Here is a 120,316-nt window from a genome sequence, read left to right as displayed (position 1 = left end):
CAGATGGCAGATTTCATATGAAACAAGAAAAATGAATGTGGTCATGAAATGAAGAAATTCGATGAATAAATTTTGAAGCTATTGAAGATTACTCATGAATGTGGATTAGAGGAAAGCGTAAAATGTAAATTCAGAGCGTTGGAGCAAAATGGTTCGGATTTAGTTTTGGATTGGTTTGTTTTGCTTTTTTCTTTATGATGAGGGTGTATCGAATATCATTCTTGGGGGTACCAGTAGAGTGCTACTGTGGTCTATTGTCACAGAGTGATGATCTTAGAGGTTGGAGCCCTGTTATATGCCTTGGGCATGCTAGCAGTGATTGACAGGTATTTGAAAAATGTAGACTGGTCCTGGCTAGATGATGTGGTAGGACAGAGAGCAATATTTTACTCATTTGTTTATCATATTTTAGTGCCTCCTCTTGGTAAGAGATTGAGGTCGATATAATCAGTGGTATGTGCATCAGGGGGTGCAACAAATGCAGAACTGGAGCAGGCAGAATGCATGTTGATATATGTATGAGACCAGAAAGGGGTGGGCAGGCAATATGAGCGTATGTCGCCCTCTACTGCAGGGTAGAGAAAGGCCCAACTGAAATTGGTGGAAATGCAGGTTGACTCCTGTGAGTTGTCTCTCTGTAGAGCTTATTCTGTTGGATTGCAACGAAGATGCTGTCCAGGAAAGAGTGACCTTCTCACCCAACCCTCTAGTAAAAGCTTTGCAGAATGAGTTACAGATAGCTAACTGTCATACCTTGTGTAATAGGTCTGGAAAGGGCAATTTGACATGATGTGAGATGCATCCTTTCTTGATGGTCATTTCCTGCTTTGTACCTTTTCTGTCGTGTATGGCTTTATGTTGTAGGTTTTGTATTACAAAGTAATGTGCAGCCATATTAGGGGAATGAGCCTCATGGGTCATGTCTTGTACATCTTAGGTGTAACTATAAACCATGATCTGTCAGAAATGTAGTCTACCAGTACACCCGCGCAGAGTTAAGTGCATTTGTATGCAGCACAGTCAGGGGATATGTGGGATACTGAGCTTCAAAAAAATTTTACATGTGTTATGTTATGAAAGGTAAGCGTGGCTTCAGATCATGTTGGGAACACGTATTTTCATATTTGTTTTGTGGTACTTACCACAATAAAGCAACACACAGTCACAAATGTGGGTTCTTACTGTATTGGACTGAATTTGAATGAGGAGAAAGGATTGCCAGCTGGTTCATTGAAGACAGAGTACACAGCTGGTGGATTTCATCATTTTTGTTCATGTCTTGCTGGAGGTAATAAGTGTAGCTTGGACTAATGGACTAAAAAAACAATTTCATGGTGCAGTCGTTGCAGAAGAAAAGATGCGCTATCCTCCTTTATGATTTCATGTCATGTGTTTTGTTTATCTCCCTGTGATTTTCTTTTGAAATCATACTGCAGCAGGTTTATGGGTTGATGTACACTTTTAGTGTCTCCTAATGAAACTTGTCCTGTCTATGGGTGTGCGTCAGTTAATTATCGGGACGGTGCTCTGTGATCCGTAGGGTTTTCTGAGTCAGGCCTAGCAAGAGTCGGACTTGAAAGGCGCGAGAATGTCGTAAATGACGGTCACCTCCAAAAGATTTGAACGCTTTCTGGCTTGTGAGCACGTACATGAGTTCCTCGGCGCTTCGGGCAAGAGAGACAAGGGCCTCGAATGCCATCTTTGGTTTTGATGCCGTTTCTTTTCCGAGCGTAGGAATGAACAAAAACCACCTTTATGATAGTTCCAGTGACCATCAGGTGACTCTGGGGGCTTGAAAACCACCGTCCTTGTCATGTGATCAGTTGTTGCGAAGATTTACATGCTTTGTCAGTGTTCTTCAGATTTGTTTTCTTTTCTTTTGACCCTATTTATGACAGATTCCAGTAGTTGAACAAAGAAACTCAGAAACTCGAGGGTTTGAATTGAAAAAGAAAGAAGAGCAAGAAATGAAGAGAGTCTCTATCAGTAGAATAAAGAAGCAGAAAATGTTGAATTTTTTCTATTAAGAGAAAATAAGCTCAGAGAGCTGTGAAGATGTACAAAAATTATCCTGTATTTGTAATTTTATATTTTGCAAATCACTGATGTACAATATTTTACAGTTGTCGTGAACGTAAGGGTTGAACAACTAATCAACTAAAAGTTGCTCAGCATTGCATGTTGTCAAGTCCTTGTGGTGTGAAACAGATTCTCATCAAGTAGGTTGCAAACGTGGTCTGTGGCGTTTGTTTATTAGATGAAATCCTATGTAGGTACTGTATATTTGCCATGACCCTTGTTTAGCGAGAGCGTGATATTGAGTACACCATAGTGTTGTTGGCGGTGTGAACAAGTCCAAAGTTTCCATCAGAGCATGCCAAGACTGTGGATGGCTGCATTGCTCACTAAGCCGTCTGTGTTAGTGTTCTCATATCTCAATTGGAGTTTGTGCCGACAAATATACTCAAGAGTGTGCTGAAACAATGTAGACTGTTACGAAAGATAATGTAAGAACTTTAAGCCTGCTGTACACGAAGGCTGGTATGCAGTTACCACTGGTATACTGTTTAGCTTGTGGGCAGCAATTTTATAATGTTCTTTGGGTATTGTATCTCATTGTTACCACCACTACCACATTTAAAAATAATAATAATAATAATCAAATCAGCTTCTGTGGCTGTAAATAAGCTGTTTCAAAAGCATACACATTTGTCTGTATATAAGAGTGCAGTATATTCACAGCTTTTCATAACTAGTGAAGCAGATTCCCTTGAACTCAGAGGGATATAGCATCAGAATGTGGCATAAAGTAGTTGTGCCCAGATGTCAAATTAGTCTGACATTATACAGGATTACTAGTAGCTCGAGAGAGTGTACATTTTCAATGTGAATTGGGGAACAGGTTTTGCAAAGTGAAAAGCTGTGACTGTCAGCTGAATAAAGTTGCTACTTGTGATTGAATTTACCAGCTGACGGGATAGATATGAAGCCAGGCTAGGCAAGAATGTGCAAGCTTTCCTGTCGCAGACTTTGTGTCGAAGGAAATATCACAGAATACATTATGACAATCTCCAGGATATGTGATGACGTGTCAAGGAAGCTAGTTAACCCATTCCATACTGAATTCTGAAATGCTCATAGACTTAATATGCAGACCACCAGGCTCCCGTATGGAACGGGTTAATAATGTGAGTTTGTAGGATGACTTCCCGCTCCCCGGAATCAACATGGTATATTGGACTTGAGTTACGCAATCTTATGGCAGCTGAGTCTTGTGCCGATGCGTTTTCCTTGTGTTTTTATTTGACAAGTCACGTACATGCTACATGCAGGCTGTTGATCAATATTTTTATTGTTTGTTTGCAAATTATGTACTGTGTAGGGCAGTAGGTTTTGCCTACAAGATGGATGGACTGATCTTTGTGGAGAGGGGAGTTTTCTCAAAGCCCCACCTACAGTTGTAGCCGGATGACAAGTGCTCATTATGCAATCAGTGACGTGTAGATAACTTCTATGATATAATGACATATGTTTTCACTGAAAAATAAGGAAATCCAGATGTTGGTTTGTGGAATATTTGGAGCTTGAAATGCACTCTAAATCAAAATTCTATTTAACATTGTGTGCCTTTGATTACTTGCCAATATAGTTTATGCATGTGTACAACCATAATGAGCAAATGATGCTGAACCCATAAAAGGGGATAACATAGCTTTCGATGTTGTAGCTGTTATGCATTGTCTCATTTTCCTTGCTGTGATTTTGATCAATCTGATCGACTTCAAATATGAAAGTTTTGTGTAGTCCTTCCAGTGGGCTGCAAAACTTGAGCAATTTCAGTTTGTTGCACATTAGAATACTCTGTCAGCACTTGTTGCTGCTATATTTTTGTGTTGCCATTAAATGTGTTCATGCAAAGTAAGAATAAAGAGGGGATTGTTTATTATCTTGTACCGTGTTTAGATGTATGACCTTTTATACCCCCACAGTCTGTCTCAGCGGAGGCAGTAATGACAGTTTTGCTGTGTTAGTTCTGAAAAAAAAAAAACAAACCGGATACTTCCACAAAACTGGAGTGGGAAACAATAACATTAACATTGACCATGACACCTATATTTTGTAGTAGGTAGATGTACATGTAGGTTCGGCAGCACTATACAACATTGGATGAATGTATTGCAGCTAAATCTCTCCAGTTTGTAAATAAAAAGAATGCAGCAAAACTCCTTTCAATAGCCTAGTGTAGGTGTCTGGATTAGGAAATGATGAATTCCTTTGAATGTAGTCACCAGAAGGAGTCAAATGTAAATGTTGGTTGACGTTGGAGACGTTCATATATCTGTGTGTGTGTAGATACGAAACATACTTTTGTTTCCACGTAAATTCTTAATCCAATTCCTAAAAAAGGTTGGCAGTGTTAATAGCATGTTGCTATCACTTTGATTTCAGAATATCTTTTGTTATACTGTATACGCCAAATATTTCGTGAGGTTTTTATTTTCACAAATTTCGCGAGTCAGGTGCTATTCGCGAAATTAATGTCACACAAAAATATGGACTCTGATCGGTATATATGAATGTGACATATGCCTATACTTTTCTCCGTTCAATACAGAATCCACGATCACGACTTTAACCACTTATGAAATCATCGGGATGTCACGATTCGTGAAAATTTAGACTCGCTAAATATATGGCGTGTACAGTATGTTGTGGGAAATTTTGCTGTTTAAATATTTCGTGGAAAGCTTTGCTGAAGAAATTACAAGTCAAAAAATAAGATCCCTTTTCGGTAAATATTTTCTTAATTTGTTCTGCAAAGCTCCACCTGTTTGCTCCTGAATCAACAATAATCAATGGAAGGTTTATATCTTTTATCTCTTTATTTCAAGGTAACTAGAAGAAATTCAAATAACAATTCATGTAATGAAACTGGAGTAGTTACTGGCAATAACAATCACATCTCCACTGCAGCTGCAGTCAGGGTGCTTTGATAAAGTATGGAGATGCAGCGGTCCAGTGGATTGCACGTTGGCGTTCAATCCGGAAGCCCAAGGTTCAAGCCTGGCTGTGGCACTTTGGTCCGTGAGCATGGCTATCTATCATCAATACTTTTTCTTGGCAAGAGCTGTCCCTTTCAAGTGCGAGTTTTCTCCTTATTTTTCAGTTGCTTTCTTGGCATAAATTTGAAAGGTATGTATGTCATTAACCTTTAAAACATCAATATGAGAATGAAAGTGTTTTGTTCATTTGCAGTATCAAGCATACCACTGAATAAATGGTGTGCATTGTGCATCAGATCATACATTCTAAACCCCTGTAATGCTTTAAATATGTTTCATTGTAGTCCTAGCCTGTTTTTTGCTGTCTTGTGATCCACAGGTCTTACAATTCTTTAAGAGAGTAGAGAACAGGATTGAGTATGAAGCCAAAATTATTTTTATGATGCTATTGTCTATGTTTTTTCTTTGTAGTTTGAGTTTTATATAGCTTTTAGCTCATGGTCATCTGTAATGACTATCTTGCAGTGACGACTGCCTAGTAATTTCCTGAAGATACACTGCTGTGCTCAAAGCCTAGGCAATAAAAGAGTCCTATCAGTGTATCTGAAATAAACTCCTGTAGTACATGGGTCTGCAACAGCTAGACTATGCTCTGTAGATTTGAGAATGATGGTTAACAATGATGTTTGAAATCAGTTCAGAACCTCTGAAAACGTACATTGTACAGTTTGTCTGTTCTTTGAAGAGTTTCAATGCAGAAATCAAATTGCCTTCCAACAGCTTTCTTTTTTTTTCTTCTCTCTCTCTCTTCTCTTTCTCATTTCAGCAAACAGAGATTTCAACCAGGATAGCATAAAGCTTGAGAGTCTTTGTTTTGTTTTGTTTTTGTTTTGTGTTTTGGTTCCCTTCAAGATAATCATGCACGACTTGCATGCATGCAGAATGTTAATTTAAATGATCCCGATTCAGGATACAGTGTGTAGTTGTATGTGAAGCAACTATGGAAGAACAAGTGAAGCATGTGGCGTGAAACAAGTCATGAAATGTTCCCTCTTCACTGAATATACTTTCAGTAGGGAACATCGAGAAATATATGCCTACGGCGTGAACCTCTCCGCACTTCCCTTTTTTTGTTTGTTTCTTGCATGTAGGTGTAGAAATATATCCAAATAATCTTTTGATAAAGGATTGTCGTGGCATATTATATATTACTGTACAGTGCACTCCTATTATAACTCGGTCCTCCAGACCGACAGTTTTCTTTCGTAATTTTGAAATTTTATAATAACTGAACAGTAAAGTGCATTTTCAAAGATATATAGATGATAATTTTGAGACCTGAATTTTGACTTTGTTGTAATGAGAAATTTGTTATAACTAGGTTTGTTATAATGGGAGTGCACTGTACTCTGTTTTCACTATCATGTATGTCAGCTTGATGAAAAGAAATAGAGATCGGGCATGATTACTGTTTAGACCAGAAACTGCTGTCCATGTGTGGTTTGTTGTCATACAGGATGTACTCATTCACAATGGCTCTGTGTGCGTGTTCATGTGTGTGTGTGTGTGTGTGTGTGTGTGTGTGTGTGTGTGAATGAAAGAGAGAGAGATAGAGTGTAAAGTACTTTTGTATAAGTGTCTTGCGTGTGGGAGAGAAAGGAAAAGAGAAAGTTGGGAAATGATTGATACTATGTGCATGTATTGTATATGGTGTGTGTGTGTGTGTGTGTGTGTGTGCGTGTACGCATTTTCAAATGTCATGAAACTAGGTTTATCTTGGGAGTAAAATACTAGAAAAATGTGAGTATAAACTGTGAGCACCCTTGTGTGTCGTAGGTCTTGAATCATACAAGAAAATCCTCTTATCATGGGTTGGTTTTTTGTGTGTGTGTGTGTTTTTTTTTTAGCGGGTGAGAGTGGATAGTGGATACGGTGTATCTAAGCATATATTTAATTATGAACATGGAAATAAATGTGGCACATTAAGGTCCACATTCCCTCAATGATATTGCAAGAAGTGAAAGGGAAAAAAAAAACATTTTTACCACCAAAGAGTACATGTACACTGTATCAGAGATTTGTTTCATATTTTCACAAAGTTTTGATTTGCAGCTAAGCTGGAGCAAATACCTACGACATCTACTTCCGATAACAGTAGGGTATTTCAGTACCAAGAAGAAAATCAGTATTTCCCCCAACGATTCATTTGGTATTCTCAGTAGCCATGACGATGATGGGTAGTTCTTGCGATGAATCTGATAATATATCTGTCTCCGCTTCACAGCCCTTGTCAGAAGATGGGCGTGAAGTGATGGTGCAGTGATAAGAGAGAGTGAAAGACACACCTGAGAGAGAAAAATGTAAATGTTCTTGATCACTGATCATACCATTTTACATGGTCTTTAATCACATAAGCACATCATGTAAGAAAGTAGTTGCTTACACTCGGATGCACTGTTTGCAATGACATCGTATGAATATAAAAACAAAACAATCTCATATAATTCTTTATAGTGAATGCAGTATGTTCTTCTCTACTGTATGCACATGTCCATATAAGAAAATAAAATGATAGCAATAAAAAAATATAATAGCTGGCTAGTCTACATGATATCAGAAGTATTAATGAAAAAAATATTCTATGAAACTGCAGTAGTACTTTTTCATCATCACAAAGTTCTCCTATCTACAAATATACATTGGCATCACAGGAAACAAAAAAGTGCCGACATTCTTTGAAGAGAATAGTAATTGACATTACATTAATTTCTCTTTATACATTAATCATAACATACAGAACACTCTGGTTCATCAGAATGTAGTCCTTGGCTAGTGTCACTTCAAGATATCTATAGAGTGCATGTTTGACTGTCTGCTGGAAGACAACGGTAGAGTTCAAAATTTGATTTCATTTGGCTTTCGTGCATCATACTGTTAGAAAGAAACCACCTAATGTACAGCTTAGAAGATGACCGATTTTGTATTAGTCTCAGCCGTAGCCACCATTAAAGTACACTAATGAAAAATGACCAGCTATAGTGTGACAAGCGTACAGACACAAAATCTCCATGGTAACTGTTACCTTGGATTTCAATTGCTCAGCTCAAATATTAATTATGGATAAACCTTGATTTTTTTTCCACATCTGGTGTTTGGGAAGTTGTCAAAAGATGAAATATGAATAGCGGAAGCACACATTTTCAGATTGCAACAATTGATAATTCAGAGATGTTCTTGAAAGCATGTTTACTATGTAGTTAAGATTATGAAATGTAAACCTTTACACATGTAATAATGACAAAAACAAACTTGGTCTTTTTTCCCTCCTGAGAATGGAGACCTAATGCTAACTTTTCTGATCTGAAACAGAGGTTTTCAACTCAATCTGATCAGAGCTTAGGAACTAAATGCAAAAACTGTCTGAAATTCACCTGCAATCAATGAACTGTCACGAACAAAACAAGCAGATATTGGACAGTTTAAGCTGATTCTGAAAAAAGGCAAAGACCAGTACCTTAATTTCATTGTACTCCTTTGCCTTGCTTCCATACTCATATAAACATAATATCGCATCTCGAACCATGTCATCACGATTTAAAATGTACCAAAACCCTGGAAATCAAATTTGTGTACACATAGAATACACACAAACGAAAAAACCCCAGCCATATTTTACTGGTGACAGCCCCTGAAATTATGCATATTTTCATATATCAGATCATACCTCTATAACAATTTGACACTTGTGCTCTGCGTGTTTATGTTCTACTCAGTAAGCGCCAGTACTGATGTGTGCGCGTTCTAGCAATACCTTTATGTTGTTACGAATAATATCAAGATTCCGTGTTGATCGGTTAGCTGATTGTGTGCATGCATTGCATATTACTATCTTTCAAGACTTAGTTGAAAAAAAAAAAAAAAAACATTGATAGTGCAATCATTCAATTGAAAAAAAAAATCTTGTGATCGACTAGTCTATTTCAAGTCACATTTGTTTTAGTATACCTGGTAAAATTCACATTTAAACCCCAATGAATAAAAATCGCAGTGACAAAAAATTTTCCGTATTTTGCAGAGGGCATGTCTCAAGTATATTCTACAAATATAGCAAACATAATACTCAGGGTATTGGTACACTTTAAAATGACATTAATCCAACACTTGAGGAGCCATAGAAAATGTTAAATCTTAGTAATATCTAAAAAAAAAAATATATGTATAAAATCTGCATATATCATCCTGTTCTTTTATAGTGATCAATGGGTAGATAGATCCACCAGTCTTTGTGGATATGAATAATTCATAATTTTAATATGTACACTGGGCGGCGGCATGGAAAGACTTTAAAAAGGCATATATCTTTCATCAATATCAAAAAGAAGCTACAAAATGTACATATGGCTGCGAAAGGATAATGCATATATAGATATCGACTGCACTCAAGGCACACAAGAATAGTACGGCTAAATAATATGGTTCCTGTCTTGATAGGTTTTGCCTGAAATAATTCACTGTATACAGAAGAGGCATTGCATTTTGTTCTCACTTGTAATTAAAATAGATTATCCACTCTAGGTGAGGAAATCTGTTAGTTTACCCAAATCATATGTCAAGACTATTTCAATACCTGCGCAAACTAAAAGCAGAACAGAGGATCAGAATTAGCATTTATAGCCCATCGGCCTACAGGAGCCTGCAAAGCCCAGTACATGTACGAAGTCGGTGCGAATTTGAGGTTCTCACAGATAATGGGCTACGGGCTTATATTAGAGCATAAAAATGGCACCATTCAGGTCCATCAAATAGGCCTATGACAAATCATATTATTTTACAGGGCTCATCACTAACTTTTTACTCTGCGGGCCTGTTCACGCTACTGATATCTTTGAATTTGAAATTTCGGTGCCCGAAACAGAAATGTATTGGACTGAAATAAAAAGAGAACGGAACAATTCATTTTGAAGCAGAGATGATCAATAGGACTGCAAAAAGATAACCTTTATGATAATATGGTGGCCCAACAGCAGTTTTTTAGTGTCCCCAGTGGCCCCAGGCCACAGCTAATGTCAAGCCCCGATATACATATATATTATACAAATATTTGATCAGAATATACACACAATGCAACATATGTACTGCGTCTCATTCTTCTATAGAAGAGAAAATCTCTGCAAGAGTAAGTATATAACAAAACAATAGATAATAATGATCATAGTAAGAGTCCAACATGTTGCAGCTGCAGAAAAAAAATCAGTAGAGCAGCAATAGCATTACTGAGTAGTATATTCCCTTATGTGGGCTTTGCATAATTGATATGGTAACGATGTTAGACATATCTTCACCATGTTCGTGGGTTTTGAGAGACAACGTGTTTGATGGAAAGGCCTGCTTGGCACACACAGTGTGCATACCAACATCACAGTTGTATCATGTCTCTGGAAGCAGTTTTAACTCCTGCAAAACATCAAACTCTACAAAACACTATATTTTATGGGACAGGCTGCTGAGAACAAGACATACAAATGTACTTTATAGCTGGTGAGTGCTATTATGAAAACCAGTTTGACTCATCATGCCATTTCCCATCTAAATCACACACTTTCCATTTTTCTCTTCTATATCTTTGAATGAATCACTTTTATAGGGATATTTGGACCAAATGTCCAAACATGTGGCTTCGAAATAAAAACAAGAAACAAAAATAAAACAAAGTGAAAGAAAAGAATGTGTTTCTGCAGTCAACAATGTGCAAACAAAAAAAGATTTTGTTCTCCCCATTCCTTTGTATTTGGGTGTGTAGGGGGAACTGCTAACATTTGAGCATCACTCATTTCTTAACGGTAAAAGAGCTACAGCCATATCTAACTATCTTAGATTTTACTCACATTTATAATGAAGATAGGGCACAAGAAGTCTGTTGCTGTAAATTGTCAATGGGCTGTCATTTAGAAGCTTTTGGAAAGCATGTGGTAATCTTTGATAACAGTTTAGATTAATGATACTACTTAACAACAATTCAGAAATGATGACACAGCACAAATATGATAACAGAAAATTATCAAAAGTCCATAATCATAATGACATTAAGAACTTCCTTGACAACAAACTTTCAGTGGAATGAATACAGAAGATGATCCTATCAAAAATAACAAATTAATGTGATATTAGCTTTTCTTTTACTCATCAATTATACTTAGTAGCTCTCACTTACCAGCTCTTCCAATAACCATTGACACAATTAAAAAATTCATAGAAATTACAGTTCATACTAAAATGTCACTCAAACTGGTATTTGATATAAGTTGCATAATTAGGTCATTATTGCATTGCATTTTACATGGGAGATGTTCCATAAACTTATTTCCGACATATACAAAGTTATAAAAAAAAGGCAATGGCTCAATGATGTTTGAGCACATACTACCAAATGATTTTGACAAATTTGTAACTACATAAAGGTCCTGCACAAACTGTTTTGTATGACTGAGATGTTTTAAGCAGTTTTTGTGGGATATTGTGACCAATTTCAATTTCAAAAAAAAAAAAATAATAATAATGGCTCATATTCTTTTCTGTAAAGTACACTCTATACCTCAGCAATACATAAATTCACACCATTCAAAAACAGGGAAAGTACACTGCCTCCTTGCATACAAATAGTACACTTACTAACATTAAAAATGACTGTAGCTTCTATGACATTCTTCAGTTTTTGCTTCAGGTATTTACCTAAATTGTTGTTGTTACAATCGATAAACATGTTTAAGTCTTAAAATCAATCCAGTATTAAAATCAATCCAGTAGAAAGTAAAAAGATGCTTCATTCCACTCTGTCATTCAGGGCTCTTCTGCATTAAAGTTGAGATCAGACATAAGTCAGAAAATTAAGCCGAAGTCTCTACATACTGAATTCTGATTGGCCAATACCCAAATAATGGTTGATTTCCTGACTTGTGTTTGATTGCTGCTTTTTATGCAACAGGGCGTAGAAGATGGGTACATGCAATGTCAAAGGTCATTGCTAAGTAGTAAATGAGTTTATGCTGATGGTAAACTTGCCCAAACTATTAACCACTGTTTAATGTGCAACTTTGCTGGAGTGTTCCCCCAACAGATGATTGGTGGAATGAACAGTGCACTTCTTACAAAGGAGGGGAACAGTTGGGATTTGCTCAAATCATTAAACATTTATCTCGTCTTTGAAACCTTAATGAAGTCAAGTCTACTTGTTTCACGTCTGGTATAGACGGCACATCAATACAAACAAACAGATGTTATTACATAAAGGATGGGCCCACAGAAAAAGAAATGCAAAGTATAACTGAACAAAAACTGAAGAATTCTGTGGCAAAGCTGTATGTGTTGTAATACAGGAGAATCATACAGATATGACAGATATGAATCCCACAATAATACAGCTGAAACCTCTCTTTTTTTTTAATTGCATTCCAAATCTCCAAGAATGATTTCAGTGTACTTTCCTGTTATGTTGCACTTTTCTGTACATATTTTTCTTAGTGGGTGATGATAAGCTAAAACATTCCTCTACATTTCATGGCAAAATCTTAAAATTTCTTTCCATCGCTTGAACAAACAAAATGAACAAAAAGAAATAAAATACTGAATGAAATGTGACATTTAAAACTATTGTCACTATTTCACAGAGCCACACAAGCACTCATTTGGAAGCCTTCTTGTCAAAAAACCCTGTATCAAACAGTATGCAATTAAAGGCTACTTTCCCCCCTCGAAAGAAAGAAAGAATGAAAAAGTAAACATACAGCACATCATATTTTTCAATATAATGTATAATGCAATACATCCTATACAGACAATCACCAGTACCAGCGTTTGATAACACAAGATCTATCAATCAAATTGAAAACTGAGTACGAAAAGAGCAATTGCATTGCATCTTAAAATTGATATATCGGGATTGAGTTTGGAGGAAATGCAGCTGATTGCCATGTGCATTGTTGCAGGGGTCCAGATTCAACTTGTAATATCCAGCAGTCGGATGAAACTTTCCAACCAACTCCTGCAGTGCACACACTGTCTATGAGCACTGCGAGAAGTTGATAATGGAGAATGGGGAGGTTGTGGGGAGGGGTGATGGGGGAAAATTGGACAAGTGGGAAGGATGAGGGAGTGGGGTTGGGGCTGAGGATGGAAGGCGCTCAAATTGAAGTTATTTCCGTTGAGTCATTCAGGGTGAGAAACTCTACGAACTGTGCGGGGATGACCCCGCGGCGACCCTCGTGCTCAGCCGTCCACCAATCCATGGAGTCCTGACTAAGAATCTTCAGAATTTGACCAGTGGAAAGACTTAGCTCGGAGGGTCCCTGAAAGGTGGTAGAGAGGAAAGAAAGAAAGTTTTCAAAAAATGTTATCTCTTTGTCCATCTCTCCTCCCTCAAATGGACATCTTTTCCTAAAAGTCATTCACATCTAGTTTAGTTTTTAGTTTATGTTATGGTCGTCTAATTGCACTTTCGCTATGCACATACTCGTACAATGGATTGATCAAACTTGAATTGTTGGGGCAGGGAACTTTGATTATTGTTTCCATGTCAGCAAACTCCAAGAATGCTAGATTGTCAGCATTTTGCAATGCCATCTTCTAAAGCTTGTCTGCTTTTTGAGATCAAGATCCTGTTTTCACAATCATTAGATTGCATTGACTGCAGGAGGAATTTCTGCAGAACATACACCCAGAAATACAAAAGGGATATCTGACTTTTTGATTCATCTTTTCTGTTATCAGGTAAGACAAGGCAGAAGATTTGAATTACATGTAGATTAGACAGGAACGAATACCAAATAAGACAATCAATATAATTATCATGACAGCAGCATCTTGACTATTGGTTTTTGTCAGTGGGTGCTGAACTGAATGATGTGCTGATGTCCTACCAACAAGAGGGGGTTTATGTTACTCTGAAATTGCCACTTTAATATGAACGTCATAATTGATGTTTGATATTCTTACCAAAAATTTGTCTCTTCTGGCAAAAAGTAATGCTGGAAAGTCAAATTTCATCAATCAATAACCTATCTCCATCGATAATTGATGACAAGATATTCACGCAACTTGATATCAATTATGATGTATGAGAGTTCTGATAACATAAAACACAAATTACATTTTTCTATATCCATTCATCATATCACACGATGCATCAAATGTTCATCATGCAAATCAAGTTAATATCTCATTTTAGTAACCATATCATAAACCATGCCATTAGGTATGCAATAATACTGCAGCAAAATAATAATAACACAAGTCATATTTTTACACTAAAGAAAATGATAGAAACAAGAAAAAAGGTAGAGAAAGAACACTGTGACACTGGTACATGTATAATGCAGAAGTATTGCAATATTTTTGATGAATGAGAAATCATAGAATGTGTTAACATAAACAAAATATACCTTTCATGTGACTTTCATGAGAACAGGGAAAATATCAATAAATAATATCTGTGAATGTTTTAGGTTAACAGGAACATTTATCAAACATAAAGGCAAATAATATCCACACAAAAAATCATTACACTCACACAAGAAGCACCATCATGAATATTCTAACCTCCTAGGATTGACAAGATTTTGCAAGAATGTTGACAAAATGTTGAAAAATCCTCGGTCACCATGGTGTGCCATATTCATATACACTGCACCATAAACCTAAGAAAGAATGATGATCTTAAAGGGATGGTACAGTTGCGGCTGAGATGGGGTTTGAGGTTTCCAACATTTTTTCATGATGACTTTTTCAGATGAGAAACCTCTTTAATGAGAATTGGTTTTGAAATGGCTGAGATATCTAAAACAAAAGGGATCCTAATAAAAGGTGGGACCCTTTTAATAGGCTCCCTCTGTTTTACTTTGTTTTTGGATATCTCAGCCATTTCACAACTGATTTCAATAATATATACTTTTAAATCCTCTAGGAATTGTTGGCTTCTTAACATTTCATAAAGTGGTTTCTGAATATCTCGCAAGAAGTTAAAAGCTGAATTCTCACCTCAACCAATACGATACCATCCCTTTAAAATGCATCCTACAAAAAGGATTACCAAGTAGCTGAACTGGAATGGTTACTCAAATTAACATAATACTGCAAACAAACAAATTATGAAAGAAAAAAAAAATCTTTCCAGAAGATGCTTCTGAAATACTTCAAAAGACAGACAAAAAATAAAACTAAAGAATGGAAAGTGACAGTAGGAAAAAAACAGGAGATATGAGAGGACACATCATAATAAAAGGTGATATTTGTTTTATAATATATATATATATATATATATATATATATATATATATATATATATATATATATATATCACTGCAGCCACGGTCATGGTATCTATCACTAGAGAAAAGAACATCTCATGTGTAATATGATGTTGATATAACTCTTGAAGGAGTACCACACTTGGTGATACTCCTCATGTCTAAAAGATCATTAGAGTTAAGAGAAGCCTTTCCACACCCATCACCCCCAGCCCCATCCCCATCCCTCATGTTGGGAATGAGCACCTGAGAGTATTAAGAATTTACTATTGGAATAATGAACTTTAAGTCTATTTCCTTGAGATGCTGTGTGCAAGCCTAACATAATTCAAACAACAGATTTCAAATGTCCTGCGTCCCAAACTTGAAATAAAAAAATACAAATACAAACACAGAAAATGGACACATGCATTATAGTGCACAAGCTAGTTTGCCCTACAGTTCCTAATCAGAAACACAACATTCATCCGATTTATGAAATGAATAAAGATTTGTAAGGAAATGACATGTATACAAGGCTGTACATTCGGTCAGAATCATTCAGAACTGCTGAGAACGTTGTACAGACAATTTCAAAATATGCCAATGCCAGGGTCTTTAAAGGCCTCCATGGTTACAGGGTCACATGTACAAGAATAACCTTGATAAAAATCCAGGTTTTTTATAACATCAAAAAATAATGATAATTATTTCCCCATGTGATTTCAACATTACTCAAAAATCCTGCTCCATGGATGGAAAGAATTTTGTTGAGAACACAATATCTACAAAGTAAGTAAGAAATGTTGATAAAGATTCTAGGATAAAGCAATTTTAAGTGAAATTAGCATGTCTGTCTCTAATTCACAGTAACAAGAGGTGAAAGTTGCAGTTTGCAGCAAACAAATCACATAGAATCAAGCTTTTTTTTTTCTCAGCAGCCTTGTACACTAGACACACTTCTACAAGCATCATTATGTAATTCAGAGCTTTGTCAGTGCTCAAGCACTTACACTTTACTGATGGTTACCTCAAAGTTTGGTCTAAGACCTGTCCAATGTTTTCTGACCTTTTTTATCAGTCATTTTCTATTACTAAAACAAATTCTAATGGCCAAAAAAAAAACACACAAAAGATTGAGAAAGATAACTTGCCACAAGCCAAGGATGGAAGATTGAATGAATTCATGACTACTTGTAAACTGACCTCTATTTCCATAAAATAATGCACAAGTTTTGTTTCTCTACTTTTAGCAGTGAAAACCACGTAGAAGAGGTGCAGCATGAGTGCTGAATTAGCACAGAGCTGGTGAATCAGTTGGTTGGGGCGGTCCTTCAAAAAAAAAGCAAACTTGTGCAGACAAACACAAGATGAAAATTATACAAGTGCACACATTTCTCCTGTGGGCTTCCTCACAACCCTTTCCGAACTGCATGGTGGCATAGAAAAACAAAGAAAGAAAAAGAAACAACCCTTCTGTGGGAAAATTGGGAGTGTGGTGTGTGACTGGAAAGCGCCTTGTGATGTTAGTGTGTTGTGTGGTGAGCTAAGCATCTCACCCCCTTGGTCGGGCAGAGAATAATCTGCGGCCCAGTGTCATAGTGGTCTTTGGAGAGGACTTCGGACTACCCATCTGTTGGCATGGCAACATTTAATTCACAAAAGTAACACTTTTTATTCATAAAGGGAATATAAGCATATGGGGCAAAATGGCCTGTGTATGTCACCTCTTTCATAAGTGATAGTGATAAATTATTTAATAAATAACTGCTACAGCTGTACTTGTCTTGGCCATTCTGTTGTCAATGAAGCAGCCTATTAAACAGTTGGCATGATGACTGAGTTATAAATTGACATTTAATAGCAATATCAAAGGTACCATCATTAGAGGATATGAATATGAAACCATTCCAGTTATATCAGATGGCTTTCATGGTTTATAAACACAGAATATGTTGATATTCCTCAATGTTTGTGGAATATTATTACACCTTTAAAGCTATTTATGAACAAAATCATCAAAGGTGTGAATATGAAACCATTCCAGTAATATCAGATAGGTTTCATGGTTTATAAACACAGAATATGTTGATATTCCTCAATGTTTGTGGAATATTATTACACCTTTAAAGCTATTTATGAACAAAATCATCAAAGGTGTGAATATGAAACCATTCCAGTAATATCAGATAGGTTTCATGGTTTATAAACACAGCATACGTTGAAATTCCTCAATGTTTGAGGAAATCTATTGAACCTTTAAAGCTATGAACACAATCATCAAAGGTATGAATATGAAACCATTCCAGTTATATCAGATAGGTTTCATGGTTTATAAACACAGCTTGTGTTGAAATTCCTCAATGTTTGTGGAACATCATTATTAACCTTTAAAGCTATGAACAAAATCATTAATGTAAGGAAACCAAGGCTGTCGAATCCTAGATTATACATTTTCTCATTCTCAAGTTGATACAAAGCACATCCATATACAACTGAATTAAAAGGAAGTCTCCCCAAGTACACATACATTTTAATCGACTGCAGAGAGACATCAAATGAAACACTGGATGGAAATTTGGGGGAAATTAGACAATACAGTAAAAAATGAAGTCTTTGTACAGTCATTTAAAAAAAAATGACGAAAAGAAAATACAAATGAAATCCCAAAAAATTTTAGTAATCTTTGACATTCAAAGAGCATTTGAAGTTGCCACCAATCTCTTCCAAAAGACATGGACAGTACTATGTACACCGTTGTATCTCAACTTATCAAATCAGCTTGCCACATAAATGTGAACATCTCAACTAAAAAAAAAAAGGTGAAGCTTTCCAAGTTTATTTATAGCCAGGTGCCTTGGCAGGTGAATGATTGAATCACCAATTTCTGCCCCACACAATGGGTTTTTTTCTGTTGTTGTTATTGTTTGTTTCTTTGTTTGTTTATTTGCTTGTCTGTTTGTTTGTTTTCAGACTTTAAATGGAGCATTCAATGCCGGTAGCATCCTAAATTTATGTCCAAAATGGGCAGGTTAATAAATGCCTTCAAAATGAGCCCATTTGTTTACTATTTACACCAATTATACACTGAATGTTTTTTTTCCCCCTTGACAGCCCACAAAAAATAATAACAAAAAATTGCATGATGACATGCTTCACAGTAGAGCGAACTATTCCACTAGCCCATGAGAAAAAAAAACTACCCTTTATTTCTGTACAGTCTTCACAGATGACTTTTGAGCTTGTGTGTTTTCAGAAAACAAACAGGATGCACATGCGTTAGTGCAGTGCCTCAGACGTACAGTTGTACATCACTTCATAAAATGTGATGGGGCAAATGCGACATCAACTGAACAAAAATCCTTCAGTTCTCCTGCATGTGGTAATTTACATGTAGTGTCCTTTGATAATAAACATTATATTTATGTCACAAAAGCATAAAGACGAGTCATTCTGAAAAAAAAAAAAATGTCACAAATGATTGGAAATTATACAGCACTTCACTCACAAGAGTCCCCCCCCCCCCCCCCCCCCTACAGAAAAGTGCATTGTAGAGACACTGGACTAAGATGAGAATGACAGTTCCCTGCTACCATTTTCAGACATACTTCACCCTTGGAACATCTAACTTCATACAATCTGCCTTCAATGGATGCATTCTTGATTACTGCTATCGATATTGAGTAGAACAATCATGATAAAGTTAATAATAATAATAATAATAATAACAATAATAATAATAATAATAATAACAATAATAATAACAGTATCATAAAAGTACGGGAACATGCACGATGCATCATGCTCTAAAGTTTTCCAGAATCTCAACCCTGATCCTGCCTTTGGAAAAGTGTGGAAGAAATAAAGATGGTTCATGCACAATGCAATCACGTCAGACCAAAAAATGCCGTGTCCTAAAGACAGCTGTGCTACATGAGACGATGCGACTGAGCGCCATTCCCGCCGCCAGGCAGCATTTTGGCAGGCATGAGATGAGGGCGGACCAACCTTCACCATGGCAACAGTGCATGTGAGTGACAGGTGGCGGACGGATGAGACGGGGACAACACAAATACAATCCTAAAAGCCACGCAGGAAATTAGTGAGCTGGCAAACAAAAAAACAAAGATATGGTGAATGGGTGGAAAAGTATTCTCAGACTATCACGGCACAAGAATCAGAACCCTGCATTACATCAATTTAGAGAGACTTGTAGTCATAGCAACTATTTACTTATGTTTTTGTGTGTGTTAATATAATGCAGGCAAGTCGAATTTAATGGAAATATAATGTTAAGATTTGTCACTTAACTATCATCATCATGAATACATGTACTTAGACAGCACTATGGAGCCTACATGTTGAACTACTACAAATTAATGCAATTTGAAAGTGTCTTCATTACTTGTTTGCTTGTGCTCACACTGCTGCTGCAATGTGATTGAAACTGTGACTCATTATTACTTGTGCTACTGTAGTGCCCTGATACTTGTCATTTTTCTATGATTTCATCCAGTGCCCCTGGTACTTTTCATTTTCCTATGATGATTTCATCAATGCCATAAGGAAAATGAAAGTCTCTTGAAGATATCATTTTTCAAAGACTCTGTAGTCAGAAACCCTTGACTTTTTCCCACCACAATCTTTAAAATACCCAGGCTGGTGACATCCTTGTCTCATATTCATTGCTATTTCCTATTTGCAGATACCATCCATTCCATACAATGAATCTTCCTGTCCTTTTCCACAGCACACAGTTTCCCCTGCTCAAGTTACACCCTACACTGAATCCCGCTTCTCAAAACTAACATTCTCATCTGATCATATCCTTAACTTTACAAAGAAACAAAACAGAGCAAATCAATGTTCACCAGTGTCAACTACATCATGCTCTTCATCACAAGAGGGGGAAAAAGCAAGTTTTTTTTTCAGTTAAAAGGCAGTGAGATATACAATGTGTTGCACTATGAGCTCTCTACGCGTAATTTCTGAACACCATGATTGCTTCTGCACTATTCAAACACATATACAACCAAATGCATTGCTTGATACAAAACGCACAAAGTTTTCACTACGAGTAGCTCAGCAATAGAGTGCATAGACTGTGTAGTGAATATACAAAATGAATTTGATGCTATGCTAAATACTATTCTAGCACTCTACACATAAACTTCACCAGCACTGTTCAACTGTTGCAGATCAAGCAACTTTCTAAAGCACAATGAAAAAAAAAAACATATTGAAGGCAAAAAACCCACACATATATTTCAGATGAAAAAAAGGAGGGGAAACTGTTATATACTACAATGTTCAGTGAAGGTTAATATAAAAAGTCTTTTTTTTTCATTAATAAAATAATAAAATTTTCTTATTTTTTAAGGACAAAAAAATGTACTGGTTGGCAGCCCTGCTACTCTAGGCACTAAATGAGCATATTTTGGGCAAGAAACTTCTTATCTTGTGTAGATAGCTTTCTGATAACTTAGTTCTAATTTGTTGAGATAGGCAAACATTCATGGCATTGCATTAATCATACAGAGTTGAAAAATTGAGGAATGACAGTGTGGAAAAAAAATGAATTTCTAGAGTTTGTAGAGTTCCTGAAGTATAAATGGCAGCCAGTGAGCAAAACTAATTAGACTATCTACCTTTTGGTTAGTAAGCCATTTCCTAGTCTAAACCTTACTTGCAGACACCTTTTTTTTTGGGGGGGGGGGGGATAACAGCTTTCCATGAAATTGAGAAAGAAGTTGCAGACTATTTCCCCCTTCTTTGTGGTTTTAGGAAAAACATAATTCACACTTTGGATGTATACACACAAACAAAAAAGGGAATAAATGGTCAACTGACAAGCAAAAATGCAAAAATGCCATCCAGTGGAAACCGCTGTGGGCAGATGAGCACAATCACATTTATGCATATACAATGCAGCTGCACAACTTAACATTTCCACTGTGTTCCAAACTACAAACATGAAGATACTGCCAGAACCTATATGCAGGCTACACATTTACTTCTAGTATGATAACATAGACTTACCTTGCCATCTATTTTTACTACACTTGATTTTACTTCATGGCAATCACTCCTAAGAGAATTGTTTTGTGTAGGAGTTTGAAAAAAAAGAGACAAAATATCAAAATGTGACGAAATGCCGAACACATCATGCATCTAAACATAACTATTATTGTGATAATACTCACAAAACAGAGCACTCCTTATATAATGAACACAGTTATAACATAATTTTTGATGTAATGAAGTTAAAATTCAGGTCCCCAAATTATCATATACCTTTATAATTATACTTTACTGTTCAGTTATACTGCAATTTCGATATGACAGAAAAAAAAACTGCCTATGAATGATTAAAGATTCTGTGCAGTCACTGCTGGATGAGAAGACTACTGAAGTTTTTGATGTCACATACATAGAATGATGTAAGGATAATACAGAGAGAATTCCATAAAATGTCATTTTCTGGAAAAAGGAACACATTCTCTTAACATGTTACTGATGTTTGTTAGGGGTACTGTTATTTCCCCTGCCTTCTGAAAGAGGCAATGACACTTAAAAAAATCATAACTTTTTAAACAGATTGTCTGATTTTTTCCTCAAACTTTCACTTATAAATGTGTTATACTAATTGCTGAATTCACTCAATCCACATGTATGTATATTAAGGTGAACTTGTCCTTTTAAATGAACTAGGATGTATGCCTGTTGCATACTTCATGATCTCACATTTCTTACATTACTCAATCTATCTACTGGTAGTATGCTGGATATTTGCACATCACATTCACGCATGCATTGCTTTTTATATTTCTACAGAGATTATAAGAATAGCACCGATACCCCCTCTACATTTCACACCGAGCATAAATTTCCCATCACTTCAGGCATGATTCACAACTATGACTCAAAGACATGGACCATAAATCTCATCTTGATACCTTACACACTTGAAAGTAAATGTTGTTATTTCTAAAGTAGGCTAAGACAATGCAGTCATTTTCAGTGTTATTGAAGCACAGTCTTCAGCATCAAGATTCTGCAGTACATCAATCTTTAACTAGACTGAACAGATTTCACATTCCCACAGGGAAAATAAAAATAACATGATCAGTTTATCTTCATCATTTCATCACATAATCAAGAAACCTAGCACAAATTCTATGGTTATAGCACAATGCTCATTGGCTGAGCCCTTTATAAAAGCCTGGGTCTGAACAAAGACTGGGATTGAACTATGACTGAATATAATTTTGCATGTTTAGTCTTTCTTTTTTTTTCCCTTTTCTTTTTTTTAACATACGACAGAAATAGAAACATCAGCAGGGAGGAGAACACATATTAACCTTTTGAGGACAGACTGATTTTGCTACAACACACATTTCCCATAGACACCTGCCCGAGTATACTCGGAACTCGACCTCAACGGGCTAAATGAGTGTGACACAGGTGAGGTGCTTTGTCCAACCCTTAAATGCTCCTGACCAACCACCTTTACGGACTGTCCATCCTGGACTACTCTCTGTTAGCTCAGGGTACACCATCCCAATCCCAGTGGTCAGAAACAGTCAAAGTCAGTATGGCAAAGGACAGTGAATGTATCTCAGAAGCAATGAGCTAATTCTAAGCAAGAGATTATCAAGTAGAGGGGTGAAGGCTGAGGTGTGAGTTTTCTTCAATTGTCTTCCTCTATAATCGCACCTGCTGATCTATAATTTAACAAACATGCCCCGTGGTTCCTTTTTTCCCCTACATGTTTGTTAAATTATAGATAGGCAGTTGTGATTTTACAAATTTCATTTGTTCATTTGTACAGGGAGACAAACTGACGAAAACTCACACCTCAAGCTAATTCTACTTGAAAATTATGATCTACACCTGCTGGCAAAAATAATGTTATTATAAACTACCAGTACAATATCTCATATTGACATATAAATGACATTTAAAATGTGCTTTACATCTTTAATAGCATCCTTTTAAAAGCAATAATGAAAGTGAGAGATAAACTGGAAATCTGCTTCATGATTTGAAAGGATAACATCCTGCATATGCTTCTGAGGTTAATGAAGTGTGAATGCAAAACCAAATAATTATGTAAAAGACGTAACTGGCTGATCTACTATCAGGTCCAGTTTTGGAAAACTAGTTGGATGCTGATGAAAGAACAACAGCAAGTTCTGGCTAAAGTGCTCAGGCACACAAAGGGATAAAACATCTCAGTGTGTGCCTTTCCGGCTCCTGAACAATAAGTTTGTCGATAGAGACACTGCATCCATCTGACCATGAGTCAATGGTTCTCATACGTATCCGAAACCAAGAGTTAGATACGCAGTATGTACTTTGAGGAGCGTGTGAACAGCTGTCCAATTAATAAGGATGCACATACACCACACAGGCAAGATAAAGCTAAATGATAGCAGTGATACTAATCAACCGTTCTATTTGTCCGGTTCTGGTCGAACAATTTATTGTGATGGCCTTTCCGTGACAGCACCACAAATCTTATTTGGAAAAGTTGCTAATTTGATATTTTTTAAGAGTGGTACATTTCTGCATGATTCTGCTTTTCGATACAGCTCATCCATCATGCCAAGTTTTGCTAAAGTTTTCACTTTTCTGTTTTCCGTATTTCAAAGATTTTCTTTGAGAAGGTGGTAGCCTCATGAGTCAATCTTTTGTTTTCTTTGTTTTTAATAGTAATGGTACTTGTTGCACATCTAAAACAGCAAATGAGTTTGTTTCACTGGTGTCAGCTTGGGAATTCCAGTGAGACCACTTATCAATGTTGGCAAGGAGTCATATTTAAAGGGATCGTACAGTTTTAATTGAGACCTAATTTCAGGTTTCTAACATTTTTTGGTGAGATAATGAGAAACCTCTTATGAAATATGAAAGAGCATGTAATTCTATGAAGAATTTGACGTTTATTTGATGAAAATTGGTTTTGAAATGGCTGAGATATCCCAAAAAGAGCCATTCTAATAAAGTGTGGGACCCATACTTTATTACAATTGCTTTGTTTTACTTTGTTTTTGGATGTTTCAGTCATTCCAAACCCGATTTTCATCAAATAAACTTTGAATTCCTCTTAAAATAGTATGCTCTGTACTATATCATAAATGTTTTCTTGGTATCTCGCAAAAAGTTAAAAGCCCAATTCTCATCTCCACCAATACTGTACCATCCCTTTAAAGCGTGACTTTCATCTATATGTACAAAATTCTCACAATCTAATTGTTGAGTTTAAATGAAGTGGAACATGTGTATGTGTGCACATATGTGTGTTTGTGAATGATTAATTACAATGGGGGAAGGGGTCCTTGGGAAATGTAACAACAGGATTCCAAGTTGGCCATTTCTCTCTTTTGTATTATACTTTGTAAGCTGCATCTTTGCAATACAACAAATTATGAATGACTACCACAGAACTTTAGAAAAAGAAATCTGTCACTTCATTCATGAACTATTCAAAATGAAAGCCATCTTAATACCTTAAAGTTAAATTGAACACTATACATTCCTAATGTCCACAGATAACTCAATTGTTATCAATATTTTCTGTTTATTTGTGACCCTGCACCTCAAAACAAACAAAAAGTCGCCAGACATGAATTTTTAGTTAAGACCATATTCTGAAAGAGCAGATTTTAAGCTGTAAAATGATGTATAACTCAAATCAAATGGACTCTCCTAACCTATCTAAATACTGGAAAGAAAGCACAAACTCAGGAAAAGTGTGAACTGAGAAAAGAGGCTCTGAAGTACAGTGTCTATTCAAACGCTTAATCTTTACCAAACTGTGCTGGCTGTGTGATGAATGGGACAAAAAACAGGAAGTAAACCACCAGAGTAACAACAATGAAGGTATTATTAGATTAAACTGAAATTAAGCATGCCTCATTAACACATTCTGACCATAATTAATGCCAACTTTCAAAGCAGTAGCACTATCCTTTCAAAAGTTATTAGAGTTGAAAGTGAAGAGTGTGGACAAGGTTTTTCAGAAATGAAAAAGGGATTCTAAAGACACACCTAATCACACTATTCTACCAAAAATGTTCGAGATAAACTTGAAAAAAAAAACACACACTTTCCTGCCCTTTTTATGATACCAAATTTTAGCATAATGTAAAAGAAAATATCAAAAAGTCAAGTTGGGCTAGGTTGACCCATTTCACTTATTTTCAGTCCTCACGCAAAATCAGTGTGTGCGACTTTATGTTCATTTTGAGGTGCATGGTCACATTTTTCTTTGTGAGGATTCAAACTTAAGCCACACTTATGTTCTCTGACACATTTGAAAATATGCACCATATATTTCACTCATCTTACAGTAAGTGTAGTGCCATGATAATCAACCTATTGATTGTGGGCATCTTCAGCAAGACAAGACAAGTAATACATGTATCTCTGAGGAGGATTCTCATGTTCACATGATTTCGATCTCCCACAACACTTTTTGTAGTGTTGCAAAGTGACTTGTTCTTTGGATTTTGGTATTCCCATCCCTTGCCCCGATCCAACCTTGAAACAAAATATAAGAGAAAAAGCTCTAGGAAAAGTCCTTCCACGTTTGGCTGTCATCTATAACTCCATTGCGCACACTGTACACGTGTCTACCTGTTAGGTGCTACAAATGTGCTAGCATCAAATGCTGTCTCTCTTAATACTATCAGCAAACTCTTCACACATAATGTCAATGGCAGATTGGGATTGTGGTCGCGAGAAGGTTAGAGTACATTGCAACAAATATGATAGCAGGTGACAGAATCCTATAATGCATGTCTTAATTGAACCCTTTTTATACTAGCTAAACACACACATACAAACACAAATACAGACCACACACCACACACATACATACAGACACAAACACTCCACGATCTTACGTAATCAAATCACAGGTTATCTTCATCATACGATACCCAGCGGGCGAGATCCTAAATGCACAAGTGGGCGAAGAAATGTCACCTTTACTTGCGGAGCAGACCCAAGCTTGTCTAGCAGAAAGGTATTCACATGTTTAAAAACCTGCTATAGACTTCAATAGCATGCACCTGCTGTTGAACATTTTCTGTATTGTTACCAGATGTAATATGTAGGTCTCTGTGTATGCAAAATATTGTGTCTAATGAAGAGGGGTTTCTAGAGAAAGTCCTGTGGTTTTGTAGGACCTTTCACTAAGACTTGCGTGGTCACAGCGAACACAAGTACTGTACCCTGAAACAAGCATTCCTCTGAGTTGTAAATAGCAAATGTATGATATTGAACAGCAACCACAATTATTAACCACTAAAAGTGAATTGATTTTTTGCTATCTTAAGGATGTACAATACTGTATGCCTACATCATTGGGCACTTCAATACTGTATAAGCTGTTATTTTCAAGCACAGATGTTTTCACCAATGAGGAGGTCAAAGACATCTACTATATGTGACCGTGCACCTCAAAACGAACATAAAGTCGCACACACTGATTTTGCGCGAGGACTAAAAATAAGTGAAATGGGTCAACCTAGCCCAACTTGACTTTTTCATATTTTCTGAAAGAGCGGGTCTTCTTTCACATTATGCTAAAATTTGGTATCATAAAACAGGCAGGAAAGTGTGTTTTTTTAGCAGTTTATCTCGAACATTTTTGGTAGAATAGTGTGATTAGGTGTGTCTTTAGAATCCCTTTTTCATTTCTGAAAAACCTTGTCCACACTCTTCAATTTCAACTCTAATAACTTTTGAACGGATAGTGCTACTGCTTTGAAAGTTGGCATTAATTATGGACAGAATGTGTTAATGAGGCATGCTTAATTTCAGTTTAATCTGATAATCCCTTCATTGTTGTTACTCTGGTGGTTTACTTCCTGTTTTTTTGTCCCATTCATTGCACAGCCAGCACGGTTTGGTAAAGATTAAGCGCTTGAATAGACACTGTACTTCAAAGCCTCTTTTCTCAGTTCACACTTTTCCTGAGTTTGTGCTTTCTTTCCGATGTTTAGATAGGTTAGGAGAGTCCATTTGATTTGATTTATACATCATTTTAAAGCTTAAAGTCTGCTCTTTCAAAATATGGTCTTAACTGAAAATTCATGTCTGGCGACGTTTTGTTTGTTTTGAGGTGCAGGGTCACATATGTTGTTTTCATAATTTTGACATTTTGTGACAGCCTCAATATTTTCTAATCATACCTGCTGAAACTTTTGAAACTCTAATATTGTACACCATGTATATACACCAGGGGCCCGTTGCATAAAACTTACCATACTACCGTCAAAATTAGGCGTCACAGCCAATCAGCATCAAGGATTATAAAATTTACCACTAATCTGAAGACTTACTGCTAGAAAGGAGCGGTAAGTCCAGCGGTAAGGGTTTTATGCAATAGGGCCCAGATATTTCTACACATGTCCGGAAGAACAGATAGATAGCTAGATAGATATAAGAGTGTTTGACAAACAGAAGGATACAATTGTACACATGAAATATATAGAATATAGAACAGAAGCATCAAGGGTGGAAATAAAGAAAAGCTGCTGACATATGACAAAAGTCCACACTCAAGTTAATGAATTCTTGCATTGAGTTGCATTTTTTTTTTATTACAACTGATTGACAAATTTGTCAAACACTTGTAAGAAGCCCATTCATTCACATTTTTATGACTTGTCACTTGGATTTGTTTGTTTTCTTTATGTATTTTTATATAATTGTGTGTGTGTGTGTGTGTATGTATGTATGTATGTATTTCCTTTCTGCCAAGTTTCTTTCTAGATGATTCATAAAGTGAGAAGCTCTCCTTTACCTGGGCTTTATAGTCAAACCGTGCCCGGACTAAGGTTTGCATAGACCCCGCACTGGACTGGGGCGGAGGTGAATCCACGGCGGCGTAAAGTGGGTCTAGCGGGATGAAACAAGCCAAAATAATTGAAAAATCAGAATGAAATGAGTGGGATGAATTACAGAAATCTGAAGGAGAGAGAGAAAGAAAAACAAAACAAACAAAACAAAAACACAAAAATATGACGGTTAGAATTGAACAATAAAAAGCGTTTGGGGCTGATGAGAAGTCCACAACTCACATGCACTGATGAGGGGAAAAACAAAAAAGTTTTGTAGCCAGGGAAACAAAGAGAATGACCACAGGAAAAAAAAAGGATGATATGTTTCTTGCACACACAGATCATAAAGGGTACTGTTGTTATATACACAGATTGTATCTCCATTATCTGTTGATTAGTAAAGGTGTCAAAATGGAATTGCAACAATGCAAATGCAAAGATCATGGCAGCTTCATGTTAAAGTATTTGATGACAAGATTTTATTAAAATATGCCCTCTTTACATTGCAGTAGCAAAAGGATATGTTTAAACTCAATTTTGAACAAATATAAGTGAATGTGTATATACCATTCATGAAAACATACAATCAGATATTCATGCATGCTTCATCACAAAAGAGGTATAAAAATGGGATCGAAACAGACTGTTATTCATTTTTGTTTTGAATGTAGATCATCATAAATAGTAACATTCATTTTCAAGATTTCATTTACTATGGGAAAGAAGAGACCAGCAGTAACAGTGCTTGCCAGAACAGCACACATTGCCATCATGGCCCTCCACCTGAGGCAAACTATTCAAAAAATCTTGGAATATGGGAGTGGATTCAGGCCCCTCGGGAAACACTATATTTTAAGGTTCTTAGGCCTCAATATATGGGCCCGTCTGGGGTTACCACTAATATTTGTAAAAAATTATAATCCCCCCCCCCCCCATTTACGATTTCTCCCAAGTTATATCAAAATCTAGACCCCAGGATTCAAGAAGATGAAAATATCGAAAATTATGAAAGGTCAGAGAATTTGGGGGTATTTGGACCATGCCCCAGGAGTCCCCATGGGGTACCATTACCATTTATACAAAATATGACCCCCCCCCCCAACTGATGTCTCCTGACAAGTTTTGTAGATGTCTAGCAACCTGTTTTTAAGAAGATAATAAAAATGTCAAAAACTAAGAAAATCAGCTCATTTTGCATATTTGTGACCCTGCATCACAATACCAACAAAAAGTCACCAGACATGGATTCTCAGTTAAGTGCAGATTCTAAAAGAGCAGACTGTAAGCTTTAAAGGGATTTATGACTCAATTATAATAAATGGACTCCCCTGACCCTATCTAAATATTGGAAAGAAAGCACACACTGGAAAAGTGTGAACTGAGAAAAGAGGCTCTGAAGTAGAGTCTATCCAAGCACTTTAAACCCATTGAGGACAGACTGATTTAGCTACAACACGTATTTCTCATAGAGCCCTGCCCAAGTATACTCAGGACTCATCCTTAACAGGTTAATTTTTACCAAGCCATGCTCGCTGTGCAATGAATGGGACACAAAACAGCATGTAAACCACCGCAGCAACAATAATGAAGGGATTATCAGATTATGCTGAAATTGACCATGCTTTATTAACACATTCTGTCCATGATTAATGCCAACTTTCAAAGCACTAGCAATATCTTTTCAAAATTTATTAGAGTTGAAAGTGAAGAGTGCACAAAAGATTTTCAAGAAATGAAAAGGGGTCCCTGAGACATACCTGATCTCACTACTTTACAGAAAAAAGGGTTGTAGAAAACTGCTTAAAACACACTTTCCCATTTACTTTTATGATCCTTAACTTTGGAATAATGTAGAAGAATAGCTCTTTCAAAAAAACAACATGAAAAACTCAAGATGGACTTGGTTGATCCGTTTCACCTATTCTGAGTCCTCAAGTAAAATCAAGGGGTGCGACTTTTTGTTGGTTTTGTGATGCACGGTCACAGTTTGGCCCCATCCTAGGTGATTCCTATATGGTACCTCCCTATGTTGTACTCTTTATGATTCCATCTCTTCATGAAATTCCAGTCTGAGTTATTTAGAAGATTTTTTAAAAGTATTTGAAAAAACATGAAAATTTGCTCAGTTGGGATATTCAGGTCCCGCTCTGTGGGTCTCTGGGGGCCCCTGGGGCCCCACCAACATTGTACAAACTATAATCCCCTCCCCTCATCGGTCATCGATTCCTGCCAAGCTACGTACGTCAGAATCCACCCTCCAATTTTGGAGAAGAAGACGAAAATCTGAAAGCGTTTTGCACATATACGAATGACAGATGGTGCATGACGTACAACACACTGTACTCAATACAGACACAGAGCAGTAAACAATAGCATTTGGCTTGATTTGGCTCATACATACATGTATGTGCCAAAAAAAGCTTGAGCATTTTTTTTTTTTTTGGATGGCATGCTAGTATACATTGTACATTCAAAGCAATGAATCAAAAAAAAAATGTAACAGTTGCTTGCTTGGATTTTCTGGACTTGCCACTTACTGTCTGGCTGTTTAAAACTATAAATTCCCTCACAGAGAATTCTATGTAATAGAGTAATGCCAAGTGAGTTTTGTGAAACCAACTGCTTATTTTTATTGTGACTAATTGCCCTTAATTGACATAAATATACAACCACTACTTGTATTCAGTGTTTTGAGTAATAGCTATGATATAAAAATCATGGGCATACATATTTGGGTGGGGATCAGTCACTTCAAAATGTCAAGAATCATTTATTTGAACAACTGTCTATTCATTTATTGTGATTGATTGACAAATTGCCCTTTGTCAACGTAAATGAGCATTCATTTTCCATTCATTTTCCACACCTGAATCTCGACAGACACAATTAAATCTAGCCAGAGAAAAACATTGACCACCTGCATTCATGCAGCATGATGGGATTGCACGGATTGGTAGGGGTAACAATATGGCACCTAAAGTGTGTAATACTGGCCATGCTCTGAATGCACACTGTTTTGCTGCTGGCAAGCAGTCCACATCCAAGTACCACCACCGTTTCCATGGAAACCAAAACTTTTTCTTTTTCAAAAGCACCATTTGCTAAGATATTTTGAACATGTTATCAAACCAGTCAAAACTGGAATGTAATCACCTATTAAAGGAATAAATAAAAAAAATCCAGCTCTGTCTTCCTTTTGTTTCAACCGATAACTGAAGGTTATAATCTGATAAAGGGGCATGGTATGGTCTTTTGCTGGTCATATGAAATAAAAAATCTTGATATATGCCTTTGTGATGAGATTACCTCAATCACAACAAGAGGTTTAGCAAAACAGCAACACATACATGTAATTATGCACAGGCCTACAAAGCATTCATGAGTACTTCCCAACTTCTGAAAAATTTGAGGTCATTCGCTGGTTACTGCTACATTCTGAAAATATTTAAACTTCCTTATTCCATTTTAATCTGGTAAAAATTTCCACCAATTCAGTCATCAAATACATTGTAGATCTTTTTCATTTCACATCAAATTAGCAAATTAATGCAATTGTTTAGTTTCATCAAATGATCCCAAACCACAACTTCTCTGAACTAGAGTATCCCAATGCAATCAATGGTCTTTTTTCATTTAATTTCCAAAGGGGGAAAGTAAAATGTCTAAAAAATTCAAAAAAAAAATTCTGGTGGGCCAAACTGACAATTTTCAGGAATTCCTCAGCAAGGACACATGGCCATAGCAAAATTTTTCTAGGCGAGAAATCAGTTTGATTCAGACTCGTTACAAAATATGATTAATTGCATAACCGATTAATTGTTATACCCTTGCTGGTTAGTCCACAACATCAATATGGAGGGACACAATGCAGACAATGGGAAATGAAATCTGTGGTTAGGATGATACTGAAGGGGGGTGTAAGATGTGGTACCATCTGAACATGAACATGTCAGTCACGATGTACAAAGGTGTATTAATGTCACTGGCAAATCAAAACCATGTTTGCATTAAATATTTCAGCTTTGTTTGGGGAGATGATTCCTGGGTGCCGCCTTCCAATACTCACCAAAGTTCCTGTGTACGAGCGGATGTGGGTGTGAATGTTCTGTCACAATGTGCAACACGTTTATGTCAAATTAAGTGCAAGTTACACAACACTGTTAATAAATATGCCAAGAAAATTCACACTGATTATGACCACTTCATTACTTCCCAACACTCAGAACATATATATCTCAATTCAAAGAAGTAGTTTGAATCAAATCCATGACCAAAATTTCAGCAAAATACACAGCTGTACAATGTACATGCACATGCCACCGGTGTATTAACTACAGTGTACAAATGTATCTGATGTCTGTTGGCATATATGCCACCATTCGTGCACATTTACGCAATCAAAAAGTACATAGCAGTAATCCATGGACAAGATTCAAACTACTAGGTGAATTTGGGCCTTAATGTCAAGGTAAATGTCACTTAATATCACTGGTGCCAAAGACTGGCTGACACAAAGTAACTTTGAAATGAGCCTCAGTCAGCTGTTTGTGTTTTTGGCATGAAATACAAGAAACGTCAATCTCCTTGTCTGACATGAATTACAATAATCTGGCCTCTACACACATTGTGCAAAGAAAAATGAAATGAAACTAAAGCCAAACTATGCACTAAAATGCACAAAAAGACTTTGAAATACAACTGCATTCACTATCAGATATGGTGTGTTTCTGAATTATCCAGCGTGCCTGTACCATGGGAATGTGGATTTTGTGTTAATAGGACAAAGTCAGTATCAAGGCTGTGTGCAAGCTTGCCATGGCAATGTTTGTGTGTGTGTGTGTGTGTGTGTGTGTGTGTGTGTGTGTGTGTGTGTGTACTTGTGGAGGGGGGTGGGTATTTCGTTGTTACATTGTCATGTGTAATTGGAGACATGAGGCATAAATACTTTGAGTGGCAGGAAAGACAAGATGAACACTAGTACACTATGTGACAGTACACTACAGGCAGCAGCTGACAGCTTCTGGCCTCTCTATATTTTCTAATGATGGTGAACAAAGTGGAATACATTGTGCACAAAATTTCAGAATACACTCACAGAAATAGATGCCTATAGTGTACCATTCAGACTTTAATCACTGCTACAACTGATTTTCTTGATCATTTCTGAAACCATTCAAATGCCAATTCAAAATTTTCTCTTTTTGACTGTTCTTTTTTTAAATGACAGAAAATCTTGAAAACATTCTTTTCATCTGTCATTGGGCAGCTGCATCAATAAACCTCCAGGATTTGTTGTAGGCTAGTGCATCAGTCTCTTAATCTATTGCTGCTTTGCTTTTGCAATCTTTTGAATTTGACAAGTATAAGCTGCTGAGGCTGTATATCTATGTCAATGGGCAGGACCATGGCCCAAGAGATGGTCGGCAGATAAATTTATTGCCAAATAGATGGTCAAAAGATATCAATCAATATGTCCAGTTAGACGGTCAAACAGATAAGACCATGGCCGGACAAATTGTTCATTCATGTTTCCATCTCTTCTAGGATACCAGCTCCTTTTATGGAGAATTCTACAATGATCAGGTTTAAACAGTGACTTTGCTTTGATTCTGCCTAAAGTTTTTTGTCACTCTTGATGCCATTGTGTAAAAGTAATCTGTTAGTAAACTCACTTTTTATCACATTTTGGTTACCATCCCAAATTATTACTTTGATAACGGTCACTACGACTGGCAGTGGCCTCTGACCTGATAGTGCTTAAACTTCTCCACCCCGCCCTCAAATTCCCCCCCTAGCCAAATGCGCAAACTCCAAAATTTACCACCGTCTTGCTGCCGTGGCAACGACCGCCTGTTCCCGTTGGTCACTGGATTTGGGGTGTTGCTGGGTATGGAGGGCAGGGCAGTGTGTGGGTCCCTCCGCCGCTGGGCGTCCCCTGATGGTGAGGGCATCGTTCTGCCGTTAGGTGCTGCTGCTGCTGTTTTCTGGTTGTTGTAGAAATTCTCATACTCAATTGGTGCTGCATGTAAGAGAGAGCACACACGTAGTATCATATAGCAACTTCACTTTCTTTACAGGCATCTCAAAATAGTCCCTTAGAATGTACCTTAACATTTCTTTTTCAAGACAGGCTTATTCAAAATTACTGAATTGCTCCTTATTCCCTCCCACGGAATGAAGATCATGGTATGGCTTAAAGGGACGGTATAGTTTTGGTTGAGATGGCAGATTCAAATTTTGACTTCTTGCGAGATGATTAGAAACCACTTTTGAAATATTAAAGAGCATTCAATTCGAAAGGAATTCAAAGCTGATTTGTTGGAAATGACTTTTGAAATGGCTGAGGTATCCAAAAACAAAGTACAACAAACTGATAAAAGGTGGGTCCCACCTCTTTGCTTTTGGATATCTTAGCCATACTTGAATTCAAACAAATAATGAATTTTCAAGACATTATCAACATCAAAATGCACAGCCTGCCTGAAGTTCATTCAGTCATTTTCTTTCTTTTTTTTTCTAGTTACCAACTGTTGATATAAGTCCTTTGTACTCTTGGGTGTTCTATTATACAGATAGTGCATGCTCTATGATACACTATACTGGATTAGAGAACGACAAATACTAAATTATCCCGAGTGCTGTTTTGTTTCACCGAGGCCGCAGGCTGAGGTGAATAGATCTGCACGAGGAATAATTTAGTATTTGGAGTTCTATAGTCCAGTACTGGTGCATCAATAGAACATGCACTAATTGTTATAGTAAATAGGTCCCTCGATCTGCATGTATTTCCGTAGGTCTCACGTTAGGCCCTAATTTAGATCTAACAAGACTCACTGTACCGCCTGCACTGCACTTGTTGCACGCAGAGTTAACCGCAACCGGTAACCTACCGTAGTTTACGTACAAACTGTACACAGCGTGCGTGCGACGCTAGTACAGCCGTGTATGCGTATTGCACATCACAGAGCAGACTCGCTTATAAACTCCTACATTCTGCGTCCAGAGCATAGAGCTGCATACATATCGTATAATACAGCTCTATGGTCCAGAGCTCTATCCACGCATACGTTGAAATGCTTGGCCTTGTCTTACTAGTTACTACGTCCATCGGCCCTCCCCTAGGCCCTGCGCGAATCTCTTCGTACATAAAGCGTAGGCACGCACTATATAAGCGTTATAGTGGCACGGTTGTGCCACTATAACAAAATTTTTGCACAATCACGTGATACTATCCAACCAATCACAACGCAAATTTCACACTACCTATTTATTATAAACTTTTGAGTTCTCCATAATCAATCGACCCAAAGAAAGTAAGTTAGTCCTTTTGATTTCTATAATTGTATTTCATTATAATGAAATACATACTGAGGATTATTTGATCCACAATGATCAGAACATGTGCGCTGGCCTGTTCTACGATATTCTCCTCGAAATTTGAGTTATTCCTTACGCATGTACAAGCACTGGCTATCAATAGCATGGCAGCTGCTGAAAGCATCTGCTAATCATTCATCAATGAATTTAGGTGTGATTCAAAACGTCATCAGCTTCATCACATCAAAGCAGAGGAAGGCTTCTGCACCTCCCTAAAGGGAAAAGAATACATCCCCTCAAAATTGCAGCACACAGACCAAAAATAGATGATTTTTATTTTGTGCAAATGATTACATCCACCTCCTGCTTCAGACAGATTCCACTGGCTGAGGTTCAAAATGTCAGAAACAACAACAAAAACAAAAATAGGTATGTATATATTCATAACATATTGCCCCGTAATTGACCTCTACAGGAACATCACGCTTTTTGCGATGAGCCTTTCTTACACATAGCGAAAATAGTTTCTGTGACTCCAGCTTTAGAAAAAGCAGTCACTTAGGATACATTATCGGCTCTACATGGTCACATGCTTTGCAGTAATACACTTGTTCATTTATAAAAAGAAAAGGAAACAAAAAAGGATGACATTTCCCTGCCAAAAAGATCAACAGTTTTCTGTTTATTTCTATATTATCCCTTCACAAAGAGAACCATTAATGAAGCTCCAGCTGTTCAGATTTAAGCGTGTGTTTGTGCGTGCATCCATGTGCTTGTGACACAAAAACTTAAAAATACCTTGTAAGAATAAAAATACAGTACTGCTCTTTTGAAAAGAGTAGCCACTGTTCTCTGTGTTTGTGCTTTGTTTTTTTCCAAGTGAAACCTTACAGCAGCAAAGACTGGAGAGCAGTTGTTGTACAACAATTCAAGCAGCCATATATGTGTTTGTTTGTTTGTTTTTTGTTTTGTTTTTTATTCTAGCAGCAATCTTCACAACTTTAACCACTGATTTAAATCAGTCAACACCGAAAGCATGACTGCATCATCCAGTATTTGCTCTGGAGATAACTTTCTTTGGTTCAAACACTTTGACAGTGATAACATCATTTCCTAACAGATTCTGACATTGTAAGGACTGTGTACAGGATCCATTGGGTTGCTCCAGTATCAAAATGCCTCTTAATAATAGATTACCAAAGTGTGATGTCAGAGCGATTCATCATTGCCATGGAAACTGGTTCTAAACACCTTCACCTGGCCCAAGTGTTCATGCTTGTATCTCGTTCCAACCCAAGCTATAATTAAAAGACTGTGACATAACCACTTCCTAGTCCCGGTATACTCTACTTACCATAATTGATGAGAAGTCTTTATAACAAGATGGAGCAGATCCCAATCAAATGACTGATCAAGAGTGTATAAATGACTGGGCATTTATTTTGCCTAATACATAATTCTGCTTTGGACCGGTCATTAGTAAAGTTAAATGACTGGTCATTAGCACTTTCACATTGCCATGGTGAGCGAGCAAGATTTCATCGATTTATTTACTTACGAAAAAGGCTGCCAAGGAATTCAAAATACCTACATTTGTAATTCTTTCAATGAGAAAAATTGCTTCATCATTTTATTTTTTCAATATTATATATTACATAACATATAACATATCATTTTGTTCAGGCATTTTATGATACAAATAAAATATAGGCCCTATAATATACAACAGAGCATAGCATATATAAAAACTACATACAAGCAGGTATCACTTTGCTTAAACAATAAAATAATTACTCGCACTTGGTACTTTCAAAACAGTCCAAACACCATCGGCTTTCACCAAAGGCATGTTAGACTATTGCAAAGGTACCTTAGGTGGGTAATTTTTACTAATGCCCTCAATGATGCGTATTATTTGTATATTATAGAATAGGTAGCGAGAATCCTGCGATCTGATTGGTCGAGAGATATGTATTGATTTTTACTGGCCGCACGCTGAGTCACAGTGGTAAGCATGTTATCACGCACTTGTAGCAAGAGTACGCGTACTTGTAACAAAGGTTCGCGCACTCAGAAAGCGTTCGCGCACTCAGTATGAGACGCTGCATGGCCGTGCGTCCAATAAAAACTGATGCACGCTCGTTTACGGCAAGCCAAAAGGAAATGCATCCAGTAATTTTGTCATTTGGTAGTACGATAGAAAAATGTGTTTTTGGTAAGAAAATTACCCATTCTATAAATCAAATGACGCACATGTCTTTTCGTGCGTCAGTCGGAATATAGTGTGCATGTGGAAACTATGGAATTTAGCCTAAACCCACTCGGCTTCGCCTCGTGGGTTAAGCATTCCATAGTTACCTTTCGATGCACACAATTCCGACTGACTCACTCAGACCTGTGCGTCATTTGCATACTATCTCACCCACCTGGTCTTCTGTTTCCTGTCTTCTTCTGGGCCACAAAGAGTTTGATGTCGTTCTCTTCCGAACACTTCTCAAGAGACTTCCGCGTGTCTTCGCAATGCTGAATAATGAGATGGAATTATATGAGGGAGACAATAAGGGTCTCGTCTTCAGCCATCCACCCATTGGCATTATACTCCATTAAGTGTGTGTTATTTCACTGGCAGAGATGTCACAAAACTGTCACTGATGAGGCTCTGGGTATGGGGTGATCCTTGTATTCTTTGTAACACAGCGACCTTGCAGTGGGACTGTTACAGTGTTACTCATTAATGGGCCTGTAGGACTTTCTCACGATGTGGCTAGGTTTTGCTAAGTATTAGAAAGAAAGTAGAAATATATTGCAACTGATTGACAAATTGCCCTACATTGGTGTAAATAAGGTCAATGATTTGTCAATCAGTTGCAATAAAAACATCTCAACAGAAGAATTTCATGAATTTGGAAAAGTGGAAAGAACCAAAAGCCAATTAAAACAGTTGGGCAAATTACTCCAATTAAAACAGATGTTCTCATAATGAACATACTGTATAAGCTGTTATTTTTGCAAATTTTGCGAATCAAAGGTGGATTGCAAATTTAACAGCACACGAAAATGTCACCATGGGCTGTGGTAATAGCGCATTTATGATAGCGTCGGTGTCATTTCTAGAAAACAACATTTCACAAAAATGTCTCTGATCTCCCCATTCGCAAAAATATCCGTATGCGAAAACAAAAATAGCTTATACAGTAACATATTTACTGGTATAGTTGTACGAAATAATTGGCATTAACCCTAATCAGGCTGGGCTTTTTTGGCTATGCTATATCTGGGGGGGCGGATTCCGCCCCCCCTTCAGATCTCGCCTATGGAACGCATGATCGCGCCGAAAATCGGCACACGCGACGCCCCGCGATGTATACTATCAAAATGTATGGTTGCTTTCTCCGAAAAATTTTTCTTATATCTTATATTAATTGATTATTGCAATTTATGCAAAAAATCAGTTTTGGGCTCTAAATCACTTATTAATGCTCTAATTAAGCTAATTTCTTTTTAAAAATGTTTCTTGTATCATTCTCCTGAGACATAGGATAAAAAAAAAATCTATATCGAAATTAATTTCTTACGTATTTGATTGTTTTTTTAATTTCTTATGTATTTTTATGTTTTTCGACCTTTTGTTTTTGTTTGTTTTTTGGCCAAAATTTGTCACAGACATTTTTCGAAGCTTTATTATGCTAAAATAAATTAATTTCGTCCATTCTAAGTCAAGATATGAATTTTTATGTGAATTAATTGAAAAAACACAATTTGCATTGGATTTGTACACAAAATCACGTTTTGGAGCAATTTTGGGGTTGACAAATTTTTTTCGAACGGGCGTCGCATCAAAACGGTACGCGCGGGCGCAACAATTTTGGTCTCAAAAGTTGCGCGATACTTGAAAGAAAAAAGTCATGAAACATTGCGGCGGGAGCTTATCGCGCCGCGAAGATATTGCGCGAAACGTCGAGGGGGGGCGGATTCCCCCCCCCCCCCCCCCCCCCGCCTGATTAGGGTTAAACACTGAGGATGAAAATCTGTCGCAGTCATTTGACAAAACACACATCTGTTTCACAAAACCTTGCTTTGTAGAAACATATCACTGGTGTATAGTTTCATCTTACCTCATCGTCTTGGACACAATGTAATGAAACAAGGTTGACTGACACCCACATGGAGTTCCGAAGGAATTTTATCCTCTCTTCTTCCATCTGTTGTAAAACCTTTTCCATGACAACAAAGAACACAAAAAGAAAAACAATCACAGATATACATTGAGATGTATGTATATATGTGTGAATAGATGTATGTATGCATGTATGTAGCTGCATATTTGTACATATTATGTACGTATCATGCACACATGCTTGTAACAAAATGACACAATCATGTTGAAGCTGACCTGACTAGATAGAGTAAGCCTACAGTCATTCATGACAAAGGGATCATTACAATTTTCATTCTAATTTTTGTCATAACCAGTAATATCAAATATCATAGTTTGACATAATGCAACGATATTGTGACATTGGTCACAACCACACAAGTAAAACTGACTGAATCTGAAATGAAATCAACATAAAACTCTCTCACTGGTTTGTACACACTAAAAACTGCCTGTAAGCATCATACCCATCTTTGATATATGTGACCCGCTACAACACAAGGATCCGAAAGTAGGGAGGACGATTTTCTAAAAATGACAAGAAATTATTCTCTTACTCTTCTGTTTTAATTTTGTATATAACATGACTCATAAAAGTAAAAGGAGATATTGGGGATTTTATGTGACCATGTCGTGTGGTCTAGGAAATCAGTCTTTCGAGAAAACCGCCTTCAAAGTTTTCTTTCCGACGCAATCATGGCCAAGGGGAGGTAAGACAGTTTCCACCTCGCTTGACAATAGAAGGTCTGCTCATAGCAACCTCCACAATGTTCATTCAAGCTTAGTGCCAGCAGTCTACGCACGACCAATCAGTAACCAGGGTGCTACGCACTGACCAATAAGATCACTCCCTTGTTGCTAGGGGCGGAGTCTATCTGCGGCACTAAATCCAAATCTTTGGACACGTTTCTCTTCCGTCGAAAGTCAGAAAATCATGGCCCAGAAAAACTCTAATTTCTTGCCTTTCCTTTGATCATTGAATAGCTTCGAAATTTTGGCAAATGATAGACGATACATTAGACTACAAAATTATGCCCAAAACAGAAATCTGATCGTTTTTGACCGATTTTGATGTTCTGACTTCAAACTCAATTTTCTCGGCTCAGCCGTCAGCGACTTTAGGATCCTTTTGTTGTGGCAGGTCACATATTATTCCATTGCCACTACACTCAGCTCCCATTAAAGTCATTATAATAATAACTGCTACTGTAAAAGTGGAAATTTTCGCAGCGTTGAAATTTTCGCACATTTCGCGCGATCAGAAACTAGCGCGAAAATAAAAGCACGCGAATATTTTTGCTTGCCATATGTTCCTGTGCGTGATGTCTTGATTCCGCGGAATTAAAAACACGCGAAACTCTTCTCACCCGGCCAAGCGCGAAAAATTAATCGCGCGAAAATATCCACTTTTACAGTATTAAGTTTATAACACTGTAATGATGTGCTATGAAGGATGCAAGTCACTCTCCTTCATTTCATTTGGTAAAGGAAGTCATATCGCAATTTTTGGTCAGTATAAAGGTGGATCAAAAACTGATTTTCATTTTTGAAGACAAGCAGTGTCAACAAAACAAAATGAATTGTGTGAAGGTTACAACGCTGTAAAGTCTAAGGATGAATACCGCGTCCAAGGTTTCAGTTGAAAAGTTTATGTGACATTGAGCTTTCTCTATCAGAACACAGGAAATCCGTCCAAAATAATTAGGTGGACTTCAGGAAGTTGTTCATTTATTCACTATTTGTTTTTTGAAGGGGGTGGGGGAGGTTGGCTTATGGCTTATTCAATGAGACTTACTGCAAGTTTCGTATGCTGTTTGCACTGCATATCAATATTTTTTAAACTATCAGTTTCCCTTGAGGATGACATACTGAATACCAAAACTACACTCGGTCAGAGAAGATGTAATATATACATTTGAAAAAAGACAAAATCATTTTTCCTGCTATAAAAGTGAAGAACATAACATTATTCCTGGCTGAATAACTTCAAAATAATATGATGATCAGTCATCAGACATATCAGGATTTGAGGAAGGGGCATAACTGCATTTGAACCTAAAAACAACAACAGAAACCGGAAATGTCATGAAATTTGTGTATTGCTACAAATTAGATGTAAGTAGTGAAGTGGACAAACATCAACCCACACATTTGCATAATATTCATATTGACTGTTTTTAAGTGTTTTTTTGTAAAAATTAGTGAAACTTCACAATCATACAATAACTTCCTTTTTGATCAGATTTTCACTGGTGTGCTTTTAAAATTGTCCTCTTTCTAATTACCAGACTATATTAATATTTATCTGGTCCAGAATTCCCCTTATAGAGATAACAGACTTTTCACATTGTGGCTAGTCCTTACCACACACAGTTCTTCCATCTGTTTTTCCCACTCTCTCCTCGCTTCATCCAGACTCTTGACCGATGCTTGGTACTGTGCGTCTGTACGTGCAGTAGTAAATCAGAGAGACAAGACCATCGATCACCACAGATAAACATGCATGTGGGACTGAAGGAACCATTCCACCTGGACTTTCAAATGAAGCTCATCAGATACTGGTTTGCTATCAAGTACACATGTCAGACTTATCAGTTACTGCATGTTGTCACAGAAAATAGTCATTTAAGTCAAAGCAATTAGTCACGCAGACTCTTCTTTGAAGCCAGTCGATCATCACCAACCCCTTTCTTATTCATTTTCCTTCTGCGCACTTCTAAATTGTCAATATGTAGTATTAAAGCATATATAATTGCTTTTGCTAGTAAATTAATGGCTCAGCTTTGTGAAATGGGAAACCTGATTGGAGCTTCCCAAGGAACCACCAACAGAGTAGTGATCGATGCACATATAATTTTTCCCATAATTGTGCACATTTAACGTAACTTTAAATACCCTGGTATTGCACGCATTTCCTGAAGAAAGCATAATATTTACATTGATGTGTAAAGGATATTTGCACAAGAATTATCACACTCTCATATGTCAACATTTTTTCAAACTTTCTTTCCTGACAAAACATTGTCATGAGTAAAACAAAAAAAAATACAGATAATAATCACAAAGTTTTGTAACTACAGAAACAAATCAGTTCTAACATAATTTATTGCAAACATGGAATCATCACATACATGTATGCAATCTCGCTTTGATCTTCGTGGTGCATTAAGAAACACTGTCCAATGAAGAGTTTAGAATTCATAATTTAGGTAGAATATTTTCAAAAAGAGATGAAATGCAGCTGACATTGCAAAACTCTCAATATGAAAATGCAATGTGACTGCACTCTAGTATTAAAGTTAAAAGTATTTCTCTTTTGTGCCTTAAGGTGTCGACCAATACCGCGTTTACACGTAGCCCCAGCTCCCGGGTCGAACCGGCGAGCTGGGGCAGACTCGCCTTTTTCTCTACGTGTTAACAAACACAATTATCCTTCCCCGCGAGGTGGGACTGTCCCAGCTTTTTTTGCCCAAGCAAAGTTGTAGGATTCGACCCGCGAGCTGGGGTAGACCCGGCAATTTTTTGTCCGTGTAAACAGAAAGGCGAATCTGCCCCAGCAATTGGTGGGTGAACTTCCGGTAAGAGCGTGCGAAATCTCGCCTGTACACAGATGGGTACGGTGGCGATTATCACGATGAGCATTATAACCATGGACTAAACGTTGTAGGCATAAACTAGTAACATTACAGATCCATGATGAAATGTCACCTATTGTACATGTGGCTACATACGCGTACCATGCACGAATTCGAATACGTACACATACTGAACTGCACTGGTCGACATTTGTTGTAAATACATCACACATGCACAGTACACGTACGTACGTGCAGCCTCGCCTCTTGCATGCAATTGTTGCTCTCTTCTCAAACTGCTCTCTTCTCGAATTTGTGATTGTTTTATAGCATTTGTTGATCTCTCGGAATTGTTGTGATTGTGGACTAGTTGTAGAAGTGCCTAAGGCAAAGCAGAAGACTAAGGTAGTGGAAAGGCACAATAGAGGAAAGAGTTGGGGGACAGAGGAGGAGGACATCTTGGTCGAGTGCTGGTCGAGAGAAGAGGTGCGAGATAAACTGGACGGCACTGTCAGGGCAGTATTGGCCCATGAAATTATAGCCACATATTTGAGAGAGCTACATGAGCTACATGATTCTACATCGATCAGCAGTCACCGGTCTTGAATTGAGCACGCGTAATTGTTGTTTACAGGTACGTGGTCAGGCTCGTGAAGCATTGTGGGTATCGGTCGAATTTTACCCCACAAGGCGAGTCTGATCCGCGAGCTGGGGTAATGTAAACAAAACGCTCGAAAATCCACCAGCTGGGGCTACATGTAAACGAGGTACAAGTCTACCTTGAAAGCAAAACACCATGATTGATTGCCCACAAAAATGTCACTTCAAGATTTTTAAAGAGATACCTCAATGCACTACAGAGTGAAATGAGATCATACTGACACTGGATATGGGGGGGGGAGGACTTCTGCAGGGCCCTGTTGCATAAAACCCTTACCGCTGGACTTACCGCTCCTTTCTAGCGGTAAGTCTTCAAATTAGCGGTAAATTTCATAATCCTTGATGCTGATTGGCTGTGATGCCTAATTTTGACGGTAGTTACCATTGAAATTCAATGGTAAGTTTTATGCAACGGGCCCCTGAGGTTTGAAATGTGCTAGGGTCCCCACTACAAAAAGCCAAGAGATTTATTGACGGCTGAACACAACCTTCTGTAAAACTACAAATATTCACGGTATAAATAAAGCCTAAAGTATAGGGATATATCACCATTTTTCTTACTAAACCATTACTGTACACATTTAAGTCTAAAAACAATTTTATTACAACAGTTGCTATTGTTCACATTTTGTATGTTTTACAATACCTAACATTGATTATACTGATTAACTTTTTTATACTGATTAACTTTTTTACACTGGTTGTTTCTATCCCTAACTCATATTTCAGAACTATTTTGAAGCACTATTAAAAGCTGGGTTTTTGTTTCATCTGCAAGCAATGGTAAACAGCGTCTTTAAATGGTGACAGAGGAGTAAAGCCAAAAGCCAAACAAACAAATCATAAAACCTTGAAAGATTGCCAAGCAATGAAAGGGATTTGGGTTCAAAGGGTATTTATGGGCATATACTGTAATACACACACACACACACACACACACACACACACACACACACACACACACACACACACAAAGAAAGACTAAGACACACTGGCATGTCAAATTGATACTATACACACACACCACAGTATCTCTGAATTTGGGCTGACAGAGGGGATTTCCCCAAATGCGACAAAAAATACCAGACTGGCTTTGTGGCATCTAGCTGTCTAATGACCTTCCTTTACAATTAAAATGACGTACATGTATGTACCCTATATACCATATTCCCTATTCTTTACAAATACAACACTCTGCGAATCATGACTTGTAGAAGCAGATTTAATGAGGTTTAAAGTAGTAATTGAGAAACACAGAGATGGGCTAAGAAATAAGTGTTATAAATCTCTTTTTCAAGAGAAAACTTAGCAATTTCCCCCCTTGGAGAAAGCGTACATTGCATGGTGTTGGCAGAGGGAACATTTTAGCATGTTTTCAATGTCATATCATTCCACTTGTGAAAATCATGAAAATTATCACAAAATATATAGCATACGTGGTACTCATCTTAAGCCCTATTTTTAACAGAGCCTTTCAAACTAGAGTTACCATGACAATATCCGGGTAGCATCCGGGTAAGACTTTTTTTTTTTGCCCTGCCTGTAGAAATGGTCCCAAAAAATGTTGCTCGGATGTTGGTAGCAGCAACATTCTGCTTTTTGCTTTTGTAATCTCCTGCTGTTTTACTGTCCAAGGTGACGAATCTTATTCTCTGGAAGTTGTCACGACATTGATTGCCCAAGTAATGTCTGTTAAAACAGGGCTCGAGTCCCTATCATATCCTAATGACCAGTATATGTGGGTACTGTAAAGCAATTTAATGCTTATCGGTATGCAGGCACCTTCAACAGCATTCGGATGACTTTAGGTGAAACCAAAAGCTCTTTCACATCCTAAACATCATGGACGAGAAGACTCATCACTTTCATAAGCATCACCAAGCACCACCAATGAGTGATAAAATCCAGAAAAGGTGTATAAAATCTCTTGCTACAACCCCCATCGACATAATAGTGAGCATTGGTGCGAAATTTCAAAGTGAAAAGCAGATGCAGCTACCAACGATTGATAGTAATAGAAGCGGTAGCTGATTGTATCTATTGCAGTCTGAGAGAAGACACCACTGAACACAGTATATATACAAGATTCAAATTTATCCACTAAACATTATCCTCTAAATGCTTTCTAGGTGCATATGGTCACAGGTGCACTGACTTAACCACAAGTGTGATGATAGCAGCAGTCAAACATGCCAGCTACAAAATGTTTGTACCTCTGTATGACTGGGAGGGGAGGAGGGGGCGGGGGGGGGGGGGGGGGTGCTTACATAACACAGTGATTCTGTGGTTAGAAGTGTCCATGATGATGACTTCAAGTTAACCCATTCCATACAGGAACCTGGTGGCCTGTGTATTAAGTCTAAGTGGATATCAGAATTCAGTATGGAAAGGGTTAATAGCTAGTAAACAATGCGAGTAACATAGTCCCTAACTTGAAGCTCTTTGAGATTTTGACTGTCATCGACCCGCTAAGGACAAGTCCCAAGTATAATCGCGCAGGTATCTATGGGAAATGCGTTTTGTATCAAAATCAGTCCGTCCTCAACAGGTAAAGTCTAGAGGTAGAACAAACTTAGATTTAACTTGAAGTTATGCCAGCTCATCATCACGAACCTACAAATTCCCTAATGTTTCACTTGAGTGGGTGTGTCTAACTATAAAATTACAGCTAAATTTTGGACTGGGTTCTCACAAAATGTTTGAAAAAGTGAAAGAAAATAAAATGAAAATAGTTTGGCAAGACCTGTGGAAGGGTAAAACCCACATTCTGACAGCGATGTCTGACGTTTGTTATGAAAGAAAACGATGATACTTTCCACATTCCTCCCTCCCAAATCACCAAATGTTTTGTTTTGGTCATTTGATCCCTTGCAATATTCACTCACAGACAAGAGGAAACATTACACATGATAATTGGTGCACGGCATATAAACATATCAAAAGTTCAACATACAATCAGTTTAACTGGGCCTGTACAATAGTAAAAGTGCTAATCGAGATTGCACCTTTATTTGTCAATAAAGTAGGTCTGATTATGGGTCAAATATCTACAAAATCTATGTCAATCCTTAAAGGACAAGTTCACCTTCATAAACATAAGGATTGAGAGAATGCAACAATATTAGTAGAACACATCAGTGAAAGTTTGAGGAAAATTGGACAATCGATGCAAAAGTTATGGGAATTTTTAAAATTTTTGTGTTGGAACCGCTGGATGAGGAGACTACTACAGCTTGTGAGTCATATGCGTACAACAGTATAAAGAAAATGTAAAGACAATTCAACATATTTTCACTTTTTTTCGCATAATAAAAGAGCACTTGACTTGCCTCTTTCTAAAGGCAGGGGGAATAATATTACCCATAACATTTGTCTGTAACGAGTAGGGGAAATGTGTACTTTTTTCAAAAGATGAAATTTTGTGAAATTCTCTTTATGTTTTCCTTATATTGTTGTACGCATGTGACATCTAAGTTATTCATATACTGCAGTTAGTCTTCTCATCCAGCGGTTACTGCACAAAAACTTCAAAAATTCATAACTTTTGAACGGATTGTCCGATTTTCCTCAAACTTTCAATGATGTGTTCAACTAATATTGCTACATTCTTTCAATCCTTATGTTTATGAAGGTGAACTTGTCCTTTAAACAACACCTTGAATGATTCTCACCATACATGATTGGTCAACTACTCATCACATGACATTGTGCTAAAAGGTACATTAACAGCCTGTGGTTATAGTCTGCAAATACAGTGTACCTTCCATCAAGTTGGGATTGTATTGCACGCTATGATGTCACCGACCATGTACACTAACAAACTCCCACACTGGCTCACCATCAAATTAACAGCTTGGCAATTATCATCAGTCACTGGCTTGGGCCACTTCCAATAAAGGGAACCATTGGGCAGACATTGAGATTCTTTGATTGAATTAACCATAATTGGCTGCCCACCGTGGTACATTCGAAAACCACAAACAACACATGAGGTCTGGCGGAATTAACAGAACTGCCCATCTGCAAATATGTGCACGGTCTGAAGCCTTAACTGTACAAATCCTGGAAGAAGTCTGTTACTGCACAACAGTCCATTTCATGTGAAAAAGCCTGTTGTGAGCAGCATTTTCTGAAGCGTTACATGGTTTCCCAAATTGAATCCAACCACCAAACTTCGCAATACCGAGTCTCCCCATCATACAGTCCCTTTAATATCTGGAGTGATGTACAAAGTAAAAGAAGGTCTTTCTTTGTGACAGGACAGAAGATTTTGCGCAAGGCAAAAGAAGAGATCGCTCTACTCAACTTGCCTTTAACCCGTTGAAGATGGACTGATTTTGCAATGCTACAACACACATTTCCCAGACACCTGCCCAAGTATACTCCCCGAGTATACTCCCCGAGTATACTCGGGACTCCTCTTCAACGGGTCAATTACCCAGTTGAGTGATCTCTTGTAAGATCTCTCACCATTGCACTTAATATGAAAATTTACTTTCAAGACACAACAATTACCTGGAGTATCTCCATCTCTCCTACAGAGGAACAAATTGAGCAATTTTGAGATGGTTTTGAAACAGTCAGAAGTCTAACAAGTATGAGTAACCAGCTAAATTAGATTTTGAAAAAAAATAACTCAAGTACAGAGTGTTTGGCTTTCACTCAATAACATTTGTTACAATGACTGTACAGCAAGTATTTGAAGCTACAGTGATTGAGTGTGGTGACTGTGCACATCATCTGGGCATGAACAATCACTATAAATAATCTACAAAGTTCCATCTCCCCTTTAACTTTGCAATTTTAACAGGTAATTTGAACATTTAAAATATATCTGTGCTACACACATTTCCAACACGGTTTTCATAATTTGTGGTGTCAAATGCAATGACAGAGTTGTGAGGTAAATGACGCCAGTTTACTTTCTACTTTGCTATGTGATTATCAAGGGGGCGAGGGACGGGTCATCTCTCACATATAGGCGCTACCCATCCTCATCCGAACACCTCAGAAATGGACCCTTCATATCATATCATGTCACATCCTATTTTCATCTCTAACGGCTGTCAATCATAACCCTAAATTTCTTCACCAGGAGCAGCACATACCCTAAATGGTGGGTGTGTGTTGTTGTTGTTTTTTACTACGGTACCACACCCAAAATGGCATTTTGAATAAATCTTTCTTACGCTGGATGGAAAACATCAACACTTTCCTGACATACAGTAAGGAATTCACTTTTAAACAGATGTCAGATTTAAATGTATCTATACAGCAAAACTTACAAATGATCCTGTTATTCTCATAAATTTTACTTTTCTGACAGTCCAAATTGTATTTTGTGAAATCTACGGCACCTAAATGGTGATGGAAAGAAATTTTTTTTTTAAAAACTCCTTTTTTTTGAGAAAAATCAATTATATCATGTCTAGAAACAGATCCTTTTCAATGTTTGTTTGTTTGTTTTTTAAGGGTGGTGTAAGGAGAGAGAGACCCCTTGTGGTATTCAAAGGAAACCAAAACCAAAAGAGAAATGTGGGTTGAGTGAAAGCAGCAACACTATTAGAAAACATCAGTGAAAGTTTGAGGAAAATCAGACAATAGATGCAAAAGTTATGAATTTTTAAAGCGGTTCCAACACCAAAACTTTAGTAATTCATAACTTTTGCATCAACCGTCTGATTATCCTCAAACTTTCACTGATGTGTTAGACTACTAATGTTGCTGCTTTCACTCAATCCACATTTCTCTTTGGGTCTTGGTTTCCTTTAACAATGGATATCATTGTTAACTTGTGAAAACATTGGCAAACTCTAAACTTCTTTAACTTTCTCACTTTATGAGCAGTTTTTTTCCACAGCTCCTGCATATTCTGTCTACTATTTGCATGAGAGTTAATTTGATCATGAAGGGGCAATGCACTTTAGATGGGGATGGGAGGCGTCCATGATATCGTCTCTAGGAAGCATCTGAAATGCGACTGCACCAAATGAGGTGAAACCCAAGAGCACACAGGCATTGAGTATTTGCAAGACAGATTGAGAAAATATTTGCTTGATTTATTGCAGCACCCTTGAAAGTATGGAGCTTGTGGAAATATCACACATGTGGTGAGAAAAGCAAAGCAAATACCACGTATTTTCTCTGTTTACTATTGATAAATGCGTCATCCGACTTGGAATGAAACTATTAAAGGTCTCTGAAAACATTGTACTAGGGAAGCAAATTACCCTGCAGCACCGAAGTACATCTTCGAGAATCACTATAGCATCAATCAAAACTGCACTGAGCACTAATCATATCATAATACCTAAATCATGAAATTTTCATACTTTTATTTATGGTGATTTTATTACTAGTTTTGCATTGATACTGATTGTATTTATTTTACATTATTCCTCTATGGCTGCATTTATCATCTTTCCCATGTTTGAAATACATTTCAATACCCACTATCCAAATGCGTTTGCAAAGGCATTTTGGATCGCGTTTCTTGAGTCATTGCATTTATCAACCCTATCGAGAGTTGAGAGGGAGGCCTTGTCACTGCATAGTTTTATTGCGCTGTTTGACCTGAGGAGCAGAGGTCGTGTTGTTGGCATTGGTAGGTCTGAGCTATAAAGCATGTTTAAGAATGGCTTTGCATTTATTATCTTCAGAGAAATACGTTTCTGACTGAAACGCATTTGAGATTGCACTTTCTTCAGCATTTCAGAAAGGCAAAAAATCTAACCCCATAATCAAATACAGCTTTGTGTTTATCATCTGCCCAAAATCTCCCTGAAAGATGTTTGGAAACCTTCATTCTACCCCAGAAGTGAGTTGATAAACGCACCCCATGTAGTACGTACACACTTGGGACTCCCACGCACCAGGAACATCACAGTAATAAAACATGGCACATTGATCATATTCTCCATTCTCTTGTTATTGGTTTTGCTTGTAGCTTTGCTCTCAACCTCAAGGAAGCAGGTTAAAGGGACAGTATAGTATTGGTTGAAGTCAGGATTCAGCCTTTAACTTATTGTGAGATAATATTAAAAGAAACCACTTATGAAATGTTACAGAGCATACCATTCTGAGAGAAATTTAAAGTTATTTGATGAAAAATCAGTTTTGAAATGGCTAAGATATCCACAAACAGAGTAGAATAAAGAGATTCTAATAAAAGGTTGTCACACCTTTTATAAGTATTGCTTGTTTTGGATAGCTTGGCCATTTCCAAACCAATTTCAGCAAATAAATGTAGAATTCCTCTTGGAACATACATGCTCTTTCATGATTCATATGAAGTTTCTCATTATCTCACAAAAAAAAAAGAAAAAGAGAGAGAAAAGTTAGAAACCTAGAGCCAAGTCTCAACCAAAACTATACCATCCCTTAAAATGAGCAATGTCAGTCTACTCATATTTCTGGTTAAGTTCTACCTCAGCACGTAATCAATATCATGGTTATATTCGGAGGAGGCTGTCAGTGAAACCTTTCCCATAAACTGGCTTTCTTGGAGGACACATAAAGAAGCATTTGATGTGGTCACAATGACATTTCATAATTACCAAAATACCAAAACAGCACAATTATGATTTAGGATCTCCAATATCAATTTTGTTTCGATCATTTAAAGGATGCTGTGACCAAGTATTGGAAAGCAGTCTGACTTGTCCGAACAACTTTGAAGCCCATGTACTGTACACGCCAGGCATGGGGATGAGGCATGCCGTAGTAGTGCAGTGACCCACCCCTTTAATAAGCCAGTTTGTAATTAGCTCATCTGCACGTTGGTACAAATGACCATTCTATTAGGCACTTCACTCATATTCAAATCAACATAATGCGTACCGGTAAGTTTGCCCGGCATAACAATTTATGGAATTTGTGTTAAACAAAAAATGATCTTGCATAGCGAGACCAGGGCCCTGTTTCATAAAGCTGTTCGTAAAGTTACGAACAACTTACGAGCGACTGGTGATCGGTTCTGATGTGCTATACTTATCAGAATTTCAATAATTCAGCACAAGAACTGATCACCAGTCGCTCGTAAGTCGTTCGTAACATTACGAACAGCTTTATGAAACACCCCCCAGGTGACCAGAGTGGTCGTCAAACAACCCTCGAGGGAAGCATCCATTTCTTTGTTGTGTATTGAATGCATTAAAACATGTTTATATTCATATTGCCAAATACCAGGTTTGCAGTCAGGTGGATGTAATCGCAAGTATCATGTACAAGGATTGCATGAATAATCATTATATGACAGATGCTTATCTCCGTGAATTTAAAAACCATCATGCGTTTTGGTACCAATGACCTTTTCCTGCTCATGCGCAAAGTAGAACTACGAATTGGCTTATTGCTTGACATTCTTACACCCTTTCTGGGCTGTTTGCCTTGAAGATCAGCCAGCCAATACTCAACATTTGCAACATTTCTCATCAACATCACTTGATCGCACCATATAATGTGCAAAGGGTACCAAACAGGAAACCATATAGAAATGATTACCCATATTACCTGAACTCTGGCCTCTTTGTATGTGCATGCTACGAAAACAATGGTATATTACATGCCTGAGGGGTGGATGAATAATGTCATACGGAGGGGGAGGGGCAGCGGGTATAATACTGAGTATTGGTACTCACTGTGCAGACAAAGTCAAGTAAACATCCAAAAATAGAGACATTTAGTGAGCTGAATTTTGAGAAGCAGATCATGAGGGTTACATGTGGGCGGTTGGCTGGATACTACATACTGTACACTACAGGTGAAATTTCCCCTGATTGCTGAAATAGCCTACAATATGATTACCGTGCTCTACGACCAGGTGCTTCCGGGAGATGAACGGAAAACACAAAATATGCCTGGGATGAATGTGTTGGATTTTCCTGTTTCATTTGATCATTATATGTTTCCTATTGCTCAAATATGAAAAAGAGGAGGACCCACTTATCGACACAGTATAAAGTGACAGGAACTGATATGCACTTCATACTGACATCATACAGAGAGAGTTCAATTGCAGAATATATCAGATGTACACTTTGTTTAAGTTACAATCCAATGCTGCGGCTGTCCTATTTCATTACTTATCTAAAAATGTGGTCTTTAAATTGTATATCAAATTTTCTTCTTTGAAAGAGAATACTCATATCTCAGAATGGTTATGTCCCCCCCCCCCCCAAAAAAAAAAAAAAAGGTAACAGAAGTGAACATCAGTGTTTCAAAAAAAGTTGACTATCATACTACCACACTACAGCACATATTACCGACAGTCATAACTCTTCCCCATCAGCTTTCATAAGGCAGGCAGAATGTTTCATTAACATTCCCATGACTGCTGGCTTTAACATCCCATTAACATTGTGTATGAACATGTTGCCAACAGAACAGGAAGAGTTAACCAGAGTCCCATGGGCTTTAGTTCAGACTTCACTGCACAGGATTTTTATCCTACCACAGGTAACTACTACAACTGATGTTGAAGCTCAGCAAATGAGCAAATGCCAAAAAGAAAAAAAAATTCGTGTGAACATCACTGACACTTACACACTCAGAACTGTCTTACAAAAAAAAAAGGTTGGAATTTGCCTCAACTGTGTTGACAGGTGGATCTGGCATTCAATAAAGGATTCAAGGAATGAATGAATTAAAGTAAGCAAACAAACTGGCTTAACAGGAAACTTACCTGCTGATTCAAGCGCAGTGCCACATCTTTCTTTCTTTGCTTGAAGCTGCAATGATGAAACAGAGATAACAAAGATGCATAATGAGGAACAAATTTGTAGGACACTGAGACATTAAAGGTAAAATCCCTTTAATTTCAGTCATGCTACTGCTGTGTATTTTATAAGTCTGGATGTGGTTCCATGTTTTCAACTGGAAGTATAGACCGATTCGGGTTCGTTGAGGGCAGCAGACAATTTGTGGCACTGGGCGCAGCCATTAGCTCAAATTGCGGTGTCTCAGCTTACCCCCCCTCCTCTCCCCCACCCCACGGGCAACATGTTTATCGCGCACTTGCAACAAAGGTTCGCATACTAAGCAAGCATTCGCGCACTCAGTACGAGACGCCCATTGGCTAAAGCAACCATGCATCAGTTTTTCATTCCGTGCGCGTGCTAATGAAGGGAGAGGGGTGGGGGAGTGGGAGGGGGGGTCGGCTGAGACACCGCAGTAATGGCGCTGCCCATGCCAAAAATACACATAGCGCGTCACAGAATCGGTCTATACAAGATATTTCATGCTGTTACGACAGCTGGTTGATCACATATCTTCATATATCTTAAAAGTAAACAATATATTTTAAAAGTACACAAACATACAAACAAGCAATCATACACACATACATAAATACAAATATACATACCAACAGACAGACAGATGGACAGATACATGATACAAGTGCATAATATATACACCCTATATTTAACCACTCTACATACACACATACTGTATATAATGTCATTTATATGGCAGGGGTGCTATTCTGAATGTTTTTGACCGCAAAAATATCAACTGATTCTAACATAAATGCAATGTGCATACTGTAAAAGTGGATATTTTCGTGTGACTAATTTTTCGCGCTTGGCCAGGTAAGAAGAGTTTCGCGTGTTGTTAATGCCGCGGAATCAAGACATCCCGCACAGGAACATATGGCAAGCAAAACTATTCATGTGCTTTTATTTTCGCGCTAGTTTCTGGTTGCGCGAAATGCGCGAAAATTTCAACACCGTGAAAATTTCCACTTTTACAGTATTATGTGAGGGGCCTACAAATTATGTACATGTACTAGTACACAGTATTGGATATGAACAAGGTGCTTGATAATACGGTTTATAACAGACCTAAGTCTTGGCACACGTAATTTTACCACAATTGCAAAATAGTCAGGAAGTCCCAATTCTCAAAAAAAAAAAAAATAGGCTCTCTAAAATGTATGACATAATATACAATCTATCAAGTATTCAAACATTCCAATATAAAAGTGGCGAGTGATAGTGCAGAAATTTGATTGGAAAGAAGTTAATATGTGAGTAAGAAGTCATGAGTTCACTCTTCAAAATCTTTCAATTTGAGACCATTTTCCAAACTGGATTTGCACACACCTCAGACAACTTTCATGAGAGAATAACGAGGAATGGAACATTTTTTTCTTCTTTTTGATTAAGAGTTTCCTCTACTCGTAACATACTCTTATCACAATCCGAATTACGAGGTCTACTATCACCCAACCTCCAGTCAGAAGACACTGGTATGCTGGATTTCCCCCCTTCCCTTGTGTTGCCCGTGGAGACGGGAATGCTTATTAAAGTGGAATCTGTTTAATAAACTGCTGCACCTTGTGATGATGAGGGGTACCGAGAGAGGCAATCGACTCACATGACGGTGATGCCACCAACATCGCACGTGCACTTAGCACGCTCCTAACCAACGGATCTCCCAAACTGATGTTCATACTCACTCTCAGACAGAGAATTCACCTCCGACAGCATTCCGTTTTTCAAATGAAACTTTACTGATTGAATACTCTCTAAACTGATCGATCCCCAAGCCCTGCCTTGATAAACACTTTTATTATGAAGGCATTTCCGCCTCAAGCATTACAGTATTTTTACTATCATTCAACTCAAAAAAGGAACACATCACTTCAAAAATTTTGACACTTAAACCATCAGACATTCATTTGACACATTTATTTGGGAATTACAACAGTTGCTGTGTGCCCTCATTTGTTACAAGCCTACACCAATCTTCTCATCAATTTAGATAAACCAAAGTTATGGTGTTTTAAATATCATTTACTGTAAAAGTGGAAATTTTCGTGGTGTTGAAATTTTCGCGCATTTCGCGCAACCATAAACTTGCGCAAAAATAAAAGCACGCAAATATTTTTGCTCGCCATATGTTCCTGTGCATGATGTCTTGATTCCGCGGATCTAAAAACATGCGAAACTCTTCTTACCCAGCCAAGTGCGAAAACTTAGTCGCGTGAAAATATCTACTTTTACAGTAACTGAATAAAAAAATAACAGATCACTTCAAAAATTTTGACACTTAAAATATCAGACATTCATTTGACACATTTATTTGGGAATTACAACATAGTTGCTGTGTGCCCTCATTTGTTACAAGCCTATACCAATCTACTCATCAATTTAGATAAACCAAAGTTACAGTGTTTTAAATATCATTTAACTGAATAAAAAAAGAACAGATCACTTCAAAAATTTTGACACTTAAACATCAGACATCCACTTGATGCATTTATTTGGGAATTACAACATAGTTGGTGTGTGCCCTCATTTGTTACAAGCCTACCCTAATCTTCTCATCAATTTAGATAAACCAAAGTTACAGTGTTTTAAATATCATTTAACTGAATAAAAAAAGAAGAGATCACTTCAAAAATTTTGACACTTAAATATCAGACATCCACTTGATGCATTTATTTGGGAATTACAACATAGTTGGTGTGTGCCCTCATTTGTTACAAGCCTACCCTAATCTTCTCATCAATTTGGATAAACTAATAATGCCCCCCCCCCCCCAAAAAAAAAAAAAAGTCAACTCTTTCGTGAATTCATCTGAGGAATTGATATATGCTGTACATTAGCTTTGATTAGGAATATGATACCCTGGGGAAAAGATTGAGCTGCAATTCATGCAGAAAATGTGAATTCACAGACGGGTGGCAAATGTATTACTTCCTGACTAAAGCTAATGACGAACATCACATAACACTAATTCAAAGTATCATGATCATCTGCATGGCTATTGTAGCTTGGGGATGCTATGGTGATTATGTTGTGGCATTAACTTCTGGAGGTTCAGTCTAGAGTCCAACTCTTTCTGACCAACAACAACAGCAAAAAATGTATATGTAAAGTAGGAATCTTAGTCCTATCCATATCAATTAAAGCTGATAATATAGAAACAGCGAAATAACAGAAGGAATATGCAAAGTAATTTTTATGGGGAAATACTTGGGCATGATATGGTCAAGGTTATCGCTGTGTTTCCAGTATGCTGATGTGTTAGAATCTGTGGATATAGATGCAGGTGTGACAGCAGAAAAAAAAAATATGGTAAACTACCTTATTTGATTTAGTGTGTACCCTGCATCAGCAAATCACTGGGAAAGATTGCTTGAATCCCTTCTTATTGTACACTGTAGTCAGTAGACTGAGCACAGTTACTTACAGCTCCATATACCGTAGCTGCCATGGGTTTCACCAGGGAGGTAAGACAACTATCACATCAGAAGACCAAAGACTATTGTATTTGAGTCTTCATATTTTTCTACTGACATTTTTTTTAATAGTGGACTTAAAATTTTCATACCTTCACTGATGTTTCTCATTTGCTTAATTTCTTTGACTGAGGAAGACATTATGACTTTTTATTTATTACAAAAGATTATATTTTCTATCATTTATGATAAAACCACAGAAAAAGGTGGGGGGGGGGAGGTTATACCTTGTCTACTTCCTTGGGAGTGACCACCAGTCTCTGCTTCATGTAGTGGTCATCTGCCTGGTCATGATCTTTGCACCGGTTCTCATAGGTCTTTTTGGCCTGGGCACAGAAAACAAGAAAGAATGAATGAAAAAAAAATAAGAGAGAGAGGGAGTGAGGGTAAGATGAGGAGAGGGGAGAGGGGAGAGGGAAGAGGGGAGGGGGGAGGGGTGAACAAAGTTGTAACTGTTGAGGACGAGTCCCGAGTAAATTCGGGCAGGTGTCTGTGGGAAATGTGTGTTGTAGCAAAATAAGCCCGTCCTCAACGGGTTAATGTACAGTGCATAAAACTAGCTGCATTCAACTTTGCTTCATGGGTGTATTAACCCACTGACACATTTCATCCATGAGACATGTGTGCATTTACACCATGCATTCATGCTTATCAGTTTTGACAAGAGGGAGATACAGTCAAACCCACGAGGGAAAAATGAAATGTGGTCGTAATACACAGGTGGTTGTTGTAGACAGGTTCAATGCGATAGCCATGATTGTAATAGGCATTTTCATTGCTTTGTGTGATGACATGCTCATCCCAATACAAACTATGTCTACACTCATGTAAAGTCATTTACATGAACACACACACAAAAAAAAACACTAAACAAAATATATAATGACTGCTGTTACCTTTTGTACTTTCCTTTATAAATAACACAGTACATTTACATCCAAAGTACTTCCAACCAAGCATTAAATACTTTAGTTGACAAAGATTTCTCTATTAGATTACCATTCATGCCAACAGCATGTTTATTATTTGCTTTTTGTCACTCTTACAGTGTAACTTTTATTTTGTTTGCTTTTTTTTGTATGTGTTGACATGAATGTTTCTCATTCTGTGTCATTTCAGTCCTGACAAGGGCTGCAGAGCTAGCTACACAATAGTCCTGACAAGGGCCACAGGGTTAGCTAGCCCTGATAAGTGCTGCTGGGGTTAAATGACCATGGAAGGGGGCTATAAGGCACTGACAATGACCATAGGAGTTGATTACCCCAAAAAGGCTAGGGTGTTGGTTTTTTTTCTTCTTCTTCTTCTTATAGATGCTTTCCTAGAAACAACCCCTAAAAATATAAATTTAAAGTGATGGAGACTGTTGAGGTGACTGACATTTCCTGAAGAAGTGAGTGGTCATTGAGCACACTTAACGGTCACACTTTATGGTCACTTTTGACAGGTTGTTGCTTTAAATACAAGGTTTATAACTACCCCTGCACTTGTTTTCCCTGTAGTGGATTTCCATGTGGTTGCTTTGGGCAAGTGGTTGCTAGGGCAGGTTTGACTGTGTACCGTGAATCAAGAAATTTTTGTATGCAAGAAACTTTTGCCAATTTGGCAAGGAACCAAGACTTGCAAAAGAAAATTCACACGAGGAGTTTCTGTCTACACAGTGCATTGAATGCCAACTAGGGGTACAATGCTGTACACTGTCATGGTTGGCAATTTGCAAAAGTCTCATGCTGCAAAATGGCCACTGACTCTAATTTGCAAATGTTTAATGTCATGAATGTTCACAGAATTTTTATTTTCAAGAGAGTAGAAACAATCTAACTATAAAATCCTTGCATGGCACGCAGGGGAAAATGGCAAGCACTGAAAAACAGGAGCTAGAACCATGTCTGGTCATTTACTGCAATTTGAGAAGCCCATAGATTAGAGAGCTCTGTTACATGATTCATACTCCCCCTCAACAATGACTTTCACTTACTGTTTGTTCAGCTTTGTATCAAAACTGTCCTAGTGATTTGCTTTCACATTATTTCCTGTACTTATACACAAGTCTTCCAGTTACAGCATACGAGAGAAGAAGAGCAAAGACAATTAAAAACGAAATCTGATAAGGCAGTCATCAAGTTTCTTCGATCGAGGCACGACAGTTTTGTAAACGAGCCTGGAATATTCATTCTTACTATCACATATGAAACGCTCTAAGATTCATCCCTTTATACCCTTCCTGCCTTTAAAAACATCTCCTTAAAGTGAGATGCACTGCAAAGCACTGCTATATACACAGAGTTACAGAATGCCTTTCTCTCTATGTGTTAACAGATGCCATTAATCTTGGGCTGCATTTATCAACTTTCCCATGTTTGACACAGAGTTATATAAAACGTGTTTGCAAACACCTTTCGGATCGCATTTTTTGCATTGTTGCATTTATCAACTCTGTTGTAAGTCCACTGGAAGGCCTTGTCACTGCGCAGTTTGACGCAAGGAGCGTAGATGTGTACATGTAGAACAATTGGCAGTGGTTGGCATGGGCAGGTCCAAGCTATAAACGCATTTCAAAATGACGCATATTAAAACGACGCATATCTGGCTTTAACAAGTTTGCGATTGCACTTTCACCCCATTCCGAATGCATTTCTAACCCCATAATTAAAACACAGCTTTGCATTTATCAAATGCCCAAAACTACCCAAAAGTTGTTTGGAAACCTTAACTCTGTGCCAGAAGTCAACTGGATAAATGCATGCGAGCATTCACAGAGGATTAATGAAAGCATAGGGCCGTAATCATGTTTATTTTCAGGCAGCTAACTATATGCAAACTGATTGTAGAAATAAATACTGTAAAACAAGGAATGTTCGCGTGCATTTTAATTTCACGAATTTCGCGAACACCAAGATTCGCAATATGAAAATGCACGCAAAAGTTCTTGTCTACACTATATGCATTGAATGCCAGTGGCACTTTGCGAAAATTTCATGCCGCAAAAAAGGCCATCGGCTCCAATTCGCAAAAAAAATCATGCCCCGAATATATCATGTTTTAGAGTAGATAAACATTTAGTACTTATAAGGACTTTTTCATGCACTTATCAAAGGGGCAAAGATGACAAGTAGATGTCACTGCAACAAGGAAATTTGACCTCAGCTCTGATGCCATGGCTATTTTTGATCAAGGCTGGCTTCCTCACATTCCAATTCAAAAGCAGACTGTAATAGGAGTAGGTTCTACGAGGACTCTCAGACATCTTTCATCTCACCCCACAAGCAGGATAAATCTTGCATTTGGCACTCACTGCTCATGAGATTTTCACCTTAGGAACAGAATTGTACTGATTTGCACAATACTGCTAGTCAAGCAAGTTCACTTCCCAAGCAATCTAATGTGATAACTACACATCACTATTATACTTGTGAAACCATCTCACAAAAGAGCAGTTCGGTATAACATACTTTGCTTTTGAGAACTTCATCAACACTTGATATGACATATCCAGAAACACATTAAGGGGAAGTCCTTTTGAAAATGTCAAGAACAAAAGATGAAAAACCAAATAGCAATAGGCGTATTCAATAATTTGTATGGCATAGTCATATCAGTGTTAATGTAAAAGTTGTGTGTGTATGACTGTGTGTATGAATGTGCTGATATGGAAGTCTGTATACTGAGTTTGAAAGGGTTTCTAAACTTGTTGTTTTTGGTTTTGATTTGTTTGGTTGTTTTTTCTGGGGGGGCGATGGGAGTTAGAATAAGAATAAGTGGGCAGGTCCAAAAGATTCAGAGTAGATGGAAATTGATCAAGCACAAAACAGAGAATTTCAGTCATTTTTTTTTCTTCAAAATACTAGTACATTACAAGTCTTACAGCAGAGCTTTGCCATACAACTTGTGCTGACTATATTCTGCACCATTCTGGCAGTGGTGTTGATATTGTCACCCTGTCTTTGATACTTAAGTGTTTCACAGCAACAGTCTGCACCACTGCCCTTGAAGCACTTTGGCACTTCAACACTTCCACAGAGACCATTCCAAAGAAGAGAAACATGCGAGTCATGCTGGCAGCCTTCACAAACTGGCTGTCAAAACGACCATAACAAATCAAACATTTTTTTTTCCTTCATTTGTGCCCTTACAAATCTACACAAAAATGAAGCCCTCTTATGTGCCCATTCTACAGAGATGTTTTTTCATCTGTCACTCAGCAGAAGCAAAGTTTGTTGCTTCTGACCACCCATGAAAGTGTATCGGATGGCTGGTCTGATGAATCCGACTTGTGCTGGTCAACTATCAGGTCAGTGTCAGACACGCTGGGCGTGATCTGTTGAGGCAAGATCGTCCGATGAGGATCACACGAGCAATGTCTGGCACTGACATGATAGTTGAGCAACGCAATTCAGATTCATCAGACTGCAATGCGATACACTTCGGCGGGTGGAGGGAAGTAACAAAATTTGCCTCCGACGAGTGACCGATGAGAAGAAATCTCTGTGGAATGGGGGTATTAACTACTTTTAAGTGGCCTGTTGACATTCTATAGGATGTAAAACTTTTTTTTAAGTGAAAAAGTGAAGACAGCGAAAATAGTCTGGTAATACCAAAGTTTTACAAAAAAATCATGACTGGGCACATGCGCATGACTGTTAAATTAAAAATTGAATTAGGCATATGAGTGAAAGTCATATGAGCACACTTGGGGTAAAAGTTCTAGTAAGCTTTGATACACAGAATAGAATCAGACAATCACATTGGGTAGAGGTTTCAACAGAATCTGACCTATAAACATGTGAAAGAAAGCTAGGGGATTTTTATTGTTTCTCACGTTTTCACCATATAAATCAGTGCTGGTGCAACTATTGGCAGAGGCGACAATGTTTCCCATTAAATGTACACAAAATATTGACTAAATTTCCCTTTCTGATGGGAAAATAACAAGAAAAAGATACAGCACATCATTGTAGTCTCGTAATGACCTAGCAATTAATGACTTCTAGGTAGAAAGAGGTTGCAGTTGATATATGATCAACAACAACAGCAACAACAACAAGATATAATTTCAATCAAATTTCAGTGTACATACCAATAGGAGAGTTGGAAGGTGAGATCACCACCTCTTCCAATTTGTGTGTATTCATCACACAAAAAAAAGTGAAACTTTAAAATTCAATCGCAAACTTCATAGTTAATGTCTGATTTTAATGAAAAATTTTCCAATTCAAAGTAATATTTCCTTCAATACCAAATCATTAAACAGAACAACAATTTATGCACATTTCTGAAGGAAGCATAGCATCAAAAAGCACAGTTTGTATCTGGCATAACTAACAACACAGTACATACAAACAATATAAAACAAAACCAAAATAGAACATACAACACACAAAAAACAACAACAAACAAACAAACAGAGCAGGACTGACATCATGTACATGTATACGGTAAAATGATAAGAATACTACACTAGTTATAGACTGAATTTGTTTACTGTACAGCTATCAAACATAACCAAACTTTGTTTTTTCACACTCAGTCTGGAAGAAAAGGGTTTTAATGTTGACAGTTTTGAATGACTATCTGACAGTTTATTATGAAACTTCTATCATTACATTCACATGAATTTACACCATTTAGTACAGCCAACTTAAAATGGTGTGGAAGTGCACATATGAGAGATCCTTATGACATGATTACACTAGTCTTCTATTTTTTACTGCCCAAACTAATCCTGCCAGTGTTAGTTCTGTTCACCACAACGGCCCTGCCATAATTATTGCACTTTTGTTGCCAGGATCCCAAGATAGCGCACTGGGTCATGACAGTTTGTCGTCTGTCTTCCAAACTGTCGTCTGCCGTCTGTCTATTTCTGCTCTGATCCTCCCACCGTTTCCAGGGACAACGACCATCTACGAGACCCCCCTCTTGATCTTTTAACACCAGCTCAAGATAGTGTGATAGTGGGGGGAGGGGGGATCAGTGTTGTCACCAATTGGGAGCAAAGAGGATATCTACTCGTTACGATATTTGCTTGTCGTATATGTGGCAGGAATTAGGGAAGGATAAGTGTTAGTTTTGTCACAGTCAGGGGGAGTGTCCCTCACTTCCTGTATGTGAAAGTAAAGATGTTCCTTCAATATTTTAACCCTTTCTGCACCAGAGACTGTTGACAGTGTGCACAAGACTATGGGGATCTCTGTGCCAGTCATCGCACACAGCACACAAAGGGTTACTATCATGTGTTTTCTTCTCAAATCCCAAAGGGAGAAATGGTCATTGGGAGGAGACACAAAACCTCATTGACATTTTCATCAGCCCTTCATGTACAAACACAACCATGAGAGATGATAAAATCATAATTAAAGCTATCATGAGGATTCATTGCAATTCAGTATCGTTTTAGATCAATGTAAAAAAAAAACAATAATAATCATGTCTGTGGGAAGTGTATCACAGACATACTGTAGCAAATTGGCAGACTTTGCAAAAGCTTGAATGTAACAGGGGAAAGTTTCTCAATGCCATTAGTAATATATTTGTTAACAAAGGAACATATCTAATATGTTTGTCACACAAATATTATGATACAATGGACTATTCCTGTCATTTACTACACTGTTGTTTGGTTTTACAACTAAAGGATTTTGGTGGATTTAGTTTTCACACTACCCTTGAAGCAAATACCTTTAAACATTAAACACTGTGTGTACACAGCAGAGTGTTTTGTGGAATACTATACTCAAAATGATGAGATATTTTCTCAATGTTTGTTTTGGAATTTGGTACGCTGCTGAACTTTCCCATTGTGTTTCTTGGCTAGAGCTCAACAACCATATAATCATTTTTCTCTGTGAAGTCACTTGTTTCAAGTTATCTATTATCAAGAATCCCATCAGCAATGCCATAAAGATCAATTTCATCAAAACTGAAATACTGTAAAAGTTAAAGACAGTACATGTATCGTTTAATATCAAACTCTCTTCCTGTAGTCAAGAGAACCAGAAGATGACAATTAATGGGAAACTTCCTGGTAAAGTGATACATTGAGTGACTTCCTTCTATTGTACATGTAGCTTTCACATTTTCACAGAAAATGAAAAACTGTGTAAAGTATAATACGATGATGCGCAAATATAAAAGGACAGATTTTACCACATGCGGGACAAATTATTGCGTGCGAAGAGACAGATATTTTCTGTAATGATATGGTGTCTGTTTTTTCGCCGATTCGCAAGATAGGCTACTCATTGTGTTTGATGGAAACATGTCTGCCATTAATTTGACCTTCATATGTTAGTACATAGACTTCTGTCCTGCATTACACGCGTTCACCCAAAATTTTTCATTTTGGCATCAATTTTAATTGATTGCTTGTTTGAAGCAATTTGGGGACAAAGTTATCTTTCATTGAAGTGTTCTTGAAGATCAGATTGTATTCAGGGTACTGCACATCGGAAACAGAAAAATAAAGAGACATCCCTGAAAAGTGCCCATTTACTGTGGAAACGTCCAAATGCAAAAGTCTGAAAATCATCCAGAGGTCTCCTTTAATCCAGCCAGAACCAACAGTCTTCCCCTCCCAAACAGCCCCTATGAAATAAAAGAGAATCTGTTGATCCAATAGACTGATTTTGTCGATGGATTAAAAGATCTCATGCATGCAGTATTCACAAAAGTTGTCCGTTGAGGACAAGTCCCGGGCAGGTGTCTATGGGAAATGTGTGTTGTAGCAACATCAGTCCGTCCTCAACCGGTTAAAAACCACACAGCTTGCCAGAGGCTTGTTCTACATTGTACCGAGCAACAACCATACGACAACTATAGAGAATTTCTGCCTATTGGAATGGAATTGGAGGGAGCAGGCAAAAGAATTTAATGTTACTTCGTTACTAGGCTGCAGGAAATGAAGTACACTGTATCCATCAATTGTAATAGCTTATAATAGAAACAGTTGGTTGACCCACCTGTATAACCTTGTTGAACCAGTCCCTCTTGACGGCTTGTGTCTTCTTCGTCGACTCCTCTGGTTTCCTCCTCTTCTCCTTCTGGGCTTCTCGGAAGTCCTCGATCTTCTTGGCCTCCTCGACCATTTTGGCCCCCAGCTGGACGTGTGAGGTGCCCATCTGCTCTGTCCGGCTAACAAGCTCATCCCATGCCCTCGCAGGCCACTGAAGCATCATGGGGGATTGGTGTCAAAGAGAGGAAGCGAGAAAGATATCTAGAAATTAGGTTGGTTTAACCATGGATGTCCTAGGCGAGCCTTTGCATTTAACTCTTCACTGCAAATTTCATCTAGGTTTACTTTCATACACTTGTAAGTTTCCGTTAAAATCTTTCTGTTAACTCCTACAGATTTCTTGCAATGTTCACCTCTGCCTGATCCTGTAGGCTGCACTCTACTTTTGAAAATATCTTTGCTTCGATTTTGACAGAGTAGTCACACTTTAATGAGATCAACTTTCAGATTAGCATTAGACACAGGAAAAACTATAACTACAAGAAATGAAGTATACATTCCGATAATTTTCTTCAGATCATTTTACTTCCACTATTAAAAGATGTCACTACCCTTGCTGTATTCCCTGAATCCACAGAATACTGTAAAACGAGGAATGTTTGCGTGCATTTTAATTTCATGAATTTCGAGAGCGGAAAGATTCGCGAAATTAAAATGCAAGCGAAAGTTCTTGTCTACACTATATGCATTGAATGCCAGTGGCAGTTCGCGAAAATTTCATGCCGCAAAAAAGCCCGTCGGCTCCAATTCGCGAAAAATTCATGCCGCGAATATATCGTATTTTACAATATACTTTGTTTTTGTGGAGTTTTGTTTTCATTTTTTTTGGGGGGGGGGGGTGGGGGGAGGAGGAGGATTCCCTTTTAGGGGCTCATGTCACAGTCATATGAGAAGAGTGGCTATTCTAAGAGTCTCACAGGATACCACATTTGATATCTTAATGGCAGTCAGACTATTCTGATTCATCAGACTTTACATCTACAATATGTCAGCTTGTTGGCACATTTCTTTACATGCTGTAATTCCAAACAGCTTTCACCTTGTCAGTTGGGAATTTCTCCTTGTCTGAGAGAGAGAAAAAAACAGTCATGTTTAAAATTTCTCAGAACAAGGTCACATGATGGCAAAAAAAAAAATGGGAGGATTATCATCTGGCACAAAGATGAGTTCAGCACAGGCAGGCAATTACTGACTCAAACTCTTATGCAATACAATCATCTTTTAGACACCAAGACACACAAATAAATGTGACTTGAATAGGCATGCTTTCTGCCCATTTTCTGAGCACATAAATAGGCTACATTGGGTACCATGGGTACACTGGGTGTTTCTTTTTCTCACACTTGGGCAAATTGGCACTGAGTTAAAGTGCAATTGAGTATCATTCTAAAGTTGACTTTCAATCAACAGAGTAAATCAAACGAGAAGAAGGACAGATGTTCTGTCAAAGTTGAACATCAAATGTTAAAGAAACTAATGGAATCGTGTTCTAATGCATGTATTTGCGCATTTTCACCGCATACAATGTGTTGTACATACAGATTGGAAGAAGCATATGACAATATATTCATGAAACTCTATACCATTCCCTCATTTGATGTCACTTTATAAATTCATTTGAAAAAGCAGATTAAACTTCTCATTTCATTCATACAACATCAGTACAATATCACGGATGCATTATTGTACCACAAATTATTCACGGCAAAAGCATGAACATCTAGAACTACATGTACGTATTTAAATGGACAAACCCAAAGTCCTTAATTCCCATATCTGTGCTGAATCGATTGTAAAATATCCAGGAGTGATTTGAATGGGACTATACTCTTCACCCTACTGAACAAAACGTATGATAATATGCCTCTCATGAAACTGCTACGATGACTGCCTGACAAAGTTTCCATGAATAGTAAGAGTGCTGATGACGTCATGATAAATACAGCACACGTCAGGGCCCTATGATCACAAAGACTGCAGGTCTACACAAAACTCTGTGAGAGGGACTGAATGAGGACCCCCCTTCCATGCCTGCCTTCATGCCCTGGTAAATGCTGATGGTCAGAAACTTGTTACAAACCATACAAATTGCCATACATGGTAGATGGAAAACCCTTGTATCAGTTTCCAGTCGAACAAGATTGCACCCACTAATTATGTGTGGCTTGTTGCCACAAACTGATTTCACCCACTAATGTGTGGCCTGGCTGTCACCACAAATGACTGACAAAGTCACCAAATATTTGTAAGTTCCTGCTTTGAATATTTCTAAATTCTCCAGACTGTTTACAAGTTTTTGTTTTTTTTTAAAATCATCTGTTCTTATTGATTATTCAAATTGGCTTCACGAAAAAAGGAGGAAAGTATGCCATTATGCAAATATCCAGCAGTTTCACTTGTGGCCAAATTAGTTTTTTGGCCATCATACGTGGACTGCGGCTGATAATCTTGATTTGTTACTTTACAACACAATCCAAAAATCGGTAACTCTCACATAATGCGAATGGGCCTAACAGCAGCATGCACTCACCCAATTTCTTCCGTTCCCGTAGCATTTTTGGCTATCCTCTGCAGACTCCTCCCAAAAGTGTCCTCTGCTCTGGCCCTGCCAAAGAGGGGAAAAGGAGAGCATACTGGTAACCATGATCAATTCTATTGTAAATATTCCACAGAATAAGCCAGTGCGTAATTAGCTCATGTACACATTGGTACAAATGACCTCTCTTTTTTTCTCAGTTGTAGGAATAGGCACTTCACTTGTTTTCAAAGCCGCATAATGCATTAAGCTTGCCTGATGCAACTATTTAAATGGAATTTGTGTTCAATCAAAGAATGAACTTGCGTTTAGAACAGGTGACTAGAATAGTCCATCAGTTGACACTTGCAGGCTGTTGCAGCTGATATCAGAAAGCGTACTAGGCAGTGAACGCATACAAGTATGGAAAATATCTATGTGGAACTCCACCATAATTCGCCTGACAAACATGCACCTGGCACTCCATTGATGAGGTGGGTAAATAGCATGTAATGCTAAGTACTGTAAAAGTGGAAACTTTCACGTTGTTACTCTAAAAGTGGAAATTTTCGCGGTGTTGAAATTTTCACGTATTTCGCGCGACCAGAAACTAGCGTGAAGATAAGAGCACGCAAATATTTTTGCTTGCCATATGTTCCAGTAGTTGATGTCTTGATTCCACGGAATTAAAAACCCGCGAAACTCTTCTTACCCGGCCGAGCGCGAAAAGTTCCACTTTTACAAGAAACTTTTTCTTTCAATAAAACTGGTTCGATAGGTTCTATGGGCCCTATCAAACCACAGTGACAAATGATAGGTGACAGTAATCTACAGTGTAATATTTTACAATCAATCCGCATCATTTCTTGTCATACAGATCTCTCACCGAACATTTGTGTCCAAATGATACAATACATTAAGATCATACAAATGTATAAACAATAAAGCACACAAGGCTTTACAATAAAATCAATACATGATGCAATACACAATCTCTTCAAGCCTATAGAACAGCACATTCTTATTTCATTTTAGATCTGTCATAAACCTAAAAATTGCATAAATCATATTATATCCAGTTTATGCAGTAAATACAGCTTGTGCAGTTACTTGTCTCATAAACTTCTAGGAAAAAACCATGAATATTCAGTAGGGGTCTCATTTGAAAGCACAAAGTGTGTGGTGGGATTAGAAATTGGGACCTTCTAGTCAGATTGCTGTATCCTTGTCCACTTTACCAAGTGCCACCATTTACATGGCACTGGCAGAGAAAATATAGCCTGTTGCATGCATACACCAGCCTGGCATTGATGATTTAACTCACTGCATAAACATGGTTCTATAGAAAAGTGGTAGATTCCGTTAAAAGTCTAGTGTGATGGAAATTTGAGAATGTTGGTAGAGAATACTAGGTTAAGTGCTAAGTTTTCCATAGTGTGATACTAAGCAAGAGCCAATTGATCATGAGTGCACAAGGAAACTTAGTGGGGGAAACACTCAGGGAGTAACTGAGAATCAGAAAGAAGCCATGCTTAATAATGCACACAAAATGTGTTGTGTTATGGGGAAAAATATGACAATACAATGAGCTGGATAAAAGAAAGTGGTATGTCCATTAAAAAAAAAAACACACAAAGCACAATTCAGCTGCAGTGGTTTCAGTTTCAGCTCTGGAGAAAGTATTTGTTCATCACAGCTTGTGGGGGTTTGTGTGCATCTTCCAAAGCAGATTTACATGAGATAAATTTGAGAGTAGCTGTAGCTTCATTGCGGATAGTGCATGGATATCATAGGCATGGACAGGAGTTCCATGTTTGATTGATAGGATACGCAGTTTGTGACACAGCTGTCATATCCAATGTCATTCCCAATTTAACAGCAGTTCATAAGGAGACTCTGTTCTGAATGCTCCCTAACTCTAAATACATGTACAATCAGAACATCTTTATGATTAGAAAACTTTTTTTTTCAATGTGAAACCCCTTAATCATTCACCTAATTGATTTATTTTCTTCTACAACAGTGCAAGCTACTCTTTTCTACATTGCATGTCAATTTTGAAAATTTATACAAATATATCAGTTATCCTGTACAACAAAGATTTCATGCCTTTGACAGCTGTACTAAACCTCAAGTACAGTACAATGTAGGTATCTGGATTAAATAAATGGAAACATAATTGGAAGAAAACAGAACTGAAGTTTGAAGAAAATTTTGCAAATTGTACAAGAGTTATGACTTTTCATAGACATGGTTAAGTCTGAACACTCAAATGTGCTGTTTCTGCCTGAAAGAAGGCTACAACAATTTTATGGCAAAGTAATGGAATAATAAAAAGAAAGTATGAAGAAAACTCCACAAACCCTACCAGCACTTTCATTTTCTGGCATAATGAAGAGCACTTACTTACCTCCTTCAGAAGGCAGGGGAAATAATATCACCCACGACACATATCAGCAAAAGGTTAGGGAATGTACAGTTTTCGTTCAGAAAGAAAAGTTGTATCATAATTATATTATATTATATTATATTACATTATATTATATTATATTACGTTATATTATATAATGTTATGTTAAAATTCCCTTCATATCTTCCACACATCATATCACTGAACCATTGTGACATTTCATATTGTTGCAACCATAACACCTATAGCGATGACAAGACATACTGCAGATTTAACCAAAACTTTTGACCACTTTTCGAGATTTTCAGCAAACTTTGCCGACGTGTTCTACAAAATATTTTTGCATCCAGTGAATCCATGTTTGGGGTAAATTTCTCTTCAAAGGATTAATACTCAGATCTGCCATAATCACAGGAAACCAAAACCCACATAGTGTATACAAGATGTAAATGTGTATTGAGTGAAAGCAGTTCAATATTGGTAGAACACATCAGTAAAAATGTGAGGAAAATCAAACAATCACTTCAAAAGTCATTAATTTCTAGAGTTCTGGTGCCATCATTGCTGGATAAGAAGACTACAACAGTTTATGACTTCATTCTGGACAATAATATAAAGAAAATATGAGGAGAATGCCACAAATTTCACTTTTCATGAAAAGTACACAGTGTATTCCATCGACTTGTTACTGATGACAAGAGTTATCATTCCCCCTGCTTTCTGAAACAAGTAAGTGCTTTTTCATTATTCCAGAAAAGTGAAAATATGTTGCATTTTCTTTATATTTGTATTACACTGTTGTCCAGAATGACATCGTGAACTGCAGAAGTCTCCTTATCCAGCAATGACAGCACTGAAATTTAAAAATTCATAACGTTTGAATGGAATGTCTGATTTTCTTTGAACTTTCACTGATGTGTTCTATTGCTACTTTAACCCGTTGAGGACGAGTCCCGAGTACACTCAGGCAAGCGTCTATGGGAAATGCGTGTTGTAGCAAAATCAAACCATCCTCAACGGGTTAACCCAATCCACATTTATAAAGGGTTTTGGTTTCCTTTAAAAGAGCATGGGAGAGAACGGAAGAATTCATCGCAAGAAAAATTAACACACAATACTCCAAGCACATGAACTGCTTTAAAGAAGTTGCCACACTTTACCTCTGTTTGAGTAATTCTTCCAGCGCTTTGCACATTTCTCTGCCATCTTTCATTCGCTTTATGAGGACCTCGTATCCACCAGTACTGTTAAAGTCTGTATCCTGTTGATGGAGAATAAAGAATATCAAATGAACACTATCAGAACCAGGTGAATGTGTGAAAAGAACATTTTTTTTTTCCAGTCATTTAATCATTCTTAAATGTTCAAGATTTGACAAAATATTAAAATACAGAGAAATGAAGCTTTGGTTACTGTAACAATAAGGGCACACTGCCGTTGAAAAAAAAATGTCAGTATTGTATTTGAATGAACTTTATTGCAAATAAAATTGTAATTTAATAAGATAAATTGAACCAAATTGTAATGTATTGAAATGCATTGCTGCTTTAATTAATATCAAGTTAAAAGTTTTTGATCCAGGGACTTCTAATGGAATCAGGTGAAAATAAAATAGCATTGCTGAAGTATAACTGTAACCATGCATTTTGGTGTCCCTTTTGTATTATGAATGCATATTATGGATACATATTACATGGCCTGCAGAACCGGGGGGACCTTTTTTTTTTGCACCATACAAAGGAATACATACATAAGGTGCCACCACTTTGCCCCCCCCCCCCCCCCCCCACACACACACACACATACTTTTTTTACCCCGGAAGTTCATCAGTGGCACTGGAAAGAAATAGATAGAGACCTTGAAGTGTGAGCGCGGTAAGGTTATGTTTTTTTTTTCAGCTTGTCAGCTGAAGAAACCCGGAAGTGAACAGAGAAAGATGAGAGCGGAAATTTTTTTTTTCTTTTGTCAGCTGAAGAAACCCGGAAGTGGCTTCAGAAAGTTGTGCTGAAGGCATTTTTTTTTTTTGGCTTGTTAGCTCATGAAACCCGGAAGTGCCCCCCCCCCCCCCCCCCCACACACACACACACACACTTTTGAAAACACTCCACAGGCCCTGTATTATTTTGGACTGCAAATTCATTTATCAGATATGGTGATACAAATTTACACAAAGATTAGCAAATGATTGGCAAACTGCATAATGTCTGCTTTTTAAATCAATCATCTTGTGCATCAGATCATACATCAAGCTGACATCACACATTCATGCTGAGGATTCTGAGCTCTTCTAATCTTAGTGATGCAATTTAAGATCTTCCCAATAATCCTCTCAGATCTATAGAAGGGCATGTACAATGTATCACTCTGATATATCTCACACTAGCAAAGGACAGACATCTTTTGAGCTTTCACTCTTAACCATTAATGCACTTTGTTCAATGATTGCCACATCCGCTGGGAGTGAATTCTTCAATGACAGGCACAAATGTCTAAAACCTAATCAGCAATGAATAGAGATGTACGTAATCCCCTTAGTCCTTATTTATAGTCACATTCACACAGACAAAATAGTGGGATAATAATCGTGATCCAAATCTCTAGATCTTTTTTTTTTTTTGCACTAGTTCAAATGGACAAAAATGTCCTGCTAATTGCTAATCGCGCTAATTTAGAGATCAAACTACACATGTCTGAAATCTAACGAAACTACATGAAAATGGCGACCCTTGCCCTTGTGTTCGTGTGCTGTTTAAGCATGCATGAATGACGGGACAAAAAATCTCAAGATTATTTTGTTCCAGCGCTCACACACATGCCGCTGCACCAAATTATTCCAACAATTTCAAAATAATTGCAAGATTTCTTGGGACTTGTATTGAAATGTTGATTGCATTATTTAGTGGGATTTCTATGTCCACACAGGCAAAAATCTCAAGATTTGCATCCCAATAATTTGCATCAGTGTGAATCCATCTAATTTGCATTATCAGTGTAAATCCCACTATCAAGTCACCATGGCATTCCTCTGACACTGAGCAGGGAGGTGTTCGTTTCACCTCCCTGAACTGAGCCACACTGTTACAAGGAAGTGGGATGGCTATACTTACGGGCAAAGTTTGGAGGATTTACAAACTTCAATACTGATGAAAAAGCACAGCAAATTCAAACAATAAGTGCCTGGGTACACCACAAGGCTGAAGTGGGCCAACAGTCCATCTTGATATCATAATAACTTTCATGAGACAGACATGAATCACCCACAATTCAGCTAATTTGTTTTTATCACATGCCGCTATTAACCAATTGCGGAGGACGGGCTGATTTTGCTACAACAAGCATTTCCCATCTACAGTGTATAGACACTTGCCTGAGTGTACTCGGGACTAATCATCAACAGGATAAACAATCATAACAATTTTCCCATTCATTAGGAATACCACTCATTTTTTCATCAAACCACAGGGATCTTGAGTCAAAACAAGCTCACTATATGATTAAACTCAAAACACATGAAACATAAGCTCAACAACGGCTAAGCTCTGGCTTTTGCAGTCAGTGAACAAACATCAAAAGTACCGGTCAGCTGTGCATGGGGAAGAAGCTACCTTTTCAACATATACCCATGCTGTCTGTATTTGCTTCAGGCCTTCAGCATGCAAAACAACAAAAGACTAGCTGATTGACAAAATGTCCTTCACTGGTGTAAATAAATACTAATTGCTCAAGGGCAATTTGTCAATCAGTTGCCATAAAAACGACTCTGCACAAGAACCATTAATTTGAACAAAAGAGTGTTTCTCGTTGGCACACATAACTAGAAAGCTGTAGTCGTTGAATGATACCCATTTGTAATGGATGCCTGCAATTTTCAATTGCTGCAACATTGAACAGAACCTCTGCTCCACTCTTCAAGCTTCATGCTCTTGTAGGCTTCCTTTCTCGGTTTCGACGCATTAGTTTGCAAACGTTAGGGGAGCTTTTGCAGACGATAAATCTTCTGCCTACTCTTGTTCCTCCTTCCCTCTCTCTCACTCTCTCACACACACACACATACACACACAACAGTCGAACTTTTTTGTCCTCATTTTGCTAAACACTATGTCACATTCATATATCTTAGTTTTAAGTGAAATGGACTGAAAAATATTAATGCCCATCACAAGTCGTATTGAATAGAAATGTTCCATCGAGTCTATATGTACATCATGGCATGGATTTTTTTCTGGTTGTCACATTAAATACCATGTTCTTTACAGAACACAGAACACAAATGAACATTGGACATGTGTCATGACTAAAGTATCATCACAATTCTTACTCATGCAAAGGCTTTTCAATAGTTCTTGGATGTGATATCCAGTCTTGGTCAAACTGAAGCATTGCATATGATTAACCCATTGAGGATGAACTGATTTTGCTACAACACGCATTTCCCATAGACACCTGCTCGAGTATACTCGGGACTCGTCCTCAACGGGTTAAGAAAAGTACCCACAGCCTACATTAGTAGTTCATTAACTTTTGAGACATTTATCAGTTATATGATAGTCGATCAATTAACATACAGTCTGAAAAGGTCAAAATCACACTTGCTTTAAAGCTTGTTGAGGACGAGCTGATATTGCTATAAAACACACTTCCCATAGACACCTGCCTGAGTATTACTCAGGACTCGTCTTCAACAGGTTACTGTAAAACACAATATTTTCGCGGCATGAAATTTTTGCGAATTGGAGCCGACGACCTTTTTCGCGGCATGAAATTTTTGTGAGTTACATGTACCTCTAACATTCAATGCATATAGTGATATAGACAAGAACTTTCATGTGCATTTTCATTTCGCAAATCTTGGCTATCGGCAAAATTAACATGCACACGAACATTCCTCGTTTTACAGTAAAGAGCACTTAACTTGGTGCATCATCAACTTCAGTGAGGCTGAGATGTTTCGACTTGAGGGCACATCCATACCACAGAGAACAAACTACTCTTTAATAATTTCTTCTTCTTCTTCAATAAAGTAGCCTGCAGGCCACCATGTGGTGTATCAGTTTACCGGACTGCACTCAAACATGCATGCACATCTAGACCTACACTGTACCTACACACTGCTCTCTGCCCCCTCCCCCCATTTTAACCTGTACACTCCACATACAATGACACACAAACATATCTAATTCCACCCAGCCCCCCCCCCCCCCCAAAAAAAAAAAAAAAAAAAAAATCAAGCGAAGCCTGAAATGAAGGCAAACTTGAGCAGATTTTCTATTCATTGTGCTTCTATAAATTCAGAGCTGTGACCTTCTCCACAAGGCACTTTGTCAAAACATTGTCAATGGGATTAGCAGTATGACCAAGCACTAATCCTAATCCACAACCCCACCTCAATGGAGTCAATCATGCATAACAGAACTACATCATAGGTGTTGTATTCTGCATCTTTAAGGGGCATCTAGGGATGTTCAGCTGTGAGAAAAGGTGACATGAAATAACCGCCCAATCGTTTGCATTCCCTGCAATATTTTGAGGGAATATCCTTCTCAAAAAGCAAAGATAAGCAGAAACAACCTTGGTTATTTAAAACAAACTGTTTCTTCAATCAAGATGTGACATATTTCACCAATCTGGTTTGAGTCATTCATCCTCAAAGTTTCTGCAGCTTCATTTTCAGAAGAGTTCAAAACTTGAAGTATTGCTTGGTGTAGGGGAGAGGTCCCCTCTTCAAAATGGATAATCTGATAATGATAAATCTATCATATGACATAATCTGATTCAGCCATCCTGGGCTCACATCTACAAAAATAGTTCTCTATCTAGTTGAACCTGAAAGAAAGTATATGAAGAAAAGAAAATCATAAAATACAAGATTAAATGTCTGTTTGAAAAACCAACTTGTTGAACTTCAGTTCTTATTTTTTGCCTTTTTTGAGGGGGGGGGGGGGCTTCACTCATGCAATGGTGTCACTCCTTAAAAAATTTTATGAATCTACGGCAAAAAAAAAATATAACAATGAATGAATAATCCCTCTGAATATAAAAGAAATATGTTCAGCCTTCAAACATGATACACTTTGCAGAGAAATTCACCTTCATCATTTAAATGTAATCACAGTTCTTATCAAGCTGGTATTCCTTTATAATAAGCAATTATTATTATCAAGCTGGTACTGCTTTATCATTTACACAATTTTCATCGCTTTATTTTGGTCTCTTTGGTACATGTATGACAATGTGATGGGGCTCACGATGGTCCACTTTCTTTATAGGTATGAGACCCATAATTACATTTTATGTCGTACTGCAGGGTACCCTGCAGGGTACCTACTGTAACACAGTGATGTTCACTGTTCTAATAAGGGTTCGTTATTCTGAAACACACAAATTCTCTATACCTAGATATTCGTTCATCCAAAACTGAAATAAGGCAAGATGAACATTTGTGGCTTTATTCCAAAGGTTTGTTAGTCTGAAAAAGAAATACATGGTAAGGTTTGTTATTCAGCTATGAATGCATTGACATTTTTGTCGCTGTTGATCATGTAAATCTCAACATTCCTGATCAAGGTGAATTCTGGTCTACTTTAATAATGAGTTTGGCTAGCATAGTGATGTTTGATTTCTGATGTGCCCTTTAACCACTAATACTCACAATTTCCTACTCTATCTGACGTTGGCCCAATTTGTAATTAATACGATCCATCCTTCCGTCCTTTCCTGCCTTCCAACAGACTAAAACTTAACAGCACAAACAAACAAGCATTCCACAACATGAAAAAAACAAGAGACCCGCGGGTCACGCGCTCACCTGAGTATCGCAATTTCACCTTCCATGCATTCTTGCACACACTTACCTGAGAACATTGGAAACTTTAGGTCTGCATATGGATCCCCCCCCCCCTCAACTCGGGGGGGGGGGGGGGGGGGGGGGGCAGGCAGTCCTGGATCTGAATCTGCAATTAACAAACTTGGAACTAAAGTCATCAATGTACAAACTCATGGTATTAACTTTGCTTTATCATTTCTGGTTCTAGAGCAGAAGATTTTACATATTCCTTAATGTGGGGGGGGGGGGGGTGGGCCCCCTAGTCCCCCCCCCCCCCCAAGAGGGACATGGTGCCCATTTGAAGGAATTGAGATTCTATCCCCCTAGGGATGCTACCTGCTAAGTTTGGTCAAAATTCATCTTGAGGTTTTCAAGAAGAAGATGAACATGTACAATTCAGGCTCCATTACAACTGTATTGTAGGACTTCTCCCCAGCCCTCTCCTGGGTCCTAAGGGGGGGGGGGGGGGGGGGGGGGGCACTCCTGATTCCGCCAACCCCATGAACAAACTTGAAACTACAGTCATCAATGTACTAACTCATAGTATCATCTAAGCCCTATCACTTCTGGTTCTAGAGAAGATTTTTAAAGGTTCCTTAATTTTAGGGGGTTTGGCCCCCTAGGGACCCCCCAGGTGGGCAATGGAGCCCATTTGAGCAAATTGAGATCCTATCCCCCTAGGGATGCTACCTACCAAGTTTGGTGAAAATCAGACATGGCGATCTCAAAGTGAAGATGAAAATGTACAATTTAGGCCACATTAGGACCCCTCCCCACCCCCTCCCCTGGGTCCCAAGGGGGGCACCCCTGATTCCCCATGAACAAACTTGAAACTACAGTCATCAATGTACTTACTCAGAGTATCATCTAAGCCCTATCACTTCTGGTTCTAGAGAAGATTTTTAAAGGTTCCTTAAGTTTAGGGGGTTTGGCCCCCTAGGGACCCCCCAGGTGGGCAATGGTGCCCATTTGAACAAATTGAGATCCTATCCCCCTAGGGATGCTACCTACCAAGTTTGGTGAAAATCAGACATGGCGATCTCAAAGTGAAGATGAAAATGTACAATTTAGGCCCCATTAGGACCCCTCCCCACCCCCCCTCCCCTGGGTCCCAAGGGGGGCACCCCTGATTCCCCCATGAACAAACTTGAAACTACAGTCATCAATGTACTTACTCAATGTACAATGTATCAATTAAGCCCTATCACTTCTGGTTCTAGAGAAGAAGATTTTTAAAGATTCCTTAATTTTAGGGTGTTTGGGCCCCCCTGGGGCCCCCCAGGTGGGCCATGGTGCCCATTTGAACAAATTGAGATCCTATCCCCCTAGGGATGCTACCTGCCAAGTTTGGTGAAAATCGGTCATGGGGTTCTCAAGAAGAAGATGAAAATGTAAAAAGTTTACGCACGACGGACGACGCACGACGGACGACGCACGACGGACGCCGGACGAAGAGCGATCGCAATAGCTCACTTGAGCCTTCGGCTCAGGTGAGCTAAAAAAACCCTCATAAGAGCATTAGTGTGCTGTTTAATAGCAAAAGTATCTGCTCACATTCAAAACCGATAATCACTTCCACCTTGCTGGAGTCAAACTTCAGGCAATGTCATATCACACCAATATTGACATCATACCTAGAGGTTACCTACAATACTAGAGCAATAAAATGAGACTTCACCTATGGGGAAAAAATGTAAGAAAACAAAAAGAAAGTAAACTACAACACGTAGCTTGCTTTCGCTTGAAAATAATAACACCACTGTCATTAGGTCAGTCACATGAGAAGATAAGAAGGGTTGTAATCGCCCTACCCATAATAACCAGGATGTTTTCAGTTAGAAACGTGGATCTTCATTAACATCCTGATCTTTTCCTTACCGGTAAGTGCAGAAAGAAAACATGGACAAAGATACCCATGAATACCCTGAAGGGTCTCCGTTCATTGTGTATCATTATTGATACCATGTATATGCATGTATGTGACCCTGCATCACAAAACTAACAAAAAGTCGACAGATATGGATTTTTAGTTAAGAGCAGATTCTGAAAGAACAGACTTTAAGCTTTAAAATGATGTATCAATTCAAAAGAACTCTCCTAATCTATCCTAACATTGAAAAAAAAAAACACACAAACTAACATGAGAACTGAGAAAACAGGCTTTGAAGTACAGAGTCTATTCAAGCGCTTAATCTTTACCAAACCGTGCTAGCTGTGCGATGAACGGAAGAAAAAACATGATGCAAACCACCGTAGCAACAACAAAGAAGGGATTATCAGATTAAGCTGAATTTAAGCATGCTTTATTAACACATTCTTTAAATGATCAATGCCAACTACAAAGCAGTTAGCATTATCCTTTCTAAAGTTATTAGAGTTTAAATTGGAGAGTATGGATAGGGTTTTTAAGAATGAAAAAAGGGACTCTTTATTATTGAAAAGACACTTGAACTCATCACACAATTCTACCAAAAAGCGTTCGAGAAAAAACTGCTAAAAACACATTTTCCTGTTTGTTTTATGATTCTTAACTTTAGTATATTGTAGAAGATTGAAGACTTGCTCTTTCAGAAAATATGAAAATTTCAAGATTGGCTAGGTTGGCCTGTTTCCCCTATTTTCAGTTCTCACACAAAATCAATGTGTGCGACTTTTTGTTTGTTTTGTGATGCATGGTCACATATTTGGTGGATTAACCCGTTGAAGACGAGTCCCGAGAATACTCAGGCAAGGTGTCCATGGGGAAATACGTGTTATAGCAAAAACAGTCCATCTGCAATGGGTTAATGAACCCTCTTAATAACAAACCTTATTTCATTTTTAGATCAAAGAACCTTTGGAAAAATGAACCTCATTTCAATTTCATTAACCAGTCAGCAAAGAGAAAAAGAACAGTTCTGTTGTTATCAATTTATTCCTCCCTCTACATGCTACTTGTGAGTTCAGAAAGAAGAAAATTTATCATCCACCATTCAACTCAAGTGGCGTGTCAAGTGTGTTTGACAACCCTTTACTTCCATTAAGCTTCACTTTCATGATGTTTTGCTCATTCAGACAAAGTGTTGATCAACACCAGCCTATTAATTGAAGGGGGATATAAAGAACAGCAAGGGGAGACCTCTCTTTCTATCCTACAAGCCCCCCCCCCCCCCAAAAAAAAGGAATAAAATGTGTACCACACATTTCATAACATTCTTTTCACTTGAACAATTATGAAGTGTGGCAAGTGTGCTGCTCAAAAGCTATGCGAAGCTGCACCACACATACAGAACATGGTATACTACTCTAATTGTAGTTACCACAGCATATATGACATTAATCAACCAATAAACTGCATTTTTGATATTGTTGCAAGGGTTACTATCATAAATGAACAAAACTTACTTGTAGTTGGAAAGCAGTATTCAAGAATGGGGACCCTGAACTATAATTATATAGTGAGTTTAGAACATAGTTTAAAGGGACTGTACAGTTCTGGTTGAGGTGAGGATTTAGCTTTCAACTTTTTGCGAGATATTTAGAAACCACTCTATGAGATGTCAAAGAGCATGCAATTCTTAGGGGTATCAAAAGTTTATTTGATGAAAATCGGTTTTGAAATGGCTGAGATATCCAAAAACAAGGTGAAACAAAGAGATCCTAATAAAAGGCATGGCCTGTCGCCTTTTATTATCATCACTTTTTGGATATCTCCGCCATTTGAAAACGAATTTTCATCAAACAAACGTTGAATCCTTCTTACAATTACATGCTCTTTGGTATTTCATCAGAGGTTTCTCATTATCTCACTTAGGAATGTTATAAACCTAAATCCCCACCTCGACCAGTACTGCACAGTCCCTTTAAGCTCATTAAAGCTGGAATCATTACCCACTTATTTCCTCTTTCTCTCTCACACACACACTCTCTCTCTCTATCTCTCTCTCTCTTCATGCATATAGTCTGACAAAGTTTTTAGAAAATCAGAATGTGGTTTGTGAGCACACACATTAAAATGAAAGTGTTTTCTAGTTTTACAAGATATCAGCTCATGTCAATGACTACAGAAATGAATTCTCGGGCAAAAGTTTTGTTTTGGTTTTGGTTTTGTTTTGGGTCTTTCTTTTTTTTTTTGGTTTTTTAAGACTAACAAGGGAGATTTGACAAGTGCTATGAATAAGAACAATTCCATTCCACTGCAACTTTATGGCCTCTTACATCTCCTGTCAGACTGACAGACAATACTATCAAAGACACGATTGCAGCTGTCCTTGACCGAAAACACATCTGGGCAGCTGCACTTGGCAATCAAAGAGGAAATCCACCTCAAAAATATATAAACTTCAAAGGCTTGAGGAAAAAAAAAAAGATTCCCTACACAACGTATCAAGAATGACAAAAACAGGACAAGAAATAAGGGAAATACAAAATTTTGAAATTTCACATTTTGAGGGAAAATATTTCTTGACCAGTCCACATGAATATTCAAAATTAGCGAGTTAATGATGTCATGCCATCACAATTTTTCATGTACAGTATGTTAGATATGAAATTTGGAAAAATTGTTATTTTTAGCTATTTTATGTAAGTAAAGGCATATTCCCATATCAAAATATAGAAGTAACATTTGTTCTTTTGTATTTTGGGTGGTTTTTAAGGCAAGTTTTATATAATTTATTTCTTGCAGAAATATGAGATATTTGTCATTTCTGAATGTAACATATGAGAAATTGTGAGAGCATGCCATCATCAACTTGCTGATTTGAATGACTGGACAAGAAGTGTTTTCCAAAAACGTGACATTTCAGAATGTCATAACTTCCTTATTTCTTTTCCGATTTTTGCACTGTTCTGTAGGGAATGTCTTTTCCTCTTTGTTCTGAAGTTGATAAAATTTTGAAGTGGATTCTTCTTTAATCATCACGATAGATCAATTGCAAGAATGTTCAGTTTAAACCAGGGAGGTGGGGCAGTAGTATTCTTGCTCCAACCTCCCTGGCCGTAATATGCACTTTTCTGCTCAAGACCCAGAGGCCACAGAAGGGTGGTTGGGCTGCCCCTCTCCCCTGCACACATACAAATGTACATGTATACACTTTTGGCTCTTACAATGTATAAAATAACCCCAAAACACCACCCCTCCCCACCCCCCCCCCCCCAAAAAAAAAATAATAATAAAAATGAATGAATAAATAAATAAATAAATAAATAATAAATAATATAAATTAATTAATTAATTAATTAAAAAAAGAATAATAATAATCATGATAATAATAATTAGAAATACAATAAAACCATGAATTCCAGAGGTTCCGCTGTCAAATATTCTTCTCTGCAAAATAGGGGGGGTGTACCACTGACCCCACCACATGCACTACACTTGACCCTGGCCCTTCCCCAGCCTGGAACCCCTTAGACCCATGTTGTGAAATTTGAAACCTCAATCCTGTTGCAAATTAATAGAAGCCTACAATGTATGAATGCACCACATGATTGTGTCAGGTATCTATACTTTTCATACTGTAATTGCCCATACATGTATCTATCTATTCTATCACAATAGTCATACATTCAAAGTGTGAGTGAGTTTGCCCTTTTCCCCTCTCTCTGTGGCGAATCGAAATCATCTCTTATTTTTGTTGTAAACTACCGCGTACCTTCCGGTTTTTCATTTCCCCTCTCCCCTTGATGGAGGGTTGAAGGTCAAACGTACCTCTACTTTGCTGCCTTTTTTCTCTTTTTCTTTATTTCTTTTCTCACAAAATTCATTTTTCTTGTTTGTGTTATTTGTATACCATATTTAGAAATGATTTATGTTTGTATGCCAATAGTTGAAATCAATAAAACATATAAAGAAAAAAATCTCATCTTAATTGGGTGAATGCACCAAATGAAGAGACCTAAGAATCAATGTTTTCTTCACTCACTTTAATTCTAAGGATCCAATTCTGAATGGCTCTATATTATGATGTGCATAGATCAACATGAGGATGAAAACATCAACTTTTTGTAATGTTCTATTCCTGCAACATTCAAATAGGGAACATTGGGGGGAAAGTGGAGCCAACTACTCAAGGCTGCAATCCTATTGAAAAGGACCATCCTCCCCGTTGACAAAAAAGAAAAAAGAAAAAAATGTGCCGTGAATGAGTCATGGATGAAAAGAGCCATATTTATTTTTGTTACTGACCCTGTGTTCCGTCAACACCTCCACACTCTCATAATCATGGTAAATCCCTTTAGACGGTTCCAGGCCCTGGCTTCTGTTTAGTGAGTATGAAGGGAATGAACCCATGCAAATAATGTGCAAAACCAAGGCGGAAGTAGCCTGACAGAAAAGGAAGTCTAACGAAGTCTGAACGACTGTGTCCGGTCTGAACAAAAGCAAAAAACATATATGCATATATAAAATATAGCCGACCCCTGAATGCACATATCGAATTGTACAAACTGGGACATCACTTCAAATTCAGCATTGTTGACTTTACCTGAATCATGCAAAATTGGAGTTGAAATCTACAGTACAGGAAAAAGTATATCTTTGCTGGAATATTTACCAATTGTATCATATCCAAAACTTTTTATTTTGTAAGAATGCATAAAAGAGATTCTCTGAACTTACAGTAGACCTGCCTAAAACCTTTTTATCAGCTGCTTTCTTTGGCATAGTGGATGAAGCAATAAAGAAAAGTTGGCTTTGAAATGCATGCTGTACAGAGATGCCACATTCAAAAAAATTTTATGAGTGAGATTTTCATGATTCGGCGTCTCGATGCACATGTGCATGCGAGCGAGGGAGCAAAGCGTAAGAGTGAGGGAAGGGTGTGGGAGGGGGGTCCCACAGTAGGGAGCTTTTTCAATTTTTAGCTCTTAATGATGCAATCCAGTGCATACTTAAGTGACTATTTTTTACTTATTTTGAAAGACAAAAGGAAATATTCCTTCAATTGCAACTATCATTGTAATCCTTTGAGCTATGGTCCCGATGCGTGAGAAAAATGGGTGCCATGCGTGAGATTGTGAGACGGACCCTAAATGCGCGAGTCTCACGCAGAATGCATGAGACTTGGTAGCTCTGGCTGTAATGTTCAGATACTGTCTGATAGAAAAGACACAATTTATACATTTCACAGGCCACAGAACCTTTTTTTTTTTTTGGGGGGGGGGGGGGCCAAAGGAGTCAATCTGCCATAGATGAACTAGAAAAAAGGAGATTTTATACTTAAGTCTTCTTAACCTGGAGAACCTCTGCAGAACATGCCAGATGTAAACGGGTAGTAGAATTTAGACAACCTAGCAGAGGGTGAAACACACCCCCATTTTAGAGTTCCTAAACACTAGCATGAAGTCCGCATATATGCTTCTATGGAAGCCAGTGGATGCAAGTTTCTCCTAGAGAGAAGTGGGCAGTTTCTCTTGAGCATATAATACAAATTGTATGTTTACTTGTACCATGGACAGCACCGGTCACCGGAAGTGTGTGGCGTGTTCATGTCGTGACCATTAAGAGTCCTCCTGTCTGCAGTAAACATGGCACAACCTCTAGAGGTTACTGTAAAACTAGGAATGTTCATGTGCATTTTAATTTCGCAAATTTCGCGAGCCGCAACATTCGCGAAATTAAAATGCACGTGAAAGTTCTTGCCTACACAATATGCATCGGATGCCAGTGGTAAGTCGCGAAAATTTCATGCTGCGAGAAAGGCCGCCGGCTCCAATTCGCAAAATTTTCATGCCGTGAATATATCATGTTTTACAGTACCTCAGACTCATGCTATGCTGTCTAGCATGACATTTTCGTCAGACTCAATCACTCCAGACTCACTCAGGACTTATATGCTTTGTACAGTGTCCGTTAGTCCCAGGCATCTGAGGTAAGCACAACATGACCTCCAAAGGTCTTGTTGTGTTTTGGGGGACTCCAAATGGAGTAGTACTGTCACCAATCTACTTTCTCACAGCAAAAACTTGAGTGGGTATCTCACTGGCTTGGAGACTAGCTAGGTGGCAACCTGGTGGTGACTTGAGTCTCACTGGTCAGGGAAACATCTCCATGACCACTCCTGGAGACTAGCCTGGTCTCCAGGAAGTCACAAGAGAATCAAATATGTTTGACTATTTTGGAGACTTTTTCCAGTCTCCAGCTGGTCTTGGAGACATCTCCGCAATATCTGTGTGACATCTCCGGCAATAGTTGCAGCCAAGTCGCAGATCAGAGACTAATTTCGTCCGCGAGGTCTCCAAGAAGTCTCCACGACTTTGCAGACACCCAATTGGTAACCTATCGGAGACATAGTTGCGACATTTCCATGACTGAGAAGAGGTCGCTGCAACTTCCAGGCAAATAAGATGTTATCTATGTAGTCTAGAGATGTCTAGGACATTGCCCTGGAGCCACTGAGTATACTTGGGCAGGTGTCTAATAGATGGAAAATATATGTTGTAGCAAAATCAGCCTGTCCTCAACAGGTTAAAGTGTAAGAGAAGAAGATTTGTGGGGGAGGACATGGTGCCCATTTGAACAAAGTTAAGATCCTATATACCCAAGGGATACTACCTGCAAACTTTGGTGAAAATCCACATTTGTGCAGTTTTGGAGAAGAAGAGGAAAACGTAAAACGTTTTGAAATGCACTATGGACTCATTGGAGCCACTGACTCTGGTGAGCTACACTTGTACACTTGTAAGAATACCAAATGATACATAAGTTGTCGTGTTGCCACAGCCTACATAAATTTCTGGTGTGAGTATTCCTTCACTTATGGGTATATTACACAGATGTTTGATTACAAATCATAACTGATGAACATAATTTTTGCTATCACTTTTTTGTCATCATTATGGTTAAAGGCATAATTTACCAGTTGCAGATGAAACAAAAACCCAGCATTAGTGCTTCAAAATAGTTCTAAAATGTGAGTTAGGGATAGAAACAACCAATGTAAAAATTTGAACCAGTATAATCAACATTAAGTTTTTTTAAATATACAAAATGTGAACAATAGATATAATAAAAATGTTTCCAGACTAAACAGTCTACAGTTATGGTTTAATGAGAAAAATAGTGATATCTCCTTATATTTTAGGCTTTATTGCAAAAATTTTATATGGTAGGATGTTTTGTGATACAACTGACCTAATGTACACATATGCATCAAAAGTGATATCTTGAAAAATTTCTAAATCACTGCTCCCAAAAGTAAACAGGACCTTTAAAGGAGTTATACCAAATGGCCTCAAAAAAGGAAAATGACAGTATGCAGACTTTACATCACAAAAACACAGCAAAACAGAAAGAAGTTTGTGGATGACTGCCACAGCATTAAAGACGTATCTCAAAAAAGGCACAACTGGATACATTATATGTACATGGACATGATGTACAGTGTACACGCTTTTCTACAGCATGGTCAAAACAGAGGAAGTGCTTCCTGTAGACTACAAACAAAGGGATTAATTGGGTTTAGAAAACTGGGTGAAGGATGGATTAAATTTCAGACAGTCTATTATTGAAGGCTACAAATGCATCCTGAAGTCATACAACCTGAGAGCGGGAAAAGAAAAGGCCATTTACGACAGACTACACAAAGTCAGAGGGAAATGTGTGATTTATATGTTGGTTTCTTTTTGAGGAAATAGAAATGGTTCATGCATTGCAAGGCAAACAGTAGCTCTGTGTGCTTCTGGCAAACTTTGCACCCTCAATCTGCATGCTTTGGTGGTTGTACATGTACCAGAATGTTTGTGTGCCACACCACACACTAATGCCCAATGAGATTCTTTCTCGGAATAGCCATGTGATACATGTCATGATATGGCCACACGCACACAGCTTCACGCAATTTCCCATTCACCAGATTCTAAGATCTACAGTCAGACCATTAAGTTATGTTACTCCCGCACGCACTGCGCATGGGGCCGCTTCATGCGGTTGCGTGCAGGTTTGTGCGATTTCGCACGGGTGCGTACATGGCTCCGTGCGCCCCCGTACGCGCCCATGCATAGTCGTGCGCCTGCATGCGGATCTGTACGCCCGCGTGCGGATCCGAACGCCTGCGTGCGAATCTGTACGCCCGCGTGCGGATCCATACTCCCTCGCACTGACTGACACGCAGCCGCACGGAGGCGCACGAGGGCGCACGGAGGCGCATGAGGTCGCACGGGGTCGCACGGGGGCGTACAGAGGCGCACGCACCCGCACGAGATCGTACGAAATGGCACGAAGACGCACACACACCCGTACGAAACCGCACGCAACTGCACGAAGCAGCCCCGTACACAGTGCGTGCGGGAGTAACATAACTTAATGGTCTGACTGTAGGTATGGACTTAAAATGGCACTGACAACTTGGGAAAACTGGTAAAACTGAAGAGGCTTTCCTGCATAAATAAGACCATATCACCATCATAATTATTCTGCATTTCGACATGAGGACATATTGATAATTTCTGGAGCAAAATTGCCTCAGGACTTAAAACAGAGACTCCAACTCTCCCACTTTATGAGATATCTCGCCTTGAGGCCATTGAGTTTGAATATCTTCCACTGTTGCTGTGTGGCTCCCACTTATTAACATGTATTTCTTTCCAGTTTAAATTTAGTGGTCTTCCACCCAACTTTATACCCCTTTCATACCAAATTCCTCCGGACGTCACCAGAGCGCACTCTAGATGGATGTCTGGGGTATGATTCGTTAAGTAAACACGAGGTGCGGGTAGAGCACCGTTTCATACCGGAGGCTTGTCTGGAGTGCGCTCGGGCATACGGTACCACAGTGCCAGCTATTTCTTTTAAAATTGTTTCTTTCTAAATTTATTTACCCTTAAAATCGAGTCAAAATATTACTAAGTAGAGCATTTAAGATTAAAAGGTCAAAATCACACTTGTTATTATTTATCATTACAGTTAATTGATATTGTCATGATTTTATCGTCATTGCTTGAATACACATGCATGCATACTGTACAGTGAAGTGTATACACTTTCTTTTTTTTTTCAATGTACATAAGTAGGCCTAAGTAATACAAAGCATGCACTTATTTAAATGAGTTCTAGAATTTCCAGTTCCGGTCGACATCCGCTGTTCGTGTGGGTGAGACCTTTCATACTGGAACGACATCCATTACATTGTTCATCCACTGTTCGTCCACTGTTCATCCACTGTTCGTGCTACAGTCTAGCACGCATATCGCATCCACTGTTCATCCACTGTTCATCCACTGTTCACCCAGGTGTCTTTATCAGGCTACCTTTCATACCAACAGTGTTCTAGGGTGAACAGTGAACGACCTCCGGATGTCATCCACTGTTCAGCATCTGGTAAAGGGGTATTAGTCATGTGTATGTATATCAATCTTCAATAATAAGGCTACAGGATTGCACTAGAGAGCATCTACAACTCTTCAGCTTCCAGGGCCCTTTTGGCATTAAAAACGAGCCCTGGACCCCTGCCCGCTAGGGATGTCGCACAACTAGTTTGACACATGTCATTATGCACATTGTGCTTATGTAGGGCCTATAAGTTCATGCAATCAGAGTCTACAGTTTGCTATTAGGGGGTCCATGCAGGCAGGAGAATATCCCGTTTGAGAGATTGCTTGGGGTTGGAGTCTGTTAATGGGTGAAGTTTTATGCATTATGTATCTTTCACCCGTTGAGGACGAGTCCCAAGTATACTCGAGCAAATGTGACCCGCGACAACGGTTTCAGGCAAAAGTCGCAAGAGCAAATTCCCTCCTAGGCGGGGTACAAAGATCTTTACCATTATTTTTGTCGATTTGGGTTTTTTGCAGAAATCAAATCTTTGATATGTTTTCTACATCTACACTAAATTTCATAGCATAAGACTACGTTTTTCCTATCGAAAATGGAATTTTAAGCGCCCTATGTTGGATCGCACTCGTCAGTTTCGAGCTTCTTTCGAACGCCGCGCCAATATCCCCAGCGTTGCTACGGCGCATGGTCTCGCATGCGATTGGCTGGTGCGTCGCGCACATTTACATAATTCGGCCTTCGGAGACACCAATTGCAGCGTTTTGGGAATGCTTTGTCCACGCGTGCATGATTACATGCTCCATTGTTCTTGTTATAGTGATTTATACGCTCGCTCTGTAGTGCGTGCTCTTCATTTGGCTTTCTATCCAAACTATTCTACCGCATTGTTCGACAACGGAAGTGAAACAAAAATCATGTAGCAATACATAATAGTGTGAAAAGAAAAAAAAATAGTCTACTTGTACATGTAGTAAGAATTGTGACAGCAGACTGACTCAAGGGAAGGATGATGAGAGGAAAGGAGAGGTCACATGTAACCAGTTATATTCAAATACTACACATCAAGATCGCACCAAACGAGCCGTACGTGTTTGTTTGTTTGTTTTGATATAATCAACACCACCGAACAAGGCAACATATGCACGGTTTGTAAAAGCAAAACAAACAAGAATCATGACCCATGCCAGCACTGGCATTTTTCTGCCTTCAAAAGGGTCGTCAATGATAAAGTCAAATCAACAACAACGAAAACGCGATTTGTAAATGTGTGGATTCGCCACCCGCTCCCGTTTACATGCACATGGTCATGGCGTGCGGATGCCATTGCGTCATGCGTATACCATACACAATGTACACAATACGTGCAATTATCGTATCCACCATCTTGAAAGATGTACTGGTATCTACAAACCCGAGCGAACCGCATTGTTTTTCGGCTCACACTGAGCTACTAGGAAGGGTGCCCGGGAAATTTGACTCTCTCAGTGAGCCAATCAGAAGGCGATGTGGTTGCTAGAGGCGGAGCTTAACATCGATTGGCACCATCGTGCGGATGGGTGATTCTCACCTCGCATCGCCGCTCGGACATTGTCTTTGAGTAAGAGGTGAAACTTCAAAGCTCGTTTTCTCGCAATTTTGTCAGGCTAACAACTTAAAAAGTGCATTTTATTTCGCTTTCCATGCCAACTTATGGTGCCGAAGAATACAAGTGTTTTATATCAATGCAAAGCTTAGGAAATGGGCAATGTGATTCAGTGAAAACATGAATTTTCAAAACGTCCGACTTTTGCCTGAAACCGTTGTCGCGGGTCACAAATGTCTATGGGAAATGCGTGTTGTAGCAAAAATCAGCCCATCCTCAAAGGTCACTATTAAACATGGATGATAATCAACCTGTCTAGACTAATTGCAAATGCTTGTGCAGTTTACCAACCCCAGGTTTACTTGGAATCAACTCAATGCTCTTGTAACGTCAAGATGTCTTGTGGTTAGTCATGGATAGCTCACTGAAAAGGGTCTCCCCTCCCCCCCCCCCCCCCCCAATTGTAGTTATATATTCATGTTATTGCAGCTATCCATGAGCTCATAGTCAAGTCTGACCCCTGTTAGTACTGCCCAAGTCACAGTGAATGAACAACTTGAAATGCTTGGGTACAAGCCAGCCTCACAGATACGTGGAGATGTAACATTGTTATACGTTTTGTGTAAGACAAGAAACAACATACTGTACATTCTTTCAACTGGCCATAATTGGTCATGCTCGCGGCAGTACCTACAGTCTGCTCTTCTCAACAAAGAACCAAATTCCCTTGGGAACACACACTATGTATGAATGGGGGGGGGGGGAGGGGAATCAAAATTGCACAGCTGTTAAAAAAATATATCTCCATGTGATGCTTGTTGATAAAGACTACAAGACTTATCGCTGATACGTGACAAGTTAACAAGCCTATGGTTACAGGAATAATATTTCCCATCATTCAGGGCAGTTAAATATTATCTAAGGTACTGTATGAACGTGAGTATAGTAAAAATGACAAAGCCTGATATGAGCTCTGTGTTTACCCTGCATATTGAGGATATTCTGGGTGAACAGGACCGAATTCTCCCTATCGCATAACTGTAAAAACTCAAAGAGCAGCGGCGCTATTTCATTTTCGTAACTATGTGTCGACAACGCTGTACTGGTGCAAAACTAGGAGCACTACCTCTATCTTCAAGCTTGTATACGTGTAGTTTTGTAGATTTTCTCAGCAATTACTATACATTGTATGTTGGGAAAAGAAATATCAAGTTATAATCTCTGAAACTGCATTAAAAAGTTTATGTTGTAAAGTGACATTGTTTTAGACATGACGAAAAGGGAAAAAATCAGATGCGATTACCACGTTATATGCTCTGCCTGTGCCTGCTGCTCAGTATTAAACTCCACATTACTGGAAGGGCAAGAGTGAACACTGAATGTGTAACCTCTCTTGACCTCCGGGTGTTGCATGTGGGTGCGTGAGATCACCTCATTTATTTGTATGTACAGTAGCATATGCAATATACATATAATATGCAATGGAGAGAATTATCATTCTTCTTCAAGATCTCTTTCAATTTTTTATTGCTAGCATAATCATTAGCAGCATCAGCTTCATGGCATGCTGACACCTTCCTTTCACCTGATATTCAATGGGTCTACTTCAATTAACATTGCAGAAAAATCTGACACATGCTACTGAGATACACATGTCATCTTCCAACATTTCTTCTTTTTGGGGGAAATTGAGAGGCTGCTAAAAAAAGGCTGACTACTTTCCGGCAATAATACTGATTAAAGAACAAGGACTCAGGGGGGATCCTGGGTTAATTTTAGGTCCTTCAGATCTGTTAGGTATGATCCAATTATGTTCTGATCAAATCATCTAATTCTAGTATTCCTTCAAGTACTATTTTTAGCACCCCGTGGTTCAGGCGTTGAGATCAGGATATGATCAATGCCGTCAGCCGACGTGGTGGTCGCTGAAAATATGCATCACCGGTATCATCGTCATGCGTCTCAGTTAGGGCCACATGTATCAGAGGGCTGTGTCATGGCGGGCATTGTCATTGCTTGGCAACTCCCATTCCCCTCCCTCTCCCCCTCCCCACCCCTCCCCGCCCCTCCATCCACCCCTCCCAATTGCCCCTTTCGTCAGCACTCTACTCTTAACCTCCCCGTCCCCCTCCTCCTCCTCCCCCTCATCTTTCCTTCTCCTCTATCCTCCTCCTCCTCCAGCCTCTCCCCTTTCTCCTTCCCTAATTCTTTCCTTCTGCAACTCCTTCGCTTCCCTCTATTCCTTCCCTCTTTCCCTCCTCCTCCTCCTTTCCTTCTTCCCTCTCCTCTCCCCTTCCTCTCCTAGCCCCCTCCCCTCTTCTGCCCTCCCCTTTTCTCTTCCCTCTTTCCTTTATCCTCTGCAACTGACAATCTGAACAGCTTTGCTTGATGTGTACTTTTTAAATTCAGAATACATCACTAGAACTTTACGTGGCCTTTAAAAGCTGACATCGGTGAACAGCTTGTCTTTAAGGTTCACCCATGCTGTGGGGAAACGGTCAATTAGCAGTGTCAGAAAATGGATCTCACATGTCCTTTCTGTCCTCTTCTGTCTAAATTAATAGCTTAAATGGTTTTAAATGACCTATTCATTAGGGTTCCACAACATCCCAAAGTAAATAAGTCATCAAGCTATTTTCCCCTCAAATGATCTATTCATATACACACAAGAAAAACTAGAGAGGGGCCGTCAAAGGCGGCAGACCCACGCCTAAGTACAAAGTCGGGGTAAACATAATGTGCATTCGGTCATCTACCAGAATTCGGCCACTTAATTGCCAGTGTGCTTTATCACCAGCCAGTGAGTTCTACCAAAGATCGTACACTGAAGTGTACGATCTTTGGTTCTACAGTCACATCACACGCAAATCACATAATTACACATACGGTATTAACACTCATTCACGTACAGGAAAGTCCTTAAGTCTCCTCCAAAAATCCATCGAAAATCCCAAATTCCACCGTCAAAAGTGCAGAATCGGAACTTTTCCAAGCGCGCGCGAATGAAGTCCAGTTTTAAGAGTATTGTCTACGCGACGGGTCGCGGAAAAAGCGCTAAAAATCGAGAAAAACGCCGTTTTCTTGCGGGATATTTTGATTATAGCAAGCCGAGAGTGTGATGATATCAAAGGTCGTATGAGTGTACGATCTTTGATGGTATCCACAAAAGCAAAAAAGAAAAACAAAATTTACGTACCCCCTAGGCAATTACCCCTATGATTAGTGTCTACGGGAATTATTCAATGCAAGGGTTGAATGCAAATGTCTACTGCACCAGTATTCGGCCACCAACGAGCGCCGCAACGTCCCCGGTGCAATTTTGCACCAACAGTGTAGAGCGCGATGCATTTTCAGCGGCCTTGCACACGCATTGACATTGAGCACGCATATCGTGCAGTGTGACTGCGACCGAGCAAAATGCTCCTCCAACGAAAAAAACAATCAATGTTAATTTGAAAAATCATCAAATATCAAAGGTCGTATGAGTGTACGATCTTTGATGGTATCCACAAAAGCAAAAAAGAAAAACAAAATTTACGTACCCCCTAGGCAATTACCCCTATGATTAGTGTCTACGGGAATTATTCAATGCAAGGATTGAATGCAAATGTCTACTGCACCAGTATTCGGCCACCAACGAGCGCCGCAACGTCCCCGGTGCAATTTTGCACCAACAGTGTAGAGCGCGATGCATTTTCAGCGGCCTTGCACACGCATTGACATTGAGCACGCATATCGTGCAGTGTGACTGCGACCGAGCAAAATGCTCCTCCAACGAAAAAAACAATCAATGTTAATTTGAAAAATCATCAAAATACGGGCCAGTTTGTGATGACGGAGAACGAACTTTCATAAATCTAGAAGGACATAGTCCCTCAAATAGGCCTAAACGTAAATTTCGGAATTCTTACGAACATTTGAGCAGCGAAGTCGGATCGTTGGGGAGTTTATGTCTTCGTATGGTAGCGGAAAATCGCAAAGTGAGAAACGGGAAATTTTCGGAATGGTCACTATACCATGGGGTCAAAACTTCAAGGTCACACAGAATTTGCAAGGGTCAACCGATTATCACCAAAATCTAATCGATTCTTTCCTGTCATTATCCAAACATTCCCTGAACATTTCGTGCAAATCCGTTTACCCGTTCTCTTGTTATCTTGTACACAAACAAACAAACAAACAAACAAACAAACAAACATACAAACAAACAAACAAACAAACAAACAAACAAACAAACAAAAAAAAAAAAACAAACAAACAAACAAACAAACAAACATACGGAACCCTTTACATAACCCCCTGCCGATTTTCATCGGCGTGGGTAAAAATGAAGTATGGACTGTTTAAAATGCCATGCAAAAGCCAACAATTCTTGTGTGTGGACAGGGAAAAAATCACCAATTATTGCAGTTTGTATCATGATGCAAAAATCAGTTCATCTTGAATTTTGTTGAAAACCCTCAATATCAAAGGAAACTACAACCAAAATATAAACGTGGATTGAGTGAAAGCAGCATACTTAAATAGTAGAACCCATTAATCATTGAAAGTTTGAGAAAAATGGGGCAATCGATTGAAAAATTCTGAATTTTTAAAGTTTCGGTGTCATCATCTCTAGAAAAGCAGACTGCTACATTTCATGACTTCATTATTGACAATAACATAGATATTGTAACAAAATATAAAGAAAATTCAATATAGCTTCACTTTTTTAGTGTAATATATGAGCACCTGACTTACCTCTTACAGAAAGTAGGTGGAATAATATTACCCTTAACATGCCAGTAACAAGGCAATGGAATGTGTACTTTTCATGAAAAATTAGATGTCGTGGAGTTCTCCTTATATTTTCTTTATATAATTGTTGTCCAAAATGACATCAGGAACTGCAGTAGTCTTCTTATCTAGCAATAACGGCACCAAGAATTTAATAATTCATAACTGTTCTATTTTCCTCAAACCCTCACTCATGCATTAGCCCTAATATTGCTGCTTTTACTCAATACACATTAACTGATATTAGGCTTTAATTTCCTTGAAATTACATTGCACTGTGTGTATGAATGGCATGCTGATGAATGTTTGACTTTTACTTTTAAACTCACGCTCGGTGGCTGTACCTATTAAACTGCACTAAGCCCAGGGTAGAATGCCTAGGGTCATGCAATATTGTTTACCAATGCAAAGTTCACAGATTTAAAATGTTTTACTTGGAGCTCAATGAGCTTCTCTTTTTTCTGTTTTCTTTCTCTTGTTGGTTTTTGTTTTTGTTTTTTTGCAATTGAGTGAACAATGCTCAGTCAGTAAAATAAATTTTGGCATTGTGATCCATAAAACAATATTTTTTTTGAGTATGCCTGGGCCTATTGTAGGTACAATGTATGCCAGTATGTTTGTTAGACCACCAGCCATTGACAAATAATTGAATGTCATAAGCTTGAGGGTTTTTTCTTTGTTTTCGCTTGTTTTTAGGAACATTAGCTATTTAAAACATCACAAAATCTAAATAACATGCAGTGAAGCATACAGTTGTACCATCCTGGGATATAGGGGATTAGACAAATTTTCCATTACCAGTATCCATATTTTTTGTTTTGTTGATCTTCTTCCTTCTCTTTTCCTTTTTCTTAATTTTTCTAATACTCTCTCTCCTTTACTCCCTTTTCAACTCTCATTGGAAAAGGTATGGAATTGACATAATGTGCTGGCATTTTGTAATATCATTGCTAAACACTCTGTAAATACTCCAGAATTTGTGATACTGTTGGCGGTGATAATACCCCCAACATTTTGTGATTGTATGTCAGCCACTCTATGTGGTCTGTTCGCCAAATGGCATGCTTCTTTTGCCAACTGGCAAAAGTGTAATCCATTGTGTAAGGGCACTTTCATAATTACTGCAGGTTCATGTATAGGCACAAACAAAAATGGTACATTTGGCAATGATAATGAAATTTACTGTACCAATTAGCTCTGATGAATGGCAGGTGTAGTTTAACCTGATCCATACTGAATTCTGAAATGCCCATGTAGACTTAATGCGCAGGTCACCAGGTTCCCGTACGGAACAGGTTAATACTGATAAATTCCAAGAACTAAAAAAAAAGGCACAATCAACTCAAAACAAAGTAGAAACTACTAGAAGGGCTTGATGTACTGCATGAATGCAACATACTTATGGGAACAGGTCAGAAATAGTCAGACGTTCACATTAGTTATGTTTAAACAGTGATCCCTAACCTTGAGGATAGGCTCGTAGTTAGGCACTGTGTAGACACACTCGTTGCTATCCACAGGGTTAGCGACCTATCAATGAGCTGTGGGGGGTCCCCACTCATAGTTTAGAATTGTGCGGACAGAACTTCTTGATAGGAACTGTAGATAAGCATAGTTATGGGGGCAGTGAGTCTATCCTCAAGGAAGCTTTGTTGTGTGAACGTGGGTTGTAGTTAAGGAAACAGAGCCTATCCTCGATGATAACTACACATACTCTTAAGGGTAGGGATTACCGTCTGAACGTAACTATTGTCAGGCCATCAAGTGACTCATCCATCTGCTAAGTAGTTGATGAGGAGGAAAAGGGGGGAGGGGATGAGGGTTCTTGATAGTATCTATCTCGATATTTAAGTTCAACTGCATTTCATTAAGCAAACAAAAATTTGATAACTCCATTACACTGCATTGACTTATAATTGCCTCTATCACGTTCATACACAAAAATTATCATTGCTCAAAGATAAGAACAACCATACAATCACAATTGAAAGAGTTATTAATAATGATAAATAATGGTGAACAAATGTAGCAGTACCAGTGATAGTAGCTGTAGTAGCAACAGTAGTACATACGCTGTATAGTACTTTGGATAGCTAGTAGTGGCGGATTCACAGGGGGGTGCACCAGGCACGCACCCCATCTTTATTTTTTTTTAAACAAAAGAAAATGAAAAAATGGGGGCATGTGCAACCCTCCCCCTTTAATTTTGTAAAGGCGCCTCCCCTTTAAGGAATTCCTGGATCCACCCCTGTAGTAGAAGTAGTACTTTAAATAGTAGTTAAGTAGTAATGGTAGCAATAGTAGTAGTAAAGTTGTATTAGTGGTAGTAGTAGTAGTAGTAGTAGTAGTAGTAGCAGTAGTAGTAGTAGTAAGTAGTACAATGCATATTACTAGTGCAGTATTTAGTAGTAGTAGAGTAGTAGTAGTAATAGTAGTAGCAGCAACAGTAACTGTACTCTCCGCGTAATCGGGTATCGCTTAAACGGGTACTCTGTTTAATTGGGTAGTAATTTCAAAATCAGTTCCAATGCACATTAGAATTACCTGATAATCGGGTTGCCTCTCCGCATAAATGGGTAAATAATTATCTTCTTATCTAATTTCTACCCACATTTTAATGCAAGAAATTGTGAATATCACATTTTCCACGGCTTATCACATTCTCTGCTTAATTTGAAAAGAAGACTGATCATTTGGGGAGTGATTAGACATGAAAACACATGCACCAGTACCGACTTTCCACACGTAAACGAACATTAAACATGTAGCTGGCACTCACAATTGCATAGACAGACAGGAGTTGAACACAATTGTGCTCCTCCCTTGCTCTGCAACAACATTCACAAAACAAGAAGTTTGCAAGATCGGGCCATTCACCAACTCCATATATTTGCTTTTTCCCCAGTCACTTCTCAAAAAATAACCTGACGTTCCACGTGACTAGTGCCAGCAAAGAGACGTGTTCATTTCGGAAAACGCCTGCATGTTTAATAGCGAGGAGTCTATAGTCAAACGACACAGTTTTCTGAAGACATATTCGTCCGTCAAAAAAAAGAAAAAAAGTGTAAATTATTGCCCGTGACTGAGCAAGTGTACAGTATGCATAATGTGCCGTGCAAGCATGCGTGTTAAGCATACAGTGTAGGTGTTTGGTGCAGCGTACAATGCATGTATATACACATTGTGTGTGTCAATTGTGAATGAGACATGCTCTTCTGTTAATCGGGTACTCCGCTTAATCGGGTAAAAAACGCTCTGCCCGAGCCTACCCGATTATGCGGAGAGTACTGTACTTTGCAGTAGTTTAGTAGTCAATACTCAGTAGCAACAGCAGCAGCAGCAGTAGTCACAGTAGTAATAATGGTTTAGTAGTACAACTGTAGTTGAAGTAGTAATAGTTATCATAATGAATACAAATATTGATCAGCATCATTTATTCATGAAAGTCCCTGCCTATACACTGTAGATACAGGTGCATACATGTACTTGACACATTGCATACAAGAATTTAGTGAGTCCCCCTACTCTATGGGAATTTTGAAACCTCACAGGGCTAACAGAAACTTTAAAGGGATGATACAGTATTGGTGGAGATGAGAATTGGGCTTTTAACTTTTTGCAAGATACCAAGAAAACACTTACGAAATAGTACAGTGCATACCATTTTAGGAGGAATTCAAAGTTTACTTGATGAAAATCGGGTTTGGAATGACTGAAACATCCAAAAACAAAGTAAAACAAAGCGATCGTAATAAAGTGTGGGTCCCACACTTTACTAGAATTGCTCTGTTTTGGATATCTCAGCCATTTCAAAACCAATTTTCATCAAATAAAGGTTGAATTCCTTATAGAATTATATGCTCTTTCATATTTCACAAGAGGTTTCTCATTATCTCACCAAAAAATGTTAGAAACCTGAAATTAGGTCTCAACCAAAACTATATGATCCCTTTAAATATCAAATCCTAGGTTCACCATTGTTAAACATCCTGATTACATTTGATCATCATCTATAGACTCATCTCTTTCTGGTTTGTTACACTGTACTTGTCTCTACAAGTACAATAACTAACACCTCTCTATTTGAAATAAACACTGCTGCCTACACTGTCGAAACAAGTGGAACTGTCTCAGGTATCTGCCTCCCCCCACCCTCAGTATGTTAGAACCTGTGCACAAACCACCACTTAAAACTTTGTCACGCATCAACCTGTCAGTGGCATCACAACCAGCAACTGAACTGCTTTGCAATAGGACTTGCCGTCAATAACACAAGAGCATCATACCAGCTAAGGGCTGTTGTGTCGTTAGAACTACTCATACTGGTGTTAACGGGGAAAATCCCCTCTGTAGTCAAGTCGACTTGAGAAAAGTCAAACACATGTACGGTAAACAAAACGCTGAAAGCAAAAGTTTCACTGCACCAAAATACACTAAAAAACATACAATGATACAGATCTGTTACTTCATAGAATTTACACCAGCACTGTGTGAATCAGGTACTGTAAACATAAAGGGGGGGGGGGCACAAAAAATATTTTTGGTGCCACTTTATGAGTTTAATGAGCTGAAAAGCAAAAAAAAAAAGGCTCCCATGCAATCTTTTTAGGTTCTTGGGGCACTTCCAGGTTTCATCACCTGACAAGCAAAAAAAGAAAAAGAAAGAGAAAAAAAAAGGCTTCAATGCAATTCTCTGGTGCCACTACCATACAAAATAAAATAGAAATCTATATCTTTTTCTCTTTTTAATTCTTTTATTTCCAGAAAACTTAAAGTAGAGCGCCTGCCCAGTGTGCTCCCCCCCCCCCCCCCCCCCGATCTGCCACTGATATGCCCACACCTTCTTCAAAAAGGACTCTGATTTTACCCTACACAAAGCAATAGACAGCAGGCCAAAAATACTCTTACATGTATATCTCTCCATGGACGCACACGACACGCTACAAAACTGCCGATTAACACTAAAAAATCCAAGTTGCACGAGACAACTTTAATCTCCAGCATTGCCCCAATGCTTGTACAAACCTAATTTGCCATACTAATGTGTTATGTATTCATGTGTCGTAATGAATACTCGTAATGATATTTAAGAAGCATCAGGTTCATTTCTTCTCTCTCTTTAAATATTTCGTCACCTCCGGCAAGGTGGATATATTTCTTTCTTTTTTTTCTTTTTGCCATTGGTTTGATTGTCTGTTCGTAGAATTACTCAAAGAAATTGTGAACAAATTTGGATGAAACTTACAGGAAAAGTTGATAATGACACAAGAAACAGATGATTAGATTTGGTAGTGATCTGCAAATTTTATACATTTTATGAAGGATTTTCAATATTTTGGCAGGTAGGGTTACCAGTTATGAACTTCGACAGGAGAGAATCTAACTAGATGATTATGGGCAAGTCCAAGATAACACGCGCGTTACGTATGGGACATTCAGAGACTTTTATGACCTGAAAAATAGTGTTAATGGCCTTTGATCATATTGAACTTTATCATGGTGATGGATATCTAGGAGAAGTATAATCATGTAAAAAATTGAGAAAAATGACCTTGACAATTATATTCTAGAAGAGAAAATATGTGCCGTTACGTATGGGACCAGAAAAATTTTGTTTTTTTGAACATTTTTTTCAACCTCAAAACTCTCTGAAAGTATTTCATTCTACAACTTGTAACTCACTGTGATGAAAGTCACAACACTCAAGATTATCACAGGTAAGTTTCATGTCATTAGGCAAAAAGCTCTAATTACAGGTTCTAATTAAAGACAGACATGACGTGTTACGTATGGGACAATTACGTATGGGACACTTTGTCCCCCATTCATTTAGTGTGTGGAGAACCATGTTTATGGGTATTTTGCATAATTATTGAAGTAAAATCAGTTGAAATTACTCAAATACTGATCCAGATTGTCAAGGAAACAATATTCCCCAAATATTCACCATCATAGTCATATTCAATCATATTTTCATATTTTTATGACCAATCTGAGTATGCATGCCCTTTGTCCCCCATTCGTTTAGTGTGTGGAGAACCATGTTTATGGGTATTTTGCAAAATAATTCTGCAAAATACCCATAAACAAATTTTTGCATAATTATTGAGGTGGAATCAGTTGAAATTACTCAAATACTGATCCAGATTGTCAAGGGAACAATATCCCCCAAATATCTACCATCATAATCATATTCAATCATATTCTATATTTTTCATGACTAACCCGAGTATGTATGCCCTATTTTTTTATCAGGATAGTTACTACTAAAAAATTGAATAGTTTAAAGTGTTTACTTCCATTGAAGAAGGGCAGTTTGCCATTTAGTTTCAATAAAAAACAACTTGACACAAGAAATATTAATTTCAATAGATAAGCAATACCTGCTGCGTGGAATTCCAGTAATCGAGTAGATGTATGATGTCTGTCTAGCAGTCAGGTCATTGATTTGATTCACACCTCAGTATGTATGTACCCATTAATTTTGTTGTGGCTGCGATTGAAAACTGAATAAGGACAATTTGTGTATCACTTGCAATTTAAAAAAAATCATTTTACTTTATTTTTTTTTTTGATATCACAACCGTTTCAATTTGGATCTCCATCAAATTAACTTTGAATTCCTATAGTCTTACAATTGTATGCTCTTTAGTAATTCATATTATTGGTTTCCAGTCATCTCATAAAATGTTGAAAACTGAATCACCATTTCTACAAAAACTATACCATCCCTTTAATGCTGATTTTCATTGTGTATTTTGCCATCTTCCCCTCCCCCTTTCTGAAAATTGTTCAGTCAAGTTCATGTATTGTTTCAAGTGTCTATAACTCAAAAAGTAGCTACAAAGTTGGGATGCTTTCTTCAGGATGATTGACCATTTGTGTACAGAGAGACCTTCCCAGCTAGCTACATGCATTCACATGCAATATATATGAGGATGTCCCATACGTAACCCATTTGTCCCATACGTAACATTATTTCAATGCCTTATAAAAAAAATTTCTTTTACTGTTTTTTCTTTTTTCTATGGTATTTAATTTCTCTAAACAATAAATTAGAACTTTCCAAAAGGGCATTCAAATAACCTTAGCAATTTCAGAAAAAACCTAAAAAAATGACCTCATTTTGTTACGTATGGGACATCTCATGATAGGACACGAGCTAATTTGCATAATCATTTGCATAATCCCTAAATTTTCATACCAAGTTAAACTATTTGATGAACTTCTTATGTCCACATATTAATCAAATATCATTTGCTTTCCTTTGGATAAAAAATGTCCCATACGTAACGCTGTGTTTTACATTTATGCAAATGAAGCCCTTGAAATTTGCATAAATTTACGTAATATAATTTTTTCCTCCATGGAAATCAAAACTTCAACTCATAAGCTTCAAAATGATACCAAATATGTCAATATTGAGCAAAGATGAAATTTTGCCTTCTGAGGGGACCTTATCTTGGACTTGCCCTTATATTGAAGGGACTTCAGAACCGTTTTTCTTTTTTTTTTCTAAGTGTTGGGGAGCTTAGGCAGATGGGATGGGGAAGGGTGGGGAGTGCTCATAGTTGCTTGGGTAAATGCTAGCTCCCCCCTCCCCTCAACAAGAAGAATCTCAGGGCACTTATTTTTTTTTCCTATTTTTTTCCAGCCAAAATCCTCCTCCCCCCCCCCCCCCCCCCCAGTCCATGGCCCTTGCACTGAATGTAGTGATTTATCTTTTTTTTTCTAATGTAGGCATTTGGATTACATTGAAAAATGAATCAATTGACAAACAATTCTAATTGCTATCCCATAATAAATATCTCTATCTTTGGTTTTATAGTAGGGCTAGGATATCTTTTCCTTTTTTCTTTTTCTTTTTTTTTTCTACATCAAATTTGCTTGGTTCCCCAAGTCTACATGTAATTCACAGGCTGTCTGGACGAATACATGTACAATTCCTACAGTGTTACACTCCAAATGGTGTACCGGTACTTTGAATTATAACAAGGAGAAGATCTGTGTGTAGTCTACACCTGTACCTGCAGAGTTGTTGGATGACTTGGCAATGAACTGATTGAATTTTACATCAGTAATGGAAGCTAAGGTTTGTAAGTTCTATCCTCTTGACTCATGACATGGTCATACCTATTCTCTTTAGTTCTCTTTACAGTTTCCCCTCCCCCCCCCCCCCTTTACTTCTGTTCTTAATAGTGCTGAAGCTATGTGTTACAGATATGTTGCAGTCGCTAAGTACTGACCAGTATCATCATTAAAAGCATTACCAGCTCATTTGCTTGGGCAAGTTGTGGCGTCAGACAATAACAAAAACAAATGGTACATAGCTAGGCCAATATATGACATCCAATTTGCAATGTTCAATCAATGTATACTACTGACTGTAGTATCCGGATGGACTGGCTGCAGCTAATTACTAGTATTGTGTATAGAACTAGGCTATCAAAGTAGTCCACTATGACAGGTTAATTCAGTTTAAGAACTTGATACAGATGATTCTTATTCACTGTTATTTGCGCTGGTTACGGGGCTGTGGTAAAACTGCCTCTTATCTTGGAGAGAACATAGGTATTAGGTTTTTCTCCTCGGTTGTAATCAAATTGATACGCGTTGCGTGCCACACTATAACAATAGCACCTGCGTTTTGTACACTGAATGCGTCAGATCTCGGTCGAGGTACCGGTACGGCTTTTACAACAGCCTGCCTTGCTGCTCGCTCTGCCCCGCTCACCGACCGACCGTGGCAGCGACGGGTTGGTCTCGTCATCTGCCCGGCGCTGCGTCTCGTGTGCATTCAGACAGAACATGACCACGAAAAAAAACGGCGAAAAGTATCAATATCGAGCAGAAATCTTACCCAGAAATTATCCAAGAACTTTGTCATGATGTCCAGTTACTCCACGTGCAAATAAAATTGCGTGTCACACAACAGTGTCCAAGTACAGAGCTTCCAACCGAGCAATGCAATACGACTTTGAGCCAGACTAGTTGAATGTAATGTCGATCACAAACACGGAAGTAACTTGCACCAGGAACTTCGTTTGGAGTGTTTTCTTTTCTTTTGTTGTTGTTGTTGATTTTTTTTTCTCTGTCTCTATTTCAGTACTGCTTTGGCTGAGCGGACATGGAGGGTTACCAGTACCGAAAGGGCGTTCAGTAGAATAACGGAGTCTGCAGAGCCGTCGCTCATACTTAGTAATCGCTGGAACCAGAAGTCAAGTCAAGAAAAATGTCAGATGTCCACGATCTACATGGGGGTGGGGTTGTGGAAAATCATACCAGAGGCTTACCTCATTAATTTTCTTACTTGAACCAAAGATGTTCGTAGCTCCGCCTATTGACAGGGATTCAAGGCGAATTTTTGTTTGCTTTATTTTGTTTCTCCTCCACCGGGCTCCTCCGTTTTATCCCCTCCCCCTTTCTCTCCTACTCGTGTTTTGATTTCAGTTTTTCTTTTCTTTTCTTTTCTTTTCTTTTCTTTTCTTTTCTTTTCTTTTCTTTTCTTTTCTTTTCTTTTCTTTTCCTTTCTTTTCTTTTCTTTTCTTTTCTTTTCTTTTCTTTTCTTTTCTTTTTCTTTTTCTTTTCTTTTGTAGATGTATGAGACTCAACTATGGTGTTAGGATATTTCTGTATTTTGGCTTGTGGTAGGCCCTATATGCCTATGTAGTTTACCAGACTTGCCATTGGTATATGAGTCACGTCTGCTACGCCAAGGCAAAGCATAATACTGTCTTTTCCTTCATCACTGGCCAAGATTTTCATCCTCTTGATAAAAAAATCCATATCTATTCGTATAATACAAGTAATTATATATTTATTTCTTTAAGTACCCTTTAAGCACTCTTATTCATAGCTTGATGTGAACGTTGTTGAATTGTAGGTTGACCTATTTGCACAAGTGGGAAAACAAAACTGAAACGATTCGTTGCAGGAACTTTCTAAGATCTGCGAGCTCTAAAATTTTAGGTATCGATGATCAGTTCCTATTTACTTGTAATAATGTAGGCTTATAAAAAGAACTGAAAGTTGCCTTAATGTCATTTCTCTATTGCCAACGACTTCTGGTCTCTGACAGCCCATACATTCTAGCCTACAAACTTAATTTCCCCTGAAGATGTCATTTAATATCTGTGCACTAGCAGCCAGTCAATTTCAGCTCTAACAACCAATTAACTCTTGCACTGGAAAGGTATACGTTTCACTTTAAATATTGTGAAGTGCAAATTGGATTTCAGGTAGCCTAATTAATTGGTGGAAGAAGATGAAGATCATAACTACTAGTATACGTCCTCTATACAGGCCTAAAGTAGGAGATAATACGCATAACACGTTACTGAGCGGCCTTTAGTGACATTATTTATGTATTGCTTTGGTTAAGATAATATTCTCCTCCAATACCATAACGATAATACAGGGAGATATCTATCATTATTGTCGGGAGTTGATTGGAGAGAGCTTTAAGTTTGCTTTTGAGGGGTGGTTGAGAGAGGATATAATCAGCCCGTGATCTTACATCCTCCTTTCGTTTTTCATGACCTTTGTTCCGGCGGTTTGCTTTCTCAATAGTAAGTTCATTTCCTTTCACTGTTCCTTCTATGTAACTGTTGCATGTTCCCCCAGATTCCCCGATCCTTTCAGATATAATGTCATGATTATTATTACGCGTCCGTTTTCTCGGTAAAATGAAATTTGCCAGAATGGAATTCTCGCCAATATAGAGAGAATTAAGTCAGTGCATTTTTTTCTTTTACTGTTTTAGCCCTCCCCCCCCCCTCCTTTTCTTTTCTGATAACTGATATGAAATGTGTCTATGTGGATATATAGTGGCCTCATTCAATGTTGACAATGTTGTGGAGAAAGTCATTGCCTGACACTGTCGCTCCATTGTCAATGAAAAGAGGGTCGCATGATAATGGTTTTACAGACACATAATGATCACATAATATAGTTAGAAACTGCAAAGTTCAAAGCAAACAGTTACTGTGAAGATCCACAAATTTGTGCTGCTAATCATGTCGTTTTTTATTGAAGTTTGTCATCATGCCGCATTGGAAACTTAAAAAATACCTCTTTAACGAGGAAATCCAGTCCAAATACAAGTTAGTCTGATAAGAAAGAGTAAAATCTTACGAGTTCAACAGTACAAATTTGACTGAAATCGAATGAAAAATAAGGAAGTTATGACATTTTGAAGTTTTGCTAATTTCTACAAAACAGTTATTGTACAGTGGATATCAATATGCAAAGGAGTGAGCTAACCATGCCATTGTCATACCCTCACAATTTTCCATTGATCGTGTACAAAAAAAAAATGATGAAAATTCAATGTTTCTGTCATTGAAGTCTGAAATATGATGTTATTCCTGTTGGAATAACTTCAGAATACTTAGATATACTTACCATACTTACTTAGATATATACGAGGATTTGAGCCTCGGGCATAATTGCGTTTGAATGAAAAACTGGAAATTTAAAAATTTTATGTACAAACTATAATATGGTAAGTTGTGAGAAAATGACATGCTCACTTTTCCATTTGCATATTCATATTGGCTGTTCAAGACCTGTTTTCCCCCAAATAGCGAAGCTTCAAAATATCATAACTTCCCTATTTTTCATCCGATTTCGATCAAATTATACCGTTGAACTCGTAATATTTTACTCTTTCTTATCAGACTAACTTATATTTGGACTGGATTTCCCCTTTAAAGCACGTGTATGATACGACACAATGGCACGATTACTATAATTATCATCATAATGATTCATGGCTGTTACAAACGAGATATGCATATAATTTATGCCTATTTTTTATATCAGCTGCTTAAGAAATCGAGATCATCCAATGGGCCGTCCCCTTCCCTATAATATATCACCACCATCTTTTCTCCCATTGGATACCCTTGAAGAAGAAGAAGATGATGATGATGAAGAAGGAGAAGATAATGAAGAAGAACAAGAACAAGAAGGAGGAGATAAAACAGGAGAGGAGAAAAGCAATATTAAACAATAAAGACGAGAAATGATAATTACAAGAAGAAGAGGAACAAAAAAAGAACAAGAAGAAGTGAGCTGCGTTGTCGTGAAGTTTGTAATCCGTCTTGATACTGGTTGATCCGTTGATATTAATATAATGATCTAATCAGTTATACTCCCGTTGTGCTTATTATAGGCCATTAATGCCATGCACTATATGCAAGATAGAATCATTGTTCAATCAGGGGTCGAGCCGGTTACGGGGCAGTGAATGCCTTTTCTGATGTAATACATTACAATATGGATGTTTCTTTTCCTAATTACACAGCATATAGTAACGAAGCATTAATTCACCTGCTCCCTCCCACATTGATATACGTTCATAGGCAATAATTCACCTAGTTGAAACTAGGTAGGGCAAGCCTCTGGCAAGCTTTGTCATTGTTAAGGGCAACTTTTGTGAACAAATCATGCATTAAATCTAAATAAATATCACAGAACCAGTCTATCTCAAGCCACGTGCTGTTTCACAGGATGTCGAGTTCCATGTTATTGGAGTGGAAAGTTGATACGGAATAAAGACTATTTCCAATGTGTACATAATTATACAAGAGGCAACATGAGTAGCATTCATATCAGTTATCAATGAACTGATTTCATAATTATTATTTGCTCGGTTGTGGAGCTATAAACTTGCGGTTGAGTTGCAAACATCATTTAGCCAGGCATTAGCATGCAGTCTACAATCTCTTATGTCGATTATCTACAGGTAATAATGAATTAGCAATTGTCATCCTTGTAATCGGACACCAATGTTATGCCATATTATAAGAAATATATTACACAATGGAGAGGAGGCAGAGAATTTAAAAGAGAGAGAGAGAGAGAGAGAGAGAGATAGAACCCGAACTGTCCCGTTACCTTAAAGACGGACATCAAAACCACAGGCAGCAATTGGATTTTCCGTTGAATTTAACATAACTTATTTCATTGGCAAGTTATTGTTACTGAACACTTAATTCTACTTTTTTTTTCCTTTCAAAAAGTTGATGGCCAAACATTAACCTGTGCACGGATACATCTATACAAACATTTTTCTTTTTCTTTATTTGACGTTACAGCTAAAAAATAACGAGGAATGTATTCTTGAACGGTATGATTATCATAGTAACGTTAGAGGGACAAGTTCTATTCATCCATTGAACTGCAGTGACCTTTATTCGAACTGCATATAAAAATCAAAGAAAATAACAAATTACAACGGAGAAAACAAAGGGGTAAGATATTTCTACTTGGACTATAATGAAGAAAAATGAGCTTCCTTCGAACCTGGCAAGTATTGTAAAGCTATACAAGTGTACATAGTTATGAATGAATGCTTTATGAATTCACAAAACCTCCACTCGTCCACCCGTACCTTATAATATGAAACATGCTGTGGTATACACGTAATGATTTTAATTCTTTTTATGTACTCATTAAGTGCACTTATCTATATTTTTGATAAGAACATTGTTGGTGATTTTTTTTTTTCCGTAATGATTTCATCTGATAAAAATAAGTGGAGAAATGAAACAACAGAAATAAAAACTTAAATGTATACTTATATATGTATATGTATAAACTAACCCCAAAACGCAGGCAACGCCAGGTGTTCCATACCCAACGAATCCGTCACCATCAACTATAGGATTTAGGCAGAAAGTTGTCATGTTGTTTCGACTGGGAACATCAGCCGAAACCGTACGCGGAATAGAGTAGAGAGAGAGGGCGCCCGACTTTATGACTACTTCTTACAGCGTTGATCAGTCCAAACTACTTGTTTCGCGGTACATTGATGATGATTCGCCGAAAGGGAAATGCTGGAAAGAAAGTTTTCTGACGTCTTCAACAACAGAGATTTTTATATGGAAAAAGCAAAATGTGCGAGTTGTCACGAAGGAGACAAAACAAAACAAAACAAAACAAAATGTGCCAGCCTGTGCGGACAAGCAAGTCGTTTCTGTTGGTATGTTTTGGTGCTTGTATTTACGTACTTATAGAGCTTTTGACTGGTTGTGCTTGAACCACTTTCAGACACTGAAGAAGAATTTGTAGCACTCCTCTCTTGTTCGCTTTGTTTTATTGTTTTCTGTGTATGTGTGTGTGTGTGTATGTGTGTGTGTGTGTGTGTGTTTGTGTGTTTGTGTGTGTGTGAAATATCACCGAGTTCACCTTTCCTGTCCAGAATGAAAATAATATTATTATGTATAATTTTCTGCCTCATTTGCTCTAGATATAACAGTATGTTTGCAGCTGCCTTCTAGATGTAAATATTGTAACAAGTGACTTGCATAATAACAATTATTTTTTAAAAAAGGAAAAGATTATTTACATTTGTGTAGAAAGTGCGACCAGTTTACTTGATACAGCGAAAAGAGGATAGGCTCCCTCACAATTTTCAATGAAATGTTCATAACATTTGATTTTATAGTTTGTCATCGCTGATCTCCTAAATAAATACCCATCTTCTGCTCTCCGAAATAGCTACCCCCCCCCCCATTATCACATCAAGATTAAAAGAGTCCGAAACTTAACCAGATCATCATCATTATTATCTGCTGTCTAGCCATCAGCTGACGCATGGAAATATGGGAGTCACCTCAGTGCTCAATCACTGTATGTTTTTCATTTTTTCAAGCGGTCGAGATGGCGTATATGAGTATAATAACATCCTGATACGAAACTCTCAAACCAAAATATTATTTGTTCTTAAGAATGTTTCTTACAAAATCGTTTTGTAATTAGATTTACTAGCAAAGGAGTCATTTAATTGATATTTTAAGCATTTTGTAGATTGAGAAGATGTTCACAGTTGCAGCTGAAACACGTTCAGAGGCAACATTCACATTATTATATCATGTACGGAGAGATACGCAGCCCCAAAACAGAGACCTTTTCGACAGATTGAAAATGAACTCTTTCGGCTGTCTTATTTTCATTCCAGCCATGCAGCGCGCTCCCATCGATTTTCCCCCCGCGCGATATGCGCAACCGCTGGGCACCTCATCTAATTGTGTCAATTAACATTTTCAATTTGAGCAAATGGAGAAATTAGCCGTCAGGCTACACGTATCATAGCTCCGTTATGTTTTCTTGGCCACTTCGAGTGAGCGCCGAGTACCATTTGCTATAGTGACAGCTGAGCGTAACCAGCGATGCTGCTTGTCTCGTCACGGTTGCCAGTTACAGCTGATGCTTCAACTGCCAATGTAACGCGTGAACTACGAGTGACCCAGACAACTGGTCTACGGGTTGATCGATTCTATTTGACTTGAGTGAACTTTTTATCAGCCATCATATACTGAAAAACCAACAAGCATATAAACAACAGCAACAATCCATCGCCACTCTAAAAGCGACATACATCAATTTGTACTTCACAAGTACTAATACGGGTCCAAGTTTTTGTACGACATGTATGTAATAAATTTTGGAATTTAGGTCGAGCTTCAAAATTTTATGAACATCATTTTATATTCATATACTGTAAATTATACTACATAATGATGTAACATATCGCATACTTATACATCAGATACATTAAAAAGCTTGGTTTGAATGCTAAATGTTATCTCAATCATAACGATCTATTGGGTTTCATTCGGTTTTTGTTGATTGTAGTCCTCCTCTTCCTCCTCACACAATTCCTATATACTGAAATGACATCACTGCAACTACTTCATTACTTCATTTTAATGCTTCCTCTCTCTTTTAACCCTGCCATGGTAGAGTGAAAAGAGAGAGAAAACAGTCAAAATAGTGCACTATTTTGAGAAAGATGAAATCATAAAGCATGGCTCGACACTAACTTTTTTGTTTGGTGGCCCGATGGGGCCACCAAAATCGTAAATTTCAAATTTTTGGTGGCCCGAGAGAAAAATTTGGTGTCCCCCCCCCCCAAAAAAAAAAATAAAAAATAAAAAAAATAACGATAAAAAACATTAAAGGTCCTTTTTTTATGAGTCAAATATTTAAGTTTATGATAGTAAGAATTAGAAGTTGGACATCAACAAACTTGCAACACTCACTCTCAGGCACTCATTCAATCCTTTTCATCCATCCTTTAAACAAATTTAACTGCTAATTTCCGGCGCAAAAAGTTACGAATTTATTGACATACTTTTCAAAAAATGTTGGTGGCCCGAGTCGGGCCACCAAATTTGCCCTTTTTTGAAATCTGGTGGCCCGACTTTCATTTTTGGTGGCCCCGGGCCACCGGGCCACCGTTAGTGTCGAGCCCTGCATAAAGACATGAACAGGAATTGCAAAGTGGTGTTTCAACTATGCAATAACACATAGACGAACGTTCACATTAGTAAATTACCTATAATCTGCAAACATGTGGTTCTCATCTCACCTCAACCCTTTTTATCGCATTCAATCCAAAAACATTGGACATAAGCGTATGAATAGTGATAGAAAGTACCAAAGACTCCTCAGTGCTTTTCTTCGCAATCAGTAAATCACTAAATTAAATCATAATGACTGACTTTTTTCCGTGGAATCTTAAATTTTTACAGATGAATTACCATTATCATTATGAATTATTCCGTGTCTATGAGTGCATTCATCACATAGTTTTAATTCGCATGCTTGATGAAAGGCATTATATAAGCGACATTATCTATCCCTGCAATGTTTACATGCATTTACGTTTACACGCACACACACACACACACACACACACACACACACACACCCACACTAACAGCTTCCTCGCTGAAAATGCTCTCTGATATCGTCATTTATTGGTTTTTATGAAGAATGTGGACGAATTAACCACTGTGCACAAGAGCGTTGCCACAACGGTGTTTAAAAGGAACAAACAAAAACAAATGAACAAGTGAGTACGAACGGCCACTTATGGTAACAGTTCGTTATTCCGCAGGGTCGTGAATCCGAAGGTTCGTGAATCCGAAAATAGAATAAGGTTTGTCATACCGAAGGTTCGTTATTCCGGAGGTTCGTAATTCCGAAAATGAAATGATGTTCTTTCTTTTCACATTCGGATTACAACAAACCTGTGGAGGTCAGGTTGTTTTGCTTTTGAGACATATCTATGTGAAGCTTACCTCGATCACGAGGGTCGTGTTCACATACAAGTATTCGACGACAATTTAAAGTCCCAGTCTCTCCCTTGAATCAAAATGATATTCAAGCAAACCTAGTGTTTGAAATGTATCGTGATCATTTCCCGAAACTTACATCCCACAGTATCTCCCAAATCTCTGTAGAGTGAACTGGTCCAGTTTGCTTTGAAAAGATTCCGTGAACCGGCTATCCTAGAACATTATAAGAAGGGCATTGAAAGTAAGATAGCTAATGATATCTTCTCCGAGAATGACGCTGCTGTATGTTTCGGTTTTTATTTTGTACACAATGATGGATTTGTGGAGACTGGATGTGGAATGAAGGAAGAGGAGGAGGAGGTTCTCTCTTCCACAAGTATATAGGAGGTGGTGGACGGGCAAGATGGAAAGACTTGCTCATTATGGATGTCAGGAGAAGATAGATGAGGAGGACGAGAGGAGGAGGGGAAGGAGGAGGGGAGGAGGAGAGGAGGAGGAGGGGGAGGAGGAAGAGGAGGAGGAAGAGGAGGGAAGAAGAAGATGGCAGGAGGAGGAGGAGGAGGAAGAGTAGGGGAGGGGAGGAGGGGATGAGGAGGGGAAGAGAGGAGGAGGAGGGGAGGAGGAAGAGGAGGGGAGGAGGAGGAGGGGAGGAGGAGGGGAGGAGGAGGAGGGGAGGAGGAGGGGAGGAGGAGGAGGGGAATAAGAGGAGAAAGGAGGGGAGGAGGAGGGGAGGAGGGAGAAGAGGAGGAGGGGAGGGGGTAGGGGAAAGGAAGAGGGAAGGAGGAGGGGGTAAGAGGATGGGAGGCGGAGGAGGGGAAGGGGTGGAGGAGGGGAGGAGGGCGAAGAGGAGGAGGGGAGGGGGAGGGGGAAAGGAAGAGGGAAGGAGGAGGGGGAGTAAGATGAGGGGAGGCGGAGGAGAAGGAAAGGAGGAGGGGATGAGGAAGAGGAGGAGGGGACGAGGAGGGGACGAGGGAGAGGAGGAGGAGGAGCTGGAGGAGCCGGAGGAGCCGGAGGAGCCGGAGGAGGAGAAGGGGAGGAGGAGGACTAGAGGAGGAGGAGGAGGGGAGAGGGAGGATGGGAGGAGAATGAGGGGGAGGGGAGGATGGAGAGGTCAGAAGTAGCCGGAGGAGGAAGATGAGCCGGAGAATGAGGAGAGGAAGATGATCGAATGAGGACGGCGCCACGGTTCTTTCTTCGTTAGGGGATGATTTACTGCTTTACAGAAGAGAGATTATATAACAACAATGGTCTCTTTACCATTTTCCAGTGTAGCCTCTTCAGTGTTGCCACTGCTCTACTATAAAGGATCCAGCATGCCATAATCATTAAAGTTCAAATTTCCTGGAGTTGGCAGGTAACCTTGTATGGGTCAAGAGAAACATGGTGGGTATAAAAAAAAAAGTAAGCAAGAATTGACGGGATTCGAGCTCGGAACCTCCGATTGAGAGTCAAGAATCGTATCCAATATGCCACAATACCACTCCCCCCCCCCCCCACACACACACATAGATACTCATGCCGTGATCTAATAGCTCTCAGAAAAAAAAGTAAACACACGTATGCATCATTCTTTAAGCATTATTGCAATTGGACGTGGAAATGACATTCAAGATGGACGTTGGAAGCTTGACATATCAATCAATTGTCAATTTAATCAGTATTGCTCATACATTATGCCAAGTGTGTAAAGCTGACATCATAGCTTCACAATGTGTTTATTCGTCAATGATTCATGATCTGCAGAAATTTCTTCTCCAAAGTCATCATTATTTTCGTATCCACTGCACTCAACGATGATTTGATAAGAGGGAGTTTTCCTATTTTCATCGTTTTGAAAATGAAAATATACAGATTATTTTTGTGCAGATCAATAGCAGTCTTGCTAGGGGCAATGACGCCATAGTGCATCATTATTATTTGTATCCTGTTCTTACATGAACAATGCCACTGTTTCAAGTATGTATATTTGTTTTAAGAATGAAAGTATTTGTTTTAAGTATGGCAGCCTGTGATTGATTCCAGAACTTTCACGTTTCATGTCTGGTGTAAATGAAACTATCAAACTCAATCAAGTTTTTTTTTTTTTGTTTGAGTTGAACTTTAGAATTAAGATCAACATGAACACTGAATGGCATTACACCTTGCACGACTCTCTCCATTGCTCCCTCCCTCTCTTTCTCTCCTTTTCAATGTATTTTTCTCATCCAGAAAAGGGGAGAATTTATAACTCGCAGCTCAGTGCTTTATGTCTGCATGCATGCCTTAAAGTATATAGTGGGGCAGATATGTGAAAAAGATGCTCACATCCGGCGGAAAGTATGAAATTTTGCATATCAACAAAGGGTATTTTGAGGCAATGATTTCAAAAATTGCCGGATCCAAGAGATCTGGCCACGGGGTCGGCCGCCATTTTGAATTCCAATATGGCCGCCGTCAAAGATCCCTATCTTCAGTTCTGAATGACATTAGCCATTGGAATTTGATATATTAAAGCATGGTGATATGATGACTTCAATAACAGACTTATTTGATATGTCTGACAAGCTGCACGGCAGCCAATTTGAATTTTTATACATATTTGCCATATTGGAGTGTTGAAAATCTCTATCTCGGGTTTGTAAATTAGGCTACCTGATTGAGCGCGCGTTTGTAACTGATAGAGTGCGCGCTGCTGTATTTACATTGTGACGTCAGTGAAAGGTGCATTATGCTTCCTTTTTGCTGCACTTTTTGACATGCCCGTGAATGTTTGTCATGATGTTTGTCTTCGTAGCCACATTGGAATTCAAAATAGAAGGCATTGCGTTTGTCAGACACATCACATCAGTTAATATTTTAACTCGGTATGTTAAAATACTTGTTTGAACCTAATTTCAGGGTCACTCACCACTGAGAAATCGAGATAGGGATTTTGAATAATTTCGTCGAGGCGGCCATATTGGAATTCAAAATGGCGGCCATTCGACGTTTGTCAGACACTCCAAATCAATTTGTCATCAAATTCAATGTGTCAAACGTTCATGTGTACCAAATTTGGTGCCACAGGTCATTCAGAACTGAAGATAGGGATCTTTGAATTTGTTTTGTGATGACGGCCATATTAGAATTCAAAATGGCGGCCGACCCCGTGGTCAGATCTCTTGGATCCGGCAATATTTGAAATCAGGGCCCCAAAATACCCCTATATGCAAAATTTCACACTTTCCGCCGGATGTGAGCATTTCGACCAATTTTTGCTACATAATAATCTGCCCTACTAATACTATACAGGTGGAATTCCACCTACTCTCTAAAAAATTTCGAGTGAATAATTCACTCCTCGCAAGGAGTGAATAAAATTTCACTCGATTAAGAGTGACTTTCACTCGTTGTCGAGTGAATTTCACTCTTGTAACGAGTGAAATTTGTGTGAAACCTATTCGCCGAGTGAATTCCGAGTGAAAATTAAGCCGAGTGAATTCCGAGTGAATACATAATTAAACGCATTTGGCTAGGCCAATAGGAATTGAGAATTCCCTTGTCATGTGTTTACTCTAAGCCAATCACCAGCCGCAATTTCCCCTGGCTTGGGCGCGGGCATGGTTTACCTGAAGAGCGACGCGTCGCCTGTGCGTGGACTGTGTGCAATTGCGTGCATGCTGTGTGTGTGCTAGCTGTGCGTGTATTATGCATAGGATCACAGATTTACGTGCGTGAGAATCAGAGCCTAGCTGGATGTCGTGATGGACGTGAGAAAATTTCTGTCTTCAAATTGAGTGGGGCGGGGATATCATTCACATTTTTGAAGGTAAGCAAACCATAAAAGATCGATCTAATTATAACTTGTTGAGTTTTTCCAGTATTACGGGCTAGTCTAACGTTATACCTCTCCGTAAACGAACATGTAAGTTACCTTACGAATAACCCCGGGCCCGGGGCTTTCCTTATACACAGTTAGCTATGGGGCTGGTCGAAGAACACCTTACGAACAGCTAGTTGTAGAATCCGAGGCCGAAACTCAACTGGTGGGTGTTGGGATGTAATAATACGTTGAGTCTGTAATTGTACACGTTGGGATCTAGGGCTTGAACTATTCGCGGACTATGTAAAAGTCTTTAACTTTTTTAGAAACTAATTTTCAAACAAAATAGACCAGTTAATTTGAGTTCTGATTTCAAAAAAAAAAATGAGTGATGAGTGAAACGTTGGTCGTTAGTCATTGAATTGACATTGTACAAGCATACTCATCATACAGAGATTAATGTAGTCGAGTGTAAATAAAGATAGAACTTATAAATACTATAACTGTTACTAAGCTGTGCTAAAGCAAGCGCCTAGCGCTAGACAAGACACGTACTCTACATTGCTATTGTTGAGTTGACAGCCGAATCACTGACACTGTGTTGCCAGATGAGATGGTGATCTCGATCAGTACGGTAATGAAAAATGGTGAAATTTGGTGATTTATGATTATTGTTCATTATATACACTGTATGTAGTAGTAAGGACTTTTATTTGCCACTACATTCGAGTATCCAAACAGCTGGGAGAATATACTAGTACCACGTACACTCCCACGTCATGTGTGGTGATCATCTACTACTGTGTTCTAGGTAAGAAGTACGATGCGTGTACTGTTCGTGTTAAGTGTTGGTCCACTGTGACATCACACTTCTAGCTGAAGATCAGCGTGCTCATCACACGTCATGGAGATCGATCCCCCTTTTTTGTAGCAGACGATGACGGGTACCATATGTTTCAACATTGTTTTTTATGAAAGTTACAGGTGACCTTATTAGGTATTGAAATTTGGCAGAGATCATCTTTGGGTCTTTCTAACGTTAAATATGCTGATGTAGCTAAAAAAGTAATTAGGCCTACTAGCTTTTGTATTGGTGCTCACTTAGTATTTGTGTGGACAAAACAACTGCATATTGTCTTGTGGAAATGATCGAGTTCTAAATCCATTTCTGAACCTTGTGTTTTCATACTTTCCTCCAGCTTTAGATACATGACAGCTCTTTGGGAGTGGTGGTGATTTAAAGGAACTCGGTGTAGGGGTCATCATTTGGAGCACAAAGACGGATATTGATAGCTGTACAGTCTCTGTCACACGAAGAGGGTGCAGATCACCAGATTGCAAAGTACCAGATGTGGTCAACGACTAGCCATTGAATTCAGGGTTGACGAATGCTGGAAACACCGGGCCAACATCAGCGAAGGAGCCTCTGAGATATGGACTTCCATTGCACTAACCCTGCTGTAAGCTATTCTGTTGTTTTTCACGATGATTAATGAAGGGAGACTAGTTTGAAATTGATTGACATTTATTTTACATTCTAGAGTCTCAGTAATTACATAAGAGGCTACATTAAGAGACTGAATGCTTGGTTGGTTTTATTTTGTTTGAAGAAATGATTTTCAAGATACTTCATGGAGCAGTTGTGGAGCTGTCCTTCCCTCTGAAAATGGATTTCTTGACAGGTTAGTACTTGCATTTAAGAAAAAATGTGTACTGGGTACTTGCCGTATCGACAGAAGTGAAAACCATGTTATGGTCAGTCTTGAGTTGTGTAAGTAGAGCTGTTGCTTATGTCAAATATGTATGTTGAATGATTTTGCACTTCAAGTTTATAATGTAAACTAGAGGGACCTACTATCCCCATGCCATTTGTATGATTCATAAAACCATTAAATTTTACTTATTTGCCCAGGAATTCAACACACACACATCACTTCAAGGGGGAGGAGATACTTCAAAAGCTGAGGGAAGGAGTTCTGACTGTTCCAAGGAGACATCTGCACATCCAGATCATTGTAGCATATTTATTGTTGAAAATGGAAGCAGAAAACTGTACAGCGTAAGTTCAATTATTTAAGATATTATTATTATAATTATTGAAAATTGGTTTGGAATACCAGTTTCCCATTGTCATGTCTTGTACTACATTTCCATCCAATATATAACAATGTAATTTGCCTGTTCATTTTTTTTTTAATTGTCTTCTCAAGTATAGAGAACAACAGACTAAAATTTGCCCCCCCCCCCCCAAAAAAAAAAGAAAGAAAGAAAGAAAGAAAGAAAGAAAGAAAGTAGAAGGGACCGGTAAGTATAACATTGTTAATGAAGTGATGGTTATAGATTTAAAAATAAAGACTGATATACTTGTATGAAACATGTAAACAGAGTTAACGTACAAGACTCCACGCTGACTTATTTTCTTGGTAGCCCCATCAGGCCACATGTATATTGATTTGGTAATAGTCCTAATACTTATGATATGATCATTACAATGATGAATAAAAAAGTTGGAGTTGATGTGCCATGAAGTTCAATGGATAATCACATCTTGTATAAATTTTTCTACTACCTGTGCACATTCACACTTAACCTATCTGCATGAAATTTTCATATGTATTAACTGATATCTGGCTCAAATAGCAATAAATGTACTTGAAACAGTGGTACTGAATAGCAATAGAAATTAATGCCAAGAAAAAAACATAAAAATAGTTCAGTCCCTTAAAAGATTAAGATGAGGGCCAAATTTTTGATGTTATATATTTGCGTCGTATAATATGATTAACATTCTTCTTGCTTTCTTTTTAAATTCAGATACCCAAGTAGTGAGCAAAAGACGTTGTAGCCAAGGCAGTTGCAATGCAGTACCCCACTTTGTGAGACGCCACACAAGGTGCAAAAGGACATGTAAGTTTATACTCATAAGTTTATGTGATCTAAAACTTTTTTTAGCCCTTTTTAGCAGAAAGCTTAAGTGACATACATGGTATCTTATTCATCTAGCTTGCAAAAACTTCAATATTTTCAACTTTTCTCCAGAGCTAGTGGACAGAATTAAGCAGCCAAACTAGGAGTTGATCATCCTTGTTTAGTTAGGGGGCAAGGACCCAAAGTTTTTCAGGTCATGGGCATGACCCCCCCCCCCCCCCAAAAAAAAAAAAAAAAAAAAAATGGCCTTTACAGGGAAATTGCATGTATTTCTTAATTAAATCATTGTGCAAATATACAGGCAATGTGGGGACTTTTTATAATCTTTGATGTACCTTCTCATAGATGTCTAAAAAGTTTGTGTGCAGATTGGCCTGATTCCATGACTTAGGTTCAATGAACGATAACTTTAACGTAACGTAATGTAACTTGATAACCTCCAACATGCCAGTTGTGCCGTTCATTTATGATAAACCTGTTCTCGTTTTCTTCCATAAGAGTGCCACTACATGTATTTCTACTGCTACCAGATCTTCATCAGTTATAGTCAACTCTGTGCCAAAGTCAAATTTGTTGAGACTCAAGAAAAAACTTTGACTTACAATGCATTCTTATATTTCAGGAGTATACCTGTATGGCAAGGATCATGGATTCATTGAGTATCGTTTGAAGACCTTGAGGAGCTATGACACCACTCATCACCTCAGGCAGAGAGAGAGAGAGAGAGAGTAGTTGCAGCTCCCACCAAGCCCCTGACCGAGCACCATTCCAACGTAAGATTAGAAGCCCAATGAGAAGAGACAGCTACCATCGGTGTATAGGTCTAAATACCCTTGCTCTTTTTCCTCTTTTGAGATACAGTATATGCTCCTCTGACGTTGGAACTTACATTCTTGTTGAAGAGTCAGCCTCATCAGGCTCAGCGGTAGTTTAGCATGAAGCTGTTACCAGGATGTACTGCAGCACTTCAACATAAAAAGTAGAACAGGACTCGCCGATGAAAAGAGTTTCTTAATGCTTTAAATTGTTGATTGTTGTACTAGTAACTGAAAATAGTTTTGACTTATATTGTCAAGAAAAAATCTCCTCTTCATGGCCACATGTTAATCAATACATTCATCTGTGAGGTGTTCCAAGCATATCAAAGAATGTTTGGCTTGGCATTCCGCATGATACGAACCTGGCTGCGCTCATGATTAAGCACCCCCTTCTCTCCAGGCAATTCTGACTTGCTTGAATAAAATCTTTTTATGGTCTCATATTCAAGAGAGAAGTTAACTGTTGACAGACACTTGCATGTAATTTTTTCGATCTTATTAATTAATTTTTTTTTTTTTTGGGGGGGGGATGCTACAAATAGCAGCTAAATAGTAGAATCTTCCAATGGTCATCCATGCTCTTGGGATGAAGATCATGTCTCCATGTTGTGATTAAGTTACCACATACATTTGTCACCCCTTTGATTAACATTGATGCAGCACAATATGCATGTGCTCAAATTTATTGCATCCATCTTCTTTGGAGTAGGGGGAAAAAAATAAACAAAATTGATGGGAATCATTGATCCCTAGGGTTACGGGACCCAGAGTTATTTTGTACATTTTCACCTCTATGTAATTGATGTACTGTACTTTGAAAAACTTGAGGGTAGAAGCTCAACTGGTTCAACTTCTTTTTCCACAAAACATCTGCAGCCCATCATTGATAAATATATGGCGTTAGAGTAGATGGAGCCAAATAGATTAGTTCACTAATGTGCCAAGTCAAACTTATGGAAAATTCTTCCCTTGACCTCGTAACAAATTATTAAGATAACCTGCAACTGACAATCATATTTTGATGTGGGTAATTCCATGAAGTTGGGGCAGTGTCCATGTAGCATCATGATATTTAAAAAATACATTTCAGCATAACTCAATATTAATTATGCTATACATTTTTTGTTTGTAGGCTTTGCATTTGCATTGAGGCCACACATTTTCCTGGAAATTTTGTGCCATTCAGACTCGATTTTGATGAAGTTATTAAACAATATGAAACAGTGTCCTGTAGCATCGTGATATTTT

At 38.3% G+C, this 120,316-nt stretch overlaps 1 protein-coding gene and 1 long non-coding RNA gene across 2 annotated transcripts; one reads left to right on the top strand and one right to left on the bottom strand.

The window, feature by feature from the left end:
• Positions 1-12,080: 12,080 nt before the first annotated feature.
• Positions 12,081-103,596, bottom strand: LOC139734913 (proline-serine-threonine phosphatase-interacting protein 1-like). Its single transcript, XM_071645693.1, has 13 exons — positions 103,312-103,596; positions 71,176-71,276; positions 67,621-67,695; positions 66,841-66,852; positions 65,038-65,230; positions 57,313-57,411; positions 53,522-53,567; positions 41,969-42,048; positions 39,564-39,662; positions 37,875-37,971; positions 33,953-34,150; positions 28,095-28,189; positions 12,081-13,345 (listed from the first exon to the last, which is right to left on the bottom strand). The coding sequence occupies exons 1-13, from the start codon at positions 103,336-103,338 to the stop codon at positions 13,181-13,183; spliced, it is 1,287 nt and encodes a 428-aa protein (XP_071501794.1). The 5' UTR covers positions 103,339-103,596; the 3' UTR covers positions 12,081-13,180.
• A 13,714-nt stretch (positions 103,597-117,310) lies between these two features.
• On the top strand, positions 117,311-120,284 carry LOC139734912 (uncharacterized). Its single transcript, XR_011711189.1, has 3 exons — positions 117,311-117,381; positions 118,137-118,229; positions 118,873-120,284. It is a non-coding gene; the product is annotated as an uncharacterized lncRNA (long non-coding RNA).
• Positions 120,285-120,316: the final 32 nt, after the last annotated feature.

Source organism: Diadema antillarum, unplaced genomic scaffold, assembly GCF_040938485.1.
Source record: "Diadema antillarum isolate AM-2024a unplaced genomic scaffold, OU_Dant_1.0 seq00000550_RagTag, whole genome shotgun sequence".
NCBI lineage: Eukaryota > Metazoa > Echinodermata > Echinoidea > Diadematoida > Diadematidae > Diadema > Diadema antillarum.
This window is presented reverse-complemented; position numbering and strand designations above follow the sequence as displayed.

Excerpts from the sequence above, each read along its gene's own strand:
- LOC139734913 (XM_071645693.1), bottom strand. The coding sequence starts at position 103,338 with ATGACAAAGTTCTTGGATAATTTCTGG. Across the intron at positions 71,277-103,311 it reads AGTTCTTGGATAATTTCTGG|GATACAGACTTTAACAGTAC; the intron begins GTAAGATTTCTG and ends CTCCATCAACAG. Across the intron at positions 28,190-33,952 it reads GCCACGGCAGCAAGACGGTG|ACCCACTTTACGCCGCCGTG; the intron begins GTAAATTTTGGA and ends TCATCCCGCTAG.